We start from the raw sequence: 123,210 nt of genomic DNA, 5'->3' as shown, positions 1-123,210 counted from the left end.
TCTTACATGCTCCCTGTAGGTGTGTGTCGTTTTTGATTTCCCTGTTGAAATAGTGATGGTTACGTAGGCCAGCTGTCCCTTCACTGAACAGATAAACTTAGTCTGGAGAGACCACAGACTGTGAGTCATCCTCCAACCTTTGGAGTTAATGAAAAAAAAACTTTCCCATAGGTCCCTGAAGTTCTGTGAGGTGTGACAAAGTATGGCTGATGTCTGGCTCAGATGGCAAACCTCCGTGTGTGTGTGTGGGGGAGGCTGGTACTCGGCCTGTCCAATCAACACTGATAACCACAGACTATCTAGTGAATCTGTCATTTCTGATGCCACCTTTTCTGATGTGTGTTTGTGGATGTGTGTAGATGTGTGTGTGTGTGCCTCCACATGAAAAACAGAACGGTTGCCATTGTAGTAAAGAGTAGTGAGCGTCTGTCAATCCACCCGTTTTAGGTATTTTGCATGAAAAGCAGGAGTTCAAACACCAAAAATAAGATTTGATGCTTGACTGACAAAAAGAGGGGGATGAAAATATCTGTGTGGAGCAAAGAGGAGTGTCACCTTCCTCAGATTAATACATCACGTTTCCATCAAATGTTTCCGAGAGAACATTCATAGATGGAACCTTATGCCAGGAAACTTGAAAAGATCAAATATTGCTTTAAAATAGTCATTTTAAGGTTTTTATGATGCTCTGGAAGAAAGACAGCAACATATCTAATAATTGTGTGGAGGAAAATTGCTTTGTGAGCCTGTGTGTGTGTGAAGTGACGCCCGTGTGGTGGAAGCACAGAAATCACCCCACAGCAGAAGGGGCTTGGGCTGGTTTTTGATCTTGGTTTTATTTTACAGTTAGACACAACCTGGTCCTTTCTTAATGATCCTAATGCATTGTCGCCTCTAGTTTTCTTTGGAGACAACACCCTAGAAAATGTGTTAACAGTCGTGCTGCATTTGAACCAAAACTTTACCGGTGACTCCAAAATGTTTCCCAAAAATGTTCCAGAGAAATCACCAGTTTGATCCGAGGAAACAGGAAGTTTCAATTTGGTCGCTTCTTAATTGTGTTATTTCCTCTTTACCCTTGTCTTTGCTTATCCCTAAAATAACTTCTGGGGCAAACAACGTATGACGAATACAAAATAAACACATTGCAGTCTACTTTGAAATGTCTCATAAAAAAAGTATATTCTTCCAATTCTGTGCCATTTCAAAAACAGAAGATGATGAAGAGGAAGACAAAAAAAAATGTTCACCAGATTGCATATCGACCATTAGTCCATAATATTCCATAATATATTATGATGCAATATCAGAGCAAATGAAAAGGATAGCGAGTGATTAAAAATGCATGACCGTACCATAAGCACTGCAAGCTATTTTCTCTACGGGCTACAGTGATTTATTTATATTTTATAGTGTGCGTGAGGTTGTTTGCAGACGTGGCGCAGTGAGTTTATTATTACATTATTATAATCACAGCATGGTGCGCCATCATTCTACGTTATGACACACACACACACACACACACACACACACACACACACACACACACACACACACACACACACACACCTAGAGTGTGAGAGAGAGAGAGAGAGAGAGTGAGAGAGAGAGAGAGAGTGAGAGAGAGAGAGAGAGAGAGAGAGAGGACATGAGGAGGTAGAGCTGGGAGGAGGAGGGCTGTGCGCAATGTCGGTGCCAATAGGCGCAGCGCTCTCTAATTAAACCCCTACCACGTAATCCCAGCGTCACCATCCCCCCATTTAAATCCACTCCACCAGCGCACGCTCCTTAAAACACACTGTCCTCCGCTGCTGTCCCGTCCCGGCCCCTGGAGGAAGAGAAAGCAGCAGCAGCAGCCAGAACCAGGTCCGCGCCGCGGCACCATCCCTGCTGCCTCTCGCCTGCACAGTAACATGGTTTGCAGGGTTCGGCTGCTGTAGCCAAGGGCCACTTCACTCAGTCACTCAGCCGGTGTGTGTTTGTGTGGGTGTGTGTGTGTGTGCGTGCGTGTAGATGCGTGTGAGAGTGCAGTAAAGGAGCACACACACAGCAGCAAACCAGACGGACACATCCAGCAGCGCGATTCTCCCCGAGCTCCAGGAGGAGACGCGTCCAGAGCGAGCACCGCATCCCCTGCATCTGTTCCCCGGCTGTCCTGCACACCAGCCCCGCTGAACCGGAGAAGGGCTTCTACCCCTCCATCATCCCCGGCTGCACCACCGACACTACCTCGGCTCCATCGGGTAAGGAAGGGGGGTGGGGTGGGGTGGGGGGGGGTCAACATCCATGTACACCGCAGAGGTTCAGTGAAGTATTGCTTTATCTCTGGTAACGATTTCAGGCTTGTGGAAGAGGCGACGCGATCGGGTTTGTTTACGCGGGGAAACGGTGCGATTTCCCCGCTGTGTGGGGACAATACACCGCCGCGCAGCCTCACAGCATGACCGGGAGCATGTGAGCTGAAAATGTGCCTGGTGTTTGGACGTGTTTGAGATCTCAACTCAGGGAAATTCAAGGCAGAAAGAAGCTGTTTTAGCGCAGCCAATGGGATGGCAGCCTGCACTACAGGCCTGCCATTTTTTTTATGAATGATCCCTACGCGGGACGAGGATGGATGGAGCGATGGTGAAGTCAGTGCATCCAGGTCTCCTCCTCGGTGTTTCGGCCACGAGGGGCATTCAGCTCCCACCTGGCTGGAGGAGGGGGGGAGGAAGAAAAAGATAGAGATAAAAAAAAGAAAGGCTACATCCTCTGTTTTCTTAACTATAATAATAATAATCAAATAATCCTGATGAAGATGCTGGGTACTTTAGTCAAATACTCAACAACTTATCCTCAACGTACTCAACGTCATATTGTGACATTAAAGACTGGTGACTGAGCCTATTGGATTTTGTAAACTTTCTTTGAGCAGCTAGTTTATAAAGATATGAATCAAATCCATTAGATAATATATCTTTTATTTTTGCTTTCCCTCGTTATCGTCTACTAAAATTGACCCACAGAATAGTAGGTCTACTATAATATCGGTTTATTGACCCATAATGTTAGATTATTTTCCCTCTGTTAGTGAGTCTCAGGTTGGTGCTCTGTAATCGGTTTATAACAGCCTTCCTAACAAGTTTACAATACGGCTTGTGGTCTGCTCAGTTGGCCCACACCCTCTTCCAGCTGTTATCTTTTCCGCAGTAAAACCAGTGATTTCTCATTTCATTCCACACAGACAGAGCTGAGCCTCTCTTGTCGATTGACAGTAGTGATAGGGACGACATAATTAAAACAAGAAGCAGGGCCCTTGAAGGGTCTACAACATGCCATCTTTAATTATCTTCTGACACTCTGTGTGTATCTGAGACCTCTGCTCTTCTTTTTCCTCTATGACAAGCAACGCGCTCGCTAATGCCGGATTCAAGCCCCCCGACGTACCACGTCGATACATTTGCCTCCACGTCTTCTTTCCGAAATGACAACCATCTGTTGTGCTCCTTAGTATAATCCAGTATAATCCTTTCAGATTTAACTGGTTTCTGTCAGGCATGGCATTTGGCTCCAAGAAAAAGTGAAACATGCACACCGGGGTTACCTGTTGTCCACTGGAGAATATTGAAAGGAATCACATGAGCGGCAGTTCTAGGGTCGGAGGGCACGTGGTCATTCTGTACTTGTCATTTATGGCGGCTAATGATGAAAAGAGCGAAGGAGCTGATGAGGTGGCCAACTGGGTCTGACCTCAGGTTAATGGGAATGCGGTGCACGGTGCACGGTGGAGGCCGAGCCCGGACAAATTGATCTGCATTGGGGGATCGTGTCCCAAGGAAACCTACTCAAAGCGCAGAAATGCTGCTGATGTTTTGGTGTTTAGCCTGCATGTGCTAATGCTAGTGTAGTGGTTACATAAGAAGATAAATGTGTTCTGGAGCACTACTCTCTCTCAGTCAGTCAGACTCATAAACACATTGCCTGCACTGCTGCGTGATTCACACGCAGCAGTGATAACTTGTCCGCGGAGCTTTTAACCCTGTGGCGTTAAGCACCTTGCAAATGGTGTCATAGTCCAGGTGTGTGTCAGTGTGGCAAGTGATTTGCGGTGCAGAAAGAGAAAGAGAGCGTGAAGTGGTTTCGTTATCATCTCTTCTTCTCTTCAATGGCGACTTCATGCATTTCTCCTCTTTGTGCAATATCCCTCTGCTCTGTACCACAGGCTCTCATGGGAACAATCCAGTGTTGCTCATATATGACCTTTCTCTCATATGACGCGACTACGAATCCTTGACAAGATGCCCCAACCGTCAGTACAGCATGTATGGAATACATAAGTACACAGCCTGAAAGTCACTATGAATTATGGTTCCTGTCTTTGCCATGTGGATGTAGGTCAGCGGTGGATCATGGGATGCACACGCTGCAGCTGTTCCTTCCTTCCAGAGGAACAAGTGAAATCTTTCATTAGTTCTGATGCCTGGAAACCTTGCCGCAGAACCTTGGTCCCGCTGATGTCGAAGCGTGGTGTTTTCACATCGTCAAGCAGCTTGATGGATGTGGGAGGCCTGTGGTATTCTCTCAGCGGACAACTCAAATTGTTTTATGGAGAAAAAAGCATTGAAAGAGAAAAAAGATGCTCAGCGTAAAACGTCTGTGTGGTCTGGTGGTATAACACAGGGATGGGGAGCAAATGGTGCTGTTTATGCTTTACAAGAGTTATGTTTTGTCTTCAGCACTTTGTTGTTAATAGCAAATACTGAGTGGCCCATTTTCCCATTAACCATTATCGTCATGATTATGAAGATAATGATTGCTATTAGCGCTTGATTAACTCAATATGAGAATCTCCTCACCAGAAAAATAGACAGCATTGCTTGCATTTTCAATGGCAACAAACAATGGTTGTCATTTTGTTTTTACAGAATTCTTTGTAGTAAATCTGAGGGATGAAGGTACTGTAAAGCTGTTGTTATGGTGTCTGACATTGATAGCTGACAATGTGGGTCACGTCCCGTCTACTCTGGCTCACTGTAAAGCTTCCGTGAACAGTTCTTTGTGCATTTCATGGTAAAAATAAGCAGCAATTTCAGTCAAAGATAAACAACAGAGAGAAAAAAAGACTTTATCACTTTAAGTTACTGTGTATGTTAAGATTGTGTGTGTGTGTTGCTGCAAAAAAACTTAAAGACATTCTGATTCAAACATTTAGAAGCTCATATTAGACAAAGACTTGTGACATTGCCTTGCTCCTACTTCGATCCAGCAACAAATGCAACAACAAAAACTGAAATACAAATACTCTTAGTATTAACGGCTTTTGATAGAAATAACCTTAACCAAGTTGCCTAAACTTATATTTGATATAGGTACCAGAGGAAAAGTCTTATTGGCTGTTTTGGAAGGTTTTGGAAAGTTATTTAGGTATGTGGACATTTTGCACTCCGACCAGATGCCCTCACTTAACTGGTGTATGAATGTTTTCATATTATATTTGGGCAGTCTGAACTGAAGAAGCATTGAAGGGATACTCGACACAAAGTTTTGGAGACACAGAAGGAACGTTTTTAAACAGAATTGTTACATGCAGAAGCAGAGATAACCCAACTCTTACTGCCCAGCATGGACCATGCTCCAAAAAACTGCATCTTACAATTCCCATAATGCAATTATATTGCATCTTTCATAAGTTTCATCTAACTGACCACATCTATCAGACCCCACACCCCCAGTTTGTTACACTGGTTTTCTGTAAATGAAGTCTCAAGCATGAGCCAAAATAACTCTGATGACATTTATGTGTAAAATCAATCGTGTGCCACTGTAATGGGCTAAAGCAGCCATGCTTCATTTTACCCAGGGGGCAATGCAGAAGAAAGAAAGTAACATATGGCCTGAGGAGGTAGCCTTTTGTAAATTGTTGACCATTGCACAAAACCAGTGAGGATGAGAATAGACTCAAAGAGCTAGAATATTTTGAAGAGCGATGTTTTCTAGTAAGCCTTCTCTCTATGAGGCCATGTTTTCACATGTAGGGGAGTGGGATGGGAGGGACGTGGCCTGCAGGGGTTGACACGTGGTCTGTGTTTCCCATGAACGCTGTCCGCCCTATAATCTGCCCTGATCCTACTGGGGAGGGGTGTCTCCTGCCCATCAGACATGCAGTCTGATAATGCCGGTGATAAGGCTGAGAGAGCAGCTACTCCGCTGGAGGCGGACAGCTGGAAGCAAAGCACAGCGCGAGAAACACAACAATCTTTTACTGATCAATCTGACCTGATGCTTGACGTAGGAAAAAGCTCCGTCAGCGATGACGATGAGGTTGATCCTTCTCAGAGAATCATTACAAATTAACATGAGAATAGTGGTTGTTATGAATGGACTGGGGCTGCCTGCTTTTTAAATCAGTATGAATCAGATGTAGAGTTTAAGCAACATGATTGTTTAAATCCCGGGTTGGAGGGAGATCTAACTGTCTCCAGTGAATCCAATCAAAAGGCACTGGTCTCAAATAATTTGACAGAACTGGTATGTTGGTTTCCTACTGTTGTCTTCTTATAAAAACATAAAAACAAATCAAGCAGGAACAGTAACGCACCACAAACTGGTGGGTTGAAACAAGAGAAAAAAAGGATAAAAGAAATTACATGAATATACACTAAGTAACAAAGTAACATATGAATGGAGTTATTCCTTAATAAATGATATTAATTGTGCTAGTTCACCTCGTGTCCTCTCCTCTCCTTTCCTCTCCTCTAGCCATTAGGAGGCTGAAAGGGCAGCCAATTACTCCCAGAGCTTGGCATGTGGTTAAACTAATGAAGTCAGGGGGGAAAGAAGCGAGTGCGGTGTATGTGTGAGTGTGTTTTTAAGTATAAAATGGCCAACAGCTCTCAACTGATAAGGCAAGGTGGAGAACACACACTCGCTGAACACACTTTGCCAATACCTCTGTTTAGATCATATCTCAAAGCAGCCTCTTCCTCTCTTCCTCTATCTGTCTTCCTCCTCTGCCATCCAGTGGTGTCCTGTCAAGACAGCGCTCGACTAGTTAAAGCTAAAAATAGACATCCATTAGAACAATACTGAAGTGGACGTGGTATCTGTCCTTACGTCTCAGAACAGCGCTTAGTCCCATGAAGGACCTTGATGTTTTCTAACCCTAACCCATTTTCATAGGCGTGGCCATTGCCCCGCTGACACAGGCTTGGGCGGCAGAAGGGTGAGCAGCTTGTTTTTAGACCTTTGCACATGAGCATTGTGAATAATCCTTGGATCGTCACAGGTCCCATTTGTAAGGCTTTCTTTTACGACACAGTCACTGTTAGCATCAACAGCCATTGACTTAGTGTATCTAGTGTAAATGTTCAAGGTTCAGCATCATATTTAATTCCCTTATTCATCAAGAGCCATCTCCAGCAGTGGAAGGCAGTGCCAGTGCTAATTCTTGTTTTGCTTCTATTTCTATCACTGCTTTGTTTCTACTGAAGTTAGCATGCTAACCAGCTAGTACAGGTGTGGCTTCCCTGAAGAAGTAGCACTGCTCAGACGGCGGTACCTGTTTTCTTGTACGCAACAATGCCCAAAGCTCCTGGCATGCGACCATCACCACCTTCTCCCAGCATTAAAACATACTCTGCAGCAGAGAATAGAGGGTGACTTGGACCACAAATTTCTGTCCAAACCTAACCGAGCCAGAAAGAGAACTAACCCAGCCTGACAGGAATTCTGTATTTGTGTTTGATACCAACCTTGCCCAATATTTTCCCAGATTACAGGCAACTGTAGTGTGCTTCTGACCGCTCCCGAAGGCCTTGGGTTGGGTATCCAGAGGAAATGTACATATAGCATCTTCTTTGAGTGGCCAGCCAAAGCCACAAGAGTTTTTGTCAAACTGTCATCAATTCAGCTTGCTCCATTCAGAAATCAGATGTGATATTGCATGTATTATCATAATACATATGCACACTGATGTGTTTGAAAGGTGCACATTGTGCACTAGAGAATTAGAAAAGCAGCACATTGTTACACAGGTTGGGGGTATTTGGTTGTAAAAGTCTGCTGCCATGTATCATTTGTCTCCCAGACCGCTAGAGACTATTCCACTATTCATTGACAGATTCTTCTCTGAACCTCTCCCCCTCAACCATCACATCTCCTCTTGTCGCTCCTCAAGTAGCCTTTCATCTTATTCCGGTACATGTTTCAGTTCATCTTGTTTCTCCCGGTCCATTTTAAAAGGCTCTCTGAGAAATGAGGGGGTAGTTTAATTAGTCCCTTTACTCTAACAAGCTGTAGAGTCAACATAACCAAAATATTTTCTGTTCTTGCGACTCTCCCCTGAGTCTGGGCTACTCAAGCGTCTCGATTTAGATAACTCTCTCACCCCTGAGCAGAATGTGAGGAATTTAATGGAAGAATAACCACCAGCTGTGTCTCCACGTCAGCCACATGAATATAAACAGAGTGGTGGATATTGTGCCTGTATTTTATATGAAAATGGAGCTGCATTGTCACAATGAGCGGAGTGGGTTAAAATGTTCCGGGTGAAAAATGTAAACCTGTTTCTCTCCGTGACAGCATCAATTAGGCTCAGCAATTCTACCCTCCGCCCCCCGCCAGCCTCTCGCAGGCCTCTCTGGGCAATAACAGCGGGCCAATCAGAAATAGAAAAATCGATCTGGCGCCGGCTGGCTTGGGTGCATTTACAAGCAGCTGTAATGACTGCAGACTCATTTCTCCGATTGCTGGTGCAATCACGCAGCAACCTTTTACTGTGGAGCTGTGAGCAGAGAGAGCTCTAATATTCTGTAGAGTCTGCATAGTGAACAGGGTTCCGCATGATACTCATCTAATGTCGGACGCTAATTTCAACAAAACAGCAGCTTTCTTCGCCATGTTTGTCGTTTTTAGAAACTCTTGACTCCTCGGCGCCCTTTAATGCGTGCATTTCTTAACAACGATGCCGATGAAAAGGACGCATGAATGTATGCGGGCAGTTATACCGTTTGACAAAGGAGTATATCTTTTCGTATGTAAGGCAGCACATATCATCTTAAAACTAAAAAGTGTAGTTGTGATAAAATCACAAAACTTAAAACAGTAGGAAACTGTTTTAAGTTCTTGGAGAGGTTTTGCATATTTGATAGTCAGCTGTGATACAGTTACAGATACACTGTGAATTGCTAGGTTTTTCCATATTCCCATATTAGTGTTTCAACACACAAAATAGGTTATCAGTAGATCACATCTACAGAATCACGGCTATTTGAAATCAATAAGCTTAGCTTTATTGTATTCTCAACAGAGATGATTCTCTCTTTCTTGATTTGTTTGTCTCTTTCTTCTTTCCTTTTCGCCACTCCTCTCTTCTTTCCTCCTTTCTCTGGTTCATATGTAAACAACCACACACGTAGGACTCACAGCTCCACCACAGAGAGTCACAGCTTGCACAGCAGCAAGGCACTCTGATCACTCAGTGACAGCCTGGTACGCCGCAAGGCAGTGGCTGTCCCTGCTTCCATTTAAGCCTATATCTACTCCTCTATGATGTACTAAAAGTACATCCACCATCGGGGCTGTTTACCGCTGACAGGCAACCTGCTTATCCCAGGCTCTGAAAAACATGGGGGGGAAAGAGTTCAGGTGCTTGAGTTGAATGCAAGATTCTGAGACCTGAAAACACTAAAACAATCTCTATGAAGTCGAGGTTGTTCCACATCTGGAAGGGTTATGAAACTGAACTGATTTCAATAATGAAAGACAACAGCGTGGTCACTAAAAAAGATCAGGGAATATATCATTACAATTATATTTCCTGCATATCAGATCAAATGTGTCTTTAAAGAATTAAAAATGCCAAAAAATAAAGATCCAGCCCTGTTCAACAGAGTAGTGTACTTGTTGATTACAATAAAGTATTCTTAGTCATTTAACCATTGTTACAGATACTATAGGTCCATGGTTGTCTGATTCTTGAAGGTATTAAGTAAATAGAATAAATGTCCCTGAAATGTTTACTGTTGAGGGCAGGAATAAAATATGGCACATCTCAGAAAGTAATTTACTGCAGCCTAGTCACAACAGCATTTCCTGGACAACAACGTCAGTGCATTTCCTTGGAATCACAGTGACCAAAGTTCAACTCAGATTTACAAGATAGACCAACTTGCAAATAGCCTTGACAGCGGTGCCCTTTGAGGGACCAGAGTCCTGGCGAGTCTAAAACGGAGGATGCTACCATAATAGCTATGTTAAACCATCCAATTGCATATAACTGCTCTGACAGAGTATAAACGGCTCCACAGAGAAGAAGTGAGAAGCAGTAGACTGTGACATGCAGTGGAAATATGTTCCCTTGACCTGAACTGATCCAGTTGAGAGCACGTGTCGTCACTCTGCGGCTCAGCTATCTGGTGGGAACAGAACTGGTTCTCTCATTTTTGTTTGCTCATTATTGACATTTAAAGTTACATTTACGTTAATTTATCCAAATTGAGATTTTAGCTACTAGTAGCGCTTTGTGGTGGTGTGTATCCTTTTGTTGTTTACGTGCCATAAATGCGCAAAAGGGAGTAAATACATTCGACAGTCAGACAGACAGACAGACAGACAGACAGACAGACAGACATCTGAAGGTGCCACCTTGGACTCTCAGAAAATGGGATTGATTGGATAATCTATAATAAAAATAGTAACAACCCTAACACAAATGCAACTAACAGTGATGCAACACACAGTCGTGTCTCACACTATTCCCATAACCAGCAGCAGGCAACCCTAAAAATGAGTGCCTTTAAAAATATTAATTAAATGTTTCATGAGGAAAGAACTGAATTAATCATGTGTGTTAGACCAAAAAGATGCCTACCAGAATAAAACGATTTAAAAAACTTAACCACAGACACAATTAACACAATTTTGGGGATGTTCCAATAGAACAACATGTTGAATTCGCTACTTAGATCAGATACAACTAAAAATATTTTCAAAAGATATAATTGGGATTTTGGGAAAATGTTGCTATATATTATTTTGTTAAATGTGCTGTTAAAGTACATAATCAGCCCACAGTTAAAGAAATACAACACTTAACTGAATGAAATTTTATAATGGAAGCTCATCAAATAATGATGTTCTTGAGGTTTGCCTTGTTTTATACATATTTTTCAAAGGATCCCTTTAGAGCTCTAATATTAAACAAGTTAATTATGCAGTACACTACTAAAATAAGAAACAGCAGGTTTTCATCATGGTGTGATAGAATTTATTATCACCTAGGTGTAGTAAAGAATCACACTTCCAGCACTTACAACTTACAGCTCCGCAGTAAAAATGAGAAACCGGACGAGCTGCTAACCAGCAAAGATGTGATTCTTTGTTTGGTATCAGCAGACTGCCGGAGACAAGAAGGGAGGATGTAGAGCAGGAGCATAAGTGCGTCTACAGGCAAGACAAGGGGTTGTGTGGATATATAATCTTTCCAAGTGAGCCCAGAGCGAGCCCTGCATGCCAGTGTGCCCACGAGCTGCGTGGTGGGATATCTCCATCACGCAGCTCGCGGGCCACTGCTGGTGCGACATGATCATTGTGAAGGAGAAATTCTTTCCGAGTTGGCTTTTTTGCTTTCCTGACAAAAGTCAGGGTGAGCTGTTTTTTTTATAGCTTCTTTCTTTCTTTCTTTCTTTTTGTTACCAGTGTAGGAAGTGGGAAAGCGAGAAAGCTATGATACGGCGAGATTGGTATGTCATAGTTTTCCCGTCACCCCTCATAACCCCTCACTGAAGCTTGAGATATAAGTTGTTTCCCAAGCTTTCTTCACACCCCTGCATATCGAACACAGCATGCCTCTGCCTTATTTGGAAAATTCAGGGACATTTTTCCATATGCCCTAGTTGCTGACCAAATATTGTTCCAGTCCGGCTGTTAAAATACCTTCACAGTGTCTGACATTTCCCTTCAAAAACAGACTGGATTGAACATTGCAAAGCCTTAGTCATCAGCTATGTAAGATCAAATCTTCCTGGGACAGACAGAAGTCGCACAAAATAAGCAAGGCTGCGTAAGAGTTAGATTATGGTTGTGAGAACCCAAAATAGAGAGTAAATCCCCTTTATGTAAGTATATTAGAGAGCAATGTCCTTTGCCTTATATTAAAGTGATGACTTTTAAGTAAGAGCTCCCAGGCCTCCTCCCCACTTGTTTTTCTAACCACACACACCACTTCTGCTGGAGGGATACACATCAGAGCTCCAATCAGCGTAATCACCAAGTGTTACACACCAAAGGGATTGGTAGATCTTCTCGGGACAACTTTTGGATTATGTAAAGATAACAGGAGTTTATGTACAGAGCGCAAAAGAGCAGCACAGGATATGCACAGATTCAAAAACCCTCTGCTGCATGAAGATGCAGGCATATGGCGAACGCACACCCACAGTTCACCTACACATATATGATCCATAAACATGAATGCTGCCAAAATGTAGTTATTTTTATAGTCATTCAAAACATTTGCCATATGAATCACATTTCCGAAGGATGTGTGATCAGCGTGTGTTGGATGTGAGGCGGGACGTCAGCCAATAAAGAGTAAATGGGGGATGGGAAGGATGGGGGGTGGGATTGACAGCTGCCTGTGCCACATTTTTCACTGTGGGTGATTAGACAATGTCCTACAGTACATAGGATGCCTGGGGGAGAAATGTGATAGGTGAAAAGAGGAGCGCACAAGATACGGGGAAATGAGGGTGTCGGAAAATGAAGTGGAAAGATAGAGAGGGAAAGAGAAAAAAGTGAGAGCTACTACAGCATCAGCAAGCAGCTGGAAAAGACTGATGCTCCTGCCTCTCCGGTCTGCCTTTAACATCCCCTCCTCTCATCAGACACACTCCATCAGAGCTCTCTCTTTTGTTTTTCTCATACAAAGCCTCACTCTCTTGCCCTCCATACCGTTCTTTTCATTTCTCACCTGGATCCTCGTCCTCGCTGACACTCTCCTGGGTCCTGCTCGCTTTTAAAAAAAACTGATAATTGTTCTGCGTCAGTTCATTACATCCAAAGCTTTGGCAAAGTCCCTGCAAGTATTAAAAGTCACTGAAAAATACTGCAAAATCCACTTATGCCGGCTAAACTTTTGGGTACAATGTGAAGGATAGGATGATAACTGATTCAGATTCAGACAACTTTTGATCCCAAGGAGGGGAATTCATTTGCAGCTTACCCCGTTCACAATCACACAAACTACATCCAATATGATACGGGTCGAAAAGCACAGGTCAACAAACAAACAGAGGTCGGTGAACGACATCAAGATAAAGATTAACGAGGTAAAAATAAATAGCAATAAAAAGACAATAATTAGATAATAAATAGACATTTGTTACATGTGGTAACATGTAAAAGGCACAGTCATAAAATATGTCATTTAAAATGACGACTGTCTGAGTTTAGTAGCCTGATGGCAGAAGGAATGAAGGATTTGGAGTAAGTTCTCTTCGGAGGTTCATCATAACAGCGGCCTGAAGACAAAACATGATCAGGTTGGCTGATATTCTTCTTTCTTCTTCACCTGATTCTCCCAGAGGGAACTTGAGTCTCTTTGCTTGACTCCAATGATCTTGGAGCAGATTTTCACAATTCTATACAGGCTGTTCTTGTCTTTAATGGATAATCCATTGAACCAACAGATAAAAGAAAAAGTCAAAGGACCTTTGATAAATAAACAATAAAATGACTTAAAATCCGCTCACTGACATTGATTCTCTGTTGTCCATGTTTGACAATAGACTCATTGTTACTATCAAACTTGAGTTGACAATCAAAAACTGTCCCAAGATATTTACTTCACAATCTGGACAGTAGCTCCATGGTCAGTGTATGACTTGTGTCTGAAGTCAATAATCATTACTTTTGTTTTTGATAGATTGAGGTCAAGGTCATTATCATCACACCATTTAACAAACTCAGGACCATGATCAGACTGAACCCTGAAGTACAGATAAGAGGACGGTGTCATCAGAAAACTTCATAAGAAACCTGCTCTCCTGAGAAGTCCTGCAGCTGTCAGTGTACATGATAAATAAAAGGACTGACAACACACAACCCTGAGGTGATCCTGTGTTTGACATGTTGGACATTTGTCCATTCACAAAAACCTGCTGAACCCTCTCAGTGAGAAAGTTTAAAGTCAGCATTAGAAGCTGGTCATGGAGATTCAAATAAGAGGCAATTCAGGATGTGAGGCTGCATTATGTTAAGAGCTGAAGAAAAATCAGCAAATAAAAGTCTTGCACTAGATCTGTGATTTTCTAGGTGCTTGTACACCATTTCCAGTATAACAAGTTTTGCATCATCCACACCTTTATCTGACTAATAAGCAAATTGTTTTCCGTCAGTAAAAGACACAATACAATTTTCTAAAACTTCTCTAATACAACAGGTCTGAACTCATTTATTTCTTTGGAATTTTTGGATTTGTGAATGGGTATGATGACGTCTACCAGATTGTTGGTATCTGGCCAAGGTCAGTACACATCTGGAAGAGTCTGGTGAAGACTCCACTGGGCTGGTCCACACAGTAGTGCAAGGTTCGCCCACAGATGACATCAGGGCAGTAGTTTCCTTATCTTAACCATATTTAATAAAGCTGTGACACAAACTATTACTGATTTTACTTTAAATTCTGAGTAACTACCTAGTTTCAGATTAGTGATTTAGGGGCACAGTAAATTAGAAGAATACTCTTTCTATACTATAATAATGTTTGGGTTAATACACACAAGTATGACGCATGAAACATTTTGATATTGTGTCATGTCATATGTCTTTTTAACTATCTAACAGAATTAAAACTAGTTAGAAAACAGCTGATATAACAAGCTACTGTACCTGGATGCTCAAAACAAAACTATAGTAAATGTAACGCACATCAAATATTGACTCCCTGTGAGGTGCCACAGTTCATCACACAGTTCATGACTGATGCCCATGTAGCTCTCGGCCTTTTTTTAAAACTACTTATTTCTCGTATAAGAAGAATCCTTGACCTGAATAAGCAAATTATTGCCCCGAGGAACAAAAGACGGAAGTTGATGCTGGGAGAATAATTACCATCTCCGTCTTAAGGAGTGTGTGTCTCTATATTGTGTGTTTTTGTGACTGCGTGCAGGTAGGTGCATGTGAGTCATGCACGTGGCTGTGAGTGTGTCATTGTGTCTCTTGCTGTGCTGCTGCAGTGTGCTGCTCTGGGACACGAGCTAAAATACACTTCCGTGCTTCGAAAGCCCTTCACCCTGGAGGCCGCTCTCAGTAAGGGATGTCCCTTATTTTAGAGCCCTTTGAGAGATCAAAAACCGTCACTGTAACCCTTTATGCGTTCAGTGCATGTGGGACAATTCACATCCCGGGCAACGTGATACTGTCGGCAGGTTGAAAGAAGAGAGGTTTCATTCAGTGTCCTGTTTGACTTGTCCTTACGATTTCATGTTCACTGAAGCTATGGCCAAATCGAACTGCCAGCTTTTCAAACTGTCTGCTCACATTTAGATTTCTCTTCCAGTGTATAAGGGTTTGGGCTTCCATCAACCTTTTGAACGATAGCTTTGTAATTAATGGGTATGAAGCTAGAGTGCCAATATATCCGGTGCCCTCAGCCTCCGTTATTCCTTCCGTCTTAGCCAAGCAGCCAGGCAGCTGAACAGGGACACAGCACCTGCACTTGTGACTCCCAGCACAGCACGATGCATGTGAACCCGTTTTGGGGTAAGTTAGTAACCAGGATAGAGGCCAGAGGGCCTGGTTCTGATAGTCCTGCTGCCAGTTTGCTGTGGCCAAAGCAGGACAGAAAGATCCAGGGCAACTGTACCAGGGGAGCACAGACGGGCCCACGGCATTTAGCACAGATCAAGGGCTGCTGAGAAACGACAAACTGACATTGGAGATGGTTTGAGGGAGAAGGCAGATGGACGAAGGAGGGAGAAAAAGAAAAAGGAGAGGCTAGATGAGAGTAGGGAAGACGGGTGTTGTATGTCAGCAGATCGATTGCAGCTAAGGATAGAACTATATCAGGATTCTCCTTCACCTCAGTGTCAGAAATAGCTGCACTTGTGAACCCTTTGGGGATCTGTGGACACAATAGATTTGTTTAGGGGTCAAATTCACAATGTCACCATGACAGTCACAATATCAATAATATCTTCAATGTGAATCTTGCAATTTCATTTTGGTCTCGGAATAGACTAAACACATTGACTTTCATGCGAAGCCTCTGTAGAGGTGAAATGGGTATTTGTAAGACATGTAGCTTGCCTTCAAAGAGTTGGTGTTTTTGTGTAAACTTAAAGCAACACTGTATAGTTTATGAATTGGTCCTAATAAGTTCAGAGCTCAGAGTCTGAGTGTTTAAACAGTTTTCATGTGAATGAACCAAAGTCTATCAATGGTTAATTTTCTAATTGCGAACTGTATGCAACGGTATGCACTTTTTTTTATGTAGGACTCCAATACTGAAAGACGTACCGGATCTTTAAATTGTCCAAGCTACTAATGTCAGAATCTGTAGCTTTTAGGATTGTAGCTCCCATCACTGATGAGTGTAGCTTTAACATACAGTATTTTACTTGACTGGTAAAAAGTTTAGTGGAGGTCAGCAACATCCACAGTCGGTCCTAGATAGGTGGTTGCTGAGCAGTCAATAATCCTTAGTTCATCCTAAGGATTACTTTGATAGCTGTACTGTGGCTGCTATATGTTAGCATGGATTGAAGTTGGTCATTACTATTTTTTTTCATGTGAAAAAACAATGCATCCAGGTTCTATCTCTTCAGTGGTAAAGGCAAAGGTTATAAAAGGTTTAAGCAGTTGTTTGACTGTAACATTAGTCCAAGTTTTAATTGAGTGTTGATACCATTAAAGCCTCCTGACAATGTGTGAGATTATCTTAGAAGAGACAGCAGTACAGATGTCTCAAATTGCGTCTAAAAATATCAACGTGCTGCTGATGACGTGGAACTTAGCGCATGAAATGTGACTAGCTCAGCTGCTGAGGTCAAGTTGTCTCAGAGAGGAAGACGAGCTAACTTGTGGCTGTGTCTCTCCCCGTGGGAGCCAGGCTGCTGCTGATATAATAGGCTGTCCGGGTGGAGGGCCACGATTCGGCCTGTCAGCAGCTGAGCCTCCTGTCTTCAGCTGACTCTCTGTGCAGCAGACACTATGGATTTTCATATATTATTATCCTCAGGCACGGTACACGAATTACACACTTGCTAAAGGTCATAGTGCTGCACGGAGATGATACTATGATGAAATCAGACAGGAGGAGGAGAAAAAGTGGTTTTAATAACCCATCAGTGTTCCCTTTTTCTGTTTAATCTTTTTCTTACTGGCTCTCATCTTTTTTCTCTTTCTTTTCCTCCAACTTTACTAAATCCAACTTAACCAACAAATGCTTCCCACCCTCTCTTTGTCTCGCATACGGTGAACTAAGCAAACGTTACAGCTCACCTCCCTTTGATGCACCAACTATGCAGACACTCAACTTTTCGTCTCCTCGAACCGGGCCCTTCCCACACAAACACATTGTGCGCTACTGCCGCGAAGCTAGCTGCAGCACCCTCCTCCGCCGTGAACGCAGAGACAGATGCAGCGCTGACCTGAGCCGTATGTCTACTGAACACAAGCTTTTCTCAAAGCCACAGCTCTGAGTGTGTAGCACTTAAGCATTCGCTTGATTTTCTGCCTACGCTAAACATGTTTACAGCAACTTATAAAAGAGGCTGCATCTTAGCCATCAACCGAAATCAAAAACACTACAAGGCTTGAATAGCTGCCCACACTGCTCACCTTGCTCTTTATTCATTTGCATGCATTATATTGCTTGTGTAAACACAGGGAGATAACTTATTGTGTCCAGAGTAAAGGCTTGGATGCATTCTGCTTTTAAATTTGACAACCGACATTCATAACCGAGTTCTTGTTGTGCATTTGCTATAATAACATTTAAATGTCCAGTATAAGTTAGCATTTATATGCAATAATGTATCATATATGTAATGAGTGAGAACAGTGTAGCACTGATTAATAACTGTGTGCTGGCTACACATACAGCATGGGCTACCCTGTGTAAATATTTCATAAGGAAATACTGTGAGGGGGATGTCCACTAGTCCCTCATCATGAAATATATTATGTACATATTATATAAATGTTCTCTTTCCTAGCTTGCCTGTATTTCTACCCTGCAAAGGAAAGTGCAAAAAATATATATGTGTGCCTTTTCTTATGCCAACCTATTTGTGCATTTGTGAATGTTTGACTTTCCTTTTCCGTCCTGTTAAAAAACAGCCGAAGCAGAGTGTTTGGTGGAGAACAGCAGTAAAAGAAGAAAGTAGTGTGCTTCTGGTGATTGTAAAGTGGTGATACAGTGCTTCTTAAGATGTGATCCGAGTCTTAAGATGTCTCTATGCTTCCATTTGGGCAAATCTGCCAAGAAAGCTATTATCACAAATTACCTTTTTCCTCACGTAGGTGTATGTGGGAATATATTTATCTGCTTCACTTAAAGGCCCTGAAACAGTCCCAAGATTTCCTAGCAGGGAACTAATGTGTATTTTCTTGCTTGGGACCTGAGTAATGGAGATGGTGGTGGTGCTCACGCTGCTTGAAGTTCACAATCACATAATCGAGATTGTTACCCCTGGACGGAAGGCATTATTTCTTGTGTGTGTGAGACCCAGACGGAAATAGCATTGCCCTCCAATGGACATATCATAAATGAGGCCAGCCTCTTTCCAGATGGAGGTCTAAGTTCATAGAAAGATGCCGGCTGCTGTTGCTCTGCAGAGCGAGAAAGAATTGTGTGTTAAAGCTCTATTAGAAATCCATCCATTTGTATGTATATAGTGTTGCATTCATCATTCTGTTCATAAGTTATGTAACATTTAACAGCCTCTTTAAATTAATTATTGGAAATGCAGCCAGCAGGTGGTGTAAGCTGAAGCTCACCCAGTCACGTCAGGTGAATTTGTTCAGCTAAGTGTCTGGCCGGTGGGTGGAGGTGGTGAAAACATTTAGCCAACATTAAGGCCACTTTTCAGAATGCGTACTAGGGACTGTAGTCTGGTTAGTTTCACTTTAACTCCCCATAACAAACTTCAGATCCGATTTTTCATTCGGGCAGTAGTAGTAGGCTACTTAGGTCAGGACTTGTCTTAACTCAATTCCGACTTGGACTCGGACTCGAGCATCGACCACGTTTGGATTCAGAAGTTGGAGACTTGGACTCACTTGTTTTTGTTAGTTTTTTGTAATACAGGACTTGACTCTTTAGTGCTAACTCGAGACTTGAGTCAGACTCAAGCATTATTAACTCAACATTTCATTGCTTATATTATTTATTATAGATATTTCTATCAAATCTACATTATACTCACGGATCCCTTACTTTAATAAATGTGTGAGTATGCACATGAAAAAAAGACAAATAGGATAACTTTTTTGTTGTTTGGTCCCAAGATAAGTAAACTGAATATGTTTGGATTTTAGATGGCAGATAGGACAAGACATTTGATGACATCAGTTTGGACTCTTTTGTTTGGAGACTGTGACGGGTATTTTTCAGCCTTATTTTAGATACATAGATCATTAAGATAAAGATTTTCAGCCCATATCTTCTGTAACTTGTATACAGTTGAGTGAGTACACTGCTAAAAAGTTGGGTTCTGATATTCAGTGGGTTCCTGAGAGGAGAATGAATATTCAGGGTGAACAGGAAAGAGTAAATGCTTTCACAGGTCGTTGAATTTGATTATATTAATCTCTGGAGTAAGCTTTTTTTCCCATTACTAGTTATTTCACAATGGCCCCATCAAAAAAGGACAGATTTGCCCCAACTCTTTTCCACTTTTCGGTTTCTCAGTCTGTCTCTCATCCTCTGTTTCTGAAGTGAATACCACATAAGCCCTTTAAGCCTTTGCCTTGTGCACTTATATGACCTTAAGTGTTTATACACATCACACTCCTCTTTCTCTCCCTCTCTTTCAGTCCTTAAATCATCAGTGACTCTGTGTATTTTACACATTAGTAATTTTAAATGAAAAGTGGGACGATTTTAGACCAGATAGTGCTAGTAGGTGTGTGTGAACTTGTGCGAATACACGTGTATGTGCGCAGTCTCTCTTTGACAAAGAGTTATTATCAGAATGTGGCTATGCTCTGAAAACTCCCTGAGTGCTGCGGGAGAGAGAGGGAGCTCTACACGGAGGACCAGCCCTCATTCTTATTTTTAACCAGTCCATTAATGTCTTCTCCTTCAATAACTCCCTGTATCTCCATCAATCCTTCAGCACCTGTCCCTCCTCGCCCTCTAATCCCTGATCACTATTTTTCCCTCGCTGGCCCTTAAGATGGAACACATGTGAATTTTGAGACCTGAATTGATTTGCATTGACCAGCAGCTTCTCCCAGACTAACACTGGCAGTGAGGGCATATGGGCAGGTGGGGTATGGATGAACAGGGGTTAAGTATGTCTTTCTGGACAGTAATGTTTTAGCAGCTAATTGTATTGTGCTCATTACTGATTGAATCTCATCGCTCTTATGAGCATTGTTTGCAGAAAAGGCTTGCAAATGTTTCCAGCAAAAAGGCTCTGATTAACCCAGGGTACACTGCCTTCCAACTCACATGACAAAGTTAGCGACCAGCTGGTGATCGTAGCGTATCAGCGTTAAGCATTTGGCTTCTTACGTAGGAGCCAGAAACAAAATCAGAGCTAAAACCATCAAAACAATATAGATCTAAATGTCCGATTTGTTCAAACTTACAAACAGAAAATCAATTAACGGTATTTTTTTTAAAACACACACTTGGTTCCAATTTGTCATATGTGAATAATCTTCTTAGATAGCTCGCCATGCATCACAGCAAGAGGGTTAAGGTTTGAATCCTGCTCTGGGGTCATTCTGTTTGCATGCTCTCCCCTTGTGTGTGTGTGTCTTCACCATGTACTCCGACTTCCCCCCACACAATCCTAACACATGCAGATTGGGGTTAGGTTAACTGGAGATCCTAAATCGACCGTCGGTGTGAATGTGAATGGTTCTGTCTCTGTGTATGTTGGCCCTGTGATACGCTGGTGACCGGTCTCATTCTGTCCTTCCCTCAATGCACCATCACGGGAAGTCTTTGAAAAAACAACTTCAACAGCTCAGTGCAGCATTGACCACATTACAGTATTGTAGCTTGTCACTAACACAATACAACTCTCAGCTCTCATCTGCAGCATAGGAAGTTACCAGTCACCGGTATCACAAGTGACAAGAGGAAAAAAATAACAACTACAAATCTTCAAAGAGCCCAGTCTGAGAGACTGAGAGCACGGCTACAACTGCTCTCCGGTGTGTGAGACAGAGATAACTGCTGGGTCATCAGGATGGAAGCTCCGGTAGAAGAAAAGAGAGCGGCGATAGAAATTATGGAAAATTGTGAGAGGGATGAAGGAAACATGGAGACCAAAAGGAGGAGAAAAAGCAAGACAAGAATTATGGATAAAAGGTATAAGCTGCCTGGTGTCTCAGGTGGCCTCTGAGATGTCTGCGCTTTCAGAAGACGCGACGGGAGACTGAAAACACTTGAGTGATGAAAAAAAAAAAATCAATGGTGCCTGTCAGCTCCGACTGCTTTATTCTAGTGCCGCACACCACTTCAACACCCCTGTGTTCTCTTCTCTCCCGTCCACTGTCTTTCTTCTCTCTCCCTCTCTCCACTCCCCCCTCCTCCCTAATGACTGACTTAGCTGTTGGCAGGCAAAACTAAGGCGGCATTTTCTCGTCTTATGAGCACATTGAACAGTCCACAGAAAACGTCTGTCTTTCTCACTTATTGGTAAGCCGGAGTTTGGACTCACTGCATCCGTTCTCAAACTCTCGGACTTTCTCTCCTCCCGGCTCTTTTCCCGTGTCCCTCGCTCCATCTCAATCTGTTTTCCACCACTTTCTTTCGCTCTTTCACTTTATTGGCCTGATGTTCTGTAACTGGCCCTTTTTTTATTAAAAAACCTCATATTGGCCAGCCAGTGTAATCTACCTCTGTGACGAAGGCGGTAGCTCCCTGACCACAGCAAGTCAATATGCTTTTAATACTTTTTAATTCACATGGCTGCTCAGAGAAGTAATATTAACCTGGTGTCGGGGGGGTTTTACTCAACAGGCTGTAAAACCTGCAGTGAAACCTGCTTCAATCCTCATCAAGGAGAAGCTGTAAGAATTAAATCCCTTCTAGTGTCCACTGATGTGCTGTAACGGTTCCTTCTTAGGCTTTCTGGGCAATAAAATGGCCTCATAAAAAATCCAATTATACCACTACTGGCAGCTTAAATAACATAGAACGAATAGAAAGAATCAGCTTGAATCAAATCACTGACATCAATTAAATGAAAAATATAAAATGTTTTTTGTTCATTATGAAACTGTGCCAGGACATGTCAGAATAAAGTGGGTTGCCACAGTTTCGATAATTAATGGGAAACACCGCTTTGACATGGCGAGATAGAGCATTGGCCTTGATGGAGGTATGTGTTCTCTGAGTGCCCTGCTACCTCAGTGTTATCTTCTGGTGTTCCTTTGTTCTGTGAAACACTTTGTAAATCATTTTTTTTCATTTCAGTTTGTATTATTAGAATCATCAAAAACTCTTGATGATTCGGTAAAAAAGGGCTAAATTACTCGCAAAATCCATCGCGGCCAACTGCCTCCCTGCACCTCCAGACCCTGCACAAAGCGAACACATACCATTGTCCATTCAACGCAGATATAAAAATGATATCAACTCACAATCAAACTCCCACTTAGAGTACGTTTTATTATGAAATGGAATGCAATCCATTTAACTACTCAAAATGAAGTAATACATTACTGTCCAATACTGACTGGAAAAAAAACAACGTAGAAATTCAAAACAGGTTTTAAATCTTGTTATTGTCAAAGCTGTATATGCTATATTGAGGTTAAATGGCTCACATGTGTTGATAATACAAGGAAGGTACAAACAGGGGCTATAGATACTGAGACAGGTATTCTCCATGGAGGACTACAGGCCCAAAATACTTTCTATCACTGTAACACCATTTTCATTGGAAACACCTTTTGTCCTTGGATCTGAGTTTTTTCTCACCCTTGGTCCCTTACTCTCTGTGATTGTCTCTGTGGTGTTAGATCATTTGTCTCCATGCATTTGTCTTTGTCTCCTCTATTCATCTTTCTCCTCTTCCTCCTCTGTGCAGGGGTCGTCAGCCCAGAGGTTGGTGTCCAGCTTAGTAGCTGGTTGAACAGATGTTCAGGAGGACAGAGTCTGTAAATGTGCGGTGACGCACAATGGGACTGGACAACAATAACTAACAACCACTGGGAGGCGTTTATACTGGAAGGCTGGATTATTGTCTAATGCCTCAGGATGGAGGGATAAACGATGAAGGGATAGTTAGAAGGGATTGGAAAGAGGGTTTGGGTTTGGGGGCCGCAGGGGATTAAATCAACTGGCTGGTGATAAGAGAAGCATTTTTCCTCTACTGTGCTTCTCAGACCAACAGGGAGGCTCGCAGTGAGCTTTCACAGGTCACAGCTGGGTCGAAGAAAGGAAAAATAACAAGGGGGAGGGGAGGGAGAGAGTGGTGACGAGAGTGAAAAGGTCAGTGTGTTAGGAAAGGATTTGTTGTGTGGGTGTGGAGACCACTGGCAGCCTTGACTGTCAGTTTGCACTATAACTTTCTGTGATTTGGTCCACAAGGGCGTATTCTAACATGTAGAGATGATTTAACACCTCCTCCATGTTAAGGGTCCGCAGCCCAGAGAAGAAAATTGTATTTTCCAGTCAACGTAGCAACAACACTGAGCAAATATGGTGGTTTTAATGACATTGTCATTATTGGTTCTGGTCAGCTCTGTATCAAAATCAAGCTAGTTTGTTAACTAGCTTGAGGTTCATGTTGTAGCTACAACTAGGTTTATGTTGTAGCTAGGTTTGCAGTGGTACTAGTCAAATCATAATATGTATATGGAGATGGATGGTGCTCTTCACTTCCTTAAAAATGCCAGTGCCAGTGGCGTGGAACTGTGTTTTCAATGTTCTGCTGATACATGCACTCGACCAATCATGAGGCAACCATTTTTGAGAGAAATTTATTTGACGTGTACCTGCACTTTTTAGTTTGGTCCATGTCCCATCTGCTGACATGGAGGAGATGGACTTTATGACCGATGTTGAAGCCATTTGCCCGGGGGCGATCGAGATGATTTGGCTTCACTTTTGGGGAGCTGTCGTGTCATCCGTCATTATATACGGTTTATGGTTCAAATCAGCAGGTCTTGGAAAGATCGGCCAAAATCTAGTAGTACCTCATTTTAGCCCTGAGTTCTGTCTGCAGGTATTTCTTTCATGCTGCATACCGCCCCAAAAAGCCTCACTTTTAAAATAAGGCAGCCTGTATGTAAGCTGAGAGGAAAAATCCAGGGCAAAACAGTGGGTCCATCTATCCATCCATCCATACAAGACTTATTCTTTGAGGGTCTCAGGGGAGGCTGGAGCTAATCCCAGCTGACATCGGGCGAGAGGCGGGGTACACCCTGGAGAGGTCGCCACCGTATCATTGGACTGACAAAGACAAACGACCATTCACGCCCACATACGCATCTCCAGTTAGCCTTAGCTGCATGTTTTTTTGAACGGAGAAAAACGTAGACATGGGGAGAACATGCAAACTCCACACAGCTGGCTGCCAGGTTCAAACCAGAACCTTCTTGGTATGAGTCAACAGTGCCACCCACCTCCAATTCAAAGCATTTTAAAATAACAAGTCACGGTGTGTGAGTAGCAGGGCCAGGTCATCCTTTAGAAATGTGCAAACGGTTTTAATGTGCCCTCATCCCCAATAATATGATGGAGTCTGCACCGTCAGAGTAAACTGTAAATGTTTCAGTATAGCTGTACATACTCTATCCATTATTTGTTTGATGAAATACTACCTTTCTTTTTATTGACTTATTTTATTCACTTTGCTACGAGTCAGTTAAGGTGAAGGCCTGCTCTGTTATTAATGCCTGTGTGTCATCAGGACGCATTAGTAGCTCTAATGAAAGCATCTTTATCCCTCCAATTAAATCTCGGCCTCTCGTCCAAGCATTTCTTCCTTCTCACCCCCAACCCAGCAGCCCACACAGCGACACACACACACACACACACACACACACACACACACACACACACACACACACACGCAGAGGTACAGACTTGTTTGTTTTGTGGCTGCGTTCTCCACCTGCTAATTGGACAACGTTGGTGGCTATTATCAACTTCTGCAGGTACAAAAAAAACTGTGTGCATCAGTGCGTGTGTGACGGGTGTGTGTGTGCTTTCCAATCATCTGAGGCACAGCAGTGCACTTAGTCCATTCTGAGCCTGCTCAACCAAAGCACACAAATTAACCGCGTTATAGTGAGACCTGCTGATTTCACATATAGCTTTCAGCGCTGCAGACATCACTCAGTTACTCCTTGAGGAGTAAATTCATTTGCATCTGTCTTTGTTCTAAGATTTTGTAAATGGCTAAAGACTGAGCCCCTAAGCTATGGGGGGGGGGCTCTGAGGTATTTTTAATCGAGAAAAATTAGAGAAAACAGACGTGTAATAAAAGTGTGTGCACTCGAACCAATTATTATCCAGAGAAGTTACAGGGAAATCAGACCAATTTTCAGAGCACAGCTGAGTAAAATGAAATGTTTCGCAAAAAAAAAACAATCTGTCAACCACAATCATGAAATCACAAAAGTAAATGACATGAGACGTGTTCTTAGGACAGAAATATAATAATAGGAAATTACATTTTCTTGTGGTTTTGGAATAAACAAGAGAAGACTTTTATGCCAGACGGCAAAGTGCCATAACATTGTTTCCTAATCCTCTGCGTGCCCCCAAACACAGATGAGGAAATCACAATTGATGGCCCTCCCTTCAGTAGCCTGGGAATTGGCTGCAATCATTACTGTCAGTGTAGCATTTGTTCCAATGCCTTCAGGATGAGAGACTTAATACGAGTCTAATTGTATTAGTGGAGTAAAGAGACGATCAGGCGCATGGGTTTTGTCTTCGTGTACGTTAAACTCTTGCCAGGCAACGCACACACTTGGACTTTTGTCACGTTCACAGAAACACAAACAGGCACAAGCACGCACATACACACACAAGCACCTACACACACAAGCACATATACATGCAAAGCTGTTGGTCGATTGCCCTGCACGAGTGAGGAGAGATTTGAGGTCAGACAGGGTAGACAAGTCTCATCGGAGTGTTTGAGCTGCTGTGATACTGTAATTTAAATCACCACACACACACACACACATGCACACGCACACAAACAAGCCTGCGAGGAAGCAAACACTTTGACGGCTAATTAGACGTCTAGTAAATGGTAGCAAACTAACAGGTACAAGTTTGTTCCTCTTATTTTTTTCTATTGTGTATTAACAGTGTCTAGTCAGCACGTATCAGTAGTATCATATGAATTAACATGTGAACACAGCAAAAAAATGTACATGCAATATGAATCAAAAATATGAACCAAAAATACCACAAATTAATGATTAATATACCAAATAATACATTAGATACATGAACTGAATCCATCATTCTGGATACATATCATACCATTGAATTGTTTACATGATGACCTTTACATTCAATGACTTTTTACACATTGCTCAACACATTTTGGAAAGAGTCAGACCTTGTGACAGAGTGCGGCCTTGTGAAAGCTGCTTGGGCAGCACACAAACTTCTGTAGACTTCAGTATGCTCAGGAGTTCAGCTACTACAGGTTTACTTGGTCGGATTTGACCAGTAACTTATTGTGGCTACTGTTATAAACTGAAATTACTTTTTCGGTGATAAAACATGTAGCATTGCCCCTTGAGGCCACAGTGGCCACTGTTCATCAAAATGCACAGAAGTTTCCATTTAGCACAAACATTGGACCCAATTCAGAGAAAACCCACAAAAAAGAAAATGGAAATATATGCACCTTTCCATCCGACAGTCAGACCTGGCACACATGGCACTCTCCCACCCTCAAAGAATATGCGTTACGGATAATGGTTGGATGGATGATGCCTTTCAGTGATGAGTCATAGCATGTTCCACCTGACCATGTTCTTACAGGCACACAGCCAAAAGGGACCACCCTGAAGGACAGTCTATTATTTGATGTTATTTTCTTTCTTTTCCGTTCATTTTAACTGCTGTCCTGAGGTTTTTGTATTTCTGAGTTTCTTTTATTGTATTTATGAATAGTCTCTTTTGCTGTATTAAGTGTCGGAGGTTCACCACCCTGGTTTTAGGGGATTTAACATCTTAAAAACAGTTTTAAATGTTCATATGATCCATTAAATTAATAGTTTTGGCTAAATATATTTGCCTTCTGTTGGGGATTTACATGAAAAATCACTCTCATATCTAGCCTGGTTCTTTTCAGATTGTGTTTTCCTTGGACAAGTTAACTCTTTCCCTCTGTTTCTCTATGCTAAGTGGTCGGGGTGCTGATACAGCCACATATCAATCTTCTCTTTTAATTCTCTGCCAGAAAGCAAATTGGCATATTTCCCTTTAAAATGATCTTTCTTAATTATAGTCTATTGTTTATCTCATGGAAATCCCACTTAAGGTGCATTAAGGACAATGTTATTAATGGGCAAATTGGTGGATTTTTAAGGTAAAAGACTTTCTTAGTAACGGTTCTGGGACAAAGTTGCATCACTGGATTCATGTCTTGTCAGGCAGGTTGAGCCGAAATGAAGATTAGGAGATCTGGACACACGCACACACACACACACACACACACACACACACACACACACACACACACACACACACACACACACACACACACACACACACACACACATGCCGCACTGTTGAATTGACACACAAACACACAGATGGTCAGATAAACCCATAAATGTGATCAGTGGGTTAGCACTTGACGTCACTAGGGGTGCGCTCAGGATTATTTAATGTTTTGCAAATGCAATGCAGCAGCTCTTGCTGAGTTGCATAACATCTCGTGTCAAGGGGACTGTGTGACACGACACTGTGACAGGGCTCATTTTGATTTCATTACAAGAGGCAGAAAGTCGTTGAGTGAATGGACAAAGTCATGCTGTCATTTTTTGTATAAAACTGCTATATGTTACTTTTCCAATGTTTACTTGGTGAAAACATATGTTTCAACTGTAAATCTTGTTCTGGTTTCATAATTCCTCATTTCTAATTCCTTATATTTGTCATCTGTGGCCCGCTGCAGTTTGCTGACCACCTGCTTTCCGTTCGCATGCGTCCCCAGAGTTCATTTTCCTGTCTTTCTAATTGTTGCTGACCTCCTGTTTCTTATCTCTGACTGACAGGTGTGAAAAGTGGACTGGCCAGAGCTGTAGTTGCTGCTGTCGTCAAGGAAACCGAGAGTCCTGTCCTGTTACCATGGGTAAACAGAACAGCAAGCTACGGCCAGAGATGCTGCAGGACCTCCGGGAGAATACCGAGTTCTCCGACCACGAGTTGCAGGAGTGGTACAAGGTACGTAAACAAGACTCAGACCCGGTACGCAGAGTCTGGACATTTTTGGGAGAGCACTAAATTATAACTCTGGACCTATTACTACAAGCCATAAAAAGAAACTAATTTTGAAAAGAACTTTGATATATTACTTTATTATTTCTTTGACGGTGTTAGTTTTTAACTACTTTGCACTTTGAATACAAAATATATGATTATGATATGATAATGATATTATAGATAAAATGAAATGAAAAGTACAACTTAACTAGCTTTACCGAAATTAATCTTAGGTCAAAAAGGAATGATGCCACATGAATGTGAGCTCTGTTTTCTCTTTCTTTTAGCTCTGTGTTGTTCTCCATCTCTTTAGCTGCTACATGCTACATTATGTTCAGCAGCTAATCGCTGACAATTTTTTTTTCCTGAAAGCAACTGTCAGCCGCTGCTGGAAGTTTGATGAGAGCGGTTAGAGGCAACCAAAACAAATAAAGGTATAAACCATAAAAACAAAACAAGGAGGTAAAACAGTTTTTTTTTAAAAGCTGAGGGGAAGTGCAGGGTTAATTCGCACTGGGTTTCCCACATTAATGCAGCTCTAAGATCTGAATACTGTGCTGTTGGTGAGACTTAAGAAGGTATGTTAACGTGTGTCTGTTAACTTTGAGTCCAAATGTCAACTGTAAACTGGTGTTGTGACAAGTTAACACCTGTCAGAGGTGATTTAACACCTTAGTCAAGGGCAAATATCACTTTGGTCACACTTGTCAACACAGATAAATACTTAATAACAACTGAACACACTGTTTGTTATAAAGCCCACACCAAACAATATCCTTAAAATGATGTTTTTGAGAAATAAACATAGCACAGTGGCCCTAAATGAATCTGTGGGCGCCTCCCTTCCTCAATAAAGTCATGTTCGTGAGTAATTACTAAATACGACAGCTGCCTTCAATGTGACATTTTCCTCCGTCCTGGCCTGAGCTCCACCCGCTCCCAGTCTGTTAATCCACTGGGGAGACTGAATTAGATCTTGGCATGATAAAGTGCCACAGTGAACTGAGCGATGTTTGTGCACAGATGTGTGTTTGTGTAATAGCTATATGGCTTCATGCACGGATTAGACCTATGGAACATCTGTGTGAGCGGTCCGGAATCAGGGCAGCACATGTCAAACCGTCACCTCCCTGATCCGTGCCTTAAGCCTCATTGACCCGGGGTCTCTTCACACCGACTGCGGATGCTGATGATGATTGTCCGTATTAAGGTTACTGCATAAGACCAAAGAAGGCCCGGAAAACAAGTTTAATGTCAGTCTCAAGGTTGTGGCAGTGAAAACACTATCACAGTACCCAAAGGCAGATTCCATCACCACCGAGGTCACATTGTTATAATGGACTGGGACTCCAGTTTGGGAGTTCAAGTTAGTGACTGTAATATAATTGAGTAGAATAGAATTTTCAATGGACTGCATATTAAGGCAGTAGCCATGACAGCTCCCCAAAAGTGAAACCCAATCTTCTTAAATGCCCCCTGGGGGCTGGACGCAGAACAGCTCATAAATCTATGTTTTCTCTTTTTTCCATTACGTTTGGTTTTAATTAGTTATTTGATGCTATAAAAATGAGATAAAACGGCATGATTGACAGTGGAGATCGACTCACGATTGGTCGAGTTCGTATAACGGCAGGATCTCGCTACTGTGGTTCCATCCCCCGATCGCTACTGCTCAGACTCTGGCTTCAAATATGGAGGATGGCCTTGTTCGTTGCCAAGATAATTGGGTTTCATTTCTGGATAGAGACAGGTCGTCCATCTTACAGTCTATCCAGAGTTGGGTTAGTTTTTGGTGTCAAGGTTGAATGCTGCTCATGAACAGTGCTAACTTCCTGTTTTGTGCTCGAGCTGGAGCCCACGCAGCAGCTATCACATTCGCTCACCTCAAAAGGTCAGAGCACGGCAATATCCTTCAATATGCCCTGCAAGGATGACAGCTTTTTCGATTTTAGGTGGCTTTACATGTGTAAGCCTGTTAACATCCGTATTGCCCATCACCTTTCTCAAGCTTGCAGCAAAGGCTTCTGCTTAAGACATCTGAAGTTACCCGAGAACCGCCTGCTCTAAACAGATTAACAGCTCCTAGATGCTGGAGATGTCATATAAACTGTATAATATATTTTGCAGGATGTTAGGGTGCCTGGGGTCCCTGAGAATTCATCCAGCTTGTCTTTTGGGGGGATTTATTCGCAATTAATCTGAGCTTTGAGTCAGAAAGCCTCCCTACAAGTTGTAAAGCTCTCTTGCTGAATATCTGGCAATGACATTTTCTTATGAGAAGCCATATTAGCTTTTCACCCTCACTTGAGAGAATATTTAATATGATGATCAAAAAGTAAGTCATGCCTTCAGATCTGGACAATGACAATCACCTTTCTGCTTCTATCTTAACAGCCTTTGTAACAAAAAAAGAAAAGAGGCGGACAGAACAGAGATGGAGACTGACACTGACCTTTTCTTCTCAGGCACAATGGTGCTTTATCGAATGTGACCCCATGAAAAAGGGGTAGAACTGCCTTCAACTATCCTAAGACCAGGCTCCTTTTGAAAAATCACTTCTTCAATATGTCCAGAATAGAGCATTGCATGAATGTACCAATTACTGGTCAAAGTTTTGTGACAGAAATTTGATTGCCCCAACTGCCCCTGAAAAGACTCTATCTGCTGGTTACAATAGGAGTGCCTGCTGATGTAAAAATTGTGTTATAGAGATGTTTTGTACTGCAGCATTAAGGGACTTATTTTTATCCATGTCCTGCGTCATTTTGTCTATTTCCCTTCCGGCAGGGTTTCTTGAAGGACTGCCCCAGCGGAACCCTGAATGTTGAGGAGTTCAAGAAGATTTATGCCAATTTCTTCCCCTACGGTGACGCCTCCAAGTTCGCTGAGCACGTCTTCCGAACCTTTGACACCAACAATGATGGGACGATAGACTTCCGGGAGTTCATCATCGCGCTGAGCGTGACGTCACGGGGCAAGTTGGAGCAGAAGCTGAAATGGGCCTTCAGCATGTACGACCTGGACGGAAACGGGTACATCAGCCGCGACGAGATGCTGGAGATTGTACAGGTGAGCAAGGGACACATGGGTAATGTAGTCTGGTTGGGGGCAAAGGAAGAGTTGAGGCATTTAGACTATGAAAAAGCATGTATGTTATTTTTTATTTTTGAAAAGTCTGTGCTTCTACAAAATATTCTGCTTTCGAGGGCCAGAGGAAAGGATTTTGAAAACAGCTGCAGACATTTTATTTGGCCACTTCATGGACTCACAAGGGACAGAATGGTCCAACTCTTTGCTACAGAGGCTGATATGTCCTGACTTTTAGTCCCTAGTTTTTGGTCAAACACCAAAACACTGGATCTCACACTTCCCTTAACACAACCACAGCATAAACCTGATGATGGCACCAGGAAAAGCCATGCGTAAGTGTCCTCTGGTAAGACACTGGACCCCAAATAGCCCCTGATGGCTGTGCCGTGTAGAGAAAGCTGCACGTACAGTAAATGCACTGCATGAATGTGGGTGAATGGTAAAACTGTACTGTAAAGCTCTTTGAGTGGTCATCAAGACAAGACAAGTGATATTTTAAAAAAATACAGACCATTTAAAATTCATATTGTCAGCCAGATCCCTGAGTCTTCGAAACTACACGTGTCCCAACCACATATTAGATTTCCTTTAAAATCAAGATAAAATGCACAATCAAAGGGATCGAATATTCGTGACATGTGGTTTGTGAGCAACAGTGTCATAAATCTCAAACCTAACTTTGCATTCCATTAACACTTGGTGCAGTTTAGCTGGTCACTTTCTTTACTGAAGCATTTCCAACATACCTTCAAATTTCCCAGAATCCCACTACGGTACATTTCATTCGAACCAGCCAATCATATGTCGACCTGGACAGAAATAGAGTGCTTACTTATACGTTCAGTGCTCACCTAAATTATGCAAGTTAATACATTTGTTTAAGTATGCGGGTCAATGACGTATAAGGATTTTCAACAGGCCAATTTTAAAATACCAAAAAAAAGAATATCTATTATAATTATTCAAACATTAGGAATGTTGTGTACACATAAAATCATATTAAAACTTCAAATTATTTGATTTTAGTGTTTTTTCATCTAGATGAATTGGCCGTGGCCTTAAAAAATGTCATGTGGTGCGACCGTAATTTATCTTAAAATTAATTAATTTCCTTAATATGCTTACATTTTTTTTTACAATTTCTCAATAATATAAAGTCATTAGTAACAAAGTAGTTGCATTTCTTTAGAGTTTTTGTAAATAATGATCTCATATTTTTGTTCTATAATGTCACCGTCCCCTTATTAAATGTAGTTAACAGACTTATTTTTCCGGTAAAGTGCATAAAATTGATAAAAATGTTTAAAAAATACCATTCATTTAAGCATACTGTATCAGTGATTAATATTTCAGCCACAGAAATTTTATATTTTACTTTAAATTTAATACAGGTCTTGGTATTATTGGTCGCACCACATGATGAGTGGTCGCTCCAAATGATATGAAAACCTCCTATCATTTAAAAAGATCAATAAACAATAAATTCCATACAAAAATTTGACTTAAACCAGATTTTCTTAAAATTTCATAGAATTTTCATGAACACAAACATTTCCTAAACATTTGTTTTTAATAAAAATCTCATCAACAACATTTAAGTGCAGCACACATTGTTGTGAACAAACATTTCATTAAACTGGCTGCTCCTGTGCTACATCTACATCAACCAGAACTGGTGGGATGTTCTCCATAGATGGCGGCGTAAGGTCGAACACAGCGTTTGCCATATTTGTACTTTCTCTGTAAGCTCTGGATGCAGCCCTCCAGTTCTCTCTCTGATTCTTTTTCTCTCTCTCTGTCAACTCACTTGACTTGGCATATGGAATCTCTCCCTGCTGTTTATTTCTCTCGTAGCTGAAAAAGATATGTAATGTCATGCCATAAATCAATAAGTTATTTTGGACTAATGATAGATGAACATTTTAATGCAAATATGCATTGCGTCCAGTAATGAAAAACACATAAGAGCAATATGTACTTCATGTTGCTTTATTTGTAGTTTTCATTTTTACAATGTTTTAACATACCTTTCTCTTCTCTGAGCAAGGTTCTCCGCTCTTGCTACAGGGTCAGAATTAACACGCTGCATATGGCGAGCGTTTTTTATTTTGCTTGGAAGTGGCATCTGGTCAAATAAATTTAAACAGTTATAAATAAATAAACACATAAATAAATAATAAATTACTAATAAAATCATAATAACCGAGATAAAATTACATGTTACATTTTTGGGGTGGTATTTATTCATGATATTGTACAAAGATTTAACATAAACCGTTGTTTTTGAAATGTTAGAAAAAAATACTCTAATTGCATAGAAATATTTTCCAAACAATACAAAAATAATACTTTATGTATATAAATCATTAATTGAATTTAAAAAAGCCCCAAAACTCCCAATCTAGGACATATATCTATCATGTAAAACACTCTGCAAGGGTCGCACCACATTTGGTCGCACCACATGATATTTTTCAGTCAATATTTACAGCCACAGAATTGGCCACCTAAAGAAAACAAACTAGGTCAGCACAAAAGGTCACTATGACATTTATAATCAAAATATATATTTTTAGAAATAACTTAGAATTCATCGTTTTTTTGAGGTCATACCACATGATATCCAAATGTGGCAACTACATACCAGCTGTGAAAAAGGTTATTTTTTTCCAAATTTGAGAGAGAGCTACAAACCTGTTGCTGCTTCCATGGGTCCTTGGCAAAATGGTTTATGATGCAACTTCCTGTCTTTGAATGGATTTCAACATCAAAGTCCCAAATTGGTCCTTTCTTGATGGACATGATATTTCATAAAATGGACATCATCGGACAAAGTTTGTTTGTATACTATGATGGGAATATAAATGCAAATGCTTTGCAATTTTGTACAGGATTACAAAAGACTTTGGAAATCATGCCAAATATGGCAGAAAATAAATTTGAATAGATTTTGAGTAATTTCAAAGAAGTTTTCACAACAGCAGTCATGGCCGGACGGTTGCACCACATGATATTTTGACACTTTCAAAAACAGAAACATTTAAATAACTAATGGTTTTTGGAAATTTAAAGTGTGTACATATACGGGACAGGTACTACATATATATGGTATTTCTTTAAGTATTTAAACCTTTTTTTAAACAGAAGAAAATGCAGTCGGACAGAAAATATAGGCGTCACGTCAATGACCCATGCATGGTTTATACTTAATGTGCTGATTGCAATACTGTTGCTGTGAAGACTGTTAAGTACAGTGCTGCATTAGGGCTGAAATATTGAGACTCATATGTGGGGATATTGGATGGAAGATCTTGCTGTGTGCTGTGTGTGTGTGTGTGTGTGTGTGTGTGTGTGTGTGTGTGTGTGTGTGTGTGTGTGTGTGTGTGTGTGTGTGTGTGTGTGGGTGCGCTTGTGCACCTCAGAGTGCTCATGGATTAGTGAGTTAAATTTAACAGGAGTTTATCCCTGAGTGTGCAGAATACTGGGATTATCCTCAAGCTCATTAAGGTTACGCACCCCGTGGATGAGAGAGGAGGGGCCCATTGTGTCACTGCACACCGGCAGAGACGGACAGATCGTCATTGTGGAGGGAGTCAAATTTGTTTGTCTTCGCCATCCTAATCAAAAGAAACGTCCAACCAAAAAAACGAAATCTTTTCTTGATTTGTAGATTTTTGAAAAGTTGTGGTAATCTGGCATAGCAACCTGTTCCTGTCGATAGAAAACGGTGGACGGAGCAGGAAATGTTTGCCACATAAATAATGGAGAAAATCATTGTCCAGCCGCAAACAAATTAGTTTAGCACGTTGACATCAGCGACGGCCCTTATCACCAAACGCTCTCTTGACATGTTTGCCGATGTCTTCTACGTGTATGACACCTCCTTTTCATCCTGAGATATTTTCTGTTTTCCCCACATGGGCTCGCTCGGACATTATCCAGAGTTTTAACCAGGGGGCTGGCATGAAACACTCTGGAGAATGTCCACAGCAACTGATTCTGACCTTTGCGTTCTCACATACAGCCCCTCCGGGTAATTACTGGAGATTATCTGGAGTCCAGTGCGTGTCTGAAAGCAGCTTTGAAGTCAAACGATAAAAGAGAATAAAGACAGAAATTGTGAGTCGGCCTCATTGTCCTCTTACGATACACTTTTGATATTTTTCAACGTATGAACTCTCATTATGTTCTCCAAGAGATTAAAAAGAAACTCACTGAAAAGCACAAAGGGCTTAAACTACCTTCCCTCCTGACGGCTGTGCTGTGACACCGATCCACCGTCACTTTTACACCCTATATTTCCGATGCAAGTGATTTATTGGGCACGTAAGATGACTGTAGCCCCGTGCCTGAGGCCAGCCGATCGTCACAGCCTCTCCGTGCTCACTTGCAGAGGTTCATTTAATGCTATCGGGGGACGGGAGGCGCTCGTGTATCAGTCGACAGATAAAGATGAATCAGATCAATACAGTAAGCTCTGCGTGTATACCCCCACCCACCACCACCACCCACCCCTGTTGGCACACACACACAGCCTCTGCCACTGTGGTACGATGCTGTGGTTCTGCAGGCGTGCAGACCCCGTGTGGGTATTTGTGGAAAAGCTGCCCAGGGTGCACCTCTGAGCATCTGGGGTAACAAATGTCAGTGTATCAGCATCTCAAAAGCTGCCGTGACTTTATTTTTCAGTTCAGTCTTGTTTTATTTCTCTCCCGCTGAGCCTCCGTAATGGGTCCCTGCTGGCCTGAATTCACTTAGCTTTTCTTTTCTCTCGCCCCCACCCACTGTGTCTCTCTCTTCTTTCCTCTCTCGCTCTCTCGCCTGCTCCGCCGCCCCGTCTCTCAGGCCATCTACAAGATGGTGTCATCTGTGATGAAGATGCCAGAGGATGAATCCACGCCCGAGAAGAGGACGGATAAGATCTTCAGACAAATGGACCTCAATAATGATGGTGAGTGGAGGAAATGGCAACATGGAGCGATGAATATGCTGCAGAGAGAGAGAGATCGGAGGACAGGAGTGATGAGCAGCAGACAAATGAAACAGATGAAGAGCAGCAGAGACAATTTGAAATGTGCTCAAACGAATAAGATTTAGAAAGGCACTCAGTAGAGTACATACCTCCGCCAAGGCCTAACTCTCCCCTTATGAAACAGCATTTCAATTCACCAGATCCAGATTTCTATTTGTATCGGCACCAGATCAAGATCCATGAATTCTGAGAAATCTGCCAAGATGATGAGAAACATCTTACAATGTTAAAGAAAATGAAAAGAAATCCTGCATTAACTGGATCTGCAAAAAATGTAATAGGTTCCTCAAAGGGTCATGTCTTACCCCTCCCTCCAAAACAAATGGAATGGAGACTGTTTCTGTAGTTTTTGCGTAACCCTGCTAACAAACAAACAAACAAACGCTGATGAAAACATAAGCTCCGTGACAGAGGTAATAATTCTGCTTATTTTACTATTTTTCCCTCCTTATCATACAGAACATTTGGCCCATCCCCCTATCCCAAGATACTGCTTTACACCAAACAAAAAAATACAACATACAGTATATCCTCTGGTGATTTACATACAAAAAAGCAAAAGGAAACTAAAGTTCTACCAAAAACTCTCTGTTAAAAACTGTCTCATCTCTCAGGCTTTCTCCAAGTAACGGGCTAATTTAAATCTTTCATATGCAAACTAACCAACATAGTTTTCATCCCCTGTCCATACTTGCAAAATAATTTATATTGTTATTAGGAATATTTACATCTTCTATACGAGCTGACGTCACTGTGAAGCTTTGAACAAGATGCGAATGTCAGAATTGCCACATGTTTTAATGTTGTGGATGATCAGTGTTTATCCTTCAGGTCACTATTGAACCTGCTAAACCACCAAGAACATTGATATTGAAAATTCCTGTGTCTGTCAATGAATATTCCGAGATGAGTCTGTGTAGTTCAGATGTTGTCGTTTGACACCATGCTGACTTATTCTGATAGTCATTTTCATTTTCTGCTTTCAAGGGAAAGATGTGGTGCCGGACTCTGAGTGAATAATGTCTGTTTTTCTTGTCTTGTCTCTGTGGTCCGTCCTGCAGGCAAACTGTCCCTGGAGGAGTTTATCAAAGGTGCCAAAAGCGACCCCTCCATCGTGCGGCTACTCCAGTGCGACCCCAGCTCGGCCTCCCAGTTCTGAACTCCCGCCCTGGCTGCGCCCTCCCCCCACCCCCTCCCTTTCCTCCTCACTTCCTCTCTGTTGCTACTGAACCAGTCACAAAAAAAAATCAATGCATGATGGTTCTCATCTCTCATATCAACTTATATTTTTTTATGTTGTTGTGTGCAAGGATAGAGGAGGAATTTTAAAGAGGATAAGGAAAGTCATCACTGTCGTTTTACTTTAATTTTTATATTTGGGGAAGATTCTATGTCTCTCTCTCTCTCTCTCTCTCTCTCTCGTTTCCTCCTCCACAACACGTGTATATCATGTACATACTGTATGTCTATGTATATCATAAGATGAAGTACATTTGTCTTCACACTCCGGCATTGAAAGGCAGTATTATGTAGCGTAGCTTCCTGGTCTGATCTGAATGGGTTGTAGGGAGTTCAAGGTGGGTGGGTGGGGTTATTGGGATTTTACTGCTATATGATGTTTCGCTGAGAAAAAGAAGGCCTAAGATCCCATTAGGTTTTTATTAAATATCTACTGGCTTATTATTGATTTTTAAATTTCAAATGTTTTTGTTTTTCATCTGTACATATGATTTTTCTCCATGTTGTTTTATTTATTCATTTATATTCTTATCATCGTGCTTTTACTTTGATAAGTTGTTAAAGATGTTGCAGTTTACAGTGACAGAAGGAGAACATGTCCGCTGAGGTCGAACTCTTTGGGATTTTGGTGGTTGTGGGAGATTACGCAAATCTTGTGAAATAAGATAAAGTCCCATGATGCATTTGATCAACGACACCAGTAGCACATATCGTTTGAGCCGCCATGTCTTTGTAAAAGTGTGGCCGCGCATTTAGGTCCGAATGTGTGTGTGTGCATGTGAATTTTGCGCGGTATGCTTGAAGCTAACTTTTACAGTATTACCATGTCGTGCTGTTTCCTAATCTGTAAGTATTTTAAAGTTCTTTATCGACGAGCAGTAAACTTGAAGAGTCCCAATCCGTCACTACACTGCATGTTCCTGCGATCTAGACGACGACAAGAATACACGAAACCAGTTCAGGCACAGTGGTATCCTTTTGTAGCTCTGCAGCGTCCTCAGCAGCGTACCAGACGTACCAGACTGACTATTTGTCTCGCTCCGGGACAAACCCTGACCCCCCCAACCCCCTCCTCTCTCTTTCCCTTTTCCTCTGACAGACTGGAAAGTTCACTAAGGGCTCGTTCATCACTCTCTAGTTGAATGCTTTTATAACCTGGATCAGTGCGCTCACGCAGCGGTAACATAGAGGGACAGGTGTCATGAGACGGGAGCGAGCTCACGTACTGGCTCTGGTTTGGATTTTTTAGGGTTTTATCCGACTTGTGCAGTAGTAACCTGACAGAAACCAGTGGCTGTGTTTATACAAGCACTAATCGACATCTTTAAAATATAATATGATATTCTCACATTTTTATTTTACATAAGCTGTAAGTGACCTAATTCAGGGGCTGCGTCCTTCGGAGGAGGCAGTCTATGTAGACCACCAAGGCCACACCAAGAGGAGACGGTCTTGTCTACAGAGGCTTTCTGTGATCGGCGTCACCAGCGTTTGCGAACTAACAGAGCTGAAGTTTGACATGCCAAGAAAGTGCCCCTTGTTTTTTTCACACATGCACCTTTAGCTGCTCAGTTGAGTTGAAGCATCATACTCAAGCATTGTGTGTCTCGTCACTTTCTGGTGCCCTTACCTCTCGGAAAAGAAGGTTCTTCACTAAAGCTCAATGAATCCTGGGATAGGCGCGATGTAACCCCCCTTGGAGCGATCGTTTCTCTGGGATGGAAGGATGCAATTGGAGGACGCCTTCAAAATGGGACAGTATAGTCTTCAAATGCAGCCTCCGGGGGATGCAGCTCCTAAATGGAGACACAGAGAAAGTGAAGAGCTCGGAGACACGGCATCAAATCAGTCTCTCTGATTGAATAAAGTATTTTCAACTGTGTGAGATTAGAGTTTTAAAACAAAGCCTCGACTGAACAAAACATGTCTCACAATCCAACACCTCCATCCTAAATACTGTGCACATGTAAACAGAGCCACTGGTTGCAGCGATGCCAGCACCTCTCTCATGTTTAAGTCATGTAAGGCCCACGTTGCCGGATCTCTGTTGCCACCTTCTGTTTTTGGAAATAAAACACACTATAAATTCTGTCGTGACACATGTAACCATTGGCCAAACTGGGAAAAAAAACACAGATTGGAGCAAAAATACTATTTTCAATGGATCATGTTTCTTAGCCAGATATGATCCACAACAAAAGCACCAGTGGATGCTTTATATTGTTTGGATATTTAATATTGTTATGATAATGGCATTTCTTTATTCTTGACGGACACGGATACTATATGTGTATTTGTGGTACAAACATTGGACTTTTTTTACTTTAACTTTAATTTATCAAGTATAGTTACTTTTTTAGATTAGGGAATTTACACACAAACATAGGATTAGTTTAATATTATCTATTGCTTTAGATCAAAGTACTGAAAAGTTGTAAAAGTAGTAGCAGTTAAAAATAGTTCCAACTTTACTAACAACATAAAAGAACTGCTTATTAATGCATCAATAATAATGATCCAATAATGTGAAATTATAACACTGACTAGGTATTTTGCGTAATGAGTAGCTTTTGTCCTGAAACTTTTAAGTAGGCTAAGGTTTTAGCACCGATATTTCAGTATAGTAATCTATAACAAAATGGTCTGAATACTTCTTCCAACAGTGCTAATTAACATTCTTTAATTTGACCATGAATATTCCCTCGCTTCAGAGAAAACTGGACAAGTTCTCAGTTTTCATTTCTTAATTTTATTCTTCTGATTTTAGGAAATCCTTTTCAAAGTGGACACTGAAATGTTCCATTAAAACCCAGACTAATGAAATAATGTTATCTGTGTGAGAAGCTTCATAAAGCAGGATGGGCTTCAGTTCACACATTGTGGAAAATGTGCAGAGTGAAACTGCTCATTACACTTGGATGATTTCTCTGTCTGCCGTCGGAGAGAAAGGAAATAACCTTTTTGTTCACTGGTCAGAAACGATGCTCGGTCAAAACAGATTCAATTATGGGGAAAAAAGTCCATTATCAGCCTGATTGGGATTTAGTTTTTGTGTTACTACCTCACACACTGGAATGTGTGTAGTGGTGGCCCGAGTGAACAACTACTACAGAGCCTGAGAGCTGTGCTGGTGCAGCCACATCCACATGACATGACACTGATCCAAGGTTAACTTGAACCAAAAGTTTGCACGGGAGCTTCCCGAACCAGCCGCACCTCTGCTTTGGGGGGGAATCCTATAGTGTCACTGCCTTCTGCTGGTAGGATAAGGAACAACAGTTGCTGCCCCAACACCAACCTATCACAGCTCTGCCCTTTTTCTATTCTCACTGCCTCTGACAAACTGGTATCTTGTGTTGGATAAATATGGCCCCTCTCCTCCTTTCTACCTTCCCTGACCCCTCTTTCCCCCCCTTCCCTTTTTTTCGGTTGCATGAAAACCTCACGTGAGGATGTCATGTTTGTTCCGTTGGACCTGAAATCGAAATAAATATGTGTTTCAAAGCTGCACGTGTGGACTGCTTCCTCATTTTCTTCTGTCTGGGCTGACAGCTGTAAAGTGCCAGCATGCATTTGCACACTTTTCGAGGCTGGAACATACGTCTGTCATGCCGTGGGTTTTTTCGCAATATCCTGTCAGTTGGTGTCCATGCATGTCTGAGCGTAACCAGTCATACCTGTCAGGTCACTGTACCTGCTGCCATTGCCACATATTAGAATGACTTTTTTCCCCCCACTAACAAAAGGTCAGGTACAAAACAAACAGAAGAGCTTCATTATTTTTGAATAAAAACTTTATTTACTCAGGCAATAAATACAAAATCTTGCAGTGCTAGTTTCTCATTAAACTGTTTTTTTGTTGACCGCAGAAAACTCTACGCACCCAAACATACACACTTTTCTTAAAGGTTGAAGGCATGCCCACAAACATAGTGTATTCTGTGTTGGACATTTCCCCGGCCTCCATGTTCCATATTAATCTTCACATTAAAGCAATAATTCAACTTCAGGTCAAGTTAATTATATCCTAACGACAGAGAAAAGGTCAATTCCCAAAGTGTTGAAATATTTCTTCACCGTAAAAGCAACAATTGGCACCTTGTCCTGACTTTAGAGGATTTGTCTCCTCTTTCTATCCTGTTATGAATAATTTGGCCAACATAAGCACAACACGTAAAGAGCACACATACGCACGCATGCACACGCACACACACACACACACAGTGCAAAGATCCTCTGAGCTGCAGACATTTCATGCATCAGATTCACGATGGTCCGGTGCACTGCTAAATAAAAAACACCCTCAGTCAGAGTCTGTAGCTTTGAGGAGGAAAACAGTGTATGCGATTGGACGCTGCAGTGCATAGACGCACAGCCCTTCTTCTTCATGAAGCTCCCACCTGTCAAATGTGGCTAAATCCAGAAGCTGGACCTTTCCATTGTGCCCCGCTCCAGCAGCTGGTGTTGCCCCGGTGCCGCTTGCTGGCTGCCAGCCCTCGTTTCCGGCCGCTCTCTGTCTGACCTTTCCCTGTGCGGCTGGCGAAGGGGCTGCCTCTCCGATGGAGGAAGACTCTGGTACAGACGGGGAGGATGCTGAAGAGTGGGGGGAGGTCTGTGCTGCTGTCTCGAGGGAGCAGGGTTCGGCTTTGGAGGTTGGCTATAGCCTCTTCTAGGAGGTTCGGTATAGTGCGATGGAGGTTCACTGGAGCTGCTTGGTGATTCTGTGTAGCGAGAGGGAGCAGCTTCTGCCTCCATCGGCCTCACCACATTGATCTTCACAAAAAAAAAAACAGAAAATATAATACAGTTTTGAAATAAGGCTAATTTAAAACTAACATATACACCGGGATTCAGCCGCACAATGGGTCTCACCGCTCTGCCATAGTCTTTTGGTTTCTTCTTGTTCCGGCAGCAGGGCAGGCCCAGGAAGGAGGCGCAGACGGCCAAGCACTGGGCAGAAAACACCATCTGGGTGATACAAGTCACGATCAGAGGCAACCAAAGGATCAGAGTGGTGCTCTGGGGAGGGATGAAGGAGCGGAGTTAGCAGCGACCACCAGCTGGACCATACAGAGAACAATTTGAGGCAAGGGCTCCCAGCAGCATAGATGAGGACACAGCTCGGGTAATGAGGTGACAGAGAATGTTATTTCTCTCAAATGGCTGTAGAGCCCTCTGCAACAAACACGGCAGCGAACCGTGGGAATTTGAGTTCGCACAGGAGAGTGTGGTGAATAAATGATACGCAGCGCAGAGTGTAGCAGAGTAAAAAGCGCTCCGAGGGAATTCGAAGAAAGAGAGCTGCCTTTTGTGCGGCGTGCTCTCTAGCAGGCTACAAAGAGAGTGTAGTGTTGTGAGCTTTCTTTGGAATCCATGATGAAATATGCAGGAAGCAACAAAAAAAAACAACCTTGCACACCTATCATTCACTATCAGAGCCAGAAGCCTGAGACACTTTCAGGTGATATAATGTGAGACAGTGCTCATTCTGAGTTGGGACTTACTGTCAGAAGAATTTGGTTTATTGTGACTTTGGTCTTATTTTGGTGCTGATTTTCAAAGTAAAATGAAAAGTTCATAATTTAATTATACCTCACATCAGATGAAACCATTACCTCCTTGGCAGAGGGAACACATATGGGTTTATAACACACACTAATGTAGTTGCACACAGCTATACGGACAATTTTAACTAACATCAAGTTAGATATGGTACCATTTTATCTGTATCTACAGTGGGACCGCCATTAACCTCTTGCGCCATAGGTCACTTAACATATAAATTGTAGATTACAAGTCGTGCTAAAATGCCAAAGTGGTGCTGATGTGTGGAAACAGCTGTGTGGCTGAGCAGACCTGGCAGTTGGTCTCAGGACCACTGGAGCACGACAGAGTCTGAAGTGGACCGACAGGGTCAGGTCAGCATTTCTGCCACCAGCCCGTGGGCTGCAGAGTGTGGCTGACTGAGCGACAGAAAGACAAGTCACTTCAACTGCCTCCTTCTCTCACACCCTATGTACACACACACATGAACGCACAAGGGATTGAGCCTATGTGACCGCTCTGTTGCATCTATGTGACACCAGTCAGCTCTTCAAAGAGCCAGTTGATGAGAAGAAAGCCGCTGTGATCTCAGCGACTGTAGTACAACCTAATGCACTCACGTAGATACGCGTGGGGTCAAAAGGACACTCGTTGGTGATGCTGGAGTAGCCGATGGCATCGGGGAAGCGGCAGTGAGTCAGGAGGCTCCGCCCTCCATGAATGATGGCCCTCACCACGGACACGAGGAGTCCGACGGCTGAAGCCGCCGCCATGACGGCTGCCAACAAACTGACTGTGAAGAGTGACCACGTCTGTGGGAGACATATTGGGAAAGAAAACCTTGATCACTGACTGTATGACGGGGGAATCTGCAGCTGTTAAATGATTGAAGTACAATAATGAATTAAGCATATTAATACAAACAGAGCAAATACCGCAGATTTAAGGTATCTGCTACAACATGATGAAAGATTTATATTTAAGGATAATCTATTATACATGGAATCAAAGGAAAAACAAACAAAATAAATGTCAGAAAACAACATGAATATATTTTGTGAAGATGTCAATGTGGAAAACCCCAAAAGACCAATTTAATAAAAACAAAATGCACCAATAGGGCTTTAAAATGTTGTGTACGTGTCTGTGTGTGTGAAAACAGCAGCAAATAGTGTTGAACCAGGAAACTTCTCATCTGGTTTGTTTGAAATTTTAAAATATTAAACAGGTCACCAAACAGGCCTGAGGACTGGATGTCATCAGACAAATAATCCATCCAGGTCGATATCAAGAGTTAATGCCTGGTTTAAATGGGACATGTAGGTCAGAATTTCAACCCTAACCCTTCTCTTGTGATTTTCCCGGCTTCATGGAAGTGCAATTGTGTAGATAAGTGAAGTCTCACTTTTAAACACCATGATAAATCTCTTTTGAAAACACCCATGTAGGATCCATGCATTTGTGCTAAATAACATCTATGGAATGCAACAGAGAGAATGCCTTGTGACCTTTTTTATGCAAAACATTACAAAGTTACAATTTATGTGAAACCAATAATTTTTCTAAAGGATTTATGCTTTTTGTTGGTGTCCAAAAATGTACTATTTGTTTCAGGAATATTTTTCTAACGAAAATAGAAGAAACGTGCCAGAAATTCTCAGGTTCCAGCTTCTGTTTATACGAGTCATCTGAAAAAGACGCATTTTTTTCACCTATTTTTGACACATAAATCATTTGAATTAACGATGAGCAGATTAAAGACAGGGTTAGTAATAATGGAAATGCTAACTTCTGGCAATCGTCTCTGCGGCTGAAGATTCCGGTCGTGCACAGTTTGGTTAGGGACAGTCATTTCATTTTGTCCAAATGAAATGATTGGTTGTGTTTATTACAGTCCTGTGAGGGCACAGACACAGGAGGAATTTGTTTATGGCTATCAGGACTGGAAAAGTGTTTCAGAAACAAATCACTTAAGCACTTTAGCTGATAATTAAAAGGTTCAGTGTGTAAGATTATCTAATGGTGATGTTGCAGTTGTGAACCAGGCTGCTCATCTACTTTTTAATTCTCAGCACTACAATAAGTGCAAAGCTAAAATCTATAATAATAATTTAGTGCTCTGCTATTTTATGAAATAATTTGGACTTGAAGAAAGTAAACTATGATTGTGACCCCGCTTTACATCTTCAGCAGGTGCCAATGGGCTTGCAGCTGCCACAGCCAGGATAGGGACATCTAGAAATATTGACAGACTGACTCCCCCTCTGTTGTTTTAGTCTTTTAAGGGATTGATTGATAGAGCATGATGGCAGCTTGACCAAACTCAAATATTTGAAGTAATAATGTAAAGCTATTAGTGATGCACAAGATTTATAGACAAATAAAAGTTCTGGCTAGAGAAACCAACTCTTCAATAAGTTCACAGAAGGTGTGACGAGGGCACAGGAAGTCTCCAGACCTCTCTGTGAAGATGACTGAGCAGTTCAATAGAAACCTGATAGGAACAATAAGAAATAACAGAAACGTTCCGGGAGATTAGAGACCGTAGCAGCTCCGGCACAATGCGATAAAGTACAGCAGTATTAACAGAATTAGGGAGTGTTGAGATTAAGCTTCATTCTCGCCACATGATGCATGGAAAAAAAAAAAAGATAACAAAACAGAGGAGGAAGTAACCTGCTGCTCGTCAGCCCTGCCCAACCCACTTCAGTTTCTCTCAGCGACAAAAGGGAGACTGGGAGTGGTTTGATCGTGGCAGGTTTGCCCGGGCTTACTCATTCTGCCTCGTCAGTCCCGTCCGAGCAAGCAGACAGCTGACTGAATAAACAGGGAGGAGAGGCCGCTCTGCATGACTGGAGGGAGGGAGCGGGCGAGGGGGGGGTGGAGAAACAGAGACTGTTCCGGCACTGCAGAGCTGGAATAGTCAGACAGAGAGAAACGCTGGAAATCAAGTGTGAAAAAGTGAAAAAGCAGGAAAACAGAGAGAATACAAGTGTATGTGAGGAGTAGGTAGAACAAATAGTATTAGTCAGAGCGTCATCTGGCAAAGTAGGGAGGGGGTTTCCGGGAAATAAGAAGAATCGTTTTTTAAATCACTTTTTGATAACTTTAAATTTAGAATACGTGATACTAACCAGGCCTCTACTCTTCTTGTTCTTAGACAGGACGATAGCCAGGATGCCAACAATGATTCCCTGCAGACACAAGACAGATGTTCAGTTTGCAGCTGCTACGTCTATAACAATAAAGGGAGGACAGAGATCAGGCAAAAAACATCTAAGGTTTTTGAAACTCTAAGATCTCACATGGTACACTTCTCATCTGGTCTCCATACAGGAGAGGCAGCAACACAAGTCAGCATCACAGCTGTGTGTGTCATTGCACGAGTTTCAAATATGTGTTTAAGCACCACTGTGTGTCTGTGTGTGTGTGTGTGTGTGTTTTGAAAGTTGTTTTTGTCAGACCTGACAAAGTCTTCATGAATCGACCTTTTACTTTGACAAGCAGGTCAGATTTGTGAGTTGTGTCAAAGTGTTTTTCATTCTTTGCTCATAAAGTTTAAAACTACAACCTTCACTCAGGAGCAAAAACCATCCTAAACTTAAAAGAAATAATAATTCAAGATTTATCACGGTAATTATCAATATTGACTGATTTGAAATTGTTTATCTTGATAAATGTTTTGGCCATATTGCCCAGCTCTAATATAGGCATTCAAATTCAAGGGCAATCAGGGAGCAGATACCTTGGCCAGGCCACTGTTTTGCCATTTTACAGCTCCAAACTGTAATGTCTTCTTCCTTGTGTCATTCCCTACCCCTCCAACAAATATAATAGAACTCAGTTATGTAGTTTTTCAGTAATACTGCTAACTAACGAACTAACTAACTCTGATGAAAGCATAATCCCTCTTTGGGGGGTGCAAATAGACGAGGGATGTGGCATTACAAGTAACCCTGATTATAAGAAGGATCCAGCGATCTGCTTGAGTGAGATTCTAAATGATTTTTAGATTAAACACTGCCCTACTTGGTTTTTAAGGAGCCACATGGAGTTTATTTAACACACAGGCTGATGCTACTTTTAACAAATGTATTTTCCCCAACAGCTAAAGAGAGGCTTTTATGGCATTAAGCCAAAATAGCTCTTTGTTTTAATATTGATTTCTTTTTCTTTTTCTACAGCACTTAATGATCATTTCTAGTTCTTGTGGTGTTTACTCAGTGGGCAGCCACAGACATGGTGGACAGCTCAGTGCGAGGCGTCCCATCTCCAAGGACTCACCACCAGGCCGGAGGTGAGAGCCACCACGTTGGAGATGGCGTACTCCATGGCCCCGGCCTGCTTGTGGAGGCTGACGTGTCGGAGCACCACGCCGTGCACCAGCGCTCCCAGCAGGAAGTTCACGTGACCGATGAGGACCATGCACAGACCCATCTTCATCAGGGCCTTCGGTTCCTCCGGCCTGGAACAACACAATCCTGATGAGGGAGGGGAGGAGGGAGGAGGAGGAGGTTAGTGCTGCAGGAGGTAAAGCAATAGAGAGTTGCAGTTCATGTTCACCATGTGGTATGGATCAGAGACACAGAAGTCAAAGCCACTGCAGAGATGTCACCTGCATTAATGATTAGCTGCTGAGCACATAACTACAGAACAAGCTGTGACACACTGGAACTGCCACCAAACTACACTACATGAAAAATCAAACTGTCTTTGCCACTTCTAAAACTACCCGAAATTAAAATCGTACCAAATATTCAAGAGACACTTTCTGTTTGTGTCAAAGTATGTTGAGGAGCAAAAAGGATAAGGTTAAATTTCACTTTTCCTTTTCTAAACGTGCACACGAGATCAGCCGAGACATTTCAAAGACAAAATCTGCTGTCGAACTAAAGTTTTACAGACACATAGAAACCTGGCGTAAAATCTGTCACGTGAAAAACAACAAACTTGTGTCTGTAGCTGTGACATCGGTGAACTGCAGCATTACATAAAGAATCTGAGCTGTTTGTTGAATGTGGTTGTACAACAGGGAAAGTTGCTGTTACAAAGAGGAAAGTTAAAAGATAGACACCAGTGAGAGTAATAAGTAAACATGTGATACAACTGCAACGAGATATAAGAATATATAAATGAAATTGAAATAATATAAGAGCGTAAACTGAAGATTCAAAGTGAAACATATTGCACAGGAGCCATTGAATTGTCCTGACAAAAGTATTGCAAAGTTAAAAGGAGTTCATATACATATATACATGCAAGTGCGTGCGTGTGTGTGTCACGTCCCTGTATGCATTGGGACAACCCACGTGCACAGGTGACAATTAGCAGTTCACATTAACACTGCTCAGCCTCGCACACTTTCAACATGTAGGCCAAAGGCTGAGAACACACCCAGAGGATCAATGTGAAACATCAGGATATTAAGTAAATAATGACTTTGATACACGTTTTCACAACTACTCACCTCCACAAACACACACACATTTAAATTCACATCGATTACCTGCAGCGGCCATATCTGTGTCAGCTCACCATCCGATTAAAGTGATCAGAGAGTTGACTTCACTCAGAGAGATCTGCTCCTCTCTCCAAACATTGTGACACAACAGGAAACACACACAACAACACCTCTGCTTTCACAATAAAACCTCGTATGATCTCCCAGCCTGTCGTGTGGCAATGTCGATTTATCAGAAAGATAAATAAAGATTAATAACCCATCCTCAACAAATCAAGACATATAGTTTTTATATGACGGTTTGATATATAAGTGAGTAGTGTATGATACTATATTTGTTTGAACACATACATTCAAGAGTTGCAAATTAAAGTTTAGGAAACAATAGTCAATCGCAACCGTTTTAAATCTCACTGTATATATTTTTTCTTACAACAGCTCCAGTGGTAAATATTCATCTTTACCGGGTGGAGCGTCTAATGCTTTTATTTTGAAAAGTTGCCAATCACCCATCGTTGATTAAATTTCGAAAACCTTGATGACGTGCTGGGTTTGTTTGTGTGATAGAAAAAAATACGGAAAGAATTCATACAATGATATACTGGAAAACATCTAAAAGAATTTACGTATAAAGGTGTTTCTTGTCATTACTATTATTATTATTATTATTATTATTAGTAGTAGTAGTAGTAGTAGTATTAGTAGTAGTAGTAGTCGTAAAAAGTGACGTGTATTGGTTAACACCTGGATCAAAACCTGGGGAAACATGACAGATGTGTTTTTTAAACATCTGATGCACTGATCATACATTTTGCACAATTGACATATTTACTGAAACATTACAATAGGCAACATATACATTAAGCTATAATGTGATTTCAGAGGTAGCCAGCTATTCCAATCTCACCTAACTTACTATAAAGTTACTAATCACAGGATCTATAGTTAATTCATACTGTTGTAATTCAACATGGTGAGAAATCACAAAAGAACTCAACAATGTAAATGGGATCATTGAATGGATCGTGTTTGCTGGAACCTTCAGAACATGATTATGTAGTAGGCCTTTAGCGCCACCAGGTGGAGAATTGGCGCCTTTACAGGAGGAGAGAGCGGATCTTCTTTCTCAATAACGAGCGTTTACTGTGATTTATGGGAAAAACTTTATTCTCAGTGGTTTGACATTATTTCCAGCGAATACAAAAAACAAATGGTTTCAGTTTTTGTCAAAGATATATTGTCAATGGTTACAAATACATGAGTCTCCTTTTATTTTAATGATCAATAACTTTTATTTCACAGAAAATAATTCTGAAAGAATTAAATATTGTGGTAAAATAGATACATTCAAATAGAAATTATATTAAACTTTTAAATAACCTTAAGGGATATTTTCACAGATGTTCACCTCACATCTGTCTTAAAACAATGCACACATTGTTCCTTAAAATAATATACTGTAATTATTCCTCTCATCCATGACGTCCATGTAGAGATCATTTCCTAATGTAAAGACAATGTGGGACAAGATCCACCGTCCTTGTCCTGGGAAAAAAATACGATCAACTGAGGTTTCTGTTTCTGAGTTGGACAAACCAAGTAGAAATCCTCAGTCATTTGAATCTCATAGGGAGGGACCTCTACACACCCAATATGGACAGGAGGAAGAACTATGTGCACAAAGACATGTGAGTATTGTAGTAAGTCTGACGTGAGAAAAAGCAAACCTATCCTTTAATGGAGAAAAAATTACCCAATATTTATTCAAACTGAGGCATATTAAGACATTTAGTTTTTCTACTGGCTCTCCAGGATGGTAGAGAGGACTAGCAGCCATCACAGCTCAGGCCAGGGTGGATCTTTCTTGATGGAGTGCGGGCGCTGCCTCGCTGTTTGAGAGTCACCATCCGGAACGCAATCAGATATAAAATCTCACAGATGTTAAGCACCACACACACAACAGACGCCCCCACCATGAAGTAGGTGAAAACGGTCTTCTCTGTGGGTCGGGCGATGTAGCAGTCAACCAAATTGGGACAGGGACTGACATCACACTGGACCTTCCTGGGCAGCTTGAAGCTGTCGTAGATGTAGTGGAGCACGTACAGAAACAAGACCTCAAAGGTGGTTTTGATAAACAGGCTCATCAGATACGTCCACCAGAGGCCGCCGTGCTTTTGGCCCGTGTTGTCGTACAGCCGGGTGTGCTCCCCGTGCTTGGCCTGGTACTTACGCTCACGCTCTTCTCGGTAGGCCACGTGTAGCACCACCATGAATGAGGGGCAGGTGACAAAGATGAGCTGGAGGGCCCACAGGCGGATGTGAGAGATGGGGAAGAAGTAATCATAGCAGATGTTGGTGCAACCCGGCTGGCGGGTGTTGCAGTCAAACTGTCCCTGGTCGTCGGCCCAGACACGCTCAGCGGCCACCACGTAGACCATCACCCGGAAGACGAAGACCACTGACAACCAGATGCGCCCGAAGGCAGTGGAGTACTTGTTGACTCCACTAAGAAGACCCTGGAGAAACTTCCAATCCATGTTCTTTTGACCTGTGACTGTTTAGATCTCTGTCTTTATTAACTATATTAACTGCAGAGCTGTGTAAAAATAAAAAAAGACAAAGACAAACTTAGTAAAACAACACAAAAAAACATATAAAAATCATTTAAATTCTGCACAATATTCTATAATCTGTTCTAGATATTTCACAGTATTTTTTCAATGTGTGATCGGAAATTTTGTTGATACTCCAAAACCTCAATAATCTTCGTCTCACAGTTAAAAATGTTAATAAATCTGGTATTTTAAAGAGAGATACTTAAGAGAAAATACTTGCTTGTTCATAGAAATAGAAATACTTAGTTTCAGCCTCTTCCCACGTCTTTGGGAAAGTTTAGGCTAAAGTGCGTATGTAGATTTCTCTCAATGCTTCGTACACAGTTTCCAATTAATCAACATCCAAATTCTTCTCCTGGATCTCATGTTCTTTGACTGAGCTAAAATATTCATTCACAAGACATCACAAAAATGTCTTTGCCTACCTTAAGAAGTGTGGTTTTCCCCTCAGTCCATGATGTCCCGTCTTGGAAGCAGACTTACTGTAGGAACACGTTCCACAGGGAACTTCTCTCCTACAGTGGTTCTCCAATATTGACTGGGTTGAAGAATCAAATCTTGACCATAATCTGGAGGTGTGGCCAGTTTCGGCTTCCACCCTGATTTTCCCGTTAAAACGCCAGCCTCTTATGATTAATATTTTTTTAATGTTTCTTGCCAACAATTTATCGTTGAACTGACACTGAGGTGAGCCGAGGATTTCAGGAAGCATTGATGTTAAACTCATTTCTAATATGTCACCTACGTGGTGGTCAGTGCTATGACCAGACAAGGAATTCAGTGACTGAGTGGCAGTTAGTGGAAATAATAAAGGAGATATGATGATAATAATATGAGAAGAAACTTATAGCAGTTTTATTAAAAATGTTACAAAGTGCTTAACAAGAAGTAGGACTACCAAAATATTAAAAGCAGACAAGGCAGATATGGCACATTGCATAACAAGTAAACCACAGTACGCCTCAGATGTTTGCCTGCTCTGCTCACCACGTTTCTTCACAGGTGACTTCGTATCAGTTCCATTAGGCGATTGCGATGTGGAGATATGCCTCTTTGTCGCCTTTGACTAATCAGGATTAAACAGGGCCACCACCTAACATTTGTTTGAGCAAGCACCTCCATTAAGAAACACCAGAGATATGGGGAGCCTTTTTGTTCGCAGAATCAGATAATCACACATTCATTTTATCAGGTAAGAATGCACAAGAGGCACTGCCTTATTAGTACACGCTGCTTCATGATACTGACCTTTACAAATCTGCTCTCGGTCTGCTGTTCTGAGGAACGCAGGATGGTTAATTGGTCTGGAACTCAGTGTAGGAGTGGTGGTTTTATCAACTTTAGTCAATAATGCTACTCCCATCATGAAACACACGTTGATCATTCTGTACCCAAGTCAGTTTGGTACGTCACGTTGTGGTTTTTCCGATTATTGAACACGTTTTAATACAGACTCTGAATCTGTAGTCATCATTTTACTCCATAGTAATGCACCTATATTTTTATCTACCTTGCATATAGTGAAGAAATATAAAAAATATAATTATGATACACAAGTCAGTTCAGTTTGATACATACAACTTTTTTAAAAAGGAATAAAGAAGAAAGGGCAAAAGCAAATTTCACATGATGCTCATTTATTTTAGAAAACATTACAGGCATCTAGATGTCTTCATTTCTGGGTTCAGGTTAGTTCATGACATTGTGTTTGCTCTTACATACATATATATATATATATATATTTATATACCTCACTTCAAGGTTATGTTAATGTTCACACTGCAAGTCCAGCAAATTTATTTTGTGGCCATGGTAGAAACAGATAATAAAATATTATAATCATATAAATAGACAAAATAATCACGTCTAATATGTATCAGTCATTTCAGATCACAAGCTTATATATATATATATTCAGCTCAACCATATTACAGGATGAAAACATTTTGTATCTCTAAAAATTGTTACCAAAAAATTGACCTTTGTAAACAACAATTCCTTAAAACTGCCTTTAATTTTAGCCAACATTTTAGCCAACAGTACAAAATAAATTTTTCTTTGGTTTTTATTTTGTTCTCTTAAGCCAAACTCGGACACGGATGTTGCTCAGGACACTGCGATGCTGTACGCTGGAGATGAACTCTCTTTGCCAACTTCTCCATTGCCCTTCTCCACCATCTTCGGCTTCTCCAGGTATGCCGAGTTCTCCCGTCCTGTCAGAGGAGTTTTGACCATCATGAAGGAGTTTTGTCTAGCGGATTGCTGGCCTCCTCCGCAACATTCCCAGAACCTCTTCCCGGACAGGTAGATGATCTCGCAGAAATTGAGGAAGATGCACACAAAGCTGGTCACCACCATAAAGACAGTGAATATCTTCTTCTCCGTGGGCCTGGAAAAGACATGGTCAAAGGGGAGAGATAGTATTGCATTAACATTCAGTCTTATAAAGAAATTTGGGCCAAGTCCAGCCATTTAAATTCCAGGATCTTTATGATTTAGAATTTCAGAGGTTCTCTTACCTGGCAATGTAGCAGTCCACCATATTCGGACATGGATCTTCATTGCATTTGACCAGTGGAGGGAAGAAAGTGGCCTCGTAGATGTAGAAGAGCAAGAAGACAAACACTGCATCCACTGTGATCTTGAATAGCAGGCTGCAGAAGTAGGTCCACCAGAGACCCCCGCGTTTCTTGCCCGTGTTATTGTACAGAGGGGTGACGTCTTCCCCGTGCTTCAGCCGGTGTTTGCGCTCGCGGTCATCCCTGTATGCCACATGGAGAGTCACCAGGAGGGACGGGCAGGTGACGAAGATCAACTGGAGAGCCCAGAGGCGAGTGTAGCCGATGGGGAAGTAGTGGTCATAGCAGACGTTGTGGCAACCGGGCTGGCGAGTGTTGCAGTCAAAGTCCTTCTGCTCGTCGCCCCAAACCTTCTCGCAAGCCACAAGGAAAACCATAAGCCTGAAGATGAAAACGATAGCGAGCCAGATGCGACCGAAAGCTGTTGAGTACTTGTTCACCCCGCTGAGGAGGCCCTCGAGGAAGGCCCAGTTCATGGTGTTGTCTCTCTCAGATATAGGGCTGGACCCCCAGAAAGAAAAAAAAAAGCACTAAAACACTCGGCTGAGTGCTTGAACACAGAATTCTTGGACTCCCTGAACTGAGCAAAGGCTTCTAAATGTAGCACTTAATACTGCTGCCTCCTTGGCACAGTTGAAGGGGAGGGAGGTATATTGAACAAAGCAAACATAGACGCATTCTTCAGCTACAGTCACTGCTGCAGGTGGTGATAGTCAACACCTTGACTAACAGGATGGAGAGATTGTTAGACATGAATTCACACAGGAGTCCAGTGCAAAGATTACAAATAAAAACAACTTCCAGTAAACTTTACAAGCAACTACTTCAGCCAGTATTTCCAGGTTCTTACGCTAAGCAAAGCTAGCAGTCTATAGTTGCACGGTAGTTTGGCACCGTAAGCAGCGAATGGGTGAACTGGACAACGTAGTCAACAACATGGTCAAACATAAAAGCTCCAGCTTGCACAGCTGCACCTGCAGCTTGATGCCACTTGTGTCCATGCAATCTCCAGACTATACAATCCCCACTCGGTGCAGAAGAGAATCTGTGTTGTAATGCCTCCATCTGTAGCCTCAAACAGCTGGTTACGATGAAACTCTTTGTGGACTGTCCAGCACTCAGACGGGAGTCCTAGACGATGAATATATAAAATCTGCTCCAGCCAGAATCCAGTAATCCTTTGGGTTTGGGCTAGACTGTATAATATGATTAGGATATTGTCCGTGTGAAGCTGGCAATCAAATCTAAGTGTATTATATTACAATGGGTATTCACTCTATCCACGCTGGACAGCTGAAGGCCCCTGGCACAACGCAGGCATCCATTTTAAAAGCTTCTCTGAGCGAAAGGCCCAAGGTCTCCGCCAGGACCCCGAGAGCCACATCTGGAAAGGTTTTGTGGACTGACCAAATATCTGACATGACGGAAGCACAGAGCTGCAAACACAGGTGAGCTCTGCAGGTTGAACCCACCTGTTAAAAAGTGGATGAATGTTGATGACAGTGAAGACCTCAGCGGCTCAGAGGGCCACACCAAAATAATTCCATTTAAAATGTAAGGACGAGTAATCTTGGTTAACAATAATATCAATTAGCTTGACATCAGAGTAACTTCTACAACAGATACTTGCAAATGAGACTGGCAGCTCTATCTGTATACAGACCACACATCAGGGGGTCTACAACCTTTTCCCTTTGAGAGGGACTTTGAAAAACTGAAAGCGGCAGAGACGTGTTCATGTTATTATCTCGGCCACGGAGGTGATGCTTTCATTGCTGTTTCTCTGTTAGCAGGATTACGCAAAAACTACCAAACTGATTTTCTTGAAAACTTTGTGGAAAGATGTGATGTGGGCCAAAGAAGAATTCACTAACCTTTGGAGCAGATTTGATTAAAGGGGCGGACCCAGGATTGTTTTTTTTCACTTTCTTTAAAAGGATGGGATAGGATGTTAACCGTGGCTAGTTATGCACGCTCTGAGTGGCCTTCTAGTTATTATCATTATTATTATTAAGTCATTGTATTAATTGATTGTTTTTATCCTATTATTTTAACCTCTTCAATAAATGTTTGTATCTGCATACAGACCACACACCACGGGTCTCCAAGCTCTTTTCCTCAGAGCTACTTTAAAAAATGACTTGTGTTATTGGCTACATTCTACAACCCAAACCAGCTGAATGAGCTCATTTTTGTGTTACCAAGTATTAATATCCAAAACTCAGAATCACATCAGTGTCAATTATTGTGTTAGGATTTGGAGTTATAACCCAATCAAACCTGAACACACATATATTGTTGGACTCATTGTGAGTTATAATTCTATCCATTACAAATAGACGGCCATAACTCCACTTAGAAATAGAAAAAAAAGAAAAACTAATTTGTATTCAAGAACTTCCCTGGAATTCCTCAAGTTTGAATTTTGAATTTCGTATAAGTAATATAATGATATTTTTCAGTACATCTGCTGGTATGCAGCAAACAGAAATGTAGTATAGCTAATTAGGCATACTTGATTTTCCAAAAGTTAAACAAACTACAAATGTTGAACCCACTGTGTAACTTACTTCTAATTGATTTATTGTTTTATCTCTAACTGTTCTTACAGGGTAAAGACTTTGAGGTTTTACATTAAAACAGCGCCGACACAAACAAGAGAGTAGTGTTATCTACTTTGACTGACAGCTGTTAAACCAATAGTGATGTGGTGTTGGAATAGGGGGTGGGACGTGTGTGTGTGTGTGTGTGTGTGTGGTTTGACAGGGCCAGATTCCCCGAGCTCGTGTTGTGTAATGTTTGTACTGTGTGTCCTCAGTCTGTACCGTACATGATATGCTCTGCTGTGTGTTGGGTGGTGGTGTTATATACAGCCTATAGTGGAGCTGCATCAAGTCAGACACATTCAGGGGAATTATTTCCTTTTGCAAAATAAAAGAATTACAAACTCTCAACACAGTTCCACTCAAACTGCATAAACTAAACATATAAGCATTGTTAGTATTTTTGATTTGAAAATAATTGTGTTATAACGACTTTATTCATTTGTATGTCTGTAAATCGGGGTGTTAACGTGTAGATGTGGTATTTTATAGCAGGTACAGTAGAACCGGAACTCATGAAGATAATCGCCGCTGTCTTGACTGGTGTCGGGTGAAGGGTCATAAATTGAGACAGACTCCCCACATCTGCATGTCTATTCCCCCGCTGCTTAGCTGGAAGACAACATGACCCTGCGCCGTCCACCCTCTGCCCGTCGCTGAACCGTCAGCTCCGGCCCTTTGTTTTCGGTGGGGTCCGGTGGAGCGACACTTTTCCTCCACACTTCCCACCGCCGTTCCCTCTCCGCCCGCCCGGCCGGCCGCTGCGCTCCCTCCCCGGCGACGCGAGGTAAGAAGCCGAGGGGGCTCCGCGCTGGGACAACCCGCCGCTAGCTGCCGGCTAACTTTGCTAGCCTGCGAGCTAACTCGTTAGCGGCTAGCCGAGTCCCAGCCCCTCCAGCTAAAAGCAGCAGCTGTTTTGCTGACAGTCCCGTTGACCCTTCGAGCGTTGGAACACACCAGCTGATCTGAGATAGTGTCTCGCTGTGTGTGTGTGACCTCTGTGGCTGAAGTTTCACGGGAGTTCATAACCGAGACCAGACACACTCAAGTGTCAAGAAACCAACGCTCACTGCTTCTTTCCTAGATCGTTCAAAATAAAATGTAATCAATTCATGCAACTGACAAAGGATTCATCTATTACTATGTATTATACAGTTTAGTGCCACCTACTGTAAATATAAAGGCTTTATAGTTTATTTAAACCAGGACTCCACCATAAATGTCAAGTATTATGCTTTGTTTCAGTGGTGGATCTTGGATTTTTCTAAACCAGCGGCTACAATTTACACAGAGGGGACAATTATATGTCCAACATCCATGCACGATTCCTGAAGCAGTGAGAGGCACATCAATGTCCTTTCCTGTTTACTGTGTGGTCTATAGTTTCGATTCAAATCCACACATCATTGAATATAATCCAATGAGTACAAATTGTCCCTTGTTCACGCACATACTGTACTTTTTAAAAAAAGGCTCGAAAATGTTTGCATTGATTGATAGAATTGTTTGTATGTGACCAGTTTATTAAAAGTATCATGGAGAGGACAGGGGCACTTCAGGGGCCAATCCGATGGCCCCCCCTAGCCCTGCCCATGGACCGCCCCTGTCACTAACTACCATTAAAGTAGAATTCTTCCGAATTAATTGGTGAGACGTGTTACAACATTGCAAAAGCGTGTAAAAATAAATAACACATTGTCATATTTATCGTTAACATTGTTAGTTCCAGCCGTTTTCAGACATGAACTCCGGAGAATATCCGAGCAATTGGGTCGGATTTTTACGGAAGTAACATATTAACTCCGCTGTGAAGATTAGTTTTTGTTTGCAACACATCGTAACCTGCACCGGCTCTTATCATCTTCATCTCTGTTCTTTTTCTCATCTTCATCTCTGTCTCCTGTTAGAAACGTCACCGACGCACCCACTCGCTCACTTTGAAACTTCCGCAGAATCTCCTGTTGTTTTCTTACATGAGCTCTTTCGGATATTTGTCAAAGTTTTGACAAGTGAGAAAGTCCGGAGCCTCGCACTCGGACATTTGCATTCTCACATACAGCTTCTCCGGACAATGTCAGGAGATTATCCATCACCACTGACGGGTAGCAGACTTCAATAACTTTACAAAGCATTGAACTACACCTGGGTTCATCACTTTTGAGGGTCCCCTGGAAACATTTGCTTTGTCGTTTTTTGCAATTTGCAGCACGTTTCTGTATTTGCACGCGTTGTGACTTTTTGCAGCGCATGTGTCCTCAAATTGATGAAGATGTTTTTCTTAATTTGCACGTGTTTTCTCCACTGTGCATGTGCTTTCTTAATTTGCAGTGTGTGGAGCTCTCTCAGCCGCTGTAGAAAACAGCCTATGACTACTGACAGCACAGGGGGCACTTCAGGGGCCAATCAGAGTTTGGCTGGGGCCAGTGCTCCCCCCATAGGCCCCACCCCTGAATCCGCCCCTGTACACTTGCATCCTGTCTGCTCTTATAGGAACACAATCAAACACACAGAAAGTTCGTGGTTAATTAGGACAAACTCTGCAACGCTCACACTCAGCCTAGGATAAGGGAATGGCAGATAATGCTTTTATTGTGAACGCTACACTGCAGTACTTCCGCTCTGTGCGTGACTGCTCGTGGTGAAGCTGACTTTATCCAAACAGCAGCTATGGATGTGGAGGCTGGTCTCCGGGGAACCGAGGAGTTGATGCTGTTAGCTTAGCCCGCGTAGCCTGTTAGCGAGTGATCCGCCGCTGTGTGTGGGGGGGTTTTGCCACTATGCTAATGTAGCGGCAGTTTGACCGCAGCACACCGCAGTGAGCCTGTCGTCTCCCTCCGTAGAGAACCGGCCGAGCTCGAACTCCGACGAGGAGCCATGCGACAGTGGTGCGTCCCCGCCGCGACCCCGCGCACCGAGCCACTCCCGGGGCGCCTGTCTGTGTCCCCCCCTCCACCAGGTAAGACCTCAAGTGACGGGACCGGCTCTGATTTACTGCTACAGCCAAATCCAGCCCTGCTCTTTAAATCTGTATCATTTGGATCAGTTGCACAGGAGAGAAAAAAACACAAAACTCTTCAGCTCGATCATGTAAACACACAATGTGCATCCTGTGCACAAATCTGGCAACTTTACTCCTGTCCTGCAAAGGCACGTGACAGCCGAGGACTTGAAGCATCCCAGAAATCGTTGTCCCTCCGGGTGAAATCGGGACACATCCCATTTAACAAGATTAACTTTTTTTTTATGGGCTCAGCTTGTTGGAGCTCACTGCAGCTGTGTGTTTTAGTGGAAGCGTGGCTGAAAATACACCTCTTGCTGGGGTTTGTACAAATGTATTATGTTTTCCCCCTTTTTTCAACCTCGCCTGGTCATATCAAATAGAAAGACTTAAAATGAGTAAAATAGTGTTTATAGAGGTTTATAGTGTATGTGTGTATGTGAGGGTCATCCTCCCTGCAGCCCTGCACAGGTACACAGAGTAAAAGGACAGATGGATGTGACTGGGCTGAGGGGACCTGATGTTAGACTATGTATGCCAGGGTGATCTTACTTTAATTCCACTCTGGACAAATGGAACAAGGTTAGCCCCAAGTGCCTGTGCCAAGTGTTTTGAAAGGGTGCCAACATTTTGAATGACCCAAGGGTTCTTCAGAGGAGAATGCAGTCTCTTTCTTTTTCCTAAGTTGAGTTTTGTAAGTCAGTGAGTCTCGTGTCACCTCAAAGTTATTTGGTCGTAACAAAAGAATACAATTTTTTTTATTTTTTTTTTTACAGTTGTGTTAAAGATAAATGAACCACAACAAAGGTAGTGTAGTGTTTGAATTGAGCTTTGCTTGTCTTTTTTTATTTGTGTCTTTATGTCTATTAATAATTCTTTCATCATTTATCAGTTGGTATGCTGGTTTTGAAGAAGTCTGCATCATATTCTCTAAATTTAAGGTGTATCAAAGATGCAGAGCAGGGATAAATATAGCAGTGTATGTCTTGGTAACACTTTGTGAGGACTTGCTGTTTATCTAGTGAGAAATCCACCCAGCCTTGCTATATTAATAGAGCTGCAGTTGGTTCATATTCACTTACAAAACTGGTCTTGTATTTCCTTCAAAAAGCCACTCTCAGGTTCACTCTGGCAAAATTTACACCCCTCCTAATGTGCGCAGATGCCAGAATGGAGTGCTGCGAGGTGGAGCCACGCTACACAATCGAACAGATCGACCTCCTGCAGCGCCTGCGTCTCTCCGGCATGACCAAACCTCAGATCATCCACGCTTTGGAGTCCCTGGAGAGGCTCGACCCAGACCACCGCCCCTCGCACTGCGACTCTCACCCGGCCCCGTCCAACAACACCCCCACCACAGCCGCTCCGGCCCCGTCCTCGTCGTCATCCTCCTCTTCCTCCTCCTCGCTCTCCCTGGCCTCTGCTACCACGCAGACCTCCGGCCTGGACGGCGCCGCGCTGTCCCCCAGCCACAGCTACGAGGCCTCGCCTCCGCCCCTGTACACTCCCAGTGTGGCGGTACAGCGGTCGTTCAGTTACGACATGATGGGTGAGGAGGAGTGGGACCTGGAGGAGAAGGTGGAGGAGTACATGAGGTGAGAGGAGAAAGAGCAGCACAGTGGTGCTTAATGTTGTCAGAGAGCCAGAGATGAATGAGTGCTGGGTGAGGACGAGTTTAAAAGACCAAAAGAATAGTAGAGACAAAGAGGGACTATTATAACATCAGATAATGACAGCTACTGTCCCCAGAGGTGCAGACTTGTTCTGCAGAATTTCAGTGGAGTTAATTCAGGTCAGGTGTTCAGGGATGGCTGAAAAAAGAGAATCAGTGAATAAGGTTAGTCGGAGCACAGGCTCATGTTTTAACCACAGTGTAATGGTTCTGCTGCCATGACGGGGTTTTACTGCTTTTACAGGAAAGACAGCAACCTGGTGAAAGAAGAGATCAAAACGTTCCTCAACAATCGCAGGATTTCTCAGGCAATCGTAGGCCAAGTTACAGGTACTCCGCTTTCTCTGTTGTTTTTACAGCTTGTTAAACTGATACAGCACATGATCCAAATCATAAAAGTGTAACGTTAGAGATCAGATTTCAGTTTGATTTTGATTCATTCAAGATATAGATTTGATTCTTCAAAAGGAAAGAGGGCACTATTTTCATTTTCTTATTCCAGTTCACTGTCGTGAAACATCCACTGGTGTTTTTCATCCATTGAATAGCAATGTGAAAAATAACTACTTTAACCCAACTGTACGTGATTCAAGACCCTGACTGACCAAAGTGGAAGAATTCAGCTTAATTTTAAAACATTAACTACAGTAGTTTAGAAACATGCTAAGGTCTTCTGCACGTTTGATGATAATCAAATGAAATAGTAATGAACTGGTTGTGTTTTGTGGAAACAAAAGTCTATATGTTGACTTCACATTCAAGAATACTAAAGATACAACTAACAATTTTTTCTTTATTAATTAATCTGCTCATTATTTTTTACAATTAATTGATTTATCACTCAGTCTCTAAAATGTCAGACAACAACACGTCACAGTTTCCTAAAGTTACACATTAAAATGTTTTGTTTGTTAATCTATCTAAACATGATAACGAGAGAAAGAAAAACAGAAAGTTCTGAAAAACTGTATATATATATATATATGTGTGTGTGTGTATGTGTTAATATGTATGCAAGATCCAAAATAATGTGAACTGTTGGGTATTACCTGCTTTTCTGCATTAATTGGATATATTATGTGATCTTATCCATAGTAGTTAAGACAAACACAATGAAGATAATATTCCACAAACCTATATTTTTGTATCTTTAATGAAATACCACATAAATAATGAAAGTTCTGAAGGAAAAAGTAAGTTAATTCTAGGATTCAGTGATTGGTCAAATCTCCCTTTGGCATCCGTAACCTCAAACAAGCTCTCCACGAAGCAGTGGATCAGACCTGCGCAATGTTCAGGAGGAATTTTGAATTTTTTTCCGACAGAGCTGCTTCAGTTCAGACGTTCTTCTGGTCTGTTCTTGTGTTAAGACCTGTCTGTGGTCACTCCACAGTATTTCGTCAGGTTATTGTACCACTCTCAGAGATTGATGCTCATTTTTTGAAGTTGTTCTGAAGCAGATTTAATTTTGATGTATAGGGTTGTAGTTCTGCTTCATCACTGGATATTTCTATTGTTCCTCAGCTGGTTGACAGCCCCCCCCCCCCCAGGTTGAAAACATAACCTCCTTGGTGGAGGTTGGTATCAGTAATAACATAGATGGGCTTGTGCCTCTGCAGCCATGGCTCCACTTATACACAATAAATGCTGCACTTTGCATCAACAAAGGTTTTTTTTCTCTCTGTCCTCCCTGAAAAAGGTTTTGCATCAAATCACATGTCCTTAATTCAAGTATAGACATTGGATTTCATTATCTTAACAAGAGTATTCCGTGGTTGGCTCACAGCCGATCTGTGCAGATGCCGTTGTTGCAGCATGAAATAAATCAATGTCTTAAATGTGTCAAGATAACATGTCCCGCCTCATGCACACAGGCATCAGCCAGAGCTACATCTCCCAGTGGCTGCTGCAGCAAGGCCTGGAAATGAGCGACTCCAAACGCAGAGCTTTCTACCGCTGGTACCTGCTGGAGAGGAATAATCCAGGTGAGATGAGGGTGAGGGTTGTAGAGGGCTAGTGTAGAACATGGGGGCTTTCACAACTATCTTGCTTGGTTCAGACCGAGGGACCTTCAGTCCAAATCCAAATAACAGGTGTGAAAGGTGCCTGGTCGTTGGACCAGAAGAGTTGGTATCGGTCTGGATCAAAATGAACCGTGGTTTGGTTCATTTGCAGTGTGAAAAAACAGTTTTGGATAGTTCTGACTTTCGGACCAATTTCAGAAAGTTGAGACAGAATTAAACAGTAGAAGAAGAAAAAGTAGCGGACGCCTTACTGGTCTTGAGTTGCCCAGGCTCCCAGCATTTCTTGCATTCTTTGCCTCCAATGACTTGGACTTGGACGGTCATTTGGCGCATTCGAGCTAAACCCAAGTACTGCGCCTGAAGTTGGTGATGCTGGTAGAAATTAATTAGTAAAATTATATTACAGTGGCAACGAAAGTTTACGAAATGAACCATCTGATTCATTTTTGTCCATTCAGTCAGAAAGACTACTTTTTTAAAGCTGCAATCTATTCAAAAAAGTAATTGAATACAATAGCCATGAACTTCAGATGCACATCTGTCTACAAACCAATCAATGTCAAGGATAGGTAGACGCAGCCCATGCAGGTGTTGAAGAGGATGTATGTATGTATGTATGTCATACGTCTCAAATGAGTTGCCTAAATTGTAATGGGAAACCAAAACTAACCAGATCAAATGTGAAAAATACAAACAAAGACACTTAGTTCAGACTTTCAGATGTGAAAACGCTCTGATTATTGTAGAGTCAATGAGTGAAATATAGACTGTTGCAGGGATGATGGATGTCACTTACAGGAAGACTAATTATGAGAGTGCTGATCTGGGCCTCAAGGTTGAATGCCAGGTGAATGATGGCGGATTATTCTGTAGATACGATAGCGTAGGAAGAAAGGCTTGTATTAAAAAGAGATGACATTTGTTGTGTTTGTAAAATGTGAACCACTTGCTTGCTAACCTTCCATCTGCCCCCCTCTTTACCCACCACCCTCTTGCATGGTACACCCACGCCCCTCTAATACCTCAAGCTAACGGCATCCTGGTCCCCGAGGGCTGTGAGGTCAGGGAAGGACATGAGACTGATCTATAATTTCAGAGGAAAGACAAATGATAAAGGTAGTCCTGTCACAGGAGATGCGAATCAATAATTTTGAAGGCCCCTGGTTTGGGAATGAAACTTTAGTGCATGAGAGTGGTTTGTCTGTACAGGCTAGAGTAACAGCTTGGGTTGGTGTTGACCTCTCCATGTCCTAGGATACAGGGACACTAACAAAAATATAGTGTGGTTTAAAAAGATGCTTTTACTGGTTTGTGTGCCTCCACAGTAAATCATGTACAAAATGATACATTACAATTTAATGCTACCAGTTTTGCAAACGTGAACAAAGCCACTGATGGACCATCTGCTATCCCTGCTCTCTTCCTTCATCTTAGTCCTTTACTTTCCCCCTCCACCCTCCTAAGCTTGGCTCCCCTGTAGTTCTCAGCCCTGATGCTGGAGGTACTCTGGTGCTGGTTTTCATTCCTACATGGCTAACAAACAGGCTTTTAACAAAGATACTAACATTTACTACATTTCTCTGCCATGTTTCGAAGACAAAGCGGTCGCAGTGCTTTGCTTCTGACGTAGGCTGCTATTGACCTGCCCGTCATGAAACGTGGAAGTTTCAGAACGCAGTGTTACCAGACAAAATCTTGATTGGGAACTATCAGTTTGCAATAGATTTTTAAATTTATGACTGACGGGTCAGTAAACCCACTTAACTCTCCAATGACATGAGCCAAACCTGTCTATAATCTGATCCATGGCTGTGGCCTGCCTGACCATTGGTTTTGTCCCGACTGAAGGGCTGAGGTGGAGTGAAAGCCAGCACAGCGTGAGCCCCATGCCCAGGGCCAGGGGAGGGGACAGAGACGGGACGGTAGCAGGGGCAAGTGGCAGCCTCCCCAACATCCTCCCCAACCCCAACACCAACCTCAACCCCAACCCTGTGTGGAGCAGACAGAGAGAGCTGCTGATGCACTTGCTGCCATGGTACACTGCTGCCGCTGCAGCCGCCCAGGCCCAGCCAGGTAACCAGTCCCTCCCTGCCCTGGCCGCAGCAGCTTGCAGCAGGGGACACCCGCACTATAGCTGGCCTGCATGCCATTAAAACCAAAGCCACAATGACACTGTATCCTATGCTGATGAACTGCTATTCGTTTTCTTAGCAGTGATTGTACTCATAATGCTACATTGGCAATGTTCTATTGAAATCCTCTTGTAAGAGAGTCAGTGCATTTATTGCTCACAAATACTAAACAGACTTAAGTTAAAAAATTGCTTACATATTTAAGATAAGATCAACTTTATTGATCACATGACAGTGAAATACACTTTAATGGGTTGAGTAAGAAAATGTGTATCAATAAATTGATCTCACTTAATCTCAGATCAATAAATGTGTCTCTTTAAAAAAAACATATTGGTCGAGCTCTGTTAACAATGTAGCATAAAATATAAATCTATACAAAGCAGGTGCAAGTCATTCCTTTGTTATTGTTAATGGTGAAAAGGTTAGAGTAATGGTAGCAGAAACTTTAATGGTTGTAGAAATTATGTACATACATCCCCTCGTAGATATTTTTGTATGTTGTGTTGCAGGTAATGATGCTACAGTGACTTTCTCTTTATATAGATGTTTGTTTTGATTGGACAGATGTTTCAGAGCAACAGATTTATGCATTATTAGAAGTGTAGTAATGCGAGAATCTAAGACTTTAAGTCTTAATGATGCAACCAGATTAAGTAAATCTCTAGTTTGAAAGTCGGGCACACACACAAACGAGCCGTGTGTTGAGATGATACAAGTGGGATTTCATGCTGCATTCACTGGAGATGGGGATTACTGCTGCCACCAACTGGTGGTTTCGGTCTTTATTTTAGCACGCCTCAGGAAAGACTTGCAAGTCCAACTGAAGTAAAGTAGTAGCGATAGTATCTTCCGCTGACTTTTGTGTAACAAAGCGGTGAGTTGACAAACTGGTTACATTGTAGCAGTTAGTGCTGACTTTGCACTGCAACTCCAAGATCTGCCGTTCAGCTGGTGAAACGGCAGCTTGAGTGTAAACGTGATCACTTTCATCTTTGTCTTTCCACAAACTCTCAACAGTTAAATTGCTGCATGTGCTGTGTTCTTTAGGTGCCACCTTATCAATGCGCTCTCTGGTGAAGGAGGAACCTGACTGGAGGACAGGGATCATGTCTGGCGACAGGACAGGGATAGTGGGTGGACCGCTGAGGCTACGCAGAGGAAGCAGGTTCACCTGGAGGAAGGAGTGCCAATCAATCATGGAGAGGTGAGCGAGTCTCTTTGGACTTAGGAGATAAAGAAAGAGACTTCTTACAGAATACTGTTTGACTCACATTTAAAGGGGGGAATTCATGTCAGGAACTCAAGGTTTGCATCTTATTTAAGCGTCCTTCATTCTAACAACACTAAAGTGCCCATATTATGCAAAGTAAAAGTTCTGAAACATTAAAAAGTCAAAGTCCACAGCAAAACTAGTCCTTCTCTCTCACAGCAAACAATGCTCCTGAAGAGCCTGAAATATCCTGTTTACTGGCTTGTTTTCAGTTACTAGTCTGTGTCACTTGTTAATTTGGCTGGAAGTGGTACAGCAGAACCAAGGCCATTGTTACCGTAGCTACAGCAGTGTTTGCAGCTGATCAGGAAGCCTCTTTGTAAGGGCTTGAGATGGCTGATCAGTCACAGAGGAGTCGAACCTGTGCCCTATGAGGCAAATTGGGATTTGTGAACATTGGCTATATGAATACAATTTGATTAATTGAGCAGAACAAACTGCACTTTTTGGGAGGCTTGCTGAGAGCAAAGCTCAAACTAAATTATACACCTGTAGAGATTTGGAGGTTTCTGAAATGTTCCCCTTGGTTCAAAGCCTGTTGTTCACTATATTCAGTGACAAAGGAGAACGAATAGCAAGTGGTTCCACTTGAAAATGGCAAAGTATGATGAAATATTAATTTTTCTCTGGTTTTTGTTACAGTACGCCTGTAATCATAGTGCCATGTAAAATGGGATTTTTGGGGGGGTTTAAAAGACAAAGAAATATTTCACTGGGATTGTGTTTTTCACTTAACTATTAAAAAGCTCCAGCCACGCTTTTCTAGAAACTCCCTCCTTGTTGTTTGATGAGTTTGAGCATGTTGGTACTTGAAGTACATCGAGTTCTCGTGACTGTCATTTCCATATGATAGGAATGCAGTGTTGCCTGAAGTTAAAGTCTAGTATAAATAATCCTTCCAGGGTGAATGTCCTTTAGTGTCTTACTGTTGTGACGTTCTGCTTTTTGTGTGGCTCAGAAGCATTTGATTTATGATGCAGGGCTTTTTTTTATGAGCTGTATTACGTCCCTGCTTCCCTTCATGAGGATGCAGAGAAAGAGGAGAGGAGTAGGTATTCCTCTACCCACTGCGTGCCATTGATTTCTCTATTACATGGTTGCTGTAAGTATAGGGTGCAGACTGGACACTCGCGGTAATAAGACCACACAGGTCCTCATACTACACTCACGAGCAGTGCCCACCAGATTATGCAATTCTACCGCAGTGCTGATCCTTATGAGCTAGTTTCGACCCAAGGACGATACAGCAGAGGTGAAGATGGTGTGTGTGTGTGTGTGTGTGTGTGTGTGTGTGTGTGTGTGTGTGTGTGTGTGTGTGTGTGTGTGTGTGTGTGTGTGTGTGTGTGTGTGTGTGTGTGTGTGTGTGTGTGTGTGTGTGTGTGTGTGTGTGTGTGTGTGTGTGTGAGATGGAGCGGACAGGGTAGGGCAACTCTGAGGGTGAGAGAATAAGGAGGCTGGAAGAAATTGATCCCTGTTTGTATTGTAATTTGAGACAATGATTCTTTTTCAAACGTGGATTAAAATAAAGAAGGTAGACATGAATAAGGACAAAAAGGTTTTCACCTGGTAATGTAAAATCCAGTTATTTACAGAAGAGTCTTCTCATTTATAGACATAAGTAGAGAATTAAGTATTTAAAGCTCGAGTTACCAAAATTAATCCACTTAATGCATCCATTAATCTATTCCTGTACAGCGAGGCCCTCTCCTGATGCTCCTCCCCTGTATAAATATTGTCCTTATCTCCCCTCTGGTTCAATACAAAAACTGAGAGTTGAGTTGATAAAGTATAAAATGAGACTGGTGTTATCTTCTTATCAATGCGTGGCCTGTGATGCAATATGATTTAACTGTTTCCAATACTGTGGATCTTTGTCTCCCACAGCTTCTTCATGGAGAACCAGTATCCAGATGAAGCCAAGCGAGAAGAGATTGCCAGTGCCTGTAACTCTGTCATTCAGAAACCAGGTACAAGTGAAACCGATGATCAATAATGGACAAACACCAGTTGTATCGTGTGTTCTCTAGTCCACATAACTTGTTGTAAGTCTCAACTAGCTATAACTTTGTCACTGGTTAGTAATGTCCTTCTCTCCAATATTATCTTCATGATGCACAAACAGTGAAGCAGTTGGTGCTGAATTCAAACTCCAACCCTCAGATCCAGTGATTCACACACTTTCATCTTTGTGTTTCCACAAACTCTCCAGAGTAAAATTGCTGCATGTGCTGCGTTCTTCAGGTGCCACCTTATAAATACGCTGTCTGGTGAAGGAGGAACCCGACTCAAGGACAAATGTTTTTTTTTCTAAATTTGCTGACATGAAAATGACACAATTTTCTTTGTCTGTTTTGTTTAATTAACCAGGTTGTAAACTGTCTGAGTTTGAGCGCGTGACGGCGTTGAAGGTTTACAACTGGTTTGCCAACCGCCGGAAGGAGATGAAGAGAAGAGCGAATATTGGTGAGGATTTGATCACTGACGGTGCTTTGCATACAACAGGTGGATTCTTAGGGGGGAAGCATTCGGTCATGTTTGTCTCTGCCTGTGGACACTGGACCATTTACATGCACATTTACACTTCATGTGTCCTTACAATCCCCACTTTCTTGTCTCACACAACTAGAGGCTGCCATCTTGGAAAGCCATGGAATTGAGGTGCCAAGTCCAAGCTGCCACTCAAATGGTGAGGAGGGGGAGATGCAAGAGTTTGCTGATCAGGTGAGTCATTGAGTCTCAGAGCAAGTACGCCGACATGGAGCAATTTAACTGCTACTGAAGAAGAGAAACCAGTAGGCCCTGATCATGGTGCTGCAAATTCAAGCTGTTTGTGGCACAAAGGATTACACTTTGAGAGAGTTGTATGTCTCAGAAAAAACTTTGTACACTTTCAATAATTTAACCATTTAATATGAAACATTATTACTCTACTCGTTGGACTAATGTTATATTTCAAAGACCTTTTATCAAGATGGACTTGTCATAAAAGGAAAAGCACCAGCACTATATTATTATTATTATTATTATTATTATTACCATCATTATTATTACTATACTATTATGGTAAATGGTCTGTATTTATATAGAGCTTTACTAGTCTTGATGACCACTCAAAATGCTTTACAGTACAGTTTTTGCCATTCACACATACATCATAGACACACACACACACTCACATCCCTCACACACTGCTATCACAGGTAATTTGGGGTTCAGTGTCTTGCCCAAGGACACTTCAGCATACGGAATGGGGGGACTGGTATTGAACCACTGACCAACAATTCAAAAGTTATTTTTGTATTTTCCACTGGAAACAGAAATATGAATTTACCTTGTGTACAACAAGTCACATTGTGATCTTTTTCATAATAATGAAATATATTTTCTAGCACTGGGACGTGGACACGGTACAGACTGGACACGGTGTGTTTGTTCACCTGTAACTGGACATGTCTTACATGAGAACTGACATGAAACGTAGAATTCTTCAGTGTTTCTGTTGAGGCCGTGCTCGCCACTGATATTACTGGCATCACTGCACACATGTCATGTTTCACCCAACTCAGTGGTAGGTGGTCATAAAAGCCACACTTTACTACACTGAGAACAAATTGAGAAATTGCCAAGAGGTCTCAAGGGGTCACAGCAGAAACTCCAGCCAGCTGTTAGCTGCTCACAGCAGGTAGGAGGACATAAACAGCATCGCTTCACTAACCTCACGAGTGGACCCAGCCAAAAACTGCTAGTGGTGACATGAAGACTGTTTACAGCCTTTCGAGACTTTAAACAACTGAAAATGTTTTATTGGTAAGAATGAGCTCGTTTCCAACAGGACATATCCAAATAAGGAAAGATGCATATAAAAGATATATTTTACTCATATTTCTACTGTCTGTCCTTCCACAGGAAGACGCGTCCTCCCAGAGGATTGTCGACCAAATAGACTCCTCCTCACTGGCTACCACAGAGGTGGCAGCCCTGCCAAGCCCCACCCCTCAGGTCCTGGAACAGAAAGAGGAGGATTCAAAAAGGGAGACTGTGGATGAAGAGTGACCAAAGCCAGGGAAGTCTGGATCGTCATGTTTGAAGTTTAATCCGAAGAAATAGTTAAACAATAAGTGTCCCCTCCTCCACCTTTGTGTGGGGCCTTTGGGGGCTATGACACCCAACAATCACAGGCAGAAGGGTGCTGAAGCTCACTGAGGTGCCTCTGATGGTAAGGAGGCCACTGTATTTATCAACAGTAATCCTGCTTATATTAAACGGCAATATACAGTATACATACATATATATATATATATAAATATATAGTGCATTCCAAGATGGTATTAAAAAGCCTAAATTCCTTAGAGGGAGAATTATGTAAAGGATACCTCGCCCATTTGAAGCTAAGCTTTTTTTTGTTGTCTCTGCTACGCGCCTTCTTTTAGCTTTTCTTTTTTAAAGAGCGATTGTTTGATGGACTGTGGCGACACGAACGTGCTGAGCCTGCAGGTCAGGTTGTGATCGGTGGAGAAATTAGTTAAAGGATCTGGCTTGTGGTGACACGAACACCCTCTGCTTGCTTGAACGTCTTCGAACCCCATCTGGTTCGTTAAGACTCTAACCTCAATCAGTCGACTGATCAAATCAGTCGATCAATCGACGAGTGCTGTTGCTATCAAACCCGTAAAGCCCTGAGGGACAACTGGAATCTCAGGTAATCCCCAAAAAATGGTGGAAAAAGTCAGAGGAGAATTGCACCAGGTTTCTTATTTGTGTCTTAACATTTGTTGCTTTGTTTTCTTCATCTTAACTGTATTTAACCAAAACAGGATGTGTTATTTATACCTTTTTATATTAGCCAAACAAGCCTAGGACAATATATCATATTATATCATAGTATCTCTTTTGTCATCCGTCTTCTTTGTTATACTTTATACTGAATGCTGCTCTTTGGTCATTTTTGTAGTCCCTCATTTCAAATTCTGTCTCAAACCTCAGCCAGTGACGTGAAGCTAGACGAGTCGCATACGTCTACTGATGTTTTTCTGTCTTATTTTGTAACGTTTGAAAGAACGCTAAATCAAATGTGATAAAAACTCATCATGCTACGAGCACCTTTCTCTATTGGAATAAGCTACAGCCTAAGCTCATGTTAAGTTTGTATGACTGCAAAGCTGCACTTCAAAGTGGATCTCACTATAACTGAAAGAGGAGCGACTCAGACTCCACCTGCATTTGGGCCTAAGACATGTACATAACCCAGAAAACACACACGTCTACAGGTGCTTTCCTCCACATTGCAGTAGCAGTATATAGAAACTGTTATTTGTCAAACTTGAAATATGAATAGCTGACTTTAACTCTGCATTGTGTAATCCCTTATTATATTATATCCACTGGCCCAAGGCCTCGGGAGCTCCTCCCTAAAGGTTCATGAAATGGACACAGGCGCTTGTTCTCAAACAGCCCCCAAGAGGGCGCTAACATGTTACCTCCTATTGCCAAAGCTATGCCAAGGTAGAGATGAGCTACAGTAACCTGTGCTTACAGGAACAGGACCAGACGGTCACTACAGTATAGACATACAGAGCCTAATAGATGTTTATTTGCTCAGTACAACACTAGCCAACTCTAGTTTACCTCAGAATAACTGTGTGTCATGAATGTGTTACAGGCTGAGTGTCCTCCGACACAGAGCAGCCGTCATTGTGACTGTTTATGACGCGGACAGTGTCATGTAGCATTTCTGACCTCGGGGTTTGCCTCGTATCGTATACTCACCTCAGACCGGTCACTCGTCCGGCTTTGGACAGGAACCCCCAGAGCTGCGCGCTGTTTCTGATGAGAACGCTCCTCTCTATCTGCTTTTATCTGACAACGAGAAAACAATAACGACAATAAAATTGTAAACAACCCAGGTGATTGTGTCTTGATTTATTCCGAGTCAACGTTCAGCTGGTGCCAAGACGATGAGCCTTGGTTGAAAACTCTTGGAACAAGTAGAGTCACATTTGAAGCAGCGCCAGGTAGAGGTGAATCATTCCATCAATAAATCCTCAGTTATGTATCCATCACTTTGTAATTCAGTGCTGGACCAAAGGACTTGGTACAATGATTTTTTCGGTGAAAGCTCCGCTGGTTTCTAAAGCAGTGCTGATGTCAGGAGAAGTGTCAGAGCTGTGTGATCATATCGGGTAAAGCTGAGGATGATGTGGGCTGATAAATGTGCAGCAGCTGAACAACAGGATGAACACGAGCGTGACCTCTGAGTTTGTTTCAGTCTCAGCAGCTAAAACTTAAAATCCTGCAAAGATTTGACTCACAGGGAATATGTTCACTTTGCTATCTACCTGACTTGAAGCACAAAGAAGCATGCTCTCCTTTCCTTATGGAATTGAATACATTTAATGCTATATCTGAAGACATTACCTTATATCAAAGACGTGTAAAACCTCTGAGATTTGGCCCAAATACTGCAACTAAGCCTATGTTTGTACCAAGTGGTAGTTGCTCACTTTTCAACACAAGATGGCAACACTGTCCCTTATTAATAAATCAAAGAAATGTGTTAGCAAAAGGCATTAAGTTTCACATTTTACTGAAAGTGATGCAGTCTACAGAAATGTCCATCTGTAACTCCTCATTCAAAATAAAGGTCTTTGCACTTCAAGGTTAGATTAACTGCAATTTCATTCTTTTACGTGACATAAACATTTGTATGCTTCTTTAAATTCAGCATCATTGATCGTGGCCCTTTTGTTCACATTTAAAGCTCCGAAGGCTCAACGTCTTTCATGTTTACATATTTAGCTGAAGCTAAAGGGTCCATAGTGGAAAATAAATGTATATGCTAAATAAACAAAAATACAGTTAAAACAAGGTAACAGCCACGAAATGGAGAGCTAAATGAAAAGAGCTGTCATATGTTTTTCATAACACGATATTGCAACACACAAACGCATCGCTTAATACAATGACGTGAACATCTTATTATTACAATAGACTTACAATTCAACTTTTAAGTTTTTACATGTCCTAACACTGTCATTTCAATTAAAAATGAGTTGTTTTTTTATCATTTTCAAAGTCCTTTTGAGAATCTGAATAGTTCACAACATCTAACATTTCGGTTAAGAAATTTCCATCCTCTCCATTAGTGAAGCTTTACATGACTGACGTGTCCTTTCTTTGTGGTGACTGCTATGAAACCTCTGTGGTCTTGTTGCTGTGCTGTGGAATATAATCTGCAGATTAGGTGAGGATGTAGCTACGGTCTGCCAGGTCACATTGCACAGCTACACAGCTCTCAGTGCAGGCGTACCTCCACCAAGGCTGAACAATCCGACACATGATTGTCAAGCTCTAATAGAGGTGACATAAATGAAAGAAGGACGTGCTCACAAACCTAAACTAGGATTTATTTGTCATGAAACATTGTAAAAGAGGAAAAAAAAAAACAAATTCCTGGGTAAACCTGTTGATCTGCATCTGCATCAATACAGACAGGTGAAACTAGAAATCCACTCAGTAGAGCTCATATGACCTTCAAGGCCCAACTGTCCCCTTGTGAAAACACATTGAAATTCAATAGATCAGTATTTGTACTTAGATCTGCATCAAATTGCACAAACTCATAAATATCGATCCCCTAAACATGTCTACATTTTTTTCCCTCTAAAATCTATGAATTATTGTTCACTCTAAAATCTGTGAAAATGTCAAAAAAGGAAACAATGTTAAAGAAGGTGATAAATATAAATCCCGGATCTGCCCTTCTTGTCCTGATTCCAAAAATGAAATGGGTTCTTACTTGGCCCATGTCCCCCCCCCCCCCCCCCCACAAAGCTTGAGACAAATCTCACACGATTTGTGATGCTGTTATTAAGTTTGACCACACATTGGTTTTACAGTACAGGACCTCGTAAGTACCCTATGTAATAATGTATTCCTCTTTACCTTTAATATTACAAGTTGTGTCTCCTTTGTTCTTTAAACCTACATTAAGTCAGTAGTTTTTCATATCTGATTATTTGACAAAATCTGTTTGTAAATGGCAGGTGTTGTTATAACCTACAGCTAATGGGATTCTGATCAATGCCACATTTACTTAATGAGCAGCCTGTGCTCCATCAGGCTAACACGCAGATCACTGCTTCTAACTCTCAGTGAAGCATCATTCAAACTGTGTGTAGTGCAAACATTTCCAAAGAGAAGATTGTTGCTTAAATTTTGCCAGAAAGTCATTAAACCCTCTCATATTAGTCTTTCCCTCCCGGTTAATTGATTATGAGTTGAGCCGTGTGCGTGCAGCAAGAGGAGTTGGCAGAATGCAAAGATGTGAAATGAACTCGTCTTGGGAAGTTGGCATTTGGAAAAGAAACACTGGTGCTTCGTTGCCCATGGACCCGCTCACTGATGTAATGTTATGGCAACATGATACAATTTGCCCCGAATCCCTCAGAAAGCTGTTATGTGCTGAAAGTTTGGCCTGGAGGCTGAAGTGTGGAGCTGCTCCAAATGTTTGGAATCCATTAATTAAATGAGCACATCGCCTTGTGTGTGTGTGTGTGTGTGTGTGTGCGTGTGAGTGTGTGTGTGCGTGCGTGTGTGTGCAGAGGTGGGTGTGTGTTCATATGTATGCATGCTTGCAGGCTTATTCATGCCCTTTACAGGTTGGTCGTATCCCGTTAGAATGCACAATTCCTGAGTGAACCGTTTCCTTTTTACCTGTGGTTCCTTCTGTACACCACATGAGGGCAGTATGGTTTACTGCTGATGTTTGAGCCCAGGAGTTTGATGGAGCTGTTACTAATGTAGTAACAATGTTTATGTGCTGCACCTACTTTTTTATTTTTGAACAAATCAGAAAAAGCGGTTGATAGGAAAGGACGACGTGATGATTGTCATCCCATTCCAGCGAGCACACGTATTTTACAGCTCGTGTTTTTCTTGGTGCCTGCTGCTCCGTGAACACTTGCTTTGCAGTAAAACCCCGACCATCTGGTTCGTTTAAAAGCCTGAAGCAAACTGTCCAACAGACAGACAGACGTTTGAGTGTAACTCTGCAGTGCAAAAATCTGAATGTGGACTGGATCAGTGTCGGCTGCCTTTAAGTGGACCTTTATACAAGGCCTGAGACGGACAAAACTGATATGATGAGTCCCAAATTTTTTTTTTTTATGAAATCATATGAACATTGAGTCACAAACAAATAATCTTGAACCAACCGATTCACCAATTATCTCATAAACATACAAACAACCCTAAAAGCTAGTTACCTCCGCCAGGGAGTTTATGTTTTCGTCTGCGTTTGTTTATTTGTCTGTCTGATATTAAGCAGGGTGAACTCTTTAACACTGTGAGGCATCAACATTTTCTTTGAATTTGTGGATCTGGATGAAAAAAATCTGACATGTGTCGGTGACTGATATTAATGAGTGTGTACAATCTGGTGCAGACGCTAATACAAATTTGGATCTGGTGAATTTAAATGTGGTTTTAATAAGGGGAGTGCTGGATCTTTATACTGAAAAATGGAAGAAAAATAACTACAGTTTCACAGTGTAAGAGTCACAGACAGGTTGTCAGATTTGGCACAGAGACGACCTGTGCTCACTGACATACAGTGTATTGAATATGAGGTTAAATATCAATACAATCAGATATTCTTTGCATAATGTCACAGTAGCTGTTAAAGGCATTTTCAGACAAAAATCCACAATACATTTTAAAAGACAGAGGAAAAATAATGCTTCAGTGACTTATAACTTATAACCCAGTTTACACATACTTATATATATTTTTACATTTTGGATTCCCTTTACAGTTCCTGCAATGGCCCATTGAATCTATGTATGAATGATTACTATCAATCAATTACTTTGATTCAGAGGACAACTTTGTGGCTGTGGAGCCACCATTTTCTATGATTTATCAAAATGTATGGACGTTTAATTGTCTGTTTGGAAAGTGTAATTCAAAGTGATTCTAAAAATCGGTGTATCATGCCTGTATGTTTAAATTTGACTGAGCTGGGACTGTTGTTTCAGATCACTTGTGTGCACCGTCCCTTTCACAACATTTATTCATTTTTATCCTCACGTCTCTCCCACCGTGCCTGGAACTCCCCCCCCCACGCCTCCCGCACAAAGCTCTGGCTTACAGCCGGAATTTTTGCAGGTGGAAACTGCACCGCTGACACAATAAGCTCCAGCTTTTGCACACAGATGTTTGAGAGACTGGTGTAGAGTGATGTTATATATCACTCTTGGAAAGAAGGCTTGAATATGTGACACTTCAATATGTTTTATGTCTGTTGAATGTATGACTGACTTCTCTGTGCAGGGAGAGCAAACACCAGCAGCGAGGGCTTGGTCTACTCTGGTCCGGTGCTGTGGTCTCCATAGCTGCTTTCAGACCTGCACTGAACTCCTGATAGTCTCCTGAAATTATGCAGAGGGGCTGTATGTGAGAAGGCAAATGTCTGAGTGAGAGGCTCCGGAATTTCTCTGGAGTTTCTCCTGCCAGTCCCCTAGTAAGAACTCCGGAAAATGTCCAAATGAGTTGATGTGAGAACACAGCAGGAGATTCTCTGAAGGATTCACGACGAGTGGGTGTGTTGATGACATTTCTAATACGCAACAGAAGAAGGAAAGATGAAAAAAAGACACAGACAAAGGTGTCAAGAGGGCTTTTGGTGATAAGTTTTGAAACCAGTGTCGATAAAACAAAATAAAACGCACGATCTCTGCATTTCTACGTAACATCTTGCCTCTGCCTGCTGCACCACCCCTCGCCCGAACGCTGCAGGGATTTCTGTGTTGTTGTGAGCGCGTCGGAGCGGAGAATCTCCAGCTGCGTCGCTTGTGCGTGAAAGGCAAACTCCACAGAAATACAGGACCTACCGACATTACACTTACACTATGGTTGCTCTAACCTAAACAATAACTGCTTCTGTATATCCCAACACTTACTTTAACCTCAACCCAAATCTAACTGTAAAAAATGTAACTATTTTACATTATGTCTTTCTGCCCCATAAGGAAGACAAGTGCCCATAATGAGACAGATTTAGGTCCCCACAACATTGGTGATACCTGGACCACACACACTCGCACACACACCACCAGGCGCACAGTGGTGTGTTTTGGCAGCGTCAGGCTTTGAGACCAACGTGGCTCTTCTATCATTCATTCCCCTCAGAAGTGTTTTTCATCCTCGTTTCTTCCCCCGTGGAAAACAGAATTCATGACCCGTCACCTTTTCTGCTGACTGCATAGACCATCTGCTGCCTCGGTAAACGATTTCCCAGCTATTTTCGTTGCCTCACAAAACACTTGATGACACAAGTGGCATGAAAAGTATGCAATTCAATTTGTCAGTGGTTATTACTTTGTAGCGAGGACAGTTACAGTTATGTTTTGATTACGGGCATTTTCTGTCGAGTTGGACCGGTCCAAAAAAATGTTTTTAACTTTGGACTGTTTTTAAAAGCAGAGAAAAATGTGTTTATGTGTCTCTTGCGTCCTGGCGATCTATAAATGTCCCCTTCTTGTCTGATTACATTTCATCTCATTGCCAAGCTCACCTTTTACTGAGGGGTTTCTTTTGTGCAGCGGAGAGAGAGAGAGAGAGAGAGAGAGAAAGATGAGGAGGTGAGAAACGAAGTGGAAAGCGGGTGTTACACAAGATATCATAAAGGGAGGAAGCGAAAAGTTACCTTTAACCCAGCAGTGGACTGGAGAATTTGTGTGAATGTGAGAGAAAATTCCATATACTCCATAGACTCCTCTTACAGCACATGTGTGTGTGTTTTAAATAAGGCTGCAGCACCAAACATATGTGTTTGCCCTTGAAAGAATGACACAAGAGTAGATGAGTAGGGAACCTTTTTGTACCATGTCCTATTTAGCAGGACATATAAAAGGGAAAACACACACACACACACACACACACACACAATGACACGCTGTGCCCTGAATCTGTCAGGGCCTTGGTCCCGTTTCCTCCAGTCAGATAAGAATTTCCTCAAAGGACTTGTCGCGATCCCTTTTTTTTCCCCTTCCAGACTAATTTTACCCAAAACTCAGAGCATCTCTCAGCAGCAGCTCACAACTTCTCAAATGAACGCGAGCAGGTTCAAATAAAAGGAGCTACACCCGCCTCCCCTCCGAGGCCCCTCCTCTGAGCTATATATGTGTTTTCTTTTTAATTCCTACTCGCTCCCGCTGTCTTTCTCTCTGGCCCCCGAAACGTTTTCGCTTTACTTTCCATCAATCCCCCTCACTAAGGTTGCAGACCCCCCCCCCAAAAAAAAAGCCTTTCATGTTAAAAGAAATCCAACCTCTGGCTACCTGAATACCAAACCGTCAGCTGTCAAATGTTCAAATAAGACGCCAATGACAACACCACATTGATTTTGAACATTCACTTCATTCGGGGAAGGGTTTTGCTGAACGCGTGCAAACCAGCTCCCTCGTTACACCTTCACTGTGAGATCTGTCCACCACAAGTTCAGTTTCCTGCTGCTGGCCCCTGGATGAATCCACTGCTGGCTGCACCTTTCTCAAGGACACTTCATTCTTTTTTTTCCTGATGTTCCAGTAGGATCTATTCATTCGCTTTCCTCAAATCCTCCAATTTCCCCATTCAGCCCTGAAACCCGTGAGACCTCACCAGAGAAGCATCAGCCACTTACTCAAACACTTAATATGTGTCGCGAGCTTCTGTGGCCGTGTGAATAATGACTGTGGTCTTAAAAAGCCAAAGGCAGGAATTACAGGAGGAATAGAAAACATCATTAAAATTGTACTCACTGAAGTCACTGAGATCTTGGGACTCAACGGAATAGTAAAAACTATTGTTCTAACAGGGCAAACTGTCCGATGATGGATGAGTTTGCAACAGATGAACTAGCACTCACTATGGAGGTCAAACTATAACTGAGCACTCCTGTAAAGTTGTTAATGACTGGACAGAAAATTGGTGGTGCGGTGATGTCGGGTGGATGTTAGCAACGTCGAGTTTAGGTCATGATTTTGGCGAGTGATAATTCTAAATCCAAGCAAAACCTCTCATGTTACATGTGGACATTTGATCTACTGTTAATATGACACTAAAAATAAATTTGTGTTACTGTTTCAAGCTAAATTCAGAGGCAGCATGATGTACATATAATCAATGGAATATAGACACAAATCAAATTCTGGTGGGGAAAATGTTTGAAGTGTTTGAAGTGATTTGCTCTGGTAGTGAGGCTAAACGATGACTAGAAACCCAGGATACAAAAAAAGCCTCTGCCAACCGGTGCAGTTTCAGTCCCCGAAGGGGTTCCTGACAGGTTTTGCATTCACGCTAATATGAGGTCAATTTGATGAATCTAATCGACTCATCTTTGAGTCCAAGTGAACATTTGTGCCAAATTTGAAGAAATTAGGAACGGCAGACTTGTTCAAAAGGCCAATTACATGTTACGTGAGGCCACAGTGCCCTTGACCTTTGACCACCCAAATCTAATCAGTTGTTTTGTGTGTCTCTGTGAACATTTGTGCCAAAATTGTCGTCATTTCATCAAGACCAAAAGCATATTCTGTAAGGTCACAGTGGCCTTGATATTTGACCTTTGACCACCAAGTTCTAATCACCCATGAGTCGAAATGAACATCCGTACCAAATTTGAAAGGATTCCCTGGAGGTTTTCTTAAGATATCATGTTCTAGATATTATGTGACGGACGAAAGGACAACCTCGTAAACATAATGCCTCTGGCTATTGGCTGTGCAGAGGCATAAAAAGAACAGTAAATAATCAACCATGTTTTGCATGAACACTGCAAAGACAAATGAGCAGTCAAACGTGAACAGTCCATCCATCCAGCCTGCTCATTCTTTGAGGTTTGTGAGGTGTGTGCCCCTTTGTGTAATTATAATGTAGTTACAGCACAACTGTTCACATCTCATCTCCCAGTCAGCTTCAACATGATCATGCTCATTTACTAGCCTCAACCATCATTTTTGTAATTTTCATCATATGGGTACTTGTGTGGAGTCGTGTTGAATGTCTTTTACTGTTTAGGATGGAGGACATGTTGGACCTCAAACCTCACACCTGCCTTATCTCTCACGATATCGCCCGTCTTTGTGTAACATTAGCACATAGTGGCTCACCAGACGGCGCTTCTTCACAAGATTTCATGTTCCAGCCACCCCGCTGTTTCATGAGGGTTTAGGCTTTGCCTTCAGAGGACATGTGAGATGAAGCAACCTGCGTGTGCTGAGCTTCACAGGGTGTTACTCTGACCAACGCCAGATAAGACCCCGTCTCCGCCGTCAGCCTCCCTCGCCACACGCTCATCCCTCGGTGAAAAAGATTGAAAAGGAAGATTTGCTGGAAAATTTCAAAGCAGCAAACAGGATCAACAGCTTAGACGGCTTTCACTTCTCAGCAACTTCCTCGTGCCTAATGTTTATGGTTTTTTAAAAGAAGGATGCTGCTGCTAGTGTGTGTGTGTGTGTGTGTGTGTGTGTGTGTGTGTGTGTGTGTGAAAGGGTGGTCTTGTGAGGGAATTTATTCTCCTGTGTATTGGAGTGTAAAAGATGCCAGAATGCTGTCTTTCACTTCACTGATGATGTGCAGCAGCCACATGAAGCAGGAAAGTAAACCTCCCTTCGCGCACACACACACACACAGACACACAGACACACACACACACACACACTGTAACTCCTGGCTTTTTACCATCACACTCATTGTGACATTCATCCAAATATACCCACTCAGTACATTCGTATTTTAAAAAAGGCCATTACATTATGCTCCTGCCTATGTCACTTTTATGGCCGCTGCTCCATCGTATGAATCCAAATGAGGTTTATATCCGGACACACAGCAGATGCACAAAAAACAACAACCTGGAGATAAAGGCTTGTAGCTACCGGTGCCAAAACCCAGTGTGCATGAAGTGAGTCTTCCTGCTGCCTCTAAATTCCTCTGTCTCATTATTGTTTTCTTGATGTTTTTCAGCAGTTGTGCCCTTGCGAGGGATTGAAGCGATTTCCTACATCTTCTATGTTTGCACCCAATGTTTTTTCTGCAAGCATCAAATTCCACATCAGCGCCAGAGGCTGTTAATCCATCAATCAGAGAAAAAAAAGGAGACGGAGGAAGGAAGAGGGTTGGAAGACACAGAGCAGCACACTGGCTGTCGACGGCTGCAGCTGTCGGGGTCGGAGAGCTGTAAAGCAAGGTCCCAGCATCGATCTCTCCAGCATGTCTTCAACTGGGGCCTCAAAGGCTTCCATAGAATCCATGTTGAAACACAGCGCATGCATAAAGCTGGAAAGGTCGGAACACGTCAAAAGATTCAGATGCATGAAACTGTGTGGATGCAGGACTCTTTGTACAGCCTGAACAGGAAACGGAGCACTTACTGTGTGCAGGAGCACCACACTCCAACCTCTCTCCACCCCGAGAGTACAAAGCTTCGTCTTGGCTTCCCCTCTCGACAGAATTAGTAAAAACAGATAGATCTGTCAGGTCAGACAGGCAACTACAAGACAACAAAGACACACAACACCATCCACTACAATGAAGAAATTCAACCTAGCCACAGTGCACATAAACACTTAACAACTCTACATTATATAAAAGTAATGTGTTGTATTATCACACACTGAGGTTCGACTGTTTACCTTTCCAAGCTTTTTCAGGTAGGGACAAATGATGTGCGAGCCGGGTGCTGCAGGAAAATGTTGCCATTGTGCAGCCACTCAAAAAAAATGGCCAAGACAAGCCTCAAATTGGCCAAATAGAGAAATCTGAGGTGGAGGTGCTACTTCCAGAGTTAGAGGCCAAAAAGTGTTTTTATTTTAATCATTTGCACTCTGGCTGCTGATATTAATACAAAAAGAAAAAACATATACAGTGGGAAATTGTAGAGTAAGCACACTGTAAATGCAGTGTTCTTATAGTGATTTAAAAATAGGTCATCTATTATATTATATCTATTCATAATAATTTTCATTTAGCTAGGTAATATGGAAGAAGATGTATGTTTTTGTCTTGTATTCCCAGAAAGGGATGGGCCACATGCACTGGCACGAGACAAAAATCAAGATGTATGAATGAACAATAGGATAACAGATGTGCTGTTGGCTCCCCATCCAGATTTATAATAAATAGGCTGCATGAAGCATATGTTATTTACTTTAGTGTGATTTTTTTTTACTCTCAAGAGACCGAGTGGTGGCAAAGCTGTTCAGGTCGGTATAAAAAACATACCACCGCTCCTGTGGAGGCGGCACCGACTCTTACTCTCTCAACAACTGACTGAGTGAGGGATTGCAGCTCATTGTACCTTCGCTCTTGGTCAGTCATGGGGGGGTTTGCAGCCACGACTCTAACCGCAGAAACCGCAGTCTCTTAAACAAATAAAAGACCTGCACACACACACACACACAACTTCACACCCACACATAAAATTGACATGTTTTATCATTAAACCTCACACATCTCAGAACGACTACAAGACTCAGCTAATTATACACGTCACTCAAAAACGTCTATAGGCACTCAATAGCGGATATTAGCACACTGGAAAGATAAACTGGATTTTCATTCCCACAGAACAGCACTGCAAACTATGATATTACAACACAATATCAACACAGAAAGTTGCACGTCTTTGCATTGTACTAAATTATATGAAGCTTCTTTTTCCCCCTGCCTGCATGTCCCTGAACACAACGTGCACCTGACATACAGTACCTGCACATCATACATTCTCTTGATTGAAATGATGATAATGGTTCACTATGGTATTTGCTTTATTCATATATATAAGTTATTCCACCATTAACTATTTTGATATACTACATACAGACAAAATGTGAGACTGTTCCACTCTTTTCCAACATTACGCACTAGTTTATTCAAGGGAGTAAATTACTCACAAAGACAAATGGGTGCTTATCAGAAAGCACTGATTCTCTAATTCTTCAGGGAAACATGCATACCTTGTTATTTCAGGGTGAGCACTCTCTTGGGTCTACATTTCCCACAATGCAACTCAATCACTCTTTCTGTCTGAGATAAGGTTGAAACCTGAAACCTCCCATCAGTCAGTTAGAAGTGAAGAGGCCCCTTGGATGAGATGTGGGACGTCTTCAAGAAACACAAGCAAGTCAAGTTGCCTACGTACAGCTCCTGAAGATAATACCAACAAAGGGTTCAAATCAGAAAAAGGACTTGAACGTTGCATTCTGTGAAAGTTAAGATGCTGTGATCATGACAGCACTGGTGTGTACCAATTCCTCTAAGCATTCAGAGGAGAACGTCTGCAGCTGAGAAATGGAATCCTGCTGTTTGTTCTGCTTGTTATTTGGGTTGTGGGCAGCTCCTGTGTGCTGACCTGTGCTGACTTCTGGCTGTATGCACTGCACACACTGAGCTGATGCTCTTCTTGTCAGGCTGCGCTACTGGCTTCCTCTCAGCAGACCTTGCTGCGAGAAAGGCACCTACATGGCCCCGGCGTGCCTGGAGCGCCAGATACGTCCATGTCGAAATTCCATATCACGTTAACGCTCAGCGTGTGTGTGGCATATACAGTCGGCACATCAAGTGAATCTGGGAAGTTTGACACTTTTGTTTTTTGCAGAGATGCTGAAGGCTTTTCAAGCTGCGCGTGCAGTCTGCTATCGTGCGTGTGTGAGTGTGTGTGTGAGTGTGTGTGTGTGTGAGTGTGTGTGTGAGTTTGCCAAACACAAACCTCACTCTCTGACAGAGAGATAATTAGAAACTTAAGAATCGAGCCATGATCACATCCAGTCTCTGGTAGGATCACATCCATTTCCTCGCTCGCCACTTCCCGCTCTCTTTCCCTGCCCCTCTGTTGTTTCCTCTGTCGTCCTGCTTGACCTTGTATTATTCTAATTACGCTCATCCCTGCGTGACTTTAGAGACTTCCCGTAGCAGGTTACGCTGCTAACTGCAGAGCCTCGGCTGACCTTGGAGACAGTCGGACAATGATGGCTCATTTAAACAGAACGCCGACAGTCCTTGGTTGGTTGTGTGGGAGGAAAAGAGGTGGGGGGTTTGTGGGCTCGCTCTGGGAGCTGGTTTGTCTCCTACACAGGTAATTAATATGCTTATTAACTCCTCGGCTCATATCATAATCAAAACCACTGGAAGAGAGTGGTGGGGGTGGAATATCTTAATGGAATTCACACAGCTTTAAGTTACAGGGTCGAGCCTGATGGAGGAGGAGGGAAAAGAAGTAATATAAGTTTAGAGGTGACTGAATCACTGAATCGTTTGATTGAGTGTGCTGTGTGTCTGGTGCAGTAGGTATATGCATGGGGTCAATTGGGTATGGCAAAGTGTGGGCAGTCGCCATATCTCAGCCTGTAAGGGAGGACAAACTAGATTTCTTAAGCTGATTTCAGACATGGACTGAAATCTTTTACCTTTTACCTTTCAAATGTTCGAAAAACACCGGATCATCCCATGTGAGAACACAGAAGGAAATTGTGCGAGTGGGTGGACGTGTTGTTGATGTTTTGAATGGCGCTTTCACACCTAGGTTTTTTGGTCCAGAACTTCCGACAATTTTGTTTAGTCTGAACCAAAATAACAGGTGTGAAAGGTGCCTTGGATCGTGGTCCAAACCAACAGACCAAAATTAAGTCTGGCCAAAAAAGGTGGTTTCAGTCTGAATCAAATTAAAGCATATGAGTGAAGTTGAGACAGCATTAAACAGTAGGAGCGGCTGGCAGGAAAGTGAGGACTCTTCATAACATACGTTTAAACAACGAGGATTTTGATGTTGCTGGTACTAACGACATAATATATAAATCAGATCCTTACCCAAACTAAGCGGATTGGTTCGGACCATGGTGAAGACATTCAGGTGTGAAAACCCCCGACCATGGAACAAACATGAAACTGGATGAATACAAGTATCTCAGGATGAAAAAGAGGCGTCACACACGTAATAGGCGCTGACCAACATGTCAACTTGAACAATAACATTCAGGAGCTTTTGGATGAAATTGTGCGGACTTCAGTCTGAAAGAAGATAAAGTTGGTTGTCAGCTGGTTTGAATTTTTGTGAAATCATTAAAGCTGGAAGAATTAAAGCATCAGCTGAAGAGATTTGTGTGATGTTGTTGTATGAAGCTGAATCTCAATAAAGGAGCCAATATTTTCCCAGCACTTATTTGATTTTGTACTTTATTTTTCCCAATTTGTCACCAAACGAGGGGAAGTATAGTCTGTATTATTCAGAGAGGTTTCCAGTGATACAGGCTTCACTGAACTGCTTCTCCTGTGCGTAGGAAGACGATGAGGGGATTTAATGCACAAAGCTTCACAGAACATTGCAAAAGAATTGTAACAAAAAAAAGGAGCTTTCTTTAAAATTCATCTGAAGTAAGCTCGTGAGGTTGGATGGTCTGCCTGACCTCACCACTGTAGGAAACACTGCAGGTAGTTGCGCAAGTCCATTGAGAATGCAGGCTTTCAGACGCCCGAGGCCACATCACACCTCATCAGGCCAGCTGTCTGGATCCAGGTGTTGTCTGAGTCGGGAGGCCTCACCCTCCGCTTCGCCCACAGCTTATGTGTGAGTGTATTTTTATTCAGGCACGTGTGGACATTGTTTGGGCTGCGTGCGTGTGCTTTTTTTTTACTAAAGGCCAGAACAGACAAATCTAACTCGACACTCAAGAAGGACCTTGTAACCTCAGCCTGAGGAGGGGGCCGAGCCTGCCAACCCATCAGATTACCCAGAACGACAGGGAGGAGGTGGGCTGCCTGATATGTGAACGGACCGAAAAACTAAAGTTCCTGAGGATTTTGATTGACGGCCTTTTTGTTGTGTAGGTGAACCTCACCCAAAAATAGATTACATTCGATTTTAGTAATGCATGCTTAGTGAGGCGAGCAGCGAGGTGAGAAACCGAACACTATGTTTTAAATTAACAGGTAATTTTCTGCTGGGGGTCCGCCGCTCTGAATGCAAAGCAGCATCCACATATCTAACATACAGTTAACATACATTGCTTTAGCTTCACCTTCCAGCAGCGGGGAAGATATGTGGAACATTACATGTCTAAGGAACAAGGACGTTGCAAAAATGCTCTCGGGAGAGAGAGCCAAATGTCACGGGGATTTGCTTCTTCAGTGTAGACGGCTGCAGAACGCTGAGTCAGAACATGAATATTGTTCTAAGGGAATGAACAGGAAAATGTGTCCTCCACCCATGAATAATTTTTAGCGACACGTGGAGCAAAGAGGTGATAAATTGCATATCACTGCATTTGTTGCATGCACGGAACATTCAAAGCACCGTGAAGCAACGGTGGAGGGGATGTAAACTGTGGTGGAGGCACTTTGTTTATTTTTTTTGTTTGCATTCAGAGTTGCGGTGTCTGTGATTAGCTCGGAAGAATCAAACACTCATTTCCACACATGCACTCTCTCTCTCTCTCTCATATACCTCAGAGGGTTGTATTTGATCACACATCTTTGGCTCTCAGGACATGGTGTTTGGTTTGCTGTTTATATACACACACGCACACACACATACGCGCGCACACACACACACACACACACACACACATACGCGCACACACACACACACACACACACACACACGCACACACCCTGACATGGATCAAAGTGAACCCTGAACAGAAGCTCAAAGGGAGGATTTCTTCTCTCCTCTCCTCTTCTCTATTTTACCTTAAAAGAATAGGCTAGTTGCTTTGAAGAGGCAGTATGAAGACAGGTATATATCATTTACAACCATTAAAAACTGAATGTGGGATGAGTAACGGATGAATTTTCATAAATACCCTGAAGGTAGAAAGTAGGTAAAGGGCTGACATTTCTTTACAGGGCTTTAACGGCTAAGAAAGGGCTCTGATCTCCATCTGCAACCAGCCTTTGAAGGCCTGGATGCATTTCTAATTACAGGAGCCTTAAACCAAGTGATAAATCCCCTCTTGCTTTCAGAGATTATTTCTAGTATTTGTGCTTTCTAGGCCCTATTCAGCGGATTCAGGCAGGAGAGACCACGGTCTGCTGCGCTGTGACTGAGCCAGCAGAGTCTCAGCTTTTGTCCAGGACGGTCCACCTGTTGTGGGTAAGAAGGAGCTGAACCGACAGCAAAAAGTGGACACAAATAGAGAGTAGAATGATGGTGATGATGACTCTTTCTCTTAAGTTACACTAAATGGTGAATTTGAAAGAAGATGTTTTTGGGGAGATTGTCCTGCATCCTTACAGTTCAGTATTCAATCTGTTATTATGGTATGGTATATAGTCATCTATCAAATGCCTGACTTTGGCTAACCCATCCATCCATCATCTATACCGCTTATCCTCTGAGGTTCATGGGGGGGGGGGGGGGGGGGGGGGCTGGAGCCAGTCCCAGCTGACATTGGGTAAGAGGTGGGGTACACCCTGGACAGGTCGACAACGTATCACAAGGCCACCAGCATACAGAGACACACAACCATTCACACCTATGTTTGGAGTCTCCAATCAACCTAATCAACCCAATATGCATGTGTTTGGACTGTGGGAGGAAGCTGCAGTACCTGGAGAAAAGACCACGCAGACACATGGAGAACTTGCAAACTTTGGGGCAACACCACACCACCCTATTGGGCCAAAATTGATTCTGTGACCTGACCCCCCTCGAATCAAGCACTAATTGAAAACAACAACTTTCATCAAGATTAATCTTGTATTTCTGCCAAACGAGAAATTATGCCATCAGATCAACTTGAAATAAGACATAATACACAAAAAAAAAACCTACACACAGGGGCTGTAAGTATCGCAACGACCCACTCCATAAAAACTGAAGAAAACATACAAGAGAGACTACTAAACTCCAGCTGAAATGTATTGAATCACAATGAAACCTTCACTCGGTGTATGTTTGGCACAACAGTCCTGTCTGAGAGAATAAATATGTCCCACAGCCGGTTTACTGTTTGCTTACTGAGGACGTGGAACCAGGGTTGAATGCAAACTGTTACCGGAGTGATCTCTCTGAAGTAACACTGGATATAAAATGCAACAAGCCTTGGGGCATTATGTGATGATATATCTGTGTCTATAAAGACCTTATTGGCTTTTCATTTGAGTTTGATGAAAGTGTGAAGGAGAGAGGGAATGCCCCCTAAGTGTAAAGCATGTTCTAAATAAATCATCACACACATTTATACACACCCAAAGAGACAGAATAATAATAACTGCACTCAGAGAAAATACTGGATGAAATCCTTGAGTGTGGGTAAACGGATTCAGCCTGTCCTCTGCTCCCTGGTCTCAGAATAGCCGACTTATTTTCAGCACAAGTTACACCAGTCACACACATATCGTGCTTTAGACGTATGAACCAGGTGTTTACGATACTTCTGGTGGAACATTGAGTTTGCACCAAGTGATGTATCCCTGTCGGATCATTATGTCAGTCGCTAAACAAGCATGTGAGTAATAGTGTGTTGAACTATAGTAAATATTAGTGAATAAGAAACAGTATTCAGTAACAAAAACCTGTGAAGTAGTTATTGTCCATATCACTGATATTTTATTTTCTGCTGTTATTGTACTTCAAAAAAATATCATTATCAAAAACAACTAACAGCTGTTTTTTCCAAAAGGTGTATGAATCAACTTTTGGCCACTAGCGGGCAGAAAAACACCAAAACACACCTGCAGAAAAAACAGCCTAATTATTAAGTTGTTATAGCTATTTTTTTTTGCAAACAGTTGCAAATTTACACATCAATCAAGACATAAAGTAACATCATCATCTCAGTGTTGTGTTAGTTGTGTTATGCCACCAACAAAGGTATGTCTTTTTGTAGTTCTGGTTTGATTAATGTTGAGGAATTTTGTAACCTTCCTCACACATTACTGTATATGCCACTATATATTATGTATATTGTATATTACATTATATCTGTACAGGAGAAAAGTACCTGTCTAAATTCCACAGTTACTCCTTTCTCTCTCTAAGCAGTACCAAAGGTCAGGTTATAGATAAAGGAGCCAACCAACAGTACATCGTAGTGTCTACGTTGAGGGACTTTCATATCTAACTCAGGTGCCACAGACAGAGAGACACCAACTTCAAGTCTCACAAACTTCAACTCTTTTGCGTATTTCACCAGTGGCAAGACATAAGGACACAATGGGATTTAGTTATGCATACTTTAGGCTTAACTATCCAATAGGATGCGAACACCTACATGTAACATAGAGAGTGACAGCAATTCTAGCCATTCATGGATCTGCGGTTAGAAAGGGTGATGCAGGTAGAGGGATATGTACTGGGATGCTGTGGGAGACATCTTCAGACTTGGTGGTGACAATTTCTCATGTTACTCTGTTAGCGTTTGTAAATTGTTTTACCTTCTCGTCTCCTTGATGCATCAAGTCTACATTAAAACCTCCTGCATAAGACATCAGCTGTTGCCTGAGTTCTCCTTCACCAGCTTCCAGAAAACTTCCATAACAGTTATTGTGAAAAAGATTTGGTTAATTAGTTGCTAGATTCTTATGTAACATTACTCTTTGTGAAGATTCAAAGTCAGATACTTTCTTCATAGTTAATGTGTTTAATTGACTGCTGTTCTGGACCGGGCAAAGGCCGGAGGCCTCAAATTCGCACTTTCATGTTGCATTGGTATAGTTGGGGGAAGGTTTTAGTATATGTCTGGTTCTACTTCATTGATTTTATTTTTTTTTTACATAAATCAGGCCAAGTTACGAACCCTGAGGGACCCCACAGTGCAGCCTGGAGGTGGAATACCTCACCTAAGCAATACTGACAAAGAGGGTCCCTTTTTAAAATATATTTTGGGTATTTCCCCTTTACTGACAGGACAGTGCAGGTGCCAAATGGGGAGAGAGAACGGGAAAGAGGTGCAGCAAAGTACCAGGTGAGAACTGATTACCTGAACTGGAACCATTCAAGATTTAAACCATTCAAGCCACAGATGCCGAAGCATTGCTCAGAATTTGATTTTGTGCTACGTGTGAGTAACTCAAAACTCAATGGCTCTTTATGGACCCTTGTATACATATATAACCTACTTACGATCGACATAGGGTATGACAAAGTGTTAGCGTGTGTTCCAAGTGCATATTTATATTATATTTATATTAGTCTCACCATATTTTTTTTCCATAAATATCAGTATGTTGCACAGATGGGTGGAATAATGGTATCCACGTTTCAACAAAAATGACATGAGTAGAGTTATTATGGCCTAAAATATTCTCACTTTTTCAACCTGAAATGTCATATTACTTATTTATTGACCTGCCATGTTTTTTTTTTTACCTTTCTGGTTTCTTAAGAAGGTAAATGAACGTTTTTGGCAGCTGATGCCTTTTTTTTTCTCCTGTTTTTGCAGTACCAGCAGAATATATAAGTGCCCACACTAATGGCTTTTCCAAGAACTCCTCTGAGTTGTGGAATCAGAGTCTTGTGATGCAATGTCTTTACTTTCCAGTTCACATAGAGAGCCAGATAGATAGTCATCAAAATCCAAACAACTAAACATTGATCATCAACATCGATAATCATGCCAGCGACATAGAGAGAGCACCTAGGGGATGGGATGAAGGGCGAACTTGTTTTCTGAGTTGAGTGGGTGATGAGGGAGAAAGGGATGGGAAGTGCAGGAGTGCGGGAAGAGGAGGAGATGGAGTAAGAAGGGGGTGTGGGTGGGGTGGTATTACAGACCTAAGCAAGTGTGACAGTTGTGAAAGCTTTCAAGGGGGAAAAAAAGGTTTCCCTGGCCTCGTAGCAATGCTAAACTGAGTGTGACCCTCGGACTGAACCCAGCCATCTCTCTCAACCGTGCAAGGACAGGAAAACCCTCCACTGAGAAACATGGTTCAGATTCTCCATGTTTGTCTCCTGACAACTTTCATTTGAACTGTATTTTCTGTTTACCATTGCCAACTGATATGCGATTGCAGAAATACACTGTAGGGATGACGTTCATATGCAACTTTTTTGTGCCTTGAGATGATCACATAAAGTCAATATGTATTTATTTATTTATTATTTAGATTTATTTTTACGTCAGATGTCTGAGCATAACAAATTATTCATAAGCAGTGCAGGATGGCAGGATCAAACACTTGGTGCACCACTTTGACTTCACCAGTCAAGACTAAGATATCTCAACATTTTCTGCAGACTGTCATTGTTACCAGAGGATGAATCCAACTCACATTGGTGAAACCATGAATATATGGCAATAACACCAACATGAGGTCAACATCTTGGTGTTTCGGTTAAACGTCTCGGGTTTTTTGTGGAGATGATCCCCACAGAATGCAGATCTCTTCGCCTTTCCTGTAGCTCCATCAGCAGGGTAACAATTTAAATTTATCCATAATAATCTCAACATAATTGTCATCTAGCTCCATCATCAAAAATGATGCCATTAGTAGTAGAAGTAGTCAAAATTGGAATTTCTTTAATAATTTCCATTACAATGCAATACCTGAAAACTCAGCCTTAAGGTCTTTGCATACTCCAAATGTTTGTTTTGTGCGATTTTTTAAAACCATCATCCTATAAAAATCATTACGCACAGAAACCTTGCCCACTAAGTTCGATTTGTTTTATAATTCTATCGTTCTAGTCGCAGTAGAAGCTAAAATCGAGGAGTGAGGATGATTTTGTGGTCCTCTCACTTCTTAAAAAAGATAACTAGTGGGTCCATTAAATCCTGAGAAGCCGTCTGTAACAAAGACAAACATCATCTTCTGATTAAGGAGATGCAAAATGATCCTGTTCGCCTTTAAGTTTTTTTCAGGATGTCAGGGGTCCAGTTTGATACGCTGCAGTACTGAGACCACACATTCAAAAGAAGAAAACAAATTCCTGTGATCCAAATGATCACCAACAACTACTGGGAGGTAAGGAAACACAAACACACACACAAAGACACATCCACACATCCACACAGGCACACACACACACACACACACACACTAGGCTTATATGTTATCAGCCGTTATCAGTGCAACAGGGCACAAACCACAAACAGGGAAATCTCGGTGTCACATCTTAAATCAAATGCCAGATATGCTCAAAGATGTCTCTAAAATATCTTTGACAGATGCAAAAAATGTAGCAAATCAAACCTGTTCCAAAAACTCTGACACCGGATGAAGGTTTTGGGGGCTGGTGTGTTAATGTGATTGACATAACACAAGGTCGTATTTTTTTTTTTTATGTGCAACAATTTCAGACGAAAAATACAGACTTGGTGTGCTAAGACCTTTAGTCATACATGTGTCAAGTGCGAATTAGTAAATTGTAGCATGCTGCCAGACCACCCTAAGATGGTTAACATGGTAAACAATATACCTACAATGATGGAGGACTCCACTTCCTCCTGTTGTACAAAAGGGTTGCATTTTTATTGATGTAATTTGAAGCTAGAAGCCAGTAGCGCTCGTGCTGTTGAGCTGCGGTGTCAAGGTCAAACAATCGCGTGTATGTCTCATCTTGACCTTTGATCTCGATTTTATAGCATTAAAAACTACCAACTTAGAATGACAGAAACCATTTTTAATTCAAATAATCTTTACATTTACTTCATTGTTTGGCCAATGTTCAATCCACTAACATGGAGGAGATTTGGCTTAACTTTTGGAGAGCTGTAATGTCGTCCATCTTTATATACAGTCTATGATTACACCTGTTAAATCCACCGTGTTAGCATTGTCATTGTGAGCGTATTAGCATTTAGATATAGGTCAAAGCACTGTGGTGTAAGCACAGCCACACAGGGCCGCTGATTTGGCTGCAGACTATATGTCTTGTTGTACCGCCGTTTCTGAAAATTGCAATGAAATCTGCCATAAGGAGCAGAGAACAGTTTCATTTGTTTGACTTTTAGTGCACCTTCAGAGTCCCATGATGCTTGATATGGCATTTTGCAGGCTCCTCTGCTCTAACAAGGATGAAACTCTGGGGGAAAACAGAATCCTTGCCATTTTTTTGGGGACTATGTCGGGCATGCAAAAATTGTCGGATGCAAAGATCCTCAACTGCAGTGCCGCTTACAAGCCTAACCCCAGTGTTTACCCCCTTCCATCTGCCCCTGTTTACCCCAGACTGTGGCTCTGTATGTTAGGGGACCGGGGAAGTCCACACTAGCAGAAGGCAAGAGTGCGAGCTATCGAATTGGAACTCCTCCACCTGCCAAGAGAAGTAACTCTTCCTTTTATGAGCCAATTGAAATTCAGCTCACAGGCTATCCATTCTGTCAATGACAAGCAGAGTCAGGACAACCTTGCAACCCCCAACACTAATAACACTGTAATGGTCAGAGATAGATCATGCTGAACGCTGATAGTTAGAGCGGGTCTTCGGCCTCCCATAAGTGTTTATTGCAGACAATTTTTGCCTTCATTTGTTTTGAGCAGATGCATGCCTGGGTACACCTGCGGTCGATCTTAATAGTTTTCACTCCGGCAGCGAACTGACAAATGATCTGCAGTTTTTGCTGTTTGTTCAAAGAGAGCATCCTTCTGCAGAGGCCGCACACTACAGTATGTGCTTAAAGACCCGATACACAGGGAATGGTCTGCTCTTGATTTGTATGCATTCGGGCCACTCTGACCTCTGACCCCTCGTGCTCCACTCACCGACATGACAGGTTCATTACCAGCCACTGAATCTGAGAAATCAATCCCGCACATTCTCTAGACGCCGCTTCTCACTTGCATATGATTGTTTGTGGAATCAATAGAAGCGGAGAGGAAGGTGGGAGATAGGACTAAGAACAGGTTTCTTCCTGTGGACCCAGTTTCTGTTTCAGCAGTGTGTGGCCTGCTTTGTCGTGATTAGCACTGCCACCAAGGGGCAGTAGAGAGCCTGAAATGAAAGTGCAACAACTTCAGGGAATGCAGTCAGAGCTGAAATCATAATAACAAATTAAATACTGAAGATGTGTCCCCATTAACTATTATCAAATTCACACGATATAGTTGTTGTGAAAATGTCTTACACTGCAGTACATAACAACTCAATACATATGGCAGTATAGTCTATCTATCTATCTATCTATCTATCTATCTATCTATCTATCTATATAGTATAAAGTCACATGTATATTCTAGTAATTTATCTTTTTAGATATTTTCTAGTTAATAGCCACTCTATGATGAAGATAATGAACTTTATCAATTGGTATTAGTGATACAGTAAATCTGACATAACCTGCACTACTGGAGCTGACCAGTCAGTCTTATTAACTATATGAATACATGACAAATCCCTGTTTGTTACAGAAACAATGCATATTTACTTGCTATTCACCATAACACATGTGTAACACCTTTGATCCAATACAGATTGAGGCATCACATCTAAGATATAACTGCCTATAGCAGTGTAACATAGTCCCACCACATTACCATATATTCCATATGTGACCATATCTCTCCACGATCGTAAATCTGAGTGAGGGTTATCTCCGCTGGAGGCGGCGCATCCTCACAGGAGAGCGGGGCGCACGGTAGGCGGCGTCAGTCCGGACAGCGACGTCCTTCTGAGCTCACTTCCGTCGGCTTGACTCTGATCACTATTCCCCCACTAGTCTCTCTCCCCGCTTTTGTTCTCCCAGTCCCATTCAGCCATCGCTGCCGAGAGCAACGGAGCCAGTCGGTCGGGAAACCGCAAGCCGCCGCAGAGTAGCGGACTCGTATCACGCAGAATAACCATCCGTCCGGTCGCCACATGCTCAGCGCAGTCCGCACAGAGGATACGCGGCACTCCGTAGTTACATAACTGGACTACTTCTTTTTTTTTTTCTGTCATTGTTGGGGCTTTTTTTTTCACGCTTTTCTTTTTTCATCGCAACAACACTGACCTCCCCCCCCCCAGTGTCTCAAGTCAAAATGGAGAACGACGACAAGTACCTCCCCGAGCTGCTGGCGGAGAAGGACAGCCTGGACTCGTCGTTTACGCACGCCATGAAACTTTTAAACGCAGGTAAAGTCGTTGTTTGGTGCTGTTGTTATTTCTCATCCTCACTCTCGCGGGGCATTTGGCTCTGAGCGCACCCCCCCACGCGCACGCTCTGAGCGCCATGTGTTTGCGGACGGGACGTGGACGCACTGCCCCGGCAGCGGCCACCCAGACAATGAGCCTCTTCACGGCTCAGTGATGATAGCTGTGTGTGTGTGTGTGTGTGTGTGTGCGTGTGCGCGGGGCTCCTGTGGGAGACATGCAGCGGTTAGTTAGATGCGAATGACCAGTGTGTGGAAGTGTAAACAGCCTGAAGCCGCAGCGCCACGGGATGAGCCGCGCTCTGAGATGTCCGTCTCCTCCTGGAGCAGCTGCTGTCTTCAGTAGCGTGGAGGCAGGTGTCCACTTCAAACTGAACAATGCAAAGACATTGTGTGAATGGCAGCAGCTTCATAAATGAGCCCGGGGCCCCGGGGGGGGGTCACTAGCGCTGCTCCCGGAGCTGCGAGGCTGCAGCAGCGGGGACGGAGACCTCCTGGTCCTCGCTGCTGAAGTGCCTCTGAGCAGGAGGCTGCAGACAAGTAGCAAAAAGAAAAAAAAGGCATGTCTGTGCTATTCAGCATTTTAAACATGCCCTCACATTATTATACATAATGTATTTATAGAGGAGCAGCACTGTTAAAACCAATTCATTTTACCCCCTGTAATGACATGGTGGGATGATGGGTAAAAGCAGCCACACGTGTCTATAAATACACAAAACAACAGCGGGACATTACAAGCTGTGGACACCAAGTCCAATGGAGGGAAACTGAAGGAGAGTGGTTTCTTTTATTTTTTAATCTTGTTAATCTATTTCCTAAGTAGTCTTTTATTGTTGATCTCCAGGAACAGAGCGCCCTCCACATTCCACTGCATGTTTTACTTTGTGACAAACACAAATCCTTGAAGTGAATATTTAGTAAAGGTCTGTGTTGTTGACCGTGTGCCCTCTCAGTGGCCATGAGTCGTTTAGTGCCAGCTACTTCTTATCTGCCGCTCGTCTCCAGAATCTCTGGCTCCTTATGCTAAACATTGAGTTTGTGTGACAGGATGTGCGATATCTTTCCCCCTCTGAACTTGAGAGTAAAAGTGTGTCAGCGTGCAGTGTGTGTGTGTGTTGTGGGTTCCCTCAGTTAAACATTCAGTTAGGTTCCTCCCCTCTCTCTCCTCCTAAAACCTGCAGCTGGTAGACTGCGGTGTATCTGACATGTTTGCACACTGCAGGCTCAGGGGTTTGTCATGACCAGGAGAGAGGAGGTGGTTTGAGATGGTTGCAGTTGGTGGCAGGCAGGTGTAGAGAAGAGTCGGTGGCTGCTTCTCTTCTGTAGCCGTAGGTTATGGGTTTAAAGATTCAATATTATGTCTAAAGCCCATATTGATTTTTGATTAATGTGACCATTGTTTATAACATTCTGTGGTGTGTGAATGGCCACTTGGTGAAAAACATCTCACACGTTCTCAAACCTCAGAATAATGTCTTTAAATGTTCCAAACCAAAAGATATTCGGTTGAGAGTGACAGCAGTCGCAGATGAGCAACAGATCCCCATGTGGACGAGGTGCAACCAGAGTTTTTGTTTTATGCTGCAATGGTTAATGGATTATCAGAAGTGTAAAAAAACACTAGCTCTGTTCTGTGTGTTGCCAAGATCACAAAAAAGTGCAAAATGAAAAACTCATTGCGTACATTCTGTTATTATCTTTTATTTATCTGTGAGCAGTGTTGTTTGGGAGTTCAGTTAACATTGATCTGGTGATTTGTCGGTGTGAAGAATTCAAGATAATGTTAAAAACAGGAAAACTTGGACAGTAAAGCGAACGCGTCTTTTTAAGATGTTTAATATCCAAAGAACTGCAATGGATAAATTACAAGAGGTGTCGAAAAATGATAACTTCTATTCATTTTTATCATAGACGACTCAATGGTTTTCACCATAAATCACCAAAATCACCGCTAACTTACCTCATATGAATCCACCTGATGATGATGTGCTCTGTCTCTCTGCATCCTGTGAAATTGCATGAACGCTTTGCCTGAAACAATACCTCTCCCCCCCTTCTAGAAATTGATAGAATCCAGAAAGGCGAGACTAAAAAGGAGGCAGAAGCATACCTGGACCTTTTCACAACAAAGAACATCAAACTTAAGGAACGCGTGCTCATACCTGTCAAACAGTACCCGAAGGTGAGACTCCTCTGCCTCCCCATTTGTCTTTCCCTTCTCTCTCCTCTTTTTCAGCGTGCACCCCTCTTGATTTAATTTATCCTGCAGCCGGGTTTCGATTATACAAAGCCACGGGGTTGCTCTGGAGTCTCAAATTACTCCTCTCAACCCCGATCTTTAAGCTCCAGCGTATAATTACAGCTGATACTGGCATGTTTTAAAATATCCCAGTAAGGATCAAAATGTTAACATCACTGTAGTCGGGATGGATCTGTGTTTCAGTGTAATTCATATTGTGTTCAGTGGATTCGATCTCCTCTGTTCAGAATGATTTTCTTGTCAGGTAAATTCATCCACATTAATTCAGCCTATATGTGGCTTCACATTCTGTATTTATGATGGACAATGTGTGTGTGTGTGTGTGAGGGTATCAAACTCTCGGCCAGTTGCACAATGCTCAATCTGCATGTTGTTAAGTTTATTCTCATCAGTTTGGGTCAAGCTCTTCTTTAAGTATAAGGATTTTTAACAAAAGTTTATAGACTTGGATTTTTGTTTTGTTCCAAGCACTTCTAACAAGTTAAAATCTATAGATGCTGCCCCCTCCCAAGCATCAGATCAATATGATGTAGGAGTCTGGTCTGTGCTGGTAAGACAGCCCTCTGATCTCCCAGACTTAGATTTAATTTGTGCATCAGTCCTCTGTGTCAGGAATGACAAAGCTAATAAGCGTATTACGATTACAAAAAGCCACCTTTACAACTCCAGGAGGAATTGCCTTTTTTTTGCTACATGTGTTTGGCACTGACAGCTTATTGTAGGACACATCATATACACAATAATTACATTTTTCAAAGATTGAGGAGGTCAAGATTGCAGCTTTTGATCACAGGCTGGTTCTGGCTCATTGCTCGGATGATCGTAGCAAATAGTAACTGACGGTATTACTGCCCTCGAGGGCTCCTATCGACCTTCTCTGGTAAATCTACTCCTTAGACCTGCAGTATGCACATTAAGACCCCTGCCAGCGACGGCTCCTTCACTCTCCTGGTATTAAACTCGCCTCTGCTTTGATTGTCACGCTGATTTTCCCCCTGCTTTGTTTTGCTATTAGTTCAATTTTGTGGGGAAGATTTTGGGACCTCAGGGCAACACAATCAAACGGCTACAGGAAGAGACTGGAGCCAAGATCTCTGTGCTGGGCAAAGGATCCATGAGAGACAAAACCAAGGTATGACACACACACACAAACACACACACACACACATGTTATAGACCTAGGAAAAGGCAGTTAAAGCCATAAGACATCTGGCCTGTACTTGAGAAGGATTGCAGGCAGTGAGTCCAGATGGCATCAACTCGCAGGATCGCTCGGCTGAACGTAAATGTAAAGCCAAGGGCAGCTACGCAGCGCGCACCGCGCAGCTGTTCCGGGAATCTTTAGGGAAGCCCATGAAACCTTTTCTCCACCAGTTTGTGATTATTAAACTATATAAAGATAGGGAATGAAAAACACATGCCTAAGGCGGAAGAAACACAATTAGTTCTTGCATAATTCATTTAATCTGTGTGCGTTAGCCTTGTGCTCTCTTTGACGCGTGGACACTCCCTTGCGCTTGTTTCAGGAGGAGGGGCTGAGAAAAGGCGGCGAGCCCAAGTACGCACACTTGTCCATGGAGCTGCACGTGTTCATCGAGGTGTTTGCCCCCGTGCCCGACGCCTACCTGCGTATGGCACACGCCATGGAGGAGGTCAAGAAGTTCCTGTTCCCAGTGAGTCTGACTTTGCCGTTGGCTTGTTTGTGTCTGTTGTCATCTGCCTGCTCGACTGCATGAACTGTGCTAGAGCTGCAAGTAACAACCGTTTTTTTCTTTTGGTCGCTGAAGCAATGTCTTTTACAAAAGAGAAGTTATTCTTTGCATTTGTTAAAATGTAACAGCAAATTGTTTTTAAATGATAACGGATCAAATTTGTTGAGAGTGGAGTTGACTGCTTGACCGTATAAACTGAAGTAGATCTGCAGCTTTTCCTGATCCATTATCCTGCTGATTATTTCCTCAACTGTTAATGTCAAATGTTAATGTCATGTGTAAAATGCTACAGTAATATAATTCCCTTAATTCAATGTTGATATTTTCAAATACCTTGAGTTTTTTCCAATCGATACCTTAAAACCCTAAAAGGATTGATTCATCACGTAAGATAAGGAGATGATGGAATCGGGGAATGTTTGCTTAAGAAATTACATAAAAGATTGAATTTCAAAGTAATTAATTAAATATCTGCGAGACTACTTATCAATTAATGAACACATTTTTTCAGCTCTAAATGGAGCACGAACACAGACACATACAGCTTTATAAGTCATTTTCCCAACCTGGGATCTATGACGGCAACAAGTCTAATTGCTGCAGTTATGCGAATATGGGCGGTCTACAAATGGAGTATCTGAGTTTGCGGAACCCTGCTGAAAGTGTTTTTGAGTGACTGAGGGTCACCTGTCAGAAAGGTGAGCAGTCACAGTGTGTAGTTAGACACCGCTCTGGGAGGGGGTCCCAGCAGTACATCTACAGGAGATAGAGTGGGTGTTCACCCGATGGCAAAGTCCAGGCACGTAAAGCAATCAGCTTAAGAGGAGGAATTGGGTTGCTTTCACTGTGTCAGCAGGGTTACCCCATCATGTTGCGCGCCTGCATGTCTGTCCATCACTGTGTCTTTACCCGAGTCTCATTCTTCAGCGACTGAGAGGAGTCAGCCTGGAGACGGCTCCGAGACAGATATGTGGGCTTTATTGGTTTTATGTTGAGAGGTTCTTGAGCGCGGGCCAAACCCGATCTGCTGTCAGACCCCGGCTGAAGCCCATAGTGCCGGAACAATGGCTCTCGCCTGGGGGTTTGTGAGATGCCTTACATTTTTTAATTAGTCTGGAGGGTTCTTAAGAAGAAAGAATAAGTTAAAACCAGAGGCGGGATGAATTGACTGATGAAGCAGCTGCTGTGTTAATTCTGCCATGTTATGCAAAAAGCAGAACTTGTCGAATTTAAGGCTCTAATCTGTTCGGCTTGATGTCCCTCATTTGGAAAGAGGACATATTTTAATGAGTGACTCTCAGAGAATGGGTGGATGTGACTTGTTGGGGAAATGTTTTATGTATTACCTGTACTTCTCAGGTATTCCACTAGGCTTTGACGACTGTTCTCCCTCATCCTTTTTATGTCTGCAAATGTAAATGCAAAAGCAGTGCCTCGCTCGGGTGTGAATGATTTGCATAGCTTCTTATGTGTCGACATTGACAATTCTTAAAAGCAAAATGTCGTCCATAGAATGTAAGGTCTAAAGAAACCTCATTAATCTAAATACCTCGATAGGTGAAGATACTGTATTTCACCTCACTGGCTCATTAAATGCAACCGCTGCCACACTGTTACTGGCTGAGATGAATTAGTAATCAGTCAAAGGGTTTGTGTTTTTCTGCTGGTGTTGCATTGAAAAAAAACGGAAAGCTGCAGTATGTGCTGCATATTCTATTCACCTTTCCCTTTCACCATCGTTAGTGCTCTGTCACTACTCCAGTCCAGGGACTGATTTATGAAAAAGGATTGATTGGGTCACTATGTGCCTCTTGTGATTGGTCCCTGAAGAAAGTCGGCGGATTGTGTGGCTGGATTTGTGCTGCTCCGACAGGCGGCCACGCTAATCCATCGCCAACTTATTGTTTTTCTGCAGATAGAATAAGGTAACCGCTGATGCAGTCATACCAGGGTTGTCAGGAAGTGCAGGCAGAAGTGATTTACATTTTGTGCATGATGGAGAGGAACAGGAAGGCGGGGAGTGAGGATGGATGGTTTCCAACCTCCCACATTCACGACCCCCCTCTCTCTTCACACTCTGACTCACTGGCGCTAAGACTTTTTCTTCCACTCGCTCTGTTGGCCATTAGGGGGATGCCGTGTTTTGATCTGCTCTGTAATTGTGTCTCACTCTTTTATTCATCACTCCTCCTTCCGCTCTTTTCTTCCCTCTCTTTTTCATCTGCATGGCTTCACTTTTCCCACGTCACATGCTCTTGTTTCTCACACTCGCTTATGTCTTTTTTATTTTCTACTCCACCTCCTGTGCGTGTGTGTGTGTGTGTGTAGGATATGATGGATGATATCTGCCAAGAGCAGTTCATGGAGATGAGCTATCTGAACGGAGGCCAGGAGCACGTGGCCCGAGGTCGAGGGGGCATGCCGGTCAGGGGCCGTGGGATCCCTCCTGCTGGAGCACACAGGTGAGGAGATGCAAACACATACACAAGCAGGCTTTCTCATATAACAGCTGCCGAGTCAGAGAGGCAATACAAAGACACTGCTGTTCATCTGCTACTGTATCTATGCATCAATGAAAATGCTGAGCAAGGCCTGGAGTATATTCATATTTACTCCTTTTTCTTTAACTTTGTAGTTTTTGTGTACTTATATGCTGAGTGACAATTTGTGGATACTGGGAAGCTTTTTGACTGAGAATACCTTCGAGAATACACAACATACTGAATCAAAGGTTGTAAACAAATGACTTTTCACACAAAACGTGAGTTAAGAATGGTAAAAGCATTCAATGAACAAAAAAACACTCCTAAAACCTGAGGGTTTTCTCAAAAACCCAACGTTCACCAAAACCTATATTTTTAAAACGTGACTAAAACGTGAAATGAAAACAGTTTGACAGCTTAAACCTTTGGCTTTTATTGTAAACCATTTCCTTTGCCCCGGAAACTGGATGTGACTGGAAACAACAAGCACATTTGTCAACATATTACTTTTGTTTTTGCTTATTGATTTTTTTTTTCATGTTGATGAAAATGCGGGCAAAGGCAATGACTTACAATGAAAGCCAAAGGTTTGAGCTTGCAAAGGTTTTTATTCCATGTTTCTGTGCGCTTCAGAGGCTCAGACATAAAGGTTGACCCTGTAACATGCTGCTAGGGTCAATCTTTTACTTCTGTTTTGTAGAGATACTGGCTCTTACTCACCGAAATCCTCCACCACCCCGTCTCTCAGCCTGAGCTTTAACTAGCTCATCTGGCTTAACCCACTGACACAACGCGAATATCTGGCGCGGAAAGGGAGATGCATGCATGTGTTCCATTTGGTCTTAAAGGTTTTAAAGAATAGTTGGAAATTTTGGAAATGCACTTCTTTCTTGTTACAGTTAGATGAGTGCATCAATTCCACTGTCATGCATGTATGGTAAATGCATCGCTGGAGCCAGCAGCTGGTTAGCGAAGCATTAAGACCTGAAACATGGCTACCCTGACCAGCTCCTGTAAAGCTCAATAACTACTATTTAAACTAACAAGATGTAGCATGCTAATTACTGAGCTTTAAAGGTGCTAGGCTAGCTGTTTCCCAGTTTCCAGGCTTTTTGACAAGCTATTTCCACAATATCAAACTGTACAGTAGTAACTCTGATCTTTTCTCCAGGGGTAGGGGAATGCCTCCTCGCGGTGCTGCCCCCAGGGGAGGTGTGAGTCGAGGTGGCCCAGTGAGGGGCGCCCCGGGAGGCCGAGGAGGACCCCCTGCAGCACCTGCCAGGGGAGCTGCGGCACCCCGCGCCAGGCCCCCAGCTGCTGGACCTCCCCAGAGGATGGCCCCCCCTCACCAGCACGCATCCACCACTGGCCAAGAGAGCTACGATGAATATGTAAGTACAACTTAAAGTGGAGGGAAGTTTTTATTTATTCATTTTAGTTTATACGTGTATATATATCAGGAAAATGTAGTGTAAAAGCCAAAAGACTAGTTTTCCTGTAAAGATGTGATCCTCTTAGATGTGACGCAACTTTTTAACGTCCCTCTCCAACACGCTTCAACTCTGAATGAAATTGTTTTGGGCACCTTAATAGCTTTAAATGGCACGTCCATCAACAGAAGAGTGTTCTCAGATGCTCGAAACATAAGGGGAGCCTGTCTTCTTTAGTACCAGTCTAGCAGTTTGGGGACATCTTGACATTCATGATTCATGGACAAGTCTCTCCTGAAGTCTCACTCTGTTTCTCTGTTTCCTTTCCTCTTCAGGGCTACGACGAGAGCTACACAGACCCGACCTACGAGTCATACGACAGCTATTACAGTCAGCCGCAGGCGTGAGTGAATCAGACGTCTCCTTAGTTTTCAGCCGCTCCTCACAAACTGCTCACACATCACCGAGCTGCTGGTTTCACTAGAGACGGGACTTACAGAAACACTGTTTGGCCCCTCTGCACGAATACAACACTGATGGTTTCGTTAGGAGGAACCACCCTGGACTCAGATGTTCCATGTTAGAGAGCCAAGCTTTGATCTTAGTGGAAGCCAATTATCATCCCCCTAGACATTAAAATCAGCAGTTACTTGATGTTTTTCAAAGATTGAAAGTGATTTTTTTCCCCGTCTCCCTGTTTTTTGACCATCAGAGAGCCAGAATACTTTGACTACGGACACGGAGAGACCACAGAGTCGTACGAGTCGTATGGTGAGGGAAGAATGTAATTCAGTGTCAACAAAGATGATCAAATTTGTACAGTAAAATAGATGCTGAATACAAAAAGTGTAGAAACAAACAGGACCAAAAGCCTATATGAATGTGTGTGTGTGTGTGTGTGTGTGTTTATTTTGTCTCTGTGTCCATCTCCAGGCCAGGATAACTGGAACGGGACCCAGCAATTAGGGCCAGGGAAGGCCCCTCCCCCCTCCAGAGGTGCCAAGACGCCTTACCGGGAGCACCCATACCGACAGTACTGAAGCAGACTCGCCACCCCTAACGTGTCGCCCTGACTACCGCCTGTCTCCCACGGCAGCTCTTGCTTTAAGCAGCCCGACAAAAGTAATTGTCCGTTTTGTCTTTGGTTTGGTCTTTTTTCCGACACCGGACTTAATACAAGAGAGCAAATTGGGAACTGAAAATCGGAACTGGTTTTTGAGATTTGACCGTGAACTCCCTCTCCCACCCCTACTTTGTCGCACCAACCAACCACCCACCCATCCATCCAACCAACCAAAGCGGCTTTTAGATGGGTTAGACAGAAGTTGGCATCCGTTTTTTGTTCTCTTTCATTTAAATTTTTGTTTATGTTGCTGTATTCTTTCTCTGACCCTTTTTACCCCCCTCTGGCTTTTTTGCACTGTTGATCATTAATTTTTTAACTGTTTGGGAGTAATCATTTCTACTGGAATTAGTGGCTCATTACCCACTTGTCTAAGGAATCCATATTAATTGTTTTTAAATACAAAGAATCTGTCGAGGGTCAGTTGCAGATTCCCATTTAGGCTACATTTCAAAATTCTGTTAATATAGCCAAATAAAAGACCTTTTAAACTTCCAATTATGTAATATAGAAACAAAAAAAATCAATCTTAAATCAAGTGACGGTTAAAGAATCAATGTTAATGGAATCAGTACAATTCGTTCTTGATGATGGTTTGTTTTTAAATAGTTCTAAAACGTTGTCCATTTAGACTTAGGCAGCAATATTTGTTATTGTACTTAGAGTTTTGAAATATAGCCCTAATAGACACTGTTGAGATGGACTGTCCTCATATCCTCAATTTGTTATACATGCTAAAAAGTTAATTTTAAGATTCTGAAAACAAAATGTTTGTTTAATAAGAACACGGCCAAGAGATGGCCTCCTGTTATGCTAAATACAGATCAGGTCTTCATTCTGTGATCTGATTCTCTTTAAACTGCATGCACAAAGTACTCAAGAAGGATTGGGACAAAAATCTCCACATGGGTCTTCTCTTTCTATAGAGAAGGGATCCTGCAGCTCAATCCGAACTATTGTACATATTTTAAAACTAACTGTACTTATTCTGCCACTAGTATCTGTACCCTCTCCATAAAATGCATTATGCTACATGTGTAAGCTTGCCTAAATAGGTTACTAAATCTGTCCAAAAGATGTTTTGCAGCAGTTTGTCAATAAAGCTTAGTTTGTTTTTTATGAAACTTAACTTGCTTTATTTGTTTCCTGTCCTAGTAAAATTCTGAAATGGCCTTTTTTAAACAACCTTCAGCAGTCAGATGTAGGTGTTTTGCTTTGTTTCTCATTCAAAACCGCATTTTAAATCTAAATGAATGTATTGACGTCTGGAGACTTTAACCCTACTAAATGATGTCTTGATTGATTATCAAAAGAGCACAACTTATTCTTTCTCTCTCTTTCTATACTTTTATAAAAGGACCCAGAGGTAAGACCTCTAAAATAACCTGGATAGCTTCCTAATGTGTATAGAGTTCTAAAGCATTGAATGCCTGGGTATGTATAAGACTTTTTCAATCCTCTTACCTGTGGTCGTAATCGTTAATGAGAATTGCTTTTATAGCATCTGAAAATTAACTGAATTCAAACCACCACCATTCAGGTCTAGACTTCGTTGTCATGAATGACGCTGGCGCGATGGCTACTTTAGTACAGAGTAATGGCAGTGCAATGGAGAGGATGGTTATAACCTAGAGAACTCCACTGTAAAGGTAACCTAACCCTAAATGTTTAATTTCGTAGTGTGTTTATCCATTGACATAAACTTGCTGGTAAATGCGTACACTTTCTTAAAATATTATTGCAGTCATGGCAACAAAAAAGAATCGACTCAAAAGTAAGACAAACGTAACTTCCAATATACAGTAGTGGATTTTATGTACCAAAATAACTGTTCTGTGTACTAACAAAATATATTAGCATAGTTTTAATGCAACTCATGCTAAAATGAACAAAGCCAAATCTATGTCAATCTCTTCTGTACAGTTGAGCTGCTGTTACTTTTTTCATTTGCTGTGTAAAGGTTGCTTACTGTAATATTGAAAAGGTTCTGCCTGTACAAAGTTATCCAAAAAAATACAGCTTGAGTTGCATGAGCATATCTTCTCCTGTAGACGTTGCATGATCTCTGTCTCAAGTTTCTCCCAGTGTATTTAGACAAGATATTGATTTGGGGTTTGTCCTTCCTTCAGGCACAGCCGTCGGTCACTGAGTGCCCGGAGACTGACAGTCTGCTGAAGTGAGACCATACAAAGCTCAGGTTGGTTCACCGCTGCACGTTTGTCCATTTTAAAGGACCATACTGCTGTTTTCTTTGCATGTCCTCACCACATTAACTACACGCTCCGTATTTTTTTTCATCACTGCTATCCATACAGCAGCTTTTAGATTGAAGTTTCTACCTTCCAGGCAGCCATTAGTAACCATTCATGTTTGCATAATATGAAAATACCTGCGTAGACGTGAGACTTACATGGAATGTGTCGTCCTAAGAGAACAAATCCAGCTGCTTTATTGAATTATACAAGCTTCATTGCTTTTGTAGCAAACTGAGCTTTTTTCGGACGCTTTCCGAATTAGTGCATTCATGGACACTCAGACAACTCAGATCTGAATGTCTGGTCTCAGGCAGAAGTGTTTTTTAAACGAATAGTGCAGCAATTTTGGAGAGCTTATTCAAATTTTGGGGTCATTTACAGTAACTATGATGCTTACCTAATGACAGCGTAGCTGTTAGCATCATTAAGACTGAAAATGGAGAAGAACCTAGCCTACCTCTTGTTGAAGTTAGTAAAATCTGTATCACTATTGGGTTATTTTATTCATTAAATAAGAGATAGTGTGTTACTTAGCTAGGTTTAGGTAGGTAGGTAGATTTCAGGCTAGCGTTGTTCCAGAAATGTTAAGCGATGCTAATCAGCTGCTAGTTGTTATACAATAATAATCAATGCTGTGAATCTTTTTGCATCTGCAATCAAAACTAGGCTATAGAGAGTTTTTAGACATTCCTATTCGACTCAGACGAGGTCATTTACACCGCGTTTTAAGCTTAATATCCTCTGATATCTTCCGACGAGGTGCATTCAGGGACCGTCCGTCGGAAATGCTAACGTGCACTAGCTTAGCCACTTCTGTTGGAATTTTAAGCTTATAACACAATGTCAATGGCCTCGTTTTGATCGAATATGAATGTCAGGGCTTGCGGACACTTGGGTGACACCACACGAGCAGATTGGAGGAATGTTATGTTTTTTGTTGTTGTTCTATAACGTCTGACGATAGGTCACTAATCAGCTACACTGTTAACTATCCCTTTAAGTTAAAAAAGCGGACACATTTTCCCCCTATGGGAATTAGCCAGTTCTAACCGTATACACTTGTACACAATAGGTAAAAGTCTAAAACATTATTACCACTAGTGTGGTCCTTTAACTTTCCCATCTTTCAGCCTGTGTAACAGTATGCAGCAGCAGCACGTTTCGTGAAATTCACAGCATTTCAAAGGTTGGTTGATCCTGATGATTGCCCAGCTCCTGTTAAGTCCCCTTGCTTTTGACAGTGTCTGTGAATTGGTGTGTGGCCAACACTAGCCTTCAGCAAGTCTTAGTGAGGGAGAAAGCGGTGGTGTCAGTTCAGTCTCAGGGAAAGTGACTAATGAGGATCCGTAGGCTCAAGGCTCTCTGACAGAAGGAAAACAGCAGCAAGAGACACTCTAGAGATTCCCGAAATGGAACCAGCAGGAGGGGAGAGGTGTCAGAGGGATTTCTCATGATGTCCTGTCTGTGCCTTGAAGGCAGGAAAAAGTTAAATGAAGGCTCGGAAAGTAATGCTTGGTGGACAGACTTTGGGAAACGTCACCGCCATTGGCATTTTAGTTGAGTGAAGCTGGATAACAAAACCGTCTGAGGGCATACTTTGGGATGTGTTCTGACAGAAAGGTCACTCACTTGTTAGAAGATTGTGTTCTACAAGACTACCACCAGTTTTTAGAATTGTTAGAGAAAGGAAATTCTGCTTCTTTGTGATGACAAAGCAACACAACAGCTATTTCTGAAATCTCTGAGCAAAATACTTATAATGAAAGATATATGCAGATTCGTGTCTGGACATTAGAGAAACCTTAAATCATGAGGCGGTGTCTGGGCCTTCGGGTAAATTTGCTCTTATTTTCAAATCTGCTTCAAAATACTCTACAACCGGGACCTGTGACCACATTAGCTGTTGATTGAAATATTAATGCACTAACCCACAATCACCTGTCTCGCCAGTAATTATGTCTCACTCAGGCAAATGTTGCCTAGCTACTGTTGAAGAGCTGCGCTGCTTGGCAGGAAAATGACCTTTAATTATTACAGCCGCAGCTTAAAAAATATAAAAAGTGGGCTCTTTGTTTTGCTAAGCACTGCCTCTTATCTGTCATCAAATCGCCGTAAAGCCAACAGAGATTTAGTGACTCAAGGAACCTGCTTTCACACTAATGCCAACATCTACCCTGTGCTTTTTGCAGGGAGACCGTGCACGGGAGCAGCTCATCATGAAGGAGGTGGTTGGACGACGCTCTCTGGGCGCCCCGTTGAAAGGAGTGGCCTGAAGCCCATTTCTGTTCCTGGATGGGGAGGGGGGGCTGTGGTGGCCGAATGCCAACTGACCCACAGGTGCCAGCTGGCCCTGACTCCCACTGAAAAAGACCGAGGCTGCAGCTGGTCAGCGAAGACACTCCGCTCAGTGGAAACCCAGAATAACCACAGACTGACAAACAGCTCCCATTCTACGCGGACTGTTTTCTACTGTTTCTACATTTCATGACAATATTGAAGTACGGTGCATTATCCTTGTGTAATTATTTTCGAACAGTGAATACACCCACTTGAAGCCTTTGCTGGTGGCATGCTGCCGTACCGTTTCCCGCGGACCACCCTCTCTTCCAACAAATGTAATTGTTACAGCCTAATTTACCATAAAATGAGCACTCCTCTTATAGTCAGCTGTGAAATTGTTTTTAATTTCTATTAACACTTGAATTAAATGTGAATCCAATTCTTGGACTTTTTGCAAGACAGGCTGCATTCAAGAAGAATCGCGTGACATCTGCATTTTAAGTAATTAAATTAAAACTACACTCCAGGCTTAAGAGTTAAAGATGCCCAGAGAGTGCGGATCACTATCTTGCTGCAATCCCGTTCACTGCGAGCTCACGCACGCCGCCACATCTTCGCATTGCACGGCCTGTGTAGCCCTAAGGATATCAAATGCTAATGCATCGGCCCATTTGCATGTACTCGCATGTGCCCTCCTTGCAAATGTGCAACACTTTCATAACCAACGCTGGCCTGTTCTCAGCGTTTTCGCATCCAAGTATGATAATTGAGCAAGATGGAGCTGTGGGGAGAGCCGCTTGTGAGAAAGGGACAGAGGGCGAAGACAGACTTTACTCACTTCCCTTCATCTATCCATCATGTCTCTGTTGATCTGATTCCCCTCCATGCCATTTTCTGCCATTATCACGGATATTACAGCTGCCTCTGGTGCTGAGTTACATTTGGAGGTCAAAACCGTACTTTCCTGTATTAAAAACAAATCTCTTTGTCCCGATCCACTGGTCAGAGGGAGCATTAGCCAAGTCAGAGGCTCCATTTAGTGTATTGAAAAAGCTAGCAGCTTAGAGGATAGAGCATTAGATATTAGGAACGGGCAACCGGCACGTATAATTTTTCAGCCTTTATATACTATTATGTCAAAAATAATGATTTCTTTGTCTCCAATAATTTAATGAAGGATAAGCGATGGTGTGGAATCCGTCTCCTTTGTTTGAATCGATGAACTGTCAAGAGCGTAAAGGGTGAAAAAGAAAGTAAATGTTACTGTGCAATGATCAATAAAAGCAGACTTGGATATGAGAGGAGCCGTGTATCATTCATCTGTGATGTTTCCTCTTGGCTGCAGCTCAGCGCTTTCTACCCTGCTCCCGGTAGCGTGGTGCGCTCACATAATGCTACGTGAGAACGTATAGAATAAAACCAGAGAAAGGGGGCCAGGCCGTGTTGTCTTTCTGAAGCTTGCGGGCGGGGGTGGAGGATGTTGAGGGTGGGGTGGGGGGAATTGCAGACTATGGAGGCAGATGCGGTAAAATGACAAGTATGTGTTGTTGGCGGAGATGCTGTGGGCGGACGTGGTGGACAGCTGGATTGCATCTTTCACACCATCGGAGGAACATCGCACGCTGATGCCTGAGAAGACGGTGACAATTAGCCTCCTCCAGATACACCGCAGCTGCTGTTAAATCAGGAGGGGGCAATAATCCGGGGGACTCATGGCACTTAAAGTGGAGCGAGCTGACCCCCTGTGTGTCCGTGATCTCCCAGGGACATTGAAAGGGATGGTTACTTTAATCAGTGGTCTGGGTTCTCTTGGTTCACACAGTATAGGTATAACAGAAAAGCTCATACGATTGGCTTCACGGGTGTAAAATGACACCAAGTGGAGGTTGAGGATTGTATTGAGTAGCTAAGTATTTTTTTTTGTTGATTAACCATCAAAAGTTACAAAATGATAAGGCTAATATTCTATAACTTTTCTTATTTTAGCAAATCCTGTAAAAAAGACCCCAACCAACCATCAGTTTTACATCCAAATATTATGTTCAGCTACGTTCCAATGTGGTTTGAAACTGTTATCCTGTAATCCAGCAAGAGCAGGCTACACTTTGAAAATGCAACTGATACATCCCACCACCTCCCATCAGACCTCTCGCCAAAGCTACGCCTACAAAACAAATTAATGCAACTGCTAGAAACAGATTTTTCCGTCACTCGCTCACTAACTTCTGGCCGTTGACTCCGCTTCAGCTGTGAATGTTTCTGACTGAAGACTGACCATGTGCAGTGAGAGCACAGGGAGGGTGGGCAATGCAGGCAGGTCGGTAAGTGACAGGTACGCTAGCCTGGGTCGTGTTTATCACAGTCCGCAAGAATCGTTTTTAAGATGATTATTTATCGATGGCCATCAGGACATGAGGATTTCAACAACTAAGCTGAAAAGTGTTTCAGAAACAGCTCTACCTTTCATCCACATTAAAGCAGCACAATTAATATCTACTCTCCAGTTTTATTCATCTTACCTGATGAAGGTCTGGGGACCCATTAAAATGTATCTCAGAGTCACATCTTCATTAATTCTAAACTACACGACCCCATGCCCTTCATGCCAATATGCTTATGATCATGAAACCATTGCATTGGAGCTAAACTACAATTTTATTCTATCCTAATAATTCCTGTAGTCAAGTAGCACATATCCCTGTATTACTTTCCAACGAGTGAATTGCATATGATGATTTTTCATGTGTGTGTTCATGAGAAGACTGAAACGTGGCAAACAAACCGACAAAAAAGAGACTAAATAACCCCTACAAAGAAATCCACAATATAATTACACGGACAAAAATGGCGGCAGATTCACACTGATCAAAACAGATTCAAAACTACAAAGAGACACAGAGCAACAGTTTACTAATTTATCATTGACAATTCATGCTGCAATTCTACAGTCTATAGACACACGCTGCTACAACAGCACATGCTGCTGTCCCCCTACAATGTCATAAGGAACCCTAGAGTACATTGAGTATGCGTTCCATGTTTTTTGCATGTACAGTTTTCGTTGCTAAGTTAGATTCTCTTTTATTCTCTTCTTATCAATGTAAAACTGTTGGTAGAGGAGGAACACGATTTCCTTTTTGATTGTAGGCTTGTGCATGAGAAAATGACAAGAAGGAAAAACCTTGCAATCTTGACAACTAAAAAGAGATATTTAACAACCACAATGAGATTTTAAACAACAAAGACAATCACAAGGCTGTGTACTCATTTGGACTTTTACAATCTGGATGTCTCCAATGTGAGTGGTGTAGGGTCTTTTACATGTCTGTACCCAGGGGGCCGTTGTCGCTCAGTTCTGTTAGTGGAACAGACCTTCCTTACAGTTTGTGTCATTTTAGGTGTGTGCAACTTTGGAGCTTTGCATTCTCTTATTAAAAAGTCGTCTCTCTGTTTTATCTAGGTCTTTCCAAGGCTTTAGTAGGTAGAACACAAAAGTTTCCAGACTATGTTGGTGTTTGCACAGGGATTTTGCCCCCTCCCCTCCTCTCCTGTGCCATGTTGTCTGCACAGGGCCCAGTCGTCATCATGGATGGCAGTGCTCAGCGGGGGCTGGAGGAGACAAACTAGGCCAGCTATATAAAGTGGATGAATCTTTACTTTTTGAAATGGTTGCCATGGAAGACTTACTAGATTCTGCAGTGCAATGTGGGAATAAGAAAGTGTGTGTGTGTGTGAGTGTAGTGTGAGTGTGTATGTGCAAGACAGAGTCTGGAAGAACATCTTAGGTTGTTTATTAATGAACGACATAATGAAGGAGGACAGCGAGGATAGATTCAGTGAGTGTATATCAGCTTCTGTAGAGAGACAAGAGAGGATGATATAAAGTGAGAGAGAATGCAGGAGTGTGGGAGCACGTTGCCAGAAAATGTCATACCTGTCGTGTTTCCTAGATAACATTTATCAAATTGTGAGATCGCATTTAAAGAGCAACACGGCTGTCTTCTAGTGTAGTTTACACTCTGAAAGCTCACGACAGTCAGACCTTTCACTAATCCTGCAGATATTTCAAAACCCAGTGTCTGTGTACGTGAGGATGCGCTGACATGTTCACACGTTGGATCCTTACATCCCCCAAGTGGCAAGCAGAGATCAATAGGAGTCTGGCTTTACTGAAGTCAGCGTTTTCTTTAATCTGCAGACGGCTCAGGTACAAAGTGAGGGAAACAACGAATGGTGCTCCAACCGGCCCAGTTTATGATGTCCTCCTGCTTCTTTGTCACGTCTGATTTCCATCAAAAATAATGAAGTTAGTTCCTCTTTAGTTCACTGCCTTTGCAGCGGCGCTGATTTAGGAGATGCATTGGCGGGAAGCCCAAAGCAATTGGCAAAAGAGGGAGGTGATTTTTGAATGAAGTTGGTACAAATTGTTCGGACCCGTTAGTCACAGATGAGACTGGTTTGAACAGTAACCTGCTCTTTTCCTCTCTTTAATCTGTCAAGAATGTATGACTTTGACCTTGTTCAGCGAATTCAGGCAGTTCTTTAAACAAATAGAAGAAGGGAAATTGTAGAATGGAAATCAGACCAAGTAGGAAGATGATGTTTCCATCAAGACACGTTGAGCCAATCAAACCCTTTATCTAAACTGGATCAGGTTTTGACTGAAGCCTTGTTTATGCTCACTATTACGCTCCTTGTGGACCTCCCAACTTCTTTGACTAAACACATGTTGCACGTCTAGTACAACATGAACTGAGCTTGAGGCCAGAGTCTGTGAACAGGTGTGTCTCTACCGACATCTCTATGCTCCCTCCTCAGTGTCATTAATGAAGGTTCATGGAGATTCCCAGATGGCTCCTGGAAGGAGATTGCAGACTGATGGTAAAGACGAGACATTCTGCAGGAAACAATGGAAAAACCTCCAAAAATCATATGCTGAGGCAAAGAAGTGTGCAGGAGCAAACAAGCCGGTGCCCAAACTGTTCTGTTTGTGTTTCCTCTTCTTCTTGTTTGCGATTTTGTCTGTGTTGTACTTTTCTCAACGGCGGCACCTATTGTGTAGGAGAGAACTGCACTGAGTCAGCGTGCCTCAAGATGCCGTGGTGAAATCACAGTCGATGCATTCAATGACCAATCCATCAAGAAGAACCTCAGCTTGAGAGGAGCGACACATACATTTTCAGTAACAACCAACAACCATCAGCTGCTGCTGCATATGTCGAATCCAATGTTGCCACAGTATTAAACAAAATGGAAGGTACATTTTATCCAAAAGAACAAACTACTGTACTAACAGCATTTGTTGACAAGCTCTGTCACACTTTTCAATTCTCTGATTGGTTGTAGGTCTATCCAACTGTGTCCAGAGGCATTTTGGTCTGTGACCGTCAATAGCACACCTCGGAAATTGAACATGAACGGACGCACATACAAATGAATCTTGCAATGCAAGGCTCTGAATACAGGTGATAGGAGCAATCAGCTTTAATGACCCTGATTATTTCCTTCGAAGATAACTGTTTGTGCAATGTGAGATAGCCCAGGTGAACAAGTTTGGTGACTAACAGTAATTGTTGAAATCAATGCTAAATAGACATAATGTAACAGGAATAAAACTCAGCTGGAACTGGGGCAAAGTGAAGTCAAGGATTTCCATTCATTTTGGCTCTTTTCCCATCACAGGAAATTTCTACTTTTAATCTCTTATCCTTTTTACATGGGCACAAACCACACTTGAATTTTACCTGTAGGAAGATACTCTCAGGTCTGGCTCTTAAACCATCCGAATAGTCTGGGCTCTTGAGGTAATACTTTACAGAAGCCCACAAGCAAATTTCGTTTATCAGAAGCCTTGAGACTGCTACAACACCCTACAGCCAGCCGCAGACAGCCCACTGAGAGCGCCAGAACATTTCCCACTTGCCTGGTGGTTTCTTTGAACAGTCAAATTGACCAGCAATGATTTAACAAGCAAGAATGAGTTGCAGGAAGGCAACCTCACTGAGCTGCTGTGGCTCAAGGTGTGTGTTCACACTGTTGCTGCTGCAGTCTTTCTATACTGGGTTTCCTTGGAACATGATAAGAGGTTGGAAAAGTGAAGAGTTGTAACCAGAAAGCAGTCGTGATTTGTGATATGGATTTTTGACATGGTGTAGTTATTACTTATGCTTGGTATAGGCTGGGGGTGGGAAACTCACGATTCGATTTCGATTAGGAGGGCTACGATTCTATGATAAAACGTTTATCGATGCATCTCGATGCATACATTTTTTTTACTTCTATACATGATTCGTTTTTTTATGACTATGTGACTGGAGGTGTGCATCTTCACTAGCCTCTTGATTTGTGCTTTAAAAAAGTATTTTAGACTGTTACTGTTATTACAAATGTGTTGTAATTTACAAAATAAGGTTTTCAATAAAAAAATAAGACTACAACAGTCAGTCTATGACAGTGGTCAGTGCTCTCCACATTGATTTGACATTCATTCAGTTTAGACTTTGAATGTGCTGCATCTTTAGCCGTTACTGTATCAGAGTGGCGGCGCCTGGCCCTGGCCCTGGGCAACAAGAGACTCCGCTCTTCTGCTCTTTTCTAATCACTCACACTTAGAGCTGACCTTTAGAAAAAACCTGCTGAATTAATATTTATGTTCCTGGATAAGCGGGGCGTTGCTTCTTCTGCAACAATGAAGTTTTAAAAAAAATCTTCATTGTGTGATATTCAGCGGGAAGTATTCTTCTCCTGTCTGCAGCCTGTGTGCGTGTGTGTGTGTGTGTGTGCGTGTGTGTGTGTGTGTGTGTGTGTGTGTGTGTGTGCATGTGTGCGTGTGTGTGTGTGTGTGTCTGCCTGTCTCTGTCGCTCACAAAAACTGATAACCACATGCATTAAGTTATCAATCGATGGTGTCGGATCATTAATCCAGATCGTTTCAATCACTGATGTCCTGGCTGTGCGAGTCTCGTGTTGTGTGTAGCAGATGAACTATGTGTGCACAAATCAACAGACACATTTAGCTGACGCTTTTATCTGAAGCGACTTACAATAAGTGCATTCAACCATGAGGGTACAAACCCAGAACAACAAGAATAGAGAAAGTACAATTTCTTCAAAAAAGCTAAACTACAAAGTGCTATAAGTAAGTGCCATTTTAAGTGCTAGTAAATTGTTAGTTTTAAAAATGTTATTCAAGGTATAGTCGGAAGAGGTGTGTTTTTAGTTTGCGGCAGAAGATGTGTAAACGTTCTGATGTCCGGATGTCAATGGGGAGCTCATTCCACCATTTAGGAGCCAGGACAGCAAACAGTCGTGATTTTGATGAGTGTTTAGCTCGCAGTGAGGGAGCAACAAGCCCATTGGCCGAAGCAGAGCGGAGTGAACGGGCTGGGGTGTAACGTTTGACCATGTCCTGGATGTAGACTGGACCCGATCCGTTCGCCGCACGGTACGCAAGTACTAATGTTTTGAAACGGATGCGGGCAGCCACCGGTAACCAGTGAAGGGAGCGGAAGAGCGGAGTAGTGTGAGTGAATTTAGGTAGGTTAAAAACCAGTCGAGCTGCTGCATTCTGGATGAGCTGCAGAGGTCGGATGGCACTAGCAGGTAGACCTGCCAGGAGGGAGTTACAATAGTCTAGGCGTGAGATGACCAGGGCCTGGACCAGAACCTGCACCGCCTTCTGAGTGAGAAGGTGGCGTATTCTCCTGATGTTGTACAGCATGTATCTACAGGAACGTGTTGTTACAGTAATGTTGGCAGTAAGGGAGAGTTGACTGTCGAGTGTCACACCCAGGTTCCTAGCAGTCTGAGTGGGGGTTAACACGGAGTTGTCAAAGTTAATAGTCAGGTCGTGGGTGGGAGAGTCTTTCCCTGGAAGGAAAAGTAGTTCAGTCTTGTCAAGGTTAATTTTCAGGTGGTGTGCAGACATCCACTGAGAGATGTCAGTCAGACAGGCAGAGATTCGTGCTGCTACCTGTGTTTCAGATTGGGGAAAAGAGAGGATTAGTTGGGTGTCATCAGCATAGCTATGGTAGGAAAAGCCATGTGAGTGAATGACAGAGCCGAGAGAGTTGGTGTACAGAGAGAAGACACAAAGTCAACATCAGTACTGTTCAGGTCCTGTAACTTCTGATTAGTGTTGGTGTTTATTGTTAAAGTGTAAAGTGAGGTCAGGTCAGCGGCAGAGTGGAGGTAGGACACTGAAGACAGGAGACACTCTTGTTAATGCTATGAATGTATAGTATCCATGTAGCCTCCACTTTCTCCTGTAACAACATGCACCTGCTAAGATGGAATATCATAATTTCATATTTGTTGATCAGATGCAAAATCATGTATTTTTTAATTAGTTTATTTGAACAAGAGACGTGTGTAATGTGAATGAAAGATGCTACCTGTACGGACAACTGCATAAAGAAATATCACTTGACTCTGTAGTTCCCCTCAGCTCTCTAGAGAATAGCATCTTTCAGCTCATTATTTGTATGTTACGTACGTGAACTCATGTGGTTCACCTTTGTCTCCAACCTTGTTTCCAACAGCACGAGTTTTGTCCGTCTGCCATTTGGTCTCTTGCTATGGCAACCAGCTGGTAAACAGAGTGGAGCATTTAGCTGCTACAGAGCTAGATATTTCCTCCAGGAATTGGTAGAAAGTAAAAAGCAGAGAAAATTAACTTTAAATTTGTGAGTTTAAAGTTAATGCTAATATTGGACTGAGCATTGGAACAGTTCGTCCAACATCCTATCAATATAGCAAATATCGATAACGGTAACTCTTTCTTTCTTGTCCACAGTGCAAATACAGCAATAATGTTAGCCTTGTCATTGTCAAGGTAGGTATTTAGTTTTGCTAGCTCGTTGGAGAGCTAGTAGCCCACATGAACAAACAGTTGAAACTTTTGCGGTTCATAGGCTATTACCGAGAACTTTTACTATATATGACAGCAGCAACTTCATGCCCACATGGGTGTTAATTGAACGAACAGTTCTTCTGCCTGAGTGGAATATGCTAACCCACAGATTGTAGTTGTACACCCACACACAGACTCACATGCGAAAACTCACACTTTTTCTCACTCATTTTTTTTCTTCTTTTTTTCTCTCGTCTCGCAGTTGGCAGGGACCTCGAGTAGGAAATTATAAAATTTCGACTGCCTCATTTCTCTCCAATTTCACTTCAATTTCTTTCCCACTCCGTGCTCCCTCCCTCTAATTTCTGCCTGTGCTCTCCCTGTCTCATTGAGCTCTCTGCTTTCCTTGTTAGCTCTGCACGGGTCTCTCACCTCTCATTAGCTTCTCCTCCACTGACTGGAGGCACCTGTCCTCAGGTCCCACTGCGGATATCTCAGCCTCTGTTTAAATCAATTTCCATGTTAAATAGCTGCTGTAGGGAGTGGGTGGGGGGGGCAGGGGTGGGCACCGTGGTCGGGGATGGATGGAGGATGGGGAGGTGGGTGTTGGTGGGGGCAGGATGGAAGAGGTTGAGACATTACAATGAACCACAACTCTTTCACACCGCTGACCCTCTAGGCTGATCCACAGCCCCTGTCTTGTTCTGTCTCTCTCTCTCTCCCCTTCCCTCTCCCAGTTTGGCCTTTTATCACTCTGAGTTCTCCCCTTTGGCTTTTCGCTTTCATTTTATTCCCCTCCCTGTCCTTTTTTTTCTCCCTTTTTCTCGTTCTGTCTTTGACTTCCATTCTCCCAGCTCGGCCCAAGGCATGTTCTCATTTTAGATGAGAGCTAAAAAGAGTTGTGACAAGGTGGTGTGTGTGTGTTTGTTTATGCATGGTTGTGTGTGTGTGTGTGTGTGTGTGTGTGTGTGTGTGTGTGTGTGTGTGTGTGTGTACGGTTAGTTTACATATTAATCTCCATACAAAGATTTTTTTGGCTAAAACAACCCAACAGTGGAAAATAGGTTTATCTCTTTTAACAAGCATGGCAAATAAGCTGCTGCACATGTCATAGACCAAAACTGTTTCAAAAGTCACTTAACTGACATGCAGACTGATCTCAGCCAATACCACACTGCCAATACAAACAACAGTGTCAACCTCAGATAACCTTGTACGCTCTCCCTGACAAGATTCTGCCAAAATGTCATGTGCATTAAGTTAAATGTCATTGTGTCCTCGTGTCTTTCCAAGATGTGTTTCATTATAGATTTAGTATAACATTTTAAAGCTGGAGATATCAGCACGAAAAGGTGAAAGCCGTTAATAACACATGTCATGTTGAGAGCAATAGTTAACTGTATAACCACAAAGCAATACTTTTGATATTAACATTTTAATCCCATGACTCTCAATGTCAGAAACATCCAACCTGTGAGATAACTCAAAAATACAAACAAGCAAAAGAGAGGAAAAACTGAAATATCTCATGTCAGTTGTTGATGTCTTAAAAATAAAAATAATAAACATGTACTACAAACAGGAGACCAATATGTCTGTCAGGTCATGGTCAGAGTGAACACAGCTAAACAGACCTGTAGCTGACACTTGTCATCGCTGACAAACGTAATGGCGACTGGCGAAGATAAGAAAGGAGGAATCAGAAAGTGCTCTTCAAGAGAATTGGACAAATCCTTTTTTTGTTGAAGTATGAAGAAACTGCCTAGTTTGCAGTGACATGCTCACAGAGAAGAAAAGGCCAATCTCAAGCTTCATTACAGCTGAAAACATGCAGCTAAACTGGATAGTTAAGTTAACGATCTTCAGTAGCGAGTGTCCAACAAGCAGCATTAACAAGACCACATTCTGACAGTGACAGTATCACACAGGTTGGTTTTGTGGTGAGGGAGTTAAGAGTGAAGAAGCTGAAGCTTCATTCAGAAGTTGGTCTTGTGAAGGAGTCTTGTTGCTGTGGCAGAGCTGTTAGCACCAGACAAAGTGAAACTGGGCAAAACTGTGCATGTCCCTATTCTGCAAGAACATCAACCTGCTATGACATCTGAATATGGAGGTGGCCGATGAAGCCGCCTCTCCCTGTCTATTGTCACCACTCTGTTGTTTCGATCAATGTCCTGCCCACAGCCCTATCTGATTTGTTAGACATCACGCCTATCAACACAAAAGTGCAAAAGTGTGGTTACATTTCACTAGACTCGATGCTGACAATGTTCGTTGCCACAAGTCTTTTGTATGTGAGGGCGAAAAACACCAGCTATATTTGGAAACATCTAGTGAGAGTCCATCACATACAAGCAGATAAAAGGACAGTTTTGAAACTGAAATTCGGGTTTTGATAAATCAATAAATGTAAGTGTTAAGGAGTTGAGCTAACCCCAAAACAGGGTTTTAATTGACCATGAGTCGAATCCAAGAATCCAATTCCAAGAAGCAGATGAACAAATGCAAAAGTTTACCATACCTGCAGATAAAAGAGGCCGAGTAGAGTTGCCTTGACTTTGTTTCGAAAAAGCAGTGGCAGCCAGTCAACAAGTGTTTGTGCTAACTGTATTCTACCTTAGAAATACATTTATCATCTAATTTCCAGAATCCTTGAGATACAGTAGGTACAGTAGAGATAACAATTCCAATACCATGCCACAAACCCTATGCTCTCTATCCTCTATCATGATCTGTGATTACATGAGCAAAGCAGCGTTAGACTACTCTCACAACAATAACCATGTTTGTGTTTGTGTGTGTGTGTCTGTGTAAGATACTGACAGCTACTCAGACTGACTCGTGTAATGAACAGTACCACAAGTGCTGTGTACTGTTGTCACCAAGTATAATTATGGCCACGTCCCAGATTAGTGCACACGCAATGCAAATTACTCGTTAATTGCTCAACTGTTTGCTTGTGTGTGTGTGTGTGTAAATGTTAGTGTTGTTTTATGGCTGCCTACCGTGTTAGTTTCCAGCCTGCATACACCACTTTGCGCCCTATCTGATGAGATTAAAGATTAATTACTCCGCTCTAATCCTCACATAAAGGAAATGAGCCTAATTGCAGATAAGTCCTTCACCTAAAGATTTGTGAAATGGTTAGTAAACTCCAGAGTTGTTCAACACACAAACAGACACACTCATGTGGAGGCAGTGAAGCGTCAGAACGTGATTGATGATGACAGGAAATCAGGAAACTTACTCTGGGAATGCTTCACTATCACTTGGTCGTTCGGTATTTGCATGTACACTGGGTTTATTCGGCTTCATGCCTCAGGGGAAGAATTCATTAAAAATCACTCCAGGTCAGATAAACCCGTGCCCTCACACTGCAGCTTCCACATAGCACTGGATCTGGATCATGCTAGGCGCTGCTTAACATTCACAAGCTGAGAAGGCATCAGCAGCAACATCTTTAATTAAAGAGTTTTTTGTTTTTCTTACAATCATGGGTCATGCCGATGATGGGCGAGTCACATATCTCATCATTTTAGAGTGGGAACTGATTAGATCACATTGTTTCATGCTAAAGCTGTGAAATCCTGAGAGGAAAAGGAAGGGAAGTAAATGGGGGAAGCAGAGGCAAAGGATCATGTTGATTTTGAATGAAGTGCCTTTATAGCTGATTTTCAGCAGCACTTATTCCTCGCAGTGCTCCGGCAAGAAATCTTAATTAAAATGACAGCGTTGTATAACCTACTGTATGTTTGTCATAGCAGGTTAAGGCTAAAGTGAATCGCAAAGGCTTGACTTTTTCAGACAAGAACACATCTCTGAAATTCTCAAATCCACAGCCAACATTGAGCCTATTTTGTGTATTTGGTATTCTGGTGTTCTATTGTAGATGTCAATTTAAAATGTAGCTGGATGTGGCAGTGGGAGAAAAAAGCTTTCTTTAAAAAGGATGGTCCCATGATTCTTCTTACAAAGCTGCTGCAAAGGAGATAATGAAGCAACTTACTGTGTCGGGACGGCGGTGGCACACACATCAGAAAGGACGGGAGGAAACACTGAAGGAAAGGAAGAAGCATTTCTAGTAGTGAAATGCAGCCTGCGTCTCCACTTGGGATGATATAATGAAGATGTGGCCATCGCCATGCAAAGCAAAGCAAAGCAAAGCAAAGCAAAGACAAATCTGGTTTATTTGTCTGTAAAGGCTGAAGACAGGCTCTGATGTCCCCTTCCCATTTATACTCACATGTCATTACAAGCAATTTTTTGGACACATCCACACTACATTTTTGTTTGAAAAAGCATCAACTCTGCCATAGATATCCCTGTTGCTGACCCTGTTGTCTTTGTTAACAGCTGTTGTGCAATTAAATTCTACATTTTGCAATGATAGAACTTCTTACATTTGTAGGAGATGAGCTGTTATTCGAGAATTCTGCATTGAAACAGTTAACAGCCAAATGCTTGCTGTGTTTACCACTATGCGCATGCCCAGTGTAATGAGTGGTCACGTGATATGCATTTTCAGGCATGTAAGCATGGACGTGCATTTAAACTGATATGGACCCAATGACACGTACAGAGACCATTTTAGTTTCAGAACGCCCTTTTCGAATTTAAAAGTAGTAGTATGGTGTAGCCATAGACTTGTGTTAATTTCCATGGAATTTACCTGAACCATAACAATAACCACTACTTGCTAATCTTAGCCCTTCCTATAAACTAACTCAAAAATCACCTTATTTCCCAATTGTGGACATGACTTTTTCTTCCCAGTTGGACAAGATGTCCCCAATTAACTGTTTTCCCCAAGGTAGTTGATGACAACACCTATACACACACACGTGCACGTACGCACACACACACACACACACA

At 42.3% G+C, this 123,210-nt stretch overlaps 6 protein-coding genes across 10 annotated transcripts; 3 read left to right on the top strand and 3 right to left on the bottom strand.

Annotated features, from left to right (window-relative positions):
- The first annotated feature begins 1,739 nt into the window (after positions 1-1,739).
- Positions 1,740-41,502, top strand: LOC117770215 (hippocalcin-like protein 1). Its single transcript, XM_034599373.1, has 5 exons — positions 1,740-2,243; positions 28,426-28,594; positions 31,421-31,702; positions 36,569-36,674; positions 37,817-41,502. Exons 2-5 carry the CDS (start codon positions 28,499-28,501, stop codon positions 37,912-37,914), a joined length of 582 nt encoding a protein of 193 aa, XP_034455264.1. The 5' UTR covers positions 1,740-2,243; positions 28,426-28,498; the 3' UTR covers positions 37,915-41,502.
- A 274-nt stretch (positions 41,503-41,776) lies between these two features.
- Positions 41,777-49,169, bottom strand: tmem54b (transmembrane protein 54b). 2 transcript variants are annotated; one of them, XM_034599368.1, is made up of 6 exons: positions 49,045-49,169; positions 47,823-48,019; positions 46,673-46,732; positions 44,159-44,350; positions 42,867-43,013; positions 41,777-42,767 (listed from the first exon to the last, which is right to left on the bottom strand). In XM_034599368.1, the coding sequence occupies exons 1-6, from the start codon at positions 49,055-49,057 to the stop codon at positions 42,408-42,410; spliced, it is 969 nt and encodes a 322-aa protein (XP_034455259.1). In that variant the 5' UTR covers positions 49,058-49,169; the 3' UTR covers positions 41,777-42,407. The 2 variants fall into 2 exon arrangements, with proteins under 2 accessions (XP_034455259.1, XP_034455260.1); XM_034599369.1 differs by lacking the exon at positions 44,159-44,350.
- A 1,108-nt stretch (positions 49,170-50,277) lies between these two features.
- On the bottom strand, positions 50,278-56,336 carry LOC117770214 (gap junction beta-3 protein-like). Its single transcript, XM_034599372.1, has 4 exons — positions 56,325-56,336; positions 52,043-52,174; positions 50,906-51,598; positions 50,278-50,865 (listed from the first exon to the last, which is right to left on the bottom strand). The coding sequence occupies exons 3-4, from the start codon at positions 51,537-51,539 to the stop codon at positions 50,843-50,845; spliced, it is 657 nt and encodes a 218-aa protein (XP_034455263.1). The 5' UTR covers positions 51,540-51,598; positions 52,043-52,174; positions 56,325-56,336; the 3' UTR covers positions 50,278-50,842.
- Positions 53,647-54,772, bottom strand: LOC117770213 (gap junction beta-4 protein-like). Its single transcript, XM_034599370.1, has 2 exons — positions 54,137-54,772; positions 53,647-54,006 (listed from the first exon to the last, which is right to left on the bottom strand). The coding sequence occupies exons 1-2, from the start codon at positions 54,670-54,672 to the stop codon at positions 53,724-53,726; spliced, it is 819 nt and encodes a 272-aa protein (XP_034455261.1). The 5' UTR covers positions 54,673-54,772; the 3' UTR covers positions 53,647-53,723.
- Positions 56,337-57,200: 864 nt separating the features above from the next.
- Positions 57,201-72,798, top strand: zgc:91944 (uncharacterized protein LOC436941 homolog). 3 transcript variants are annotated; one of them, XM_034599365.1, is made up of 11 exons: positions 57,203-57,586; positions 59,640-59,755; positions 60,960-61,392; positions 61,714-61,799; positions 63,344-63,454; positions 65,342-65,566; positions 66,676-66,832; positions 68,783-68,865; positions 69,266-69,361; positions 69,525-69,619; positions 70,805-72,798. In XM_034599365.1, the coding sequence occupies exons 2-11, from the start codon at positions 59,674-59,676 to the stop codon at positions 70,949-70,951; spliced, it is 1,515 nt and encodes a 504-aa protein (XP_034455256.1). In that variant the 5' UTR covers positions 57,203-57,586; positions 59,640-59,673; the 3' UTR covers positions 70,952-72,798. The 3 variants fall into 3 exon arrangements, with proteins under 3 accessions (XP_034455258.1, XP_034455256.1, XP_034455257.1); XM_034599367.1 differs by lacking the exon at positions 65,342-65,566 and having other exon boundaries at positions 57,201-57,586; XM_034599366.1 differs by lacking the exon at positions 57,203-57,586 and having other exon boundaries at positions 59,143-59,755.
- Positions 72,799-95,446: 22,648 nt separating this feature from the next.
- khdrbs1b (KH domain containing, RNA binding, signal transduction associated 1b) lies at positions 95,447-110,789 on the top strand. 2 transcript variants are annotated; one of them, XR_004615420.1, is made up of 11 exons: positions 95,447-95,927; positions 98,008-98,129; positions 99,223-99,339; positions 99,734-99,880; positions 102,248-102,381; positions 103,574-103,793; positions 104,168-104,235; positions 104,545-104,603; positions 104,766-104,954; positions 107,085-107,152; positions 109,400-110,789. XR_004615420.1 is itself a non-coding variant. In XM_034600182.1 (9 exons), exons 1-9 carry the CDS (start codon positions 95,834-95,836, stop codon positions 104,870-104,872), a joined length of 1,068 nt encoding a protein of 355 aa, XP_034456073.1. In that variant the 5' UTR covers positions 95,522-95,833; the 3' UTR covers positions 104,873-106,084. The 2 variants fall into 2 exon arrangements, 1 of the variants encoding a protein (XP_034456073.1); XM_034600182.1 differs by lacking the exons at positions 107,085-107,152; positions 109,400-110,789 and having other exon boundaries at positions 95,522-95,927; positions 104,766-106,084.
- The last annotated feature ends 12,421 nt before the right edge of the window (positions 110,790-123,210 follow it).

This window comes from Hippoglossus hippoglossus, chromosome 11, assembly GCF_009819705.1.
Source record: "Hippoglossus hippoglossus isolate fHipHip1 chromosome 11, fHipHip1.pri, whole genome shotgun sequence".
Taxonomy (NCBI): Eukaryota; Metazoa; Chordata; class Actinopteri; order Pleuronectiformes; family Pleuronectidae; genus Hippoglossus; species Hippoglossus hippoglossus.
The sequence above is the reverse complement of the archived record's forward strand: the minus strand, read 5'-3'. Positions and strand labels throughout refer to the sequence as shown.

Bases quoted from the DNA above. Each gene is read 5' to 3' on its own strand.
- LOC117770214 (XM_034599372.1), bottom strand. From the start codon at position 51,539: ATGGATTGGAAGTTTCTCCAGGGTCTTCTTAGTGGAGTCAACAAGTAC. The intron at 50,866-50,905 runs TGGTGACTCTCA...CCGCACTCCATC, and splicing joins ATATCTGATTGCGTTCCGGA to AAGAAAGATCCACCCTGGCC.
- zgc:91944 (XM_034599365.1), top strand. From the start codon at position 59,674: ATGCGACAGTGGTGCGTCCCCGCCGCGACCCCGCGCACCGAGCCACTC. The intron at 69,362-69,524 runs GTGAGGATTTGA...TCACACAACTAG, and splicing joins GAAGAGAAGAGCGAATATTG to AGGCTGCCATCTTGGAAAGC. The intron at 69,620-70,804 runs GTGAGTCATTGA...GTCCTTCCACAG, and splicing joins TGCAAGAGTTTGCTGATCAG to GAAGACGCGTCCTCCCAGAG.
- LOC117770213 (XM_034599370.1), bottom strand. From the start codon at position 54,672: ATGAACTGGGCCTTCCTCGAGGGCCTCCTCAGCGGGGTGAACAAGTAC. The intron at 54,007-54,136 runs GTAAGAGAACCT...TGTCTTTTCCAG, and splicing joins GTGGACTGCTACATTGCCAG to GCCCACGGAGAAGAAGATAT.
- LOC117770215 (XM_034599373.1), top strand. From the start codon at position 28,499: ATGGGTAAACAGAACAGCAAGCTACGGCCAGAGATGCTGCAGGACCTC. The intron at 28,595-31,420 runs GTACGTAAACAA...CCCTTCCGGCAG, and splicing joins AGTTGCAGGAGTGGTACAAG to GGTTTCTTGAAGGACTGCCC. The intron at 36,675-37,816 runs GTGAGTGGAGGA...TCCGTCCTGCAG, and splicing joins AATGGACCTCAATAATGATG to GCAAACTGTCCCTGGAGGAG.
- khdrbs1b (XM_034600182.1), top strand. From the start codon at position 95,834: ATGGAGAACGACGACAAGTACCTCCCCGAGCTGCTGGCGGAGAAGGAC. The intron at 102,382-103,573 runs GTGAGGAGATGC...TCTTTTCTCCAG, and splicing joins CCTCCTGCTGGAGCACACAG to GGGTAGGGGAATGCCTCCTC. The intron at 104,236-104,544 runs GTGAGTGAATCA...TTTGACCATCAG, and splicing joins TATTACAGTCAGCCGCAGGC to AGAGCCAGAATACTTTGACT.
- tmem54b (XM_034599368.1), bottom strand. The intron at 44,351-46,672 runs GTTAGTATCACG...TGTCTCCCACAG, and splicing joins ACAAGAAGAGTAGAGGCCTG to ACGTGGTCACTCTTCACAGT. The intron at 42,768-42,866 runs GTGAGACCCATT...TTTTTTGTGAAG, and splicing joins CAAAAGACTATGGCAGAGCG to ATCAATGTGGTGAGGCCGAT.